The 117,146-nt window shown below is 38.6% G+C and overlaps 6 protein-coding genes and 2 long non-coding RNA genes across 11 annotated transcripts; 1 reads left to right on the top strand and 7 right to left on the bottom strand.

Annotated features, from left to right (window-relative positions):
• Window positions 1–221: 221 nt before the first annotated feature.
• Window positions 222–23,855, bottom strand: olig2 (oligodendrocyte lineage transcription factor 2). Its single transcript, XM_082176569.1, has 7 exons — window positions 23,219–23,855; window positions 22,571–22,849; window positions 18,781–18,861; window positions 8,245–8,582; window positions 6,457–7,232; window positions 2,327–2,541; window positions 222–1,848 (listed from the first exon to the last, which is right to left on the bottom strand). Exon 7 carries the CDS (start codon window positions 1,804–1,806, stop codon window positions 991–993), a length of 816 nt encoding a protein of 271 aa, XP_082032695.1. The 5' UTR covers window positions 1,807–1,848; window positions 2,327–2,541; window positions 6,457–7,232; window positions 8,245–8,582; window positions 18,781–18,861; window positions 22,571–22,849; window positions 23,219–23,855; the 3' UTR covers window positions 222–990.
• Window positions 23,856–24,042: 187 nt separating this feature from the next.
• On the bottom strand, window positions 24,043–29,653 carry gatd3 (glutamine amidotransferase class 1 domain containing 3). The gene is made up of 7 exons (XM_082176570.1): window positions 29,513–29,653; window positions 28,526–28,578; window positions 27,885–27,998; window positions 27,611–27,730; window positions 27,327–27,419; window positions 24,783–24,939; window positions 24,043–24,560 (listed from the first exon to the last, which is right to left on the bottom strand). The coding sequence occupies exons 1-7, from the start codon at window positions 29,633–29,635 to the stop codon at window positions 24,432–24,434; spliced, it is 789 nt and encodes a 262-aa protein (XP_082032696.1). The 5' UTR covers window positions 29,636–29,653; the 3' UTR covers window positions 24,043–24,431.
• A 259-nt stretch (window positions 29,654–29,912) lies between these two features.
• LOC309502681 (interferon-induced GTP-binding protein Mx) lies at window positions 29,913–36,848 on the bottom strand. Its single transcript, XM_082175148.1, has 11 exons — window positions 36,579–36,848; window positions 36,255–36,392; window positions 34,157–34,311; window positions 33,752–33,890; window positions 33,447–33,645; window positions 33,047–33,125; window positions 32,340–32,462; window positions 32,103–32,241; window positions 31,357–31,515; window positions 30,902–31,191; window positions 29,913–30,624 (listed from the first exon to the last, which is right to left on the bottom strand). Exons 1-11 carry the CDS (start codon window positions 36,790–36,792, stop codon window positions 30,391–30,393), a joined length of 1,869 nt encoding a protein of 622 aa, XP_082031274.1. The 5' UTR covers window positions 36,793–36,848; the 3' UTR covers window positions 29,913–30,390.
• Window positions 36,849–39,135: 2,287 nt separating this feature from the next.
• LOC309502788 (interferon-induced GTP-binding protein Mx-like) lies at window positions 39,136–64,499 on the bottom strand. Of its 4 annotated transcripts, none has more exons than XM_082175319.1 (12): window positions 64,351–64,499; window positions 60,441–60,666; window positions 59,299–59,436; window positions 58,991–59,145; window positions 49,588–49,726; window positions 49,285–49,483; window positions 46,772–46,850; window positions 46,503–46,625; window positions 46,081–46,228; window positions 40,953–41,111; window positions 40,481–40,764; window positions 39,136–40,123 (listed from the first exon to the last, which is right to left on the bottom strand). In XM_082175319.1, the coding sequence occupies exons 2-12, from the start codon at window positions 60,655–60,657 to the stop codon at window positions 39,890–39,892; spliced, it is 1,875 nt and encodes a 624-aa protein (XP_082031445.1). In that variant the 5' UTR covers window positions 60,658–60,666; window positions 64,351–64,499; the 3' UTR covers window positions 39,136–39,889. The 4 variants fall into 4 exon arrangements, with proteins under 4 accessions (XP_082031445.1, XP_082031444.1, XP_082031443.1 ...); XM_082175318.1 differs by having other exon boundaries at window positions 60,441–60,670; XM_082175317.1 differs by lacking the exon at window positions 64,351–64,499 and adding an exon at window positions 64,210–64,342 and having other exon boundaries at window positions 60,441–60,670.
• On the bottom strand, window positions 41,794–46,074 carry LOC309502790. Its single transcript, XR_014207404.1, has 2 exons — window positions 44,219–46,074; window positions 41,794–44,170 (listed from the first exon to the last, which is right to left on the bottom strand). It is a non-coding gene; the product is annotated as an uncharacterized lncRNA (long non-coding RNA).
• Window positions 64,500–73,829: 9,330 nt separating the features above from the next.
• hpxa (hemopexin a) lies at window positions 73,830–80,346 on the bottom strand. The gene is made up of 10 exons (XM_082176561.1): window positions 80,197–80,346; window positions 79,511–79,548; window positions 79,266–79,382; window positions 78,956–79,113; window positions 78,689–78,842; window positions 78,363–78,575; window positions 78,158–78,259; window positions 74,580–74,704; window positions 74,329–74,476; window positions 73,830–74,228 (listed from the first exon to the last, which is right to left on the bottom strand). The coding sequence occupies exons 1-10, from the start codon at window positions 80,256–80,258 to the stop codon at window positions 73,999–74,001; spliced, it is 1,347 nt and encodes a 448-aa protein (XP_082032687.1). The 5' UTR covers window positions 80,259–80,346; the 3' UTR covers window positions 73,830–73,998.
• On the bottom strand, window positions 74,711–76,964 carry LOC309503778. Its single transcript, XR_014207852.1, has 3 exons — window positions 76,171–76,964; window positions 75,574–75,693; window positions 74,711–75,114 (listed from the first exon to the last, which is right to left on the bottom strand). It is a non-coding gene; the product is annotated as an uncharacterized lncRNA (long non-coding RNA).
• Window positions 80,347–89,518: 9,172 nt separating the features above from the next.
• On the top strand, window positions 89,519–107,667 carry ankrd50l (ankyrin repeat domain 50-like). Its single transcript, XM_082176525.1, has 6 exons — window positions 89,519–89,906; window positions 93,281–93,558; window positions 94,710–95,426; window positions 100,927–101,174; window positions 102,756–106,373; window positions 106,624–107,667. The coding sequence occupies exons 3-5, from the start codon at window positions 94,957–94,959 to the stop codon at window positions 106,370–106,372; spliced, it is 4,335 nt and encodes a 1,444-aa protein (XP_082032651.1). The 5' UTR covers window positions 89,519–89,906; window positions 93,281–93,558; window positions 94,710–94,956; the 3' UTR covers window position 106,373; window positions 106,624–107,667.
• The last annotated feature ends 9,479 nt before the right edge of the window (window positions 107,668–117,146 follow it).

Below are 117,146 nucleotides of genomic sequence, written 5' to 3' on the forward strand. Positions count from 1 at the left end.
ATAGATAGATAGATAGATAGATAGATAGATAGATAGATAGATAGATAGATAGATAGATAGATAGATAGATAGATAGATAGATAGATAGATAGATAGATAGATAGATAGATAGGAGTTCATGTTTCCTTTCATTTTGAAAGAAGAATATATTTGAGCTTGCATGCTGAAAAAAATATTTGGGTTAATTGATCAAGCACAAACAAGTAAATAAATGCATCAATTTAAAACATTTATTTTACAGTTATGACAAACATTCACCGCACATTAATTTGAAAATACCATCAAAATAAGTAAATAAATATCATTTTGCACTTTATTATAAAAAATAAAAGTTGATAATTTTTCGCATCGGCAATGACGGGTAAGTTTGTGCAGAAAGAAGTAAATAAGGACAACAAAGATGGAAAGCCAAAAAACTAGAGAGAGAGAGAGAGAGAGAGAGAGAGAGAGAGAGAGAGAGAGAGAGAGAGAGAGGTGGATCTTTCATGTTACAGACAGCGCTTGGCAAATGCATTCTGACCCCGAATATAAACTAGGAAGGTAATATAAAATCTCTCAAACTGTACAAACGCTATCTACATATTTACACAGCATACAGTCCTATTATGTTTTTCCAAAACTTTCGTTTCGTCTAATAGTAATGGCCCATGAAACTATTTAGCCCTCTTTAGCTGAGGCATGAATTGGCCGGCTTTATTTTATTAACTCTATTTCACATTAAACTTGTTCTTTCGTATCTCAGGATTGAAGGCTAAACAGAGTAAGGTATACAATTTTTACAAAATTCATACACAGAAATGCACATGGATAACCCTAATATCTCTAAAGTGTTAGAAAACTCTATGTTAGTGGCTTTGATTCATTCTTCTTCGCTTCAGATCTTGTGCTTTCCAAATTGTTCAGTCATGATAAAAACGAGATAATACATTTTTGTATATATATAAAAGTCTATGGTTCGTTCTCAGAGTTCTGTTATCAAAGTTCAGTACTTTATTTTGAGTCACTGGTCAGTCGTGGCATGCTGACGGTGCTCATACCGGACACATGAGGCGGAGGCACCTGGCACATGCTACACGGACACGGGATCCCGGGACCCCAGTGCTGGAAACTAGCGCCGAGTGGCCCTGAGTTCGATGGTGCCTTGAGGAGTCCGTGATGCGGTCTGACGGCTGAGAGACCCGGGCCGGAGAGAGATGCGGCACTGGAAACTGCTGGTGGTAGCAGAGGATGATGTACCGGGTGAGCGGAATGCGAGACAGCAGCAGGGTGACCCGCTAACGGAGCGGCCGCGTGTGCAAGGGTGCCGCACCCGGACGGGTGGAAACCGGCGTGATGGGCCCCGCTCCCTCCACCGTAGATCTCGCTCACGAGCCGTTTCATCTCCTCCAGCGAGTTGCTCAGCATAAGGATGTAGTTGCGTGCGAGCAGCAAGGTGGCTATTTTGGAGAGCTTGCGCACGGATGGCCCGTGGGCGTAGGGCATGACCTCCCGGAGCCCGTCCATGGCGATATTGAGGTCGTGCATGCGCTTCCTCTCGCGGCTGTTGATCTTGAGGCGCATACTCTGCAGTTCGTTCTCGGATAGAAGTTTACGGTCCTTTTTGGAGAGCATCTTCAGAGCCATTGCGTCCTCATCGGCGCTGGAGCTGCCATGCAGATCTGCGCCTCTTAACTCCGGAGGAGAATCGCTCTGCGTGGAGGAGACGGCGCCGGAGAAACCCACGGACTTCTTGACTGCGGACAGGAAGAGATCATCGCCTTCAGGAGAAGAAGGTCTACTGGACACTCGGCTCGTGTCGGAGTCCATGATGTTCAGTGCGCTCGCAGCTTCTCACAGATGGCAATATTCCTTTAAAAGAAGGTAATGATTAAAAACAAATACGAAAATACATTTTTACAATGAAATAGCCTAAATGTAATTAGAAATTAAAAACTAAAAGTAAAATAAATAAATAAAAATATATAACATGGTTTAATTAAATGCAATACAGCAAATTAAGAGTAGCCTATGTTCTAGAAATTCATATAAACTCTCCAATTCCATAAGTTCCCTAAAGTAAAGCTGTTGAAGTTTGTTACACAGTTTGCGAGTTTAGTGGCGAAAAAGCAAACTAGGCCTATAAAAAGATAATTTTGAAAACAGTTAAAGATTATCTAATAGCTAAATCATATAATAGTAGCATGTACAAATTACTCAACTGAATAATTGGAAGGAGAACATCATTTAAATCATGCTAGGCATTTACTAATTGTAGGCTACATTGTTTTTAATACTTTTTAAAAAGTCACCAAATCATTGCATTTATTTTCTATATATTCAAACTTACCGGTAGCAGGTGCAAGCGCGTGTTGTGTATTGTTAGTGTGTTATTCCAGTTCACTCGTGCACTGTTTGTGTTTGGCACGCCCGAGAGTGACGAGGGGTATTTTATAGTAGGTCCCTCCTCCCCATCACCCGGGGACAAGTCACCGGGACAATGTCAACGCTTTTCCGACAGCCCGTCAAGAACCAATGAGCTCCAGTGGGTGGGAGTCCGAAAATCTGATGTCATTGCAAAAAAAAAAAAAAAAAAACCGAGGCTTCATTAACTGCATTAGACACACTTCGCATATGGTGCATCCTCACATTCACAGAACATCGTTGGGTTTAGATTACAGTGAGTCGGTTGAACAAACTGTGCAATCTGTACTGAAGCTATTGAGTTAGTTGAGTAAGTCAGGTGGTGCATGCGTCCACAAGTAGGCTAGCTGAAAAACTTCAGGGAACTTTGTTTGACAATTTTATACTGTGTTTAACTGTCCTAACTCTAAATGCACAGCACAATGTTGGGAAATTAAATGGCAATAAAAATAAATAAAATAAACTGCACTCAAGAAATTAATATTTTCACAAATTACACTATAATTAGACTATTTGTAATGAATTGGCATTTAAAATAATTATATATATAATAATATAATATATATAGCCTATTTAATAGTAAGGTATATGGTCAATTCTATAGGCTATAGCCTATGTGGTGTGAAGATGGATGCCGATGCAAGTTTTTCTTCGTGATCGTGTGTGTGTGTAGCCTATTTCCCGCAGCATTGAGCGCGGCAGTTGCAGACACTGTTTTGCGGTTTGAATGCGCTCATATTGTTTTAACCCGGTGACCCCATGCGGGCGCCTGACAGCTGACTGATTTCAGCCGTTAAACGCATTTAAAACGTTAGGAAACGAGGCGTGCAAAATGTTTTTAACGGTTATGATCTGAAACATTTCAATTAGGCCAATATGGACGAACAAAAGTTTTTGTTTGGGGTAGAAGAGAAGGACATAAACATGTAGCTGGCTACAGCTATAGTAGCCATAGCCTACTAATATTTATGAGAAATTTACGTTTCTCTTATAGCCTACTTTGGAAATTAATTGAACATTGAGCCTGCACAAACACACATATTTGGCGCTATGTGAAGATAGATAGATAGATAGATAGATAGATAGATAGATAGATAGATAGATCCTCAAAAGAGTCTGGAAATGTGTTTGTTCATATATCTGACTCCACAGGTGCAGATTTAACAGACGCATCAGTGAGTTTAGGAGAGACATCACCAGATCAAGGTCTTTAACATATTTTCACTGAAGCATCTATGAGCTGTTGTTGTTTGGTTGTTTTCCCCGTGCGGACAGTCCCGTCTGTCTGTTTGCTTGTTTACTCTCGTTAAATACGCTTATGCAAATGAGTTGGTTTAAACCGTCGGTGTCGGAGAGAAGTTGTAGTTCAGTTCCTTCATTATGAATTCCGGTAATCTCACTTGTTAAGTGTACCAAAATGGTAATATATGCCGCGACTGTCTGGATTAGAAACGGGGGGACAGAAAGAGCCCTATTGTCGAAGCTGCAGTTTATTCCTCGCGCATATAATTATCTGAAATGTCACCCGGGGAAGAATGCAATGCACACAAATTCACACACACCCACACACGACACACACTGACTGACAACTGTCTTGGGAGCAATTACAGAGAGAGAAAGACAGGGGTTGGTCTGCCCTCGATTCATCCCAACTTTGGTAACTGTAGTCCGCCGAGAATGTTGCCAATTAAGGCTAATTAAGAGCATCCATGACTGACGTCATTACCTCTTGATTTAGATTACATTGAGGCAATGAAAAAGATGTACTCCTTACAGACCTGCTTAAACAAGACTTAATGCATAAACACTGGCCACATTACAGAGTGATTACAAATAAGCAGCCAATGTGAAAGCCTAATGAGCAATGTTTTTAATTGTAAGTTTCTGTGGATGAGTTCATAATGCACATTGTCATTGTTGCACTTGTGATTATTTAATGTAATATGCATACAATTTACACTGATTCAAAGTGATGCTTTATTCAGTTTTGGCATGTCTTTTTGGTATTTATATTGCAAAACATTTCAATTAACCATTTTCCCGAGTTTCCAGACAGCATTTTACAGCTTATTCAAACTTCACAGTTCAGGTGCAGAGAATTAAATCAACTGAAATGATAGAAATACAGAACTGGCTACATTTTATGTCGTTCAGTCGTTTAATTAAAAGCTATTTGTTTAACACAACACCTTTCCTGCCTCAGAGAAAGAGGGAGAGAGAGAGAAACGTTAGATACGAGAGCTTTTGCCACCTCAGGGTGAATGAACGTTAGCCTGGCTGTTGAGTGTGGAGGGAGACTGAGTGCTAATTTCCGCCTGTTGGCAAATCCTCTTCTTTTCTCATTACCTTTATGAGATAATGATGTGTTTGCGTGTGCATTCCAATAATGAGGTGGGCAGAAGGTGTGTATATGTGTAAAAACTGTTAACCCCAAGAGCTACATTAGCCAGTGCTGTAACTGCAGTCATACTTAAGTTAATGAATCCAGCTGGAGTTCACTTTCAGCTTTTTTCTGCAAAACCCCAAACTCAACATAAGCACAGTAGTACTTTACTGTTATGTCACGGCACTTTTTACATCTTCAACATTTTCTGCTGTTCTGTTAAACAGAGGTTATTTTTAATCTTCTTTTTGATCCTGTGTCTGTTTGTTTTGCAAAATAAATGAAAATGGGGTCTAAAGTTTAAATCCACTTGTGAAAATGATTCTATTTTGCTTTTTTGTTTTTATGGATCCTTTTCACATTTCCGGGGTTCTCAGAAGTGGAAGTCGTCATAGTTGTGTAAACGTCTATAGCGGTGAATGGAAACTACAACATCTCAATTTGCTCCCAATAGCACAATAATAATTATAATAATAATTATATTTTACATGATTGTGTTTCTATGAGTTTTCAAAATAGAAAAAACAACAAGAAAAAAGACTGGTTAGGGGTGTAACGATACCCTCGTGTCACAATTCGACACATGTCGATACTGAACTCACTATATTATTGCGATACTCCAAGACATATGATAAAAGGTTCACAAAAAATGTACTGTTGATTAAAATGCTAAATTTGGTATTACATTGGGGGTGTAACTGACTTGGACTTGGTGCTGGTGACCCAATACACAGGACAATAGAGACACCAGAATAAAAATATTCATGATTCTGAAGCTGAAAATACAGAATTATTTTAGACAAATATGTTTGCACTCTGTCACTGACTAGATATATATAAAATAATGTAGTCCACTTTTTACTGGTAACACAAGACATTTGGCATTATCAGGACCCACAAATATTCCGCCGTAGCATTATTATACATTATATTCAACATTATATATAGTAGTTTAATGTAGTACTGACACTAAAACTCTGAAAACTTTTTATTTTGGATGAACTATCCACGATACATATTGTCACTATCCACGATACATATTGTTGCATTTTTGTATTGCAATATATTGTGATACAGTTTTACAGAAGAGTCAAATTTGCTGTCACTCTTTCTGCCGTTGTATTAGAAACATCCACACAGCGGTGTTACCTAGTTTTCTGAAATGTATTGCCAAGGTATAATACAAAGTATTGTGTTATAAATGTACATTAAATTTTTTTTTTATTTAAATATAAAAAATGTATAGAATTGCAATTATAAAATTATAAAAAATAATAAAAATCATTAAATTATGTTATTGAATAGCATTGAATTGAATTGAAAAACGAACACAAATTTCATAATTTAATAGTATTTTTGTCTTCCTTTTGCAGTCGAACTGCATGAACTCCACAACTTAAAGCTGGTCATGGTAAAGAAGTTCAAATGATCATGGTCACAGATTTGCATAATATTGATAGGTGAAATAGTGCTCAATATTAAATATTTTTTGCCATCATAACTTGCAGTTCAATTTAATTAACTTCTGCACCCTCATCCATCCTGATTCCTTCCCCTCATCATCCAACAGTTTCTTTTCTCACTAAACAGCATTATTTCTTCCACAATTATTCCAAACAGTTTTGATTCAGTGTAGCATTGCTTTAATATCAGAAGAAAACTTTCACTCTCACCCTCTACATCTCTCTTTCTCTCTCCGTCTGGGTGGCAGTTGGGCTTGTGTTGTGTTGAATGCCAATAGTGAAGAGCAGCATATGTGAGCTAGTCTTAATCCTGCTAATCTTCCCTCCAACTGAAAAAGAAAGAAAAAAGAAAACCTTTTCTCTCAAGTTTCTGAGCCCAAATGGCTTTCTAAAGAAAATCAAAACATGCATCTTCTTTCCTTTCTTTCTTCTCATCCAGACACCTCATATACATAGTGAATATAAGTGTTGATGGCATTTTTAACATATGGACATCACAAATTTCTGGCCACAACATCTCAATAAACAGATCCCCCCCACCTTTTCTTCTCCCTGCTTTTCTCCTCTATTACAGGAGTGTAAGTTGTTGGGGTCTACACAAGTCTTTTGTCCCTACAACAGCCATTAGTAGGTAATTAAGTCTTAACATAGCCTCTGCTCCCCTGGCTACTATTACACCCTGCTCAAATGGAACGGCTTACAAGCTCCTTTACACGGCTGGACAAATTGAATGGTGCTCATCAGGCTCTGCCTATTATTCCTGCCACCCCATCTGGCTGCCAGCGGATAAAGGGGGATTTGCAGGCGGTGGTGAGGGGCATGCAGGCCGCTGTGCTCAGGCTGAGAGCAGGAGAAAGACCAGGGGCTTCACTGGAGAAGAGCCCCCCCCCCTCCCTTTTTAAGGTGGCTGCTTCTTTTCAGGAAAAAGCTGTGGGATTTGCTGCAACCAAATGCTACAAATGTTACCACAACCTGCTCCCCTGATCCTGCAAGAGGGAAAGAAAAAAAGGAGGGGTGTGTTCTTGTGTGAAGCAGGGGGATGCTGAGATGGACCCTGAAAATGAGATGCTGTCAGTATGGATATTAATCAAGAAAAACATTTTTGTATCTTATGAAATCTGCACCTAAAGGAACACACCAAAAAATAAAATAAAAATGTTCCCCATCATTTACTCACTCTCATAACGAAAAATAAATACATAATTTAAAAAATTTTAATGTCCATAAAATTAAAATGGAAGTGGTCCAGTGTGTTTTGTGTGAAGAAAAACGGTCTAAACATTTTTCTAAATTTACTCTATTGTGCTTCACAGAAGAAAGTCATACAGTTTTGTTAAGACATGAAAGTGAGTGATGGCAAAAGTCAGTATTTCAAAGATTTAATTGCGCTTTTGGAGTTGTACAGTGCCAATGATACTGAAACCTTTTTCATTAAATAAAAATGTTTTGTGTGTAAAAATGCTAACAGCTTGTTAATTGGTTAACTGTTATAAATTACCTTACCATTTATCGGTTAAACATTGTAAATTCTTTAATATTACATGCACAAAATGTAAAATTTACGGTAAAAAAACGAACAGTAAAAGGACATTCCCAAAGTCCCTGCATGATGTGTGTTTTGCTTTATATTTTCTGTTATTTAGTTTATTGCATTATTTTAGTGCCATGTGTGTTACCCTGATGGTGTTTTGTCTTTTTGTCTAGAATCTCTGATTCAGCACGTGACTTTCTATTTCACCACCTGTATTATTATGATGGTTATCACGGTCATTTCTGGCAACAACAGCTAACGTTTTTTATTTAACAGGATATTTTTAGTGTAGCTACTCGCCTGAACTCAGTCAATCTTAGAAGTAACTAAGAGATAAAAATAGGAAGGGACCAAAAATACTGCATATGAAAAATTGAGACACAGAGCTCTCGCTCCCAAAAGTCATTTGAAAGAGAGCATTCCTGTACTATTGGTTCCTGGTCCTTCACTCAAACACATGCACTTACCCTCGTGATGTCTAACGAGGGGGCTGGCAGCTTTATTACGAGCATCCCCTCCCACAGGCAGGCTGAAGCAGTAACAGGTTGGGGTTTTGTTTTCAAAGGAGGAGAGTTGTTGTGGGGAGAGCTGCCCTCTGTGTCACCCTTCTGTTCCCCAAGTGCCTGTGCGCTGTTCTATTGTCTCTGCCCAGATTCTTTAGTAGGTATACATCTCTCCATCCCTCCTCTGCATCCCGAACTTTCACAGCAGCCAGGGGTCGAGATCATCTATGTCAGCCTTACACTGAATGTTCACCAAAAACCTGAGCATCTTCAAAGAATGGGTGGCACTTCCTGTGGATATTCTGCAGAAAGAAAGAAATAAAAATAAAAAATATAAAAAAATAAACGCTGCATGAAAATCTCCCTTACTTTTTAAAGACTTTATTAATATCTAAGACTTTTCCAGACCTGGAAATGACCTGATATTTAATATAAATTTGTTCCTGCAACAACACATTCATGGGTTCAGTTCCCAGGAAACACACCCGGAAAAAAATCTACCTAAAAAAAGGAGGTAACATCTATATTCAAGTCTAACAACATTTTACAGCACTGAATCAATATAAATGCCCTAACCAACCCTAACATAAAATATTTTAAATGAATAATATAGTTCAATCTTTTTAAGTGTTTTTCAAATGTTTTATTTTTTTATTGTTTATTTAAATTTGACATTTTCATGATTTAATTAACGCTTTTCAACTACTCACAAACCCTGCAGTTCCCTCACGAACCCTCAGGGGTAAGCAAACCCCTGTTTGGAAAACTTTTCAATACCCGTAGGTTATGCCAACAAAATTAAATGTATGGCTTAGATAAGGTAGAAATGGCTATGTACTGATAAAGTACATATGTTGAATGCACTGTGAAATTAAAATGAAGTAATAAAAACAAGATAAAATACATATAAAAATGGAATAGAATCTATTGGATTATGGAAAACTCACTCTAGTACACTCATTCGAATAGAATATTCTAAGAATAAACATTAAGTTCATAAACATCCCCAAATTCTGCTAAAACATAATTCTTTCCTGTATTTTGGCAGAGCTCAGTGATGATAATAGTGTTTTGATGTGTATGTGCGACTGTGTTTCGCTGCAGATACGAAGGAATGCCGTTAGGTTTTCTCACCCCTCTGGCAGCGTCGCTCATTCAATTCTTTTGCCATTACGTTGTCATCAAGCCATTTGGCTGCTCTGGCCTCATAAGTGCGGCAGAAGAAAAGAGCTAGTTGATTCAATTAAAGCCATACCAATTCAACTCCACTGAGAGCCAGCCAAGAAGGTTCTTTCAGAGAGAAAGGAGAGGGAGAAAGCGAGGAAGGTAGAGGAAAGCCTTTTATTCCCTCTTGTCTCAGATTTGAGTGCAGATATTTAATGTCGGCTAGGTAGTCTAAATGTGTCTTCCATTGTGCATTTAGTGTTATTTGCTAAAATGGTTTAGCAAATGCACACATGAAGCAGAAATCATGTTTATGCTTGTGGTCCTCATGGTCTGTCTGTGCATGTGTTTGTCGCAGGGGCCAGCAGTGGCCGTTTGTCACCGTGAATAGGCTCAGGGTGGTTCACATCATTGGGGCATTGAAGGTGTCTCCTCCCCTGTTGTAAAACAAGGGTGTGTGTCACACGGGGACATAGGAGGCATTGTGCTCGTCGCAGGGGCTACCGTACCACCCAGAGTGTTCTCTAAATCTAATCCCCCCTAACACCTCCCCACGACCCTGTCCGGCCCACGGCCACAACCCCGTCCTGACCACTACCCGCACAGGAGAGCGGGATTGACTGTGAAGGTATAAGTCAGGGATGGACATTGGGGCTCCGATGCGTACGTTTATAGAAAGAAAGAAAGCGTGAGATGAGATTGAGGCCTAGAAGAGGCGAGGGGGCGTGTCTGTGAGTTTCCCCTAACAAGATAGGTCAATGGGATGATTGATGGCTGCAGAAGTGGGAACAAAACAAGGGGAGGCGATAAAAATCAGAAAAGAGGGGAAAGAATGGAGAGGGAACGAGGGTCTTGTATCCGAGTTAGGGACGTCTGTGCGAGTGTGAGAGTGTGTGGGAATATTTACTGCCCTGCAGAAGTGGGCGGCTCTGAGTTGTTGCTAATTAGCGGGGAGGCATCTGAGCTCTGTGTACTGTGGGTGTATGGAAATGGCAAGTATGCAGGGGTAGAAGGAATACGACAGGATATTTGGGCGAAAGAATGGCTATGCTGACCACCTAAGATGACCCCCCCACACACTCGCATATACATACCTAAAGTTACACACCCCTCACTACTTTCCCCCGCCCTCTACAAATTGATGTAAATGAGCAGTGCTTTTAAAATAAAGGCAAATAATTTATGGGCAACTGTCAGTTTCCTGAGTCAGAAACACACACACACACACACACACACACACACACACACACACACACACACACACACACACACACACACACACACACACACACACACACACACACACACACACACACACACACACACACACACACACACACACACACACACACACACACACAGCAGGGCTCTTAAACTGAAGAGTTCAGGCTTGTGTTTTTAAGAGGGGTCTCTTGTCATCTGAAGTACTCTGAAGAGGATCTGCAAACTATCGCAAGCAGGGACACAGGCAAACAACACATTAGGACATACATTCATAGGTACAGTATGCCCAACACACAAGCTGTTCCTTATTTACTAGCTTTTACTACCTTATTTACTAGAAATTACTAGCTTTTGTTTCTTGGTGCAGTCAACTGGCAACAAAGTCTTTGACTTTCAGAGTCAGAACACTGAAAATCTGACAATTTTTGTCAAAATAAAGGCCTTCTCTTTTTTTGAGTAAAAAATAATTAATACAAATATATATATATATATATATATATATATATATATATATAAAGATGAATCATTATATATAATAATTAATACAAATATATTAATAATTAAGATGGACCAATCCCCTTAGAGTGATCTTACCTTTTTGCACTCCTAAATTTGAAGTTTCCATGTTTTGTTCTGATGTTCTGAACCTCCTACAAATTTTTTATTGCCCCTTTTTTCTTCCAATTTCCTTTAAAACAATGTTGTTTTTAATGTCATTTTGATCATGTTGGACATCAATAATCTCCCCCCAAAATTGTTTTTTTTTCATTTTGAAAATATCAAACAAAAATGACACCATTTCCTGGAACAGGAAAGCTGCTGGTCTTTCAAGGGAATGAGCCGTGTCCATAAGACACTTGATCCCAGGTTACTCTTAGAGGCATTGTGCCTGTAATTCAGTAAGTGTGCACTTAGTTACCTTGCATAAATATATCTGATATATATCATGACAAACTTTTTCATACCCTTTACACAAAGATAGATCTGACACATACCCTGGTACACCCAAAATGATACTACTCTCAGTGCTCTTTTGCAGCAACTTTTCCTTTATTCTCTTCTCTCACCAACCCATCTGCTCTTCTTGGCACATTCAATTACATTTCACCTTGAGAAAGAGAGTGAGAAAAGCATCAGGCTCTAGTGAATTGCAACAATTACGATAAACAAAACCACCCATTGCTAATGGCTGCACATTACTCCACTGCGGAGAATAACAGATACAAGGGATGTCTAATATTTATTCTAATAAACATATAATATTAATTATATTACACATACATGCCCAACGGATTTGGACCTGTTGCTCTAAACATGCAAACACACCACACAGTCTCTGAAGTGTCAACCTGTATGTGTATAGATACAAGGTCTAATTGGATTCCTACAGGGGAGTCAATTTTCTTCAAAAGGTGTTCAAGTCAACCCTTATCCAGCAAGTAAAGCACACAAACCCAAAAAATGCCTCTCGTTAGACTTCCCCACAACACACGCACACACACAAGGTCAGCACGCATAACAGTTTTCTACCATGTTTTGGATTGGGTTTCAGAGCCAACACCTCACACACTGTCATCAGCGAGTTAACACCCAACTCTCAGTGGTCACGCTTGCCAGGTTGAGTGTTTAACTGACAGGTGGGAATGAGGGAATTGTATATATGTGTGTGTGTGTGTGTGTGTGTGTTTAGCAAGCAATCTGTAATGAGGGGGCAGTGTGTGTTTAGGCCTGTAATGAGGTGTGAGAGAGAAGCGAAGACCTTAATAGGCAGCAATTACTGAGTGTGTTGTCATTGAGCGAGTCTATTTGTGTTTCGGTATATATATGTGTGTGTGTGTGTGTGTGTGTGTGTGTGTGTTTGCATGCCCATGTTGCAAAGGTTACTTTGACACCTACTCTCTAGCAATTCCAGCAGAGAACATTTGACTGACAGCATTTCAAAGACACAGATCCTATTTCAAAACGAACTGTTGCGTGGATGGTCGTGTGGGCATTAAAGAGTATATATAATATAATCCATTTTGTCTGTCTTTATGACTAATATATATATATATATATATATAATTACATTATATAAAAATACTATATTTGAAATATTATTATAATAAAATGATTTATATTTATATATATATATATATATATATATATATATATATATATATATATATATATATATATATATGATGTTGTACAATTTACACTTTGTCACAGTTGGTCATGCATGAGTAGGGCTTGTGATTATTGGGACACAGGTTCCAATCCAGCTTGCATCTTTTCCTGATCCCACTTCCTATCTCTTTCCCCACTTTAATGTCTGTCTTTTTAAAGACAAAAAGGCCACAAAAAAAACACAAAAAAAACCATGAAGTAAAGTTACACACTACGTCATCTCTCTCCGATGCTCTTTGACTTTTGGGTGACCTGGTGACGACCTCCCAGGGACACTCTGGTTTTGGGATAGTCCCCAGGCTGACCTCATCAATTAAGATGACGATGAGTTCAACAGCAGCAAGCCACCCCATCGCCATCTTTCTCCCACTCTTGCTCACCCTGTACATCCTTTGTCTCCATTAGTTTCCATCTCTCTGTGTGCATTCCTTCATTAGACACATCTCTCGTGATCTCTGTCCCTGTTGTCCCTTCTTTGACATTGTCTCACCCCTTCACCTCAGTTGAACTTCATTTGCCCTCCATTACAGTAGTTCCTCCGTTACATTCCTTCTGTAATTTTTTCAAAAACAAAATGATAACTATTTCTCTCCATGTCCGAGTGATTTGTGGAGGCACAGTCGGGTTCAAAAGTCTCTAATTGTCTCTAAAAAAAATCTAATTTTAACCAGGAGATAAACAAAATCAGGTAACAAAAAAAACAAAACCAAAAAGAAATATTATGACATAAAATTTGAAATATTTTTTCTAGGTCACTAATCAAATAAATACATTTCTGATCTGACTATGTAAACGTTTTGCAAAAGGTCATAATGTTCTTGTTTCCATTTAAGCACAAGATCCTCTTTGGATCATTCTCAAATCATGCAGGAGAACATGTTCATAATATTTTGAAATTACTTTCTTTAAGGCAAACTTTTCACTTAAAGTAACGAAACATAACGTGGAAAAAATAGAAGCATTTTCATAAGTGGACTTTGAACCTCTTTGCATTTGGGGGTGCTGGTATCCAATGAAACAGGGCCCGTCTAATTCAGAGACACAGTAAAGTAAGACATCTCAGCATGTTTGAGCATGTGTATGCAGGACACAGAGAAAAAGAAGAAAGAAAAGCGAGAGAAAGAGAACATTGCTCTGATCTCTGATGAATATGTAAATCCTGATAGCGGCTTGCTCTCCAGGGGACCCCCTTCACCCCTGCTTTCCCACCCCACACAAGAGACGAGGGACCAGGCCGCACTGAAGCTTAGCGGCCCGAGATCTTCACTCCCCGGATGATAATCCCACTGTCCAAAGGCACGGATAACGAGAAGAGGACCATAATCCTATTGTCCCTCTGTGTCACATATGTCGCTTAACACACTGTCTCTCCATCACAAGACTTCATCCAGAGCTGCAACAGATTGGTCCCCTCCAAAAAAGTGCTTGTTTTTCTTACTGTCCCTCCCTCTTCCTCTAAACATTTTTCACACGTAACCCGCACACACCAAGACCTTTCAGAAAAACCACACAACACGGCATCATCTTCACAAACTCCTCAGGCTGGGTTTGTATCAATATCGCATCTCCATATTGCTGTGTGGGTGGCATGCGGTGGGGTGTGTGTGAGAATATATGCATGTTTGTGTGTGTGTGGACGTCTCAAGTTAAGATGCACCCCTCGTCTCGCCCGCCTACCTCAGCCCTACGGCGCTTTGTGTCAGAGAGGACCTGTTGGTATCCGCCTTTGTCATTGAGTGTGTATGTCCATGGGCATATGGTTGATCCACCTCCAATAGGTTCATGTAGGCAGAAAACAGCCATTCATACGCCTATTCAGTCAAGCTGCTAGAGACACAGATTACTATGTCATAACACAGAGGGAGGGAGAGAGGGAGGGGTTTGGAGTGATAGCGAGAGAGAAGAGCGAGAGAAAGAGAGATTACTTCATAAACTTACTCTGATCTCTATGTGTGTGGCGCTGCTCTAGCGATTGAAAAGATAGAGCCATTGTCGTTCTTTCAGGCCTCGACTTCAAACACCTAAATTTGTTGCACCAACTACGCCGAACTTGAGAGATGCCGTGTTTGAATGCAAGTCTGGTTTTTTCTGTTGAATCAAACACCTTAAAGGGATAGTTCACCCAAAAATGAAAATTCTGTCATCATTTACTCACCCTCAAGTTGTTCCAAACATGTATGAATTTAATTGTTATGTAGAACATAAAAGAATGTTTGTAACCAAACAGTTGTGGGCACCATTGACTTACATACCGTAGTATGGAAAATAAATACAATGGAAGTCATTGGGGCCCATCAACAGTTTGGTTACTGACATTCTTCAAAATATCTTCCTTTGTGTTCAGCAGAAGAAATAAATTCATACAGGTTTGGAACAACTTGAGGGTGAGTAAATGACGACAGAATTTAACATTTTTGTGTGTACTATCCTTTTAAGGCCTGATGGATTTGCACAAAAGCGCTGAAGTGCCGCTAGTGAACGCCATTAGCATCTTGTTTAATATCTATATTCTAAACTCTCATATATCAGATTTGTTTTCCAAATTTGGGGAGCAAAGATGGCAAAGATGTGTGAGATTGAGATATCCAGTCATGAAACCTGGCATTATAATGCAGCCTTTGGAATATTTTTTGGAGTTTATCGAGTTCAAGAGTTTTGTTGTCGGAAACAGTAGGAAATATGTAGGATGACAGGTTCATTCTTGATTATTTCTTGGGGAAATCTTAAATGTACGGCTAATATTGAGTCAATATAATGAATTTTTAATAAAATGTTCCATTCATTGGTAACCCATGTAAACATTACCTGAGATATTGTATACATTCACTGCATCTAGATACGATTCTGACGATTAAGGAATTTTAGTCAAATAATTTTTGCTATTTTAGCAGTATAAAATCAAGTGGTTATGTCTAAATACATCTATACAAAAAACAATTGCTTACAATTAAAGTCCAAACTTGTTTGATCCCCAACATTCTTCAAAATATCTTCTTATACAAAAACCTATTGTAACTGTATGTAAACGTACTGACTTTGGTGGATTCTTGTGGTGCTATTGAAACATTTCTCTGCATCCTGATCAGCCTAACACAGCATCCCTGTGGAATCTGTATTACAACCATTGGCAGGCAGGGAAAGTTTTTCGGGAAACCTGTTTGAAAACAGGTTCCATTACTTTCGCATTTCAGTTTGCTGCTGTTAGAGGCACAGAAATCACACAGTGACAGAAAAGAATGTGACAAGAAAAGTTTCTGATTACTGCACAAATATCCTTCAAGTGTCCAGTTTTTCAAATTCAGTGTTTACGTAAAGTTCACTTTCCTGACCTCTGCACTGTCTACTTGTCTCACCGGCTTATTTGTCTCTCCCTCACAGCTCAGTACTGTCAGCGTTATTCTCTGCATGTCCATTCTCGATCACCTTTTCTGCCCTCCTAGGACAGAAAGCCTCTCCTTCTGACAGTAATGGCCATCACTGTCTCACTTCCTCTCATTCTGATGACCTCTCGTTCTCAGGCCCCAATCACTTGTTCGCCAACAGTGTCAACACTGTCATTAAAGGCACATTGTCCTTATTAATTAATGAGTGCTGTTGTTTTTTTCCCTCTCTCCCTCTCTACATACTTATTCGGATTAACATATTCATGAGTCGGCCAGCTTTGCAGCAGCTTGCTCGCGAATGGGGCGGCTCTGTTTAGCCCCTGTGTTTTTGTCTTTCTCCATACCTAACCTCGTTTGCTGGGCAGATCCCTGAACCATTAAAGCTCATGATCCCTTTATGCCAGTGAGACTCAGACAGGAGGGTCGGGTTATGAACCCAAACGCTGCTGTTTCACGCACCAGTAAACACACCCTGGATAATAAGGCTCAAATGCTAAGTGTTACAAACTGATTAAAATGTCTGTGTTACAACTTTATCTAGCCACAATAAACAATGCTCCTCCACGAGAAACTGCGGCAGCTTTTGATATTGTCCCAGAACTGCCCAAATGTTCCCAGCCCCGGTTATTTTGCAGGGTGATCACACGAAGAAATGTTTATTTGATTATCGTATGCAGGAACATAAAGCGTCATTAACAAGCAATCCCAGACTTTATTAAAAAGGAATGTTCAAAATGATTACTACAAATATGAACTAATTCTTCACTGCAAACTAAACCTAAAAATCCCTGATGCTTAATTTGCAGTTTAATCTTTGTATGCAAGGATACACAATATATCAGTGCCATATCAGTTATCAGTCAATATCAAAGTTTTTCAATTTATTTGTCAGTATTGGTTAAATGCTTATTTGCTCATTAAAAATCACATTTGTCATCATCTAATGTTCACTTAAAGTTAATCTTTAAAAACTCAAATCATTTTATAACAGTGTAAATTAAATCTCAAAATGAATATCCATTTTTCATACTGTACATTAGCTGTGATGCCTCATTCACTTTTAGCTTTTCAAATGTTAGATTTTTTTAGTGTTTTATTTTGAATGATCAGTAGTAAGACAAACAGGGCCATAGCTGGACCTTAAAAATGTGTTCCATTTGGAATTGTGGGGCCCCTTTTGCCCTTCTAGCGACGGCCCTGGAGACAAATTAGTATAGAACGTTGCTGAATCCCTAATTTGATTTATATACAACAGTCAATAATCTCAGACTAAAGTTTACAGTTGTAACATGATAAATAAATAAAGTTTTAGCAATTAACATGTACATTAATATTGCGGATACACAAGATATTAGTGACCACATCTGTCCACATCATCCAATAATGTCTTCTTTTGGTTATTTAGACAGATTTTGGGATAGGATAAGATCAGGGCTGATTTTATTTTATTTTTTCTTCCAATTCAAACATATTCTTCTGTTAAAAGTTTTTCTTTTTTAAACACTAAATAGTTTTTTTCTACTATACATTTAACAGTTTATTTTTCATTAAAGCTTTCATTTTAAATTAGCCATAATGTCAGAATGTATTAAATAAAAGTCAATTAAATAAATGAATAAAAATCTATGTCAGTGTATATACGTAGAAAACGTAACAAAAATTGAGAATGTAGTGAAAATATTGAAAAAAATGGGAAGGTTTGTGTGCAAGTGATTTCCATTTTTTTCCACTTCCTTTTAATTTCCTGAGGAGTGAAAGCAAGAACCCCTCTTATTAGCCATTATTGGTTGTGTCCACCACAAAGCCCTGCTAACTGCTAAACATTTACCTTACACACACACAGAGACACAGACTGAATCTGTCTCTCCCTTCAACTCACTGCCCCTGCTTACACATTCACTCACACGCACATACACACACACTAAAACGGTCTCTATCTCCAACTCTTCGCCACACACACACACTGACACACCAATTTGTAGCCTGCACAGTCACATTGTTTGTTGAGGCTTGCAGTGCAGGCCGCTTCGTTAGCTTGGCCTTTAACGAGCTGCTTAATTGAGCTGTCTAGCGGGCCACCTGTCGCCCTGCACCTCATTAGCATACTAATGCTCCTACATTGTGCTGCAGTGACAGCCAGAGAGAGAGAGAATTGAGGGATAAAGTGGCCGGAATGGAGACAGAGATGTTATGATTAACCAATTTTTTCCAATTACTAAAAAAGGATATATTTAGGTTTGTTAATCTGACAAAATTATGCATATTATCAAACTAGAATTAAAATCATAATGGCTTTCCTAGATACGATTGTATTATATTTACCTGTTCCATGTCTTGCAAAATATTACAATTTAAATGTAAAGAATGACAATGACATGACATTTCAAAGCCTGAAGGTGTTTAGAAGATTTAGAAGTTAGACGTACTGTTTGCAACCAAATGTGCTGTGTTGAGCAAATGATACGGCTTTTAAAAGCCAAAATTAATTTGATCACTGAGCTGGATGCAATTGGGCAATGCGAGTGCAATGATCGTGGAAAGGATTAATAGGCTTTTTCACCTTTGTACTGGCTGCACACAGTTGCTCAAGTGCCTGCTTTCATTCAATTCATGACATGCAGCTGCAGCACCAAAGATCTACCTGAGAGAGAGAGAGAGAGAGAGAGAGAGAGAGAGAGAGAGAGAGAGAGAGAGAGAGAGAGAGAGAGAGAGAGAGAGAGAGAGAGAGAGAGAGAGAGAGAGAGAGTGTTTTTGTCAATGGTTAAATGGCTTGACAGGTATTGTTGTGTGTGATTGGAGCATTCAGTACAGCCTTGGGCTAAATTTTCCTCTAAACACACTATAAACTGGAGAGGCCTTTAGACCTCACACAGGACATACATGGACATGTGATTCACACACTTGTTCTGCCAAACACAAACTAAACTTTTTAAGACAAGCTCCACACTTGCAGACACTTCTTAGCCCTGACCCTCGGAGGCCGAGTCCCCACCAGATGGAGAGCCGTCCACCTCAACCATTGATGACCATGAACTTTAACCTGGAACAGGCTGACCACTTGCACTGACCGTCTGACAGATACCCACACAAAATACACAATCGCACACAGTTCGTACTAATGTATATCCTGACTATTCCTCTGGCAAGAGGGAAAATTTCAGTGGTGAGGGTCTGCCAACGGTTCATTAGATAAAGGATTCTTGCTCCCACTTAACATCCCAGAGAGACACTTTAGAAAGGCAAGACAAACATGATGACACTTACCAAATCTGTTTGAAAGACCAAAAATACTTCCTGTTTGCAGAGGAAGCAAGTTAAAAAGCTAAAAGTCCAAAAGTATATTTGCATGTGAGCTTGTGTATTTGATGTGCACTAATGTGACAGCAGAAAGCTGGCACGGGGAAACCAGCTCACAAAAGATGAGAGGCACCACACTGGGCGACCTGCTCTGCTCTTTTTCAGTCCCAGAGAAAAGTGCAAGATACTTTACCTTACTGCGAGAGGACAGAGGCACAGATGCCTGATCATGTAAAATACCATTTCTTTAATAATAATAATAAAAAATAATAACAACAAATAATTTAGTAATAAAAGATATCTACTGTATATAATTTAAATATATCAAATTATAATTGATAATTAATTATAATTAATACTTTATTAAACTGTAGCCAAAGCCAAAAATAACTATTTATTTTGTGATTTTATAAAAATTATTTTAATTATTAAAATTGTAATTTTCTAATTCAGTTTTCATAATTTAAGTTAATAGGTTGTTTAGTGGACCTGTTAACTTTTTCTTTAAATCAGTTTTCAGTAACGATACTTTTGTCAAGATTCAAAATAAGTGTCAGCTGGTCACATTATTCATTGCTGAGCAAGACTGATCTTTAAAAATAATAATAATCGGCCTGGCCATTGTTAACCTTTTTATTATACATGCACACCATTGAGAAAGAGGGCAGAAAAAGGCAATGGCCATAGAAAAGAGGTAAGAAAAGAAATTGTAAGGTGTGTGGGGGACTGGGGGTGGGGTCTGAAAAGGTGGCTATGTAAATTTAGGGGGGACAAAGTCACATCCATGCCGCACGCGCATTCAGTTCTGCCAGTAAATACTGGGTCTGGACAAACCACCATATGCTAATCACCACAGCATTTTCACGTCAAAATCTGCATCCCTGTCCCTCTTACTCCCAAACTCATTCTTCCTACCCATTCTTTCCTCTCCCCCCCGTTAATTACCGTATGTCTTTCGCTTTGATAGAGAGTCTCTTGCACGAATTAGTACAATATTGCAGTCCCCTTTAAAGCCCAACCCCCCCAGGCTCCCCCTTCTTCCTCCCAGTCTTGCTGGATTGGGCAACCTTGTGCACGTATTGGTACCGGGTTTTTCAGTAGAACACTTGTCAGTGGCATGCATATGGAAATGTGAGTCTCCATTTTAGCTGCTAACTCCGCATCCCCTCTAAGGCCCCTTGCTGTGTGCCCCCCACTATCACAACTAGGGGATGCAGGGACCTCATGCTGGGGGCAACAAGGCGTTGTACTATTGAGGGATGGACAGGGGTCAGTGGAGGGGTACACTAACAGACAGGACACGCTTCTCTGGTCAAACACCAGCCCACCCCTATATTCTGAGCTGGAAAGGTTCGGCCTGATATTGACCAGCTGTCATATTTATAAAGCGGTTGTGGTTAATGTATGGAGTAGAATTGTGGGTTAATATCTGAAATAAGAACAATAATATGTATTACTTGAGAAAAGACATAAATATATATATATATATAATGATTTATCATTAAATGATCATTTTAATAATTATAATCCTTATATTTTTAATAACTCTTTCATGGATCAAACAATTATTTCAAACAAATGTGTTGTGTTGATCATGTTGTGATCTTTTATGCAAGTGCCATAAAACCAAACAATTATCCTCCTTGCATCTTAAAGTGAAAAAAACAACTTAAAAACAACTTTTAAATGGAGTAGGACAGGGGAATATGATGTCATGAGAAAAAAATCCCTTTCATTGTATGGACTAGTACGACCTCACTGTAGTAAAAAAGCCTCTCAAGGACATAAGCCAATCAGAATAAGAATAAAAGAGAACACAGAACCTAATCCGCAGCCCGCTATCAAACAGGCCTCTTCTGCACAAGTGTGAGCGGTTGAGAAATGCTCTCTCCAGGCGTACGTGTGTGAAAGCGAAAGGTGTTTGTGGGAGAAAGCGAAATGACAAGTGTGGGTGTGTGTGTTAAAGAGAGTGTGTGAGACTGGCAAGCTCTTGACCTGCGGCTGTATGCTGCTAATCCTCTGATCAGGATGCCAGGAGGACTGCGGGGCCTCAGGCCGGCCCCTGATAGACTGTCCCGCTCACAATAATACACAGACCTCAGCCCTTTTACATCCCACAGGCTGTCAGAACCGCTCACACGGTCCACACATTTGATCTCAATAGAGATGGAGCCCAAATAACTACAGAAGCAAAGTAACTTGTTTCTGTATTATTCCACATAACTGTGTAGTGCAAGTAGTGTGTTTACACTAAACAATGCAACTACGCATAGCATACTATGAGTACTCGGATGACGTCCAACTGAAATGCCCAAAAAATACAAAATATTCAAGTTGCAGACGTGACCACAACCCAAATTTTACAAATGTGAGCTGAATGCTTTAGATCACACCACATGTGATTTATGCTTAAATATTCAAACTAGTGTTAAAACAAACAGCAACACAAACACACGCATATGAAAAAATATCCCTCAACTAAAAATCAAGTAAATTAGTTCCATGTAGTACAAAAACATTATTTGAGATGATTACTACCCTACAGCTTAATAATGGCAGGAAAGGTAGAATTAGTTATGATTTAGGAAAAAAAATTGCAGAGAATAAAAGCAAGAAAAAGTAAAGGTAATGCTTTAGACCAGTGTGAACCCTCTAAAATTCAAGGTTGATCTGCTTGAATGCGGATACTGGCAAAAATTGGTAAAACTGGTTGTCCTTACTAAATAGCACAGCCATGAGTAACCTAAAAACCAACATGAAAAGCTAAAAACATGATCATTTATACACAGGTCAAGAAAATGTTTTAGCGAGTCAAGGCCATTTTTTGAGTCAAAATACGAAAAAGGTGTGCAACTAAAGCAAAAAACAAAAGTAATGTCTGCACACTGATATGACTGCTCCAGAAAAGTATTTCTTTCAACGTTTCGACCAATTTTTGACAGTCAGCATAAAGAAACCCGTCGTCCAAGAGTGTAGAGAAAGCAAGCGAGTGTGTGTTTCTGAGTAGAAGGGGGTGGGGGTGAGGATTCTCAGACTGCCAGGCAAATACTTACCATTTGTCTGTGTAAGAGCGTCTGCAGGCCCCCAAATCCCCACGTTTTGTACGAACAAATTGGCAGAACGCGGGGTCTTGTTTGCCCAGCCTCTTTGGGCGGCTGTGGGAAGTGGGTAGGGCTGATGAGAAGTGGGTGGGAGAAATCCCCATCAAAGAGTGCTGTGCCTGGGAACAGAAGAACTACATGCCCTGGTCTGAGAACTGGCCTCCATCAGAAAGAGTGAAGTCTAAAGTAACCAGTGGGGAGACTCATCTCCCTGACCTGAACCAAATACAACTGAAAAGAGCGAAAGCAATCAAGAATTTGACACTATCAGATCACACAACAGCAGTGGGAAAGAAAAGGATATTATGATTAAAACATTTCGATGAAAAAGTACATTATTAACGCATTAATTTAATGAAAAGTGACTGTGAAACCCTTTATAAATGTTACAAAAGATTTCTATTTCAGATAAATGCTGTTCTTTTGAATTTTCTATTCATCAAATAATCCTGAAAAAAAAAATAATAAAAAAAAAATATTAAGCAGCACAACGGTTTCCAACACAGATAATAAGATATGTTTCTAGAGTTCTAAATCAGTTAACAAATATAAGCAGTTATAATAGGATTGTGTTTGTGTTCACAGCCTTTAAACTCATACCTCAATAAGATGCGGGTGGGTGCTCAGGAAATGAGTGTGTGGACAGACCGCAGGTCTCTTTGAGGTGCGTGTAGCCTTGCGTGATGCCATACGATGATCAGTGCCTCTAGCTAGACGTGTGACTAATCCTGTTAGTCTAAACACACCCGTTTCCTTTTATCTCACTGTCTTTCTGCCTCTCTTCAGTTTCCAGGACACACTTCTCCCTTCACAACCTGATTTCCTAACCATAGACAATCACTTTAGAAATTAGCCATGAACATTTGAACATCTGTATGTCAGACGGAGCAAATGTATTAAATGTTATAATAGTATTCGGTTTCTTCTCTTTAGGATAGGAGAGAATGGGTTAAGCTATGACACTTTTTACATCAGACTCTAGGCAAAGAGAAATAAGATTTCTACAGATTAAATTACATTAAGCACAAAAAATATATATATAAAAAAATCACTGAACAAGAAATGTTCAAAAACATTAAAAAACCTTACCGATCCCAAACTTGTGAATGGAAATGTACATTCACATTCGAACTACAATTCTGCATCGTGTTTGTTAACTCAATTCAAATTCAGAATTGAGGTGTAATTTAAAAGGCATTCTCAACTTAATTCTGAATGGCACACAACACTGTCACACAGTTATAGGTGACTGTCAACTATTAAAGAAAATATTTTGAGTTTGAAATAACTTGATTTTCAGTTAGCACATTACTGCATTGCATTAAGTGCTGACTAAATGACTAGACAATGTCATTTTATATATTTTGTTAAAAAAAATTATTTACTTTATTTTCACACGGTGTCTAATATATTTAAAGAACACAGACATGTTACACTTTTATTGGTGCAATGTATTAAGTTGATACTCTGACATCTCTATTTCAGTTTTTTTTTTTAACTGATGAGCTTTCCTTTACATGGCAAGATACATTCAAAAGTTTTCAAAATTAAGAAATCATAGAGCTACATTTACTTCACATTTAATTTTTTCAAAAACAGAGAGTGCCCTCTGCTGGATATTCAACAAAATACCATTTAACACTGTTAGGCAGATACAAGTTTGATTAGTAATGTCTGTCAAGTCTTTCACAGTCTTGTTTTGCAAATCACAAAAATTACAGCAATAAATAGCCTACTCTTTTTCATTTATGCAGTCTGATACAGATCCTATATGAGTGATAATGACGAAGATACTGATATACTGGTTGAACTTTTACTTCCCGCTGAGCTTTAGGACGTCTCTCACCATAGCGCCAATCCCATCAAAAATCAAGTGCAACTTTGTTTCACACATGAATGCAGGTGTGGTCACCACCTTATTCTTCTGGTCCACATGAGCTTCGTAAGGATGGAAGGTTAAGGTTGAAATCATGACAATCATTTTTATCTCACAATTATGAATTGGTATGTAATGATAATCACTTTTTATCTTACAGTATGTCATAATTTTGACTTAATTTTGAAGAGAAGAGAAGAGAAGAGAAGAGAAGAGAAGAGAAGAGAAGAGAAGAGAAGAGAAGAGAAGAGAAGAGAGAGAGAAGAGAACTCTGTACAGGTAGGATATGGTGACTTCTTTAACAGTATGTTTGGCTCCCAGTGCAGTGATGGCTTGTGCAGTACCAGCATATGGCCACTTCCCACCTTCCTCCTCCTCATGACCCACCGTCACATCCACACCTGGAAGAACTCTCGCCGCCAGCACTGGAGATATACAGCACAACCTGGTGACCAGAAGACAAGGAGTCAGTACTTTATAAGAATTTTTAAAAAAGCATGCATATAAAGTCTGGTTTGACAAATATAATATTTTTATTTCAAAGCACATCATAACTTTTAGGCCCTGTCCCAAATGGAACCCTAAGATCTTGCAGTCTTCCTCCGAGTCCACACTTAACGCGATATAATAGCACTTGACTGTCAGGTATAAGTCTGCTGCGGAGCTTGGGTCAGTGCGGGCTTGGTAAAAGTGCGCAACGAGGGCGCATATCCGCTGCGAAGGGGCAGCTCGCAAGCACCCTTCTGAAACCTAAATTGAAAAATGGGACACCCTACAGACTTGAATAGACATGCTCGCAATGGCCACTGTAAGTCCACATAAATGTGCTATTTGGTTACCTATTAAGTTCCGTATCGATAAATAAGTTTTGCTACTGACCTATAAGGCCCTAAATGGTTCAGCTTCTGTGTATTTAACAGATCTTCTATCGCCCTACAATCCATCACGCTCTTTAAGGTCACAAAACTCTGGACTTTTGGTTGTACCTAGAATATCCATATCCAAGTCCACTAAAGGAAGGAGAGCGTTTTAACATTTGGCTCCTAAACTCTGGAATATCCTTCCTGATAATGTTTGGGGCTCAGACTCACTCTCCAAGTTTAAATCTAGATTAAAGAGACATCTTTTTAGCCAAGCATTCACATAATACATCTCATAACCATGTACACCAGTCATATCAGATCAAATGCAGATGATTACACTTAATGTAATGAACAGCAGCTACGCTAATTATTTTCTATTTGCTTCTGTTTTATCTCAGGATGCCCATCCTGAGGTAACTAGAGAGTACATCAGCTCCAGTTTGGATCCAGCCTCTTACGAAGACTTCAGATTCCCTAACATCTGTGAAGAGATGACGTCAACTCTTGGACTTCAGATGATGCAAGCTCTCAATCAACATGCACCAATGCTAAATTTCTATATATTGTAATCATTATGTTTACAACTTGTAATAATGACTTAAACTCATTGTTTCTGCCTTAAATGAATACATTGTTAGCTAACTGTGTGATTTGTACTCTGTATACTTGGACACAGTCATCTCTGATAACAGATCACACTAAATTGTATTGTAGACGCATGCATTTTTCTTTTCAGACTGCTTTGAAATGATATAATAATAATAATAATAATTCATTACATTTATATAGCGCTTTTCTCGGCACTCAAAGCGCTTTACATGGAAGGGGGGAATCTCCTCAACCACCACCAATGTGCAGCATCCACTTGGATGATGCGACGGCAGCCATATTGTGCCAGAACGCCCACCACACACCAGCTTACTGGTGGAGAGGAGACAGTGATGAAGCCAATCAGTATATGAGGATGATTAGGAGGCCATGATAGACAGAGGCCAAGGGGCAAATTTGGCCAGGATGCCGGGGTTACACCCCTACTCTTTCGAAAGACATCCTGGGATTTTTAATGACCACAGAGAGTCAGGACCTCGGTTTAACGTCTCATCCGAAGGACGGTGCTCTTTTGGCAGTATAGTGTCCCCATCACTACACTGTGGTGTTAGGACCCACACAGACCACAGGGTGAGCACCCCCTGCTGGCCTCACTGACACCTCTTCCAGCAGCAACCTGGTTTTCTCAGGAGGTCTCCCATCCAGGTACTAACCAGGCTCAGCCCTGCTTAGCTTCAGTGGGCAACCAGTCTTGGGCTACAGGGTGACATGGCTGCTGGCATGTGTTGTGAAAAGCGCTATACAAATAACTGACCTGAAATTTGTGACAGGGCCTTACTTATCATAGCACTTGAAGTTACTGACTTAAAATGCATTCATTATTTTGTTCAACTTTATTAACCTTGCCAGCCATTGTAATCTGGTTCTGTTTTTTTTTTTAACCTATAAGATTATAAATAAAAATTTAAATAGTGTTTAATTCAAAAAATTTTAGGCCTTTTTATTGTTCAGACCTCATACAGGAACATACATTTTATTTAAATAACTTTAAATGATTGCAACACCAACATTACAAGATATTTCCATAACAATAAATTTTTAACCCATAAAAGCACAGAAAGACCCCAAATCAGTGGACATTCCACCTTATTTTTAATGTAAGAGCGGACGCAGCCATTTTTAAGTTGGATGTTTCTGGCCTTTGCTGTCATCCGCTTCCAGTTTTGTTATGTTGTTATGCATTTTCGTAATTATAAACACACTGGTTTGTAGCGCAAATAGTTTTAGCGTTTACAGCACTTTGTTATTCTTGTAGTTATTTATCTATAGAGGCTAAAGAATCAGAAGTCTCACATTCATATTCTCTTACTTCTGCGTTGTAAAATAAGGTGAATATAGATAGTAATTTATAACGACTTACCCAATTGGCTTTCCTGCTTTATGGAAGTCCTTTAAAACCCGCTCCACTTCCTCATTCACTTTACAGTCCTTCCCATCAATAGCAAATGTTGACCTGATGATGGTAAAGATGCAGAAGACAATATACAGAGAGATGAGGACTACAACAGGAATGTCAGTGGAAAATTAAAAAATATCTAAAAGCAAACAATGTTTATCAAAAAGTTTTTAGCATTGGTTTTATCTTTGAAACTTTTTTTTTTTTAAAGGCAAGTCCAGTTTATCACATTTAGTCACAGCACTCACAGGTTTTTAGCTGCACCGAAACCACCAGGGAAGATGACCGCATCATGATTACTGGCACTCAGTTTTGCCAGGTCAGTGATGTTGCCCCTTGCGATACGCGCTGATTCTGATAAGACGTTCCTGTATAAAAAGAAAAGTTGAGCGAGTTAATAATATGTTAATAATTGAACTCCTACAGTAACAAAAACACAAAAGTGTACATATATGCTAAGGTACATAATGAATTGTTTTGACAGTGTAATCTTTACACAGAATTTCTGAGAGGACACTTCACCTTGACTCTGTCTCCACTGGCTGACCTTTGCCATGGTCTATCACATGCATCTGAGACACATCGGGAGCAAACATCTGAACCTCTGCACCTCCCCGACTTAGATGCACAAGGATTCTACATACACAAACATACAGCAAAAACAAGTATTCACGCAAAAGAAAAGAGTTCAAGCAATAGCTTGCATAAAACAAAATAGCATAAAGACACACATTTGGGTTACACAGAGAGAAAAAATCTGAAATTGGACATTAATTCTGACATATTTTACAGTAGTAGTGAACTCCTAAAGCAGGGGTGTCTAATCCTGTTCCTGGAGGGCCACTGTCCTGCAGAGTTAAGCTCCAACCCCAATTAAACACAACAGAACCAGCTAAATAAGGTCTTACTAGGCATATTAGAAACTTTCAGGCAGGGGTGTTGAGGTAAATTGGTGCTAAAATCTGCAGGACAGACAGTGGCCCTCCACGACCGAGTTTGGACACCCCTGTCCTAGGCCCTAAAGTCAAACTTGGCATGAAATCCATGCAACAAAGAGACCTTCTGTCCCTTATAGAAGTAGATTTTTGTGAATCCGCTGAGTAACTAAAGAAAGAAAAATAGTATAGAGACATGAAAATAAAAATAAATAGTAAGTTACTCACGCTGATGCCTCATGGATTTCAGTGCCATCATAAACACCACATCCAGACAACACCTAGTGAATAAAATATTAAAAGTTAGAACTCAGAACTCTTGTCGGCGTGTGTTTTGTGACGAGCAATAAGCAAAAACATATTAAAAGCCTTCCAGATTACTTAAAACCGATAGATCAATGTTCAACTGTCTTAAAGGGATATATAGTTCACCCAAAAAAATGTATTTTGTCATTACTTACCCTCATGTTGTTCCGCACCTGTATGGGGTTCTTTCTTCTGTTGAACACAAAAGAATATATTTTGAAGAATGTTGGTAACCAGACAGTTGACGGCACCCATTGACTTCCATAGTAGGAAAAAATACTATGGAAGTCAATGGGTGCTGTCAACTGTCTGGTTACCAACATTCTTAACAATATCTTCTTTTATGTTCAACAGAAGAAAGCAACTCATACAGGTTGGAACAACATGAGGGCAAGTAATGAAAAATGTTTTGGGTGAACTATCACTTTAATGATACTGGCGGCAGGCTGTACTCTCATGTCACCAGGGACTCAACTCGCTTTTCTCCTTTATCGATTAGTGAAGGTTAAACGAGAACTTCAGTATGAATAATACTGTAATATTGTTGCTGCGTTCATACTATCCGCTGCCCGTCGGGGTTTATTCTGAGATAATTACTCCCTGACAGTGACTATTTTCTCGTAACGTTACATTAGGTATTATAAAAGTGTCACTGATTTCTAATGTTGTATGCAAATGACCAAACTACACAGGGTGACATGAAGCGCCTCTACCAGAACTGAGAAAGAACTACTTTCAGAACACAGTAAAACCCCCACTGAAATGCAGATGTTCATGAAATCTATTAATTTCACACAATACAGCTCTAAAATGGGACACTAAAACGTGTAACGTTAGGTATTTTGACATCGAGCGCCAACAACAGTCACGTGCAACGCCAGTTTGGGTCTGCATAACTACGTTACTTACAACAGCGACTTTTGCGCTACTGCAATTTGAAGATGCATGAAACTGAGCAGCAGCCGCATATCTGAAGTGGGCAGAGCGGGACAGCGAGCGCAGAGCAAACATGGTGTGGCGCGAGGAGGACATGGAGGACCAATGGCTTCTTCGGCGTTACTGATGGATGGAAAATCCTAGAAACATATCGCCACCTACAGTTTACTGTGCCAACCCACAATCTAGGACTTAAAAATGTGCTGCATCAGAGTATTTAACAATAACATGACAACGTTATTATATAAATGAGCTTAACTTTATATGTAAAAATGATGAATATGTGTGTGTGTTTGTGTCTTAATTAGTTTAAAGACCGCCATAACAACCTTTCACCATTTTTTTTTATTTTAAAGTTATAAACTAAAGTGAATTCTTAGATACATGAAAAAATATTACAAATACAAAAGTGCAAGCTAAATCTTTTGCCAAGTGACAAGTTCTCTTTAAAGGTGTCCTTAATTTCCATTTATCAAAGAACAGCATCATAACATCTTGAGTAAATGTTTGAAGTTATTATTTCTAGATTTATGTGGTTCTTATTATTAACTTATTAATATTAAATTAGGGATCACTAAACGAACAATTAGGAAACTGGATTCACACATAACATAAAATAGAAAATATATTTCTTATATGTGTAAAGCAAACTGTGGGACAGTTTCCAAAACAAGACATGTCCCTAATGGAATTTTAGCAGGTAATTTCCACAAACACCATCTTAACTATTTGGTGGTAAACTGTACGTACATGTACAAAATAAACTCCAATGACACCCCATTGCAATTCTGAGCAAAACATCTGGGATTGGTGCAGCAAAAATATACTAATGAACAACAGACACTTAACAATTATACAGAATGCACAAACTTGGACAGGACTTTGCCTGCACTCTTGAGGCGCTCCAGTCGCTCTTTCAGTTCTTTCCTTTTACGTGCAACAGCGGAATCTTCTTGGATCAGCATTCCTGGATTGTTCCCTCCAATCATGGCAAGCATTGCATTCTGAAGCTTAGAGATGTACTGGTCCAGCATGTGATACTGGACTATCAGTGGAACTTGATTAGCCAGACGGTCAGAAGTAATCTACAAATAAATACAAAGTACATTCAAATACATTGTAAACCATAATAAGCTAAATTAATATTTATTTCAAGACTCTGCCAAGAATCTTTCTGCTATCCCAAGATGGAAGACAGAGACAACTACAAGAAAACTAACCATACGTTTTTGGAAAACAATCATTATTCTTGCAATTGCTAAGTGGCAATAGTGGCAAAAAGATTACGCACAGAGATTAAAGAAAAAAGACTCCTAAATCTTCAGGTATGTGAACAGATGCATAAATGTTTCAAATGATTACCGTAAAATAGGCAGTGAGATGTTGTGTCATCTCGCGTACATCTGCACTGATGACCTGCCTTTGCACAGGAACTGTTAGACTTTGTTTTACAGTGTCAAGCTGATTGCTGTACAGATGGTCTTGGGAGTAGACAATCCTCTCCATCTTAAATTGAGACTGTATTTTCTCCTCAGCTTTCTGAAACTGCTCATCGAGAAAATCTTCAATTGGATCTTTGGTGGCCCTTAATAGGTGAGAGAAGGCCTTGAAATGAGAGCTAACAAGGCGGTTCACACAGGAATGAACAATGTCTGTAATAAAGGACACAAGAAAACAAAACAGTCAATCAAAGGAGTTACAGTAAGACACAACATAGTATATTATATGCATACTTGATATCCGTCACCGATTTTATGCATTTGAATGTATTTTTTAGCATGCAACACTGCAAACCATCTTGAAATACTGCCATTCACCTTTGACATCTTTGAGCAGCTTTAAACCAGGTTCTTCCAGCTCCTCAATGTGTTTCTTGACAATGTTTTCGAAAGTTCTATAGTTCACAAATCCAGGAAGCTCCTTTCCTCTACGAGTCCTAACATACTCTTCTACCTCATCTCTGAGGGTTTCCTCCGCTAGAGAGAAAAGATGAAAGAAAATCATGAAGTACACACCCCTGCAGCACAAAGGGTTAAACTCAAACAGCATGTATATTGCATGCCCACAGAGATGTTTTGATGCTGCACAGAATTGGCTTAAATTAATTTATGAAGGAACTCGAGAAACAATCTCACAAGATTGATGGTTGATTGACATTAATTGTCGAGAGACAAGACACACTGATTGTCCTTGTACAGTGGCTTGGTAATGTAAAGACACAAGGAGCCTTAACTGGGTGAACTGCTTTCCTGTAATGAGATTATTGTAGAACAGAGTTCCATTCAAGAATCCAATCTTCCCTCTCATTTATGTCATGGTCAAATGTTTACTGATTTATTAAAAATTGAAATGTCCAGCACTAACCCATTATAAACTACCTGTAGTGTGCCAGATTTAAACTTTCTGTAAATTAAAGATATAAATAATACATTATTTTATCAGAGAAAGTGCAAAATAAAGAGAATAATATTAAAGCAATATAAACTGCACAAAGCAACATTACTGTCACTGATCATTTAAAATGTATGCTGCAATGTAAACAAAATATTATTTATAAACACACTCTTTATGGTTTTGTCATCCAGAACGCGTTTCCATCTTCCAAATTCCTTCCTGATTTTGGTGAAGACCCTCATGTCTGAACTTAGATCTTCTTCTGCCCTTTTTACTTCTTCAAGGGCATCACTGAACTGGCGAATTTTCTGCAGAGTGCAAATCTCATCAGGTTATGAGATTTAAAAAAGACCACATAAAAACATGTGGGGTGCAACATGTACAGTTATTCTGTTAAGATTTTTACCATAATCAGAAAATTGCTCCTCTCGTGTTCATCAGTTGGAACTCCGTCTCCCAGTGCTCTAAAATCCGCAGTCGTCTTCTCTAATTTCATCTCAAGTTGTTTCTGCAACTGTGGCAGCGTTTTCTAAAGGTAAAGAAATTACATGGAAATGGAGACATTAGAAAGCTAAAGGTAATCTAGAATTCTGTATCCTATTCTGATTTTAGTCTTCTATGCTTTAAGTCATTTACTCTTTTCTGTCAATGTCTCTGCTGTAACTCTTTGTTAGGGCTGAGTGATTAGTCAAATTTTAGTTTTGATTTATTAGCTAAATATTATACTGTTAGATAGACTTACATTTAAAACTTAAAGCATTATATTTGTCCTATTTGAATCTATTTTAATTGTATTAATGACTGTCTCATTGTCTTCAATAATTATTAGAGGACTTTTTTTTAACTTACATTAGTTTAGTATTAGTCTAGTATTAGTTTCCGCTTTGGTATCGAAATTGGTATAGAGAATTGTGACATTTCAGTGGGATTTAAACTTTTGATATCATAGCAACATAATTTCCTTGTAAAAAAAAAAAAAAGAGATTCACATAGGATTTTGGCCATATATAACCCTATCCTAACTATGATAAATAATCGTGATTTCAATATTGATAAAAATAATCGTGATTATGATTTTTGCCATAATCGAGTAGCCTTTCTCTGCATACGCACAGTAATGTGTTCAACCAATTCTTTTGTGAGTCTTTCTGCAAGAAGGGGTACTGTAGCTTTTCCTTCCTCAAGAAGAGACCTGAAGGGAAAGAATGATTTTAAAATAATGACAAGGAAGTTGAGGACTGCAGCATAACTACAGCATTTTGCATACGTTTTATGAGTGGGTTATGTGAAACATGTATAAATATATAAACAGTGTTGTTGTTGTTGTGAAACAACAGCAACAACACATACAGAAAAATATTACTAAAATATAACGTGAGATGAATATAATACATTATATATATTAGATTATATTTCACAAACATCTTGCCTGCACTGCATATAAATCACACCATTGTTTTTCTTCCACAGACATGAAATGGCTCATGCTTCAATTGTGAGAGAAAAGACTTGCCTGAAATGAGCATGTTCATCAAAAAAAAGTCTTTCTTTTTCCAGCGCTTTGACCAGATCAAGCTTCTCATTGATGTCTTGCTGGCCTCTGCACTTTACGATCATGTAGCCCTTCTTCAGTTGTATCACTTGATTATTGACTGTTCTGACCACCGTCTCCTCCATGCCTTTGTCCACTAAGTCCGGTTTAGTCAGAATACCTGCAGATATGAATATTTGTCTATACACTCTTATCAGTGTTTATTTTACAATCAAGAAAACAGGAACAATGTATTTACAATACTTATTCAGTGAAATGTTACGTACCCAGGGTCCTTTGTCCAGTTGGATCTACTTTGGATGCCATCTGCAGTGCCTCAGTGGTGGCGATGTCAATGTTTGCAGGCACCACAACCAAGCTGATGGTTTCTTGTCTTTTAATGAACTTTTCAATTACATCTTTTATCTGTTACAGAAAAACAACATTAGTAATTTTGAAGGGATAGACTTTATTCCTGAATTAAAAAAAATATATGTTTTTGGTTTGTATTTTGACACACGTTCATTATAAATGGCACAGTCCAACCTGTAATTTTATTTGAAATTCCTATAACCATAATAACCACCTGCTCCAGCATTTATGTTTAAATGTTTAAGAAATGGTGTGTAAAGGAGCTGTTATCCAAAATATTGGAATGCTGTAAACATTTCCATATACAAATAGTGTCTTACTTGTTTCTCAATGTCTTTTGGCTGGTTTCCAGTGGCAACTCTAGCAATGCCTGGCAGATCAATGAGAGTGAGATCAGGGACATCAATGGACTGGATCTCCAGAGTGATCATCTCATGACTGATCCCTTCTCCCTTTCCAGCCAATACTGTCTGAGCTATAAAACAATACCATATCACAAACATCCCACAGACGACAACACAATTAATTAACCCTTAATCACTGTTAAAAAAGGACAACACTTAAGGTGTTTGGGGTCATTTTGACCCCAAACTTTTAAAGAGCAATTGCATAAGGAAATATAATTTTTTATATGGAAAACTATATATCTTTTTTTTTATTTACTTCTAAACTATCCATTTATGCTGTGTTTTTGTGGAAATGTTGAAGTTTTTTACCTATTTACTGCACAAATACATAACTAGGCCATAAATTGGCTCATGAAAAATGATTTTTAAAAGAAAAAATCACTTAAATGATGATCATAATTAAATATAAATAGTTTCTGGACATTGCTCTATGTGTTAGGGATAGAACACTGCCATCTAAAGGTTAGTTGAAAAACTTTATTTCTTATAGGAAAGGAATTAAAGTGCAATGGCCAAAGATATCCCATAGAGGGCCATAGAGAATCATTCATTCAACAAGCTTGTTCCATGTTGCATATGTGACATGTGTGTGTTTGTGTGTGTTTGTGTGTGTGTGTGTATGAGATAGAAAGTTCGTTCCACTTTGGGTTTATGCTCTAGGACCAGACCTTGATTTAAATGTAATTTTTTTTTTGATTTATGCCAGTTTTGTTTATTTTATTTGCCAATTTCTAAAAAAATACTCTCTGTTGCAGTGACATATATGTGTGTGTTTGTGTGTGTTTGTGTGTGTGTGTGTATGAGATAGAAAGTTCGTTCCACTTTGGGTTTATGCTCTAGGACCAGACCTTGATTTAAATGTAAATTTTTTTAGATTTATGCCAGTTTTGTTTATTTTATTTGCCAATTTCTATAAAAATACTCTCTGTTGCAGTGACATACATGTGTGTGTTTGTGTGTGTTTGTGTGTGTGTGTGTATGAGATAGAAAGTTCGTTCCACTTTGGGTTTATGCTCTAGGACCAGACCTTGATTTAAATGTAAATTTTTTTTACATTTATGCCAGTTTTGTTTATTTTATTTGCCAATTTCTATAAAAATACTCTCTGTTGCAGTGACATACATGTGTGTGTTTGTGTGTGTTTGTGTGTGTGTGTGTGTATGAGATAGAAAGTTCGTTCCACTTTGGGTTTATGCTCTAGGACCAGACCTTGATTTAGATGTAATTTTTTTTAGATTTATGCCAGTTTTGTTTATTTTATTTGCCAATTTCTATAAAAATACTCTCTGTTGCAGTGACATACATGTGTGTGTTTGTGTGTGTTTGTGTGTGTTTGTGTGTGTGTGTGTATGAGATAGAAAGTTCGTTCCACTTTGGGTTTATGCTCTAGGACCAGACCTTGATTTAAATGTAATTTCTTTTAGATTTATGCCAGTTTTGTTTATTTTATTTGCCAATTTCTGTAAAAATGCTCTCTGTTGCAAACACATAACATTTGTGTGTTTGTTTATGTGTTTGTGTGTGTGTGTGTGTGTGTGTGTGTGTGTGTGTGTATGAGATAGAAAGTTCGCTCTACTTTTTATTTATGCTCTAGGACCAGACCTTGGTTTCTATGTAGAAATTTTCAGATTTATAATGGATTTACTTTTATTTTTTTGACAAATAAAATAAAAAAAAGTCATTTTTTTCATTTTCCCATTCATTTTCAATGTGGGGTCATTTTGACCCCAAACACCTTAAAAGGTAAAAATTTTTTTACACACCTTTAGAACAACCAAATCAAGCCCAGTTTTTTTGTGCATGTTTAGATAGATTATTTAGTAAAAGTTCCAGAGTTTCATGCCCCTGAGATGAAGTTAACACTTTTAAAAAATGAAGGAAAAATCCATTGGGGTCTGTGTGACCCCAAACACTGATTAAAGGTTAAACCATTTTAAAGACTCACAGGGAATTAAAGTTCTCAATAAACTGTATCTGCATACACTTAAATGTGTAGGCTAAGTATACAGACCATTTAAGACAGCATTCTCTATTTCAGCAGGGTCCTTCAGTTGCTTTATTTGATCCTTATATGACAGCAATCCATGCCAGTTGTTGTCCTTCGTAATTTTCTTCAGTTTCAGTACCAGAGGACAGCGTGTCACAATACCTGTGTTTTAAATACTAGATAGTCAGCTTCTTATTTGAATAGACTTCCTTACAATTGAAATGTTCTAATTACAAATAAGAGTAAAGTAATTCAAACACTTAAGTAATACAGTATAATACAGTAAATAAAAAAATAAATAAAAAAAAACGATAGATATAACGATAGATAGAATTGTGCTCATATTACCTGTTCCCCTAGGCAACGCCACTCCAGACAGGGCTTCCAACACAGAACTCTTTCCTGAGCTCTGGTCACCTATGACAGCAATAGCTGGCAGGTTCAGGTCCTTTTCAACACCTAATGACCTGAGAGAGTCCACTAGGTCAATGCATGGGCGGACCTTCTCTTCATAGTGCTGGCTAAGACCATTAATCTTATTTCCTCCCTTGCGTGAAGACATGTCTGCAAAGAGAAAAACAGACAGTAGTTCAGCCAGAGTTCTTATTATGTGGTCAACGTTTTATTCAAAAGTTGTTTATAGAGTAAATATGGATAAAGCACGTTGTTAGGGCGTCGTTGTTGTGCGAATAACTCCTATTTTAATTTTAATAACCTAGAGTCGAATGCAGTGTTGACACTATCAGTTTTAGAACTGTTTTCAAACACAATTCAACGTGAAAGTCTATAAAAAAATAAGCATTCAACTGTTTCCTTAAAACTTTCCATGACTTTATAGCGATCCATACCACTGAACAAAGAGAAAACAAAAACGGAGGTATACGCACTGGATTCATCAACTTAGTAAAAAAAAGTTTGAATATTTTACGTTTTTTTGTGTATTCAACAAAAAAACAACTCTTTGTCGAATGTCGAGGAAAAGTGTCTCCAATTTCGCTCGGAATGGAGTTTGTCTCATCAACAGGCGGGAAATGGGATGTTAAAAAACCCCGGGCTGGATCCCTATAGAACTCTTTTATATCTCTGTCGCTCCGGTCCACTTATTCACTGGTCCGGGCTGAATGTGTTCATGTGTATGTAAAGTGCATTATTTGAGCTGAACATTATCTACCTATATCCATTATATTATTCACACTGTACAGACTAGGCCTAGTCATTGACCGTAGTCAGGTTAGACGCCATATTGAATCTAAAGCGGATGAGAGGCTGCTTCATGTGACTCTGTGAGGAATAGACTGAAGAAGGTGATGATACACAGGACAACTTTTTGAGCAATGTTGCTGGGCAATCTAGCCGAGCGATTGTTGCTTTGGCACTTTCCCATTGAAAATGTGCAATACATTTCTAACTGGATCATTTAGATAGGTCGTGGGCCCTAGTGTCTCATCTGGTTGCCCATTGACGGCAACATTGCCTAGCAACATTGCTCAAAAAGTTGGCCTGTGTATCATCACCTTGAAATGCTGTGTTCGAAATCGCCCCCTAACCCACATTCACCATTCCCTACATTAGTGGATGAAATCGAGTGAGCGAATTCGGACACTGAGTGCGCAGGAAGGGCTACCGCTTGTGCATTTGTGCTTGCTGTTTAATAATAATCATTTGACTCTACCATGGAAACTAATAAACAATTAATTAAAAAGTAATTTACCTGTATGATGTTTCGCTGGACCAGCGCGGTTTGGAAAATGGATGGATGATTGAATCAGCTGCGTGCGCCATCTTCTGGCCGAAGCGAGAATTCACTGGTGGAAAAAAAATACGACCCACGAGCCGTCGCTCATTGACCGATCGTAGGCTTCTGGTAGGGATGTAGACTCGTATAGTCTCGTAGGCAGTGGTGGAGGAAGTACTGAATCTCAGTACTTAAGTAAAAGTACAAATAACCAGAGACATATTTACTTTAGAAAAAGTAGAAGTAGGCTACCACAATGAAAACCCTACTTAAGTAAAAAGTACCCGATTTTAAATGTACTTTAAGTATTAAAAGTAAAAGTAAAAGTACTTGCATAACAATTTATTCTCTTAATGTCTATATTCTAATAATTAGGGCTGTAACAATATGCAATATGAATCCGAAATCGCTACACTTAGATCTACGAACCTGTGTCGCGGTGTGAGACGGCAGAATCGCGACACACCCCTTTTTTGAAGTTAACATTATACAATATGTAGACCTACACCACAAATTATTTAATATTGGGCAATTCCATCGTTATAAACGGGACATTTGCAGTAAAAACTTGAAATATAAATTCTCAGAAAATGCATTTAATACATATTGAAAAATATCAGTATGCGTTTTATATTTAATGGGTAATAGCCTATAGGCTACACATGCGTTACGGGACACAAAAAATCTTTAACTTTTAGGTAGCAAAATATTGCCCTATGCTTTTCAGGCAGGGCTTTTCCTGTAATTATCATAGGACAAAATATAAAATAGGGCAACAAAAGTGTTTTTTCCCCCCTTCTATTTCTGCTTATTGGGGCAACATTAGGCACACCAACTATAGGTAGGCTATACTAGAGAGAAAAAAAAGTCCATGTAAACCATAAAATCATGTCAAATGTCAAAAATATATCTTTGCATCATTTCTATGTTGAAATGGAAAGATTATTAGACTGAGAAATGTTTATTTTATTTAGTTTATTATTAATATTTTAAGGAACCGTTCAAGACAGTAAAAAGAACATCCATTGTCCAAATGATTGTCCTCTTTTGGGTCATCATGGGGATGCTGGGACCTATTCCAGCGTTTTGGACCGGTGCTCTCAGATATAAATGTCTCACATGAAAACACACCACAATTATCAAAGGAAATTTCAATCTAAATTAAACAAATTTGATCTTTTCTGTAGGGACAGAGATGTCTTTAATTTCCAGTCATCATAGAACAGCATCATGAGTGCAGTAAATTATGACAAATTATTCACGTTATTAATAAACACAAATATTCATGTGAAAATTCTGATATTTTAATTAAAAATTACAAGGTCAAAAATTTGCAAAAAAAAAAAAAAAAAAAAATTCACAAACAGTATTAATCATTCAAAATAAGACCAGAAACATACAATAAGAAAAGTATTACGAAAATTCTTTCAATTAATTCATGCCAACTTTAAAATAAAGGAACAGTCAGGAAACGTTATAGGAACAAGTTTTCCACCAACATTTTAATTTGCATCTATCCATTTTCCAAATCACTTGTCCTAAGGCCGAAGGTAGGGAAACAGCAGATCAAGATGGCCAGTCCATTACAGACACAGAGCACACACACACACACACACACACACACACACACACACACACACACACACACACACACACACACACACACACACACACACACACACACACACACACACACACACACACACACACACACACACACACAATATACGGCAATAGGGCAATATACTGTTTCCATTTGGCCTGACCTGCATGGCTTTAGATTTTAGGGGAAACCAGAGCATCCGGAAAAAAAAAATGCACCAACACGGGGAGAATGTGCAAACTCCACACAGAAAAGCCTCCTGGTTCAGCCAGGATTTCAACCAAGAAGCTTTTAGCTGTGAGGTGACAGTGCTACCCATAATTATGTAGAATGCACAAACTTCGACAGGATTTTGCCTGCACTCTTGAGGCGCTCCAGTCGGTCTTTCAGATGTTTCCTTTTACGCGCAATAGCAGAATCTTCTTGGATCAGCATTCCTGGATTGTTCCGTCCAATTATGGCAAGCATTGCATTCTGAAGCTGAGAGATGTACTGGTCCAGAATGTGATACTGGACTATGAGTGGAACTTGATTGGCCAGACGTTCAGAAGTAATCTACAAATACAAACAAAGTTCAAATTAAAAGTAAACACAAAATATAACTAGCACAAATCAATATGTGTCACAAGACTTTGCCCTCTCATAATGCCATTGATTATGTAAAAGGTTTTTTCTGTTATTTTTTTCTTCTATCCCACGTTTAATGTACAGGATCAGTTAAATGTAAACAGTTCAAGCTGTGGTAGCTGTTTAGAAGGAAATTGACTAGTTTGTAGAGGAATGAGTGGTTGGAGTATTTAGAATTTAGAAACAATCGTTATATTTTGCAGTTTAGATGCCTTTTGTGGTACACAGACTACACACTTCACCCTTTTAAAGAACAAAGATTATTTACTTATTAGGTATACAAACCTTGAAATAGGAGCTGAGATGGTATCCCATCTCGCGTAAATCTGCACTGCGCAGCCAATAACTATTTATGGGTTTTTGTTTTACAATGCTTAGCTGGTCACTGTAGAGACTGTCTTGGCAGTAGACAATCTTCTCAATCTTAAATTGATAATGTATTTTCTCCACAGCTTTCTGAAACTGCTCATCGAAAAAATCTTCAATTGGATCTTTAGCAGCCCTCAACAGGTGAGAGAAGGCGTTGAAATGAGAGTTAACAATATGGTCCACACAGGAGTGAACAATGTCTGTAAATAAAAGAGATGAGAAAGCAGAGGAGTTTATCAGAGGTAAGATCATGTAGGCAAAATTGCCACTGATTTGATGAATTTGTATGATTCTCTCAATCTTTTTTGAAAGAACGTTGTTTCTACAGTAGTAACAAATCACATCAAATTTAGCACAGTAAACCATCAAACATTATGGTGCTACTTACCTGCGACATCTTTGAGCAGCTTTAAAGCAGGTTCCTCCAGCTCCTCAATGTGTTTCTTGACAATGTTCTCAAAAGTTCTGTAGTTCAAAAATCCAGGAAGCTCCTTTCCTCTGCAAGTCCTAATATACTCTTCTACCTCATCTCTGACGGTTTCCTCCACTAGAGAGAAAAGACAGAAAAATTAGTTTGGAATACAACCATTGGCGTTTTGAACTTGCAACTTACAACATTAGTTAAATCATGCTAGTATGCTTGCATAAGTAAGCAGTTACAACAAGCAGTACGTCAGTCATCAGCTATACATCTGTGTAAATACCTCACATAAAATCTCTTTATTATGATGATATTTTGCTCGGTTTCAAATATTTCAGTTTCCATTCCTGAATGTTTAAATCTCATATTTGGTACACTTTTCGGTAACAAAAATTTATTGGAATCCATCAGCATTAATGCCCCTTGATGATGCAGCTAGATAGGAATCAAACAGCTTACCTTCCTTGATCCCCATAGTTAAGCGGTTTACATATTTGTTAGGGGTGTGAATCGTCACTGATCTCACGATTCAATTCGATTACGAATATCATGTCAACGATTCGATACGATATCACGAAGTGTTGCATCCTCACTTTTCAATATTACTGCATATGCCTAAATTTTCGTCAATGCATACAAGCAGTCAATATGAACTCCCTTTTTATTTTATCTACTCTATCTACTTCTATTTTATATTATGCCCCGGTTTCACAAGATGTCCCCAGAATGTGTCTGTGAAATTTCAGCTCAAAATACCCCCCAGATAATTTATTATAGCTTGTCAAAATTGCCCCTTTTTGGGTGTGAGGTGTCACGTACGTGTGTGTACGTCTTTAAATGCAAATGAACTGCTGCTCCCCACCTGTAAGTTTGGCATCGGGCCCCCAAAAAAAAAATATTTGCCACTAGTTGGCGGGCCAGAACATAGTCAAAGTATAATTTAAAGAGTTAGTTCACCCAAAAATGAAAATTCTGTCAGTAATTACTCACCCTCATGTTGTTCCAACCCCGTAAGACTTTCGTTCATCTTTGGAACACAAATGAAGATATTTTTGATGAAATCTGAGTGCTGGATCACTCCTCCACAGGCTTATGGACACTATAACTTGCTGGCCAAGAAAATGTATTAAAGACATTGTTAAAATAGTCCAAGTGACTCCAGTGGCTCAATCTTAAGTTTATAAAGCGACGAGAATACTTTTTGTGCGCAAAAAGACTTTATTCCACTTTTCATTTCCTTCTCTCTGGGCCTCGAGTCTTTTCACGTAGTGTAATAGTGTAGCGCGTCTGTGTTGCACGTCACCACGTATCACACACATGACTAGCATCGCCCAATAGTGAGCCTACGTGGTGACGTGCAACACAGATGCGCTACGCTATTACACTACGTGAAAAGACTCGAGGCCCAGAGAGAAGGAAATGAAAAGTGGAATAAAGTCGTTATTTTTGTTTGTTTTTGCGCACAAAAAGTATTCTTGTCGCTTTATAAACTTAAGATTGAGCCACTGGAGTCACTTGGACTATATTAAAGGTATAGCGGAGGATGTTTTACTTCCTGGAGGGTAACCTATCCTATTGGTCCTCCTAATTGTCAATCATTCTGGTGAATCAATCAAACTTTTCAAAAAGTGGAGAGGGCGGGTCTTATCTAAAATTTGGAAAGATCCTCCGCTATACCTTTAACAATGTCTTTAATACATTTTCTTGGCCAGCAAGTTATAGTGTCCATAAGCCTGTGGAGGAGTGATCCAGCACTCAGATTTCATCAAAAATATCTTAATTTGTGTTCCGAAGATGAACGAAAGTCTTACGGGGTTGGAACAACATGAGGGTGAGTAATTACTGACAGAATTTTAATTTTTGGGTGAACTAACCCTTTAAGAAATTAATTGATGAACAGAATTATTCCTTGGCATCCTCACGTACTAAACTGAATTTTTTGAATTGCGTGCTGGAGGTACGCTATTATGTCATGTGCAGAGTGATGTTAACATTTAAGATAGCTGGTGAGAGAAAAATGGCACTATCAAATTTCGCAAAAACATTCTCGTACTTTTATTTTTAAGGCAAAATCACTAAAGACGAAGTGGTTGTGAGTAACTGTTGCTGTCATGAGTGACAGATCTATTTTAGAACCAGCCACTATCAAAATAATCTGGTTGCAGGCGTGGGCCAGATATTATTGCTGGTGGGTCAGTTTCTGCTTTACACGAGATTCGGATACTCCGGCAATAAAAAAACGTGAATTTTACTCATCCAATTTCTCAAACGTGTTAATTTTTTTGTGTGTGGTTCAAAAAAAACAACAAACATAATTAGCTACTTGGTATTTTTATGTTTATATGTTTACTTAAATGTTGTTAAGTGCTTTAACAAATTGCCTCATAATTTTTACAGATAAATTGCTTTAATACCAATTATCAGGGTGGCCTAGGACTTTAGTACAGTAGAATACTTCTTATAAGTAAGTAAGCTAAGTTCTTATACCTGTCCTGACCTGAGCACAACCTCTCATTCTAATCCTGAAAGTCTTAAATACTTATATTTAAAGTCTTAAATACCACATTTAAATACTTTAAGTCTTTAAATTCATTTAAATTGATAATATCACATGTGTACCTAATTACTGTTTGTCTGATGATTGCCCAATCTCTGAACAAAAAGGGTTCAATAAGCGCCACCTAGCTGTAAGTGTAAGCACAAAAAAAGCTCACGTTGTTTTCCAAAGACAGATATTGATTACAATGGTCTGTATCTTAAACCTGCATTGATTGCTTACCTCCACTGTAACTGATTTCCCACACAAATGTAAATGCTTTGATGTTAAAGCTAGAATGTCCACTAATGTGTTTATCAACAAAAAGGCATGAGTGGAGAAAAATAAGGCAATTTTATTTGTATCAAAATTTTCATAAAACTTCTATTTAAATATATTATTTCTATAGATTATACAAAAAAAGACAAAATAAATAGGCTGAATAAGCTGATCAATAGCATGTTAAATGGTGGTAGCCTATACGGTACACCCCCCTAAGCTCACAGAAATGGTTAGACCCAAGTCTTCAGCAGCCAATGACACTGACCCGTTCAAACTGATTTTTAACGTTTATTTCAAGCGTATTTTAGTGTGGATTTAATGTGTATTTCACGTCTTAAATATGCATTGAATATGCGTATTTAACGCGCTGATCTTTGATACAATCTGTATTGTGAAAAGCGCTATACAAATATACTTGATTTGTCACGTGCAAACAACACGTGTTTAAAGCGTATTTCACGCGTAAACAACGCGTTAAATACGCGTTGACATATTCAAATTCACGTGTTTTTGGCGCACATGGCTTTCCATATACACTGCTGCACATGACCCAGATCTCGTCCCATTTTCTCACAACTCTTTAAGTTCATTTAAGACTTTATTTAACTCATTTAAGACTGCTCTTATGAGGACACTCAACAAAACGGACATTTTGGTATAATTGTGTGTTATTACGCAGCGCGTTCACAGGCAGTCTCTTTTGTCTTTTAGCGCTTGAATGGTTTAAAAGCATTTGCATGAAGAAGAACGTGATTATATAATGTAACGCTAGCCAAAGGATGACAGAAAAAAATGGATGCTGGGTTAATTGCGTTAAATATTTTCAAGGCATTAAACTGAAAAACATTATTCGCATGCATTAACGTTGACAGCACGGACATAACCAAATGTTTGATGGAGTTTTTATACGGCACCCCTGCTCTCGCCTGTAACAAGTACGTCAATCATCATTAGAGTGCCACCTTCAGGCTGAATAACGCAAGGACATTACAATTCTGCTAAAAGTGTGTCTGATGTGTTCAGCGATTAGGATAGAAAGCTTACAAAATGTTTTTCATAAACTAGCGCTAAGACGCAGAATCTACCCTACCTACATTTACAGCACTAAAACATTACTTTTAAATTTACAACAAAATATCTGAGTAACTTTTTCAAATAAGTAACGCAAGTTACTTTTCCCATTTATTGACTGACACCTCTCCTGTTCCCATGTTGAGAGAAATCGGGAGTAAGTGCAGAGGCGTTGTTTCAGCACAGCTGAAAGGTTTCTTTGAGCAGTGCCCTCTACTGTGCTGGTGTGAATTTCATTCATTGCTTATTCATTTCAGTTTAGGTGTGAAAAGGCCTTTACATTTTCCAAAAATAGTACAAGTAAACCAAATCCAGGTTAGAAAGAATAATGTAACATTACTTTCCATAAAAAATAACGTCTCGGTTACATAACCCTCGTTCCATGAAGGAGGTAACGGACATCTGTCTCAACCAGTGCACCGTTTTCCAGCTGTGAGAACAGCCTTTTTTTTTTTTCTCAGACGTAAATCATGCAAACCATGAGAGAACTTGACCCTGCTGCAATGCCGTAACACCAATGAAGCGAAGAACTTCTTCCAGAAGAGCTGACTTGTTTGTAGAAACACACGCTTTCTAGAGAGCAGAAGACATGAACCACTCAGCTCTGAAGCGAAAAGCTAAAAATGCGATGCACCTGCTATTCATTATATACCCGCGTTGCGAGGCGGAGCAGCTGATGCAAACAACGCATACCAATGAGCATTGACTTGTTTAGTTACACTCAAAGTAGATTGGCCTCTCTAGCGAGAGTGGCGTCGAACGTGACCGACTGAAAGGGAACCAAGTGGTGCAATTAGTTACTTTTTAGGGAATAATGTAATATTGTAACACATTACTTTTAAAAGTGCAAAGGACAAGACTATTCAGAGTTGGGCAAAAATCGCTGAAATGTTGTTAGATAAGCATGCTTATTTTGACTTACCATTACATGTATTTCAATGTAATCAGTTCTCATAGCATCTGTTTGTATAGTTCATTGGAGTTTTGATTTATGTTAAAAAAAATCTGACAAAATAATCATAGAACAGGCTGAATTGCACAAAGCAACCATCAGTAATACAACTTCATCCCAGAAACAAAAGTTTGCATAAAAATGTCACTACTTGTGGTTGCATCCCACAAGAGAGCAGTCCATCACTGGATGCAGGATCATTTTAATCAGGGTAATGCTATAACGCTAATGCAACAATTCTATTATAAACTCACTCTTAATGGATTTGGCATTCAGGACGACTTTCCATTTTCCAAATTCCTCCCTGATTTTGGTGAAGACCCTAATGTCTGAGTCTGAGTTTTTTAGATCTTCTTCTGCCCTCTTTACTCCTTCAAGGGCATCATTGAACTGGCGAATTTTCTGAAGAGCACAAAAATAAAATAAAATGTTTAAAAATTAAATCCAAGTAAAAACATTGCTGGGGTGGAACATATACAATTAATACTTCCAGCTTAGGGTTAGGTAATTAACAATAATTTAGGACAAATATAATGAAACTTCATAGAAAACTCAGAAGTCTAGCTGGATGGTGCCGGTGAGTGTACATTAACGGGAAATAATAAAGTTGAGGACGTTCTGTGGCATTCACCACCAGATATGTCCAGTAGTGTTTTTTTTTTTTTTTTTTTTTTACCGTAATCAGAAAATTGCTCTTCTCGTGTTCATCAGTTGGAACTCCATCTCCCAGTGCTCTAAGATCCTCATTCGTCTTCTCTAATTTCCTCTCAAGTTGTTTCTGCAACTGTGGCAGCGTTTTCTAAAAGTGAAGAAATAAGATGGAAATGGAGACATTAGAATGCAAAAAAAATCTGACCCTATTCGGATTTTAATTTACTTCAATCTTTTGTTTCTTTAAGGCAAACTCTAATAAACTAGGTATGTCATGTAACTTTGCTTACGCACATAAATGTGTTCAACCAATTCTTTTGTAAGTCTTTCTGCAAGAAGGGGTACTGTAGCTTTTCCTTCCTCAAGAACAGACCTGAAGGGAAACAATCATTTCAATAGTAACAAAGAATTTGAAGACAACTGGAGAATTTTGCATAATTTATGTGTAAATATTGTAAATATTAACAAAAAAGGCCATTTTTAAAATGCCACACAAATGTCCCTGATACCTGACACACATTTCAGTGCAGTCTGTCAAGTGCCCTAAACACTGTAAACTGCAAAACAAAAGTCCAACTCTGAGGATGCACCTCAACAAGGGTGTTTCAGTGGGCCGGCCGTTCAGCACTCATGTGCTCATTGCACAGCGTCATATCGGCCAGGTTACTTCGGGAAAATCCCGCTGGTTCTTATGTAGATAGTGGTTAAACATGATATATAATTAATTTGGGTTATATCAAACGGGCAATCCTTGGTCTTATTAATCTATTACTTGTTCCAGAGCAAATCGATTTTGGTTAAGGGGAAAATTAAGTTTCATAGGTTATTTCATTTAAATCCTGTACTACAGTCCTGCTTGTACGTTTGAATTAATTGATTGCTTGTTTATTCCCTATTGTCTTTTATAATGGCTATTGTTGTTAATTTAAATACTGTTGTTCATTAAATAATATTTTATATAAGTATGCCGTATTTGGTATTGAGAAAGGATCCTGATATGGACTTGAGTGAAACTTAAATTATTACGCCTTTAGATGGTGGCAAAAACTGTCTGAGTGAGTCAGAACAAGGACGTTTTTCTCTTTCAAGCATATGTTTCGGTGTCTCACTATGGGATCCACCCCTTCCGCGTATTCCGGTGGTGGTAGTTATGTTTGAGGCCTATGATAAAAGTTTACCTCTTAGTAGCGTGTGTGTGTGTGTGTGCGCGTGTAGCATAGACAGCGCACATCAGAGAGTGCGCGTCAGAGAGAGCTTAAAGTGATATTGATGTTGGTCTCGGGTCAGGTTGGGTTCGGGCTGAAAAATTGCAGACGTTGTCGGGCTGGGGCCGGGTTAGGACCGGATTTTTTGGCCCGTGCAGGGCTCTAACGACCCGTGACCCGTGGTCTCTCCTGTTATGCAGAGATCTACTGTCATAGGCAGGGGGGGGGGGAGATCTTTCATCTTCAACCAGAACACTTGGCACTATGGGCCTGGCCAGTGAGTGGTTCAATTTGAATACAACCGGTTTGTCTGACAGCGTTATCAGAACCATACAGAATGCTAGAGCTTTGTCGACGAGGTCTCTTTATGAATGCAAATGGAGCGTGTTTGAGCGCTGGTGCACGGCTAAGCATGAGATTCCCTTTCAGTGTTCAGTGGCAGTAGTTCTATCATTTCTACAGGATTTGATAGACCAAGGGAAAGCGTTTTCAACCGTAAAAGTGCATGTATTTGGCTGCTATATCTACTTGTCACATAGGTTTTGAGCATCCTTTAATATGCAGGTTCATGAAGGGAATTGCCAATTTCAAAACCGCTTTCCCCTTCATGGGATTTAGAACTTGAACTTGATGCTCTCTCAATGTCCCCATTTGAGCCACTGGACAAGATTGATTTCAAAATATTGTCGCTTAAGACGGCGCTGTTAGCCTTGACCTCGGCGAAGCGCGTAAGTGAGATTCATGCACTTTCGGTGCATCCAGCATGTACACAGTTCTTGCCCGGGGATGCAGGGGTAGTTCTGAAGCCTAATCCTGCATTAATGCCCGAAAAATAGTTAATTATATCACTCCTTTTGAGCTAAGAGCTTTCTATCCACCACCTTTTGCTTCATCAGAACAGCAAAAGTTAAATGCGTTGTGCCCAGTGCGTGCTTTATGCATTTACACGGAAAGAACCAGAGGGTTCAGGGAGAGTGATAAGCTGTTCGTATCTTGGGTGAAACCACGTACGGGGAAGCCGATTACTAAGCAGCGTTTGTCGCACTGGATAGTGGAGGCAATTTTGTTGCCATTTTCCAGTAAGGGTCATGTGCCCCCAGCTGGTTTACGTGCACACTCAACAAGGGGAATGTCAACTTCGTGGGCTCTCTTTAAAGGAGTCACAATACGGATATTTGCAAAGCAGCGAGTTGGTCCTCGCTGCATACATTTGCAAGGTTTTATAAACTGGATGTTACAGCTCAAACTTTAGCACATGCAGTAATGAGCGTAGGAGTTTGAGTCATGACTCATGACTCGTCCAGCCCTGGAGGCGGTACTTGTGGTTGGCAGGAGACTTCGAGACAGGCTATCTGGCAATACGGGAGTTAGGATGTCCCATAGTGAGACACCGAAACGTATGCTTGAATGAGAATCCAAGGCGGAAGGAAGTATTTCTGCACAAAAGAGGGTTTTTAAAGACACTCCGTTGTTCACACAGCCATATCGCACTGCTACTCGTGTAATATTGCTCATATATCTCTCACAAACTTCTTGGCTTTATTTTTTTCACTCAACAGTTTTTCTTACATATATGGTTTGTGTTAGATATTCTTTTCTTGCCTGAAATGAGCATGTTCATAAAAAAAACGTCTTTCTTTTTCCAGCGCTTTGACCAGACCAAGCTTCTCATTGATGTCTTGCTGGCCTCGGCACTTTACGATCATGTAGCCCTTCTTCAGTGGTATCACTTGATTATTGACTGTTCTGACCACCGTCTCCTCCATGCCTTTGTCCACTAAGTCCGGTTTAGTCAGAATACCTGAAAATGCAAAGAGAAAGATTTTTATTATTTTTATTATTTCACAAAACAAGATAAACTATACAGACAATACTTCACATATTCAGTGAGTAGCTTATTTGTACCCAGGGTCCTTTGTCCGGTTGAATCTACTTTGGATGCCATCTGCAGTGCCTCAGTGGTGGCGATGTCAATGTTTGCAGGCACCACAACCAAGCTGATGGTTTCTTGTCTTTTAATGAACTTTTCAATTAGATCTTTTATCTGTTATAGAAAACCAAAATTAGGGAATGCAGTGCAGCAAGAATCAATGCATCTAGAATACATACTGTTATCTGATACTCAAGCTTTGACAGATTTTTTTTAAACTGAAGATTTGTTGACACTTATATGGTGTTTGGGGTCCGTTCAGACCCTTTTGATGTTTCATTGTTCCCTTCATCTCAGTGGTATGAGACTTTTTGACTAACCCCAAATCAAGAAAAGTTGGGACATTTTGAAAAATGCAATAAAATCAAGAATCTGTGATTTGTTCATTCCTGCAAGAGATAATTGTCAACAACTACAAAAAATCACATTCCTCAATGCAAGATTGCAAAGAATTTAGGTCTTTCACCATCTGCCATACATAATATTGATTCCAGACCATGCTATTAAAAAGTTATGGATTTCGTGTCAATAGACAAAACCATTTTTGTTTACCGCATTAACAAAATTTAGGCATGATGACAAAATGACTCTAAGGCTGTATCTCTGCAATGCTTTGGCATATTGACACCAAACTTTGACCACACCACATCAAATTGGACACAGCGCCACCTATTGGTCAAAAGTGATGAACCATTAAATCAAATTACTAGTGACTGTATATATCATTTTACAGCGATCTGAAAAAACCTGAAATCATTTAAAAATGTCTTTAATTTCTCGTTGTTGCAGTTGGTCTGATGCTCCCAGCCATGTTGGCATGTCTTATTGGATTATTTGCATTTGTCTCCGTATGGTAATTGCTGCTGTGCTTGCAGCTATATTTTACATATGTTTTTATATAATCTTATTCTAAAGTTAATTATTTTTTACATTTGGTTTATTGAAATAAATAGTCAATACAATCTGACTTCATTTTTTTGTGGAATTTTAGCTACTGTATATTTGTATAAAATTTATGTGGCATTATTACAAAAACAGACACTTCAAAACACCTTAAACCTCAACAACAAATTCTAAACTTTCACAAAAATATACATAAATTAAAGCTGCAAGCAGCGATGAAAGGGCCCTCACACCTGTGCCACCGCCACCTGGCGGCTTTAGGAAAACAGAGCACGGTGGGCAGTATGTAAATATAGGAGGACTATGTCAAGTCATTTGTATTTGTCACACTTCCTGCTACCAGCAGCTGGCGCTAATACTATAACTGAATATTTATAGTAGCCATGTCACCCTGTAGCCCAAGACCGGTTGCCCACTGAAGCTAAGCAGGGCTGAGCCTGGTTAGTACCTGGATGGGAGACCTCCTGAGAAAACCAGGTTGCTGCTGGAAGAGGTGTCAGTGAGGCCAGCAGGGGGTGCTCACCCTGTGGTCTGTGTGGGTCCTAACACCCCAGTATAGTGATGGGGACACTATACTGTCAAAGAGCACCGTCCTTCGGATGAGACGTAAAACCGAGGTCCTGACTCTCTTACCCCTTTTCCACCAAGGCAGAGCTGGTGCTGGTTCGGAGCCAGAGCCTAGTTTCAAATCGGTTCTTTGTTTTTCCACCGCCAAAGCACCAGCTCCGAACCAGAAAAACTGGTTCTTAAGTAGCACCAAATCATTGCAGGGTCTAGAACGGAGCCAAGAAAGAAACGCTTGCGTCAGAGGCTGGGGGCGGGGTTACCGTGGCCAACAAGACTGAAGAGAAACTTGTGACCGCCATTTTTAAATAGCAGCTCGATTATAATATCCGTCTATGTAAGTTACGGCGAGCTGCACGAACGCGTTGGATTCGCCGTGTTTGGATGCCGATTTATTTTCGCAAACCCATGAGCATCCATAGTAACGCAACGTCTATTATTGTTGATGCCTTGTTCGAGATGCATCGGAGCAGCGTGGACCGATCAGAGCTGCGGGAGTGTTTGGAGATCATACGACTCCTTGTGCTTTTTGATCGCTTTCGCAGTGCTTTGATTTCATGTGCTGATCGTTCTGCGAGAAGCCGATGCATCTCGAACAAGTCTGGTGTGTTTGTGTTTGGCGCTGCCGGACTAGCGTTGCTGGGCAACATGATACCAATGCAGTGACGTAATATATAGCGCTGTTGTGGCTCTCTGGCCGGTGGAAGCGCAAACCGGTTCTTAGTAAGCTCGTCAGTCGAACCAACTCCGAACTGGCAATAGCTCTAGCTCTGAACCAGCACCCGGTTCTTGTTGGTGGAAAAGGGGTATCTGTGGTCATTAAAAATCCCAGGATGTCTTTCGAAAGAGTAGGGGTGTAACCCCGGCATCCTGGCCAAATTTGCCCAGTGGCCTCTGTCCATCATGGCCTCCTAATCATCCTCATATACTGATTGGCTTCATCACTGTCTCCTCTCCACCAGTAAGCTGGTGTGTGGTGGGCATTCTGGCGCAATATGGCTGCCGTCGCATCATCCAAGTAGATGCTGCACATTGGTGGTGGTTGAGGAGATTCACCCCTTCTATGTAAAGCGCTTTGAGTGCCGAGAAAAGCGCTATATAAATGTAATGAATTATTATTATTATTATTATTGTCAAACAAACATGTGAAGTTTGGGGCAGATCAGACATCGTATGCCTGAGTTACCACAACTTCATCTTTCGTGGCGTTAATCGCATACATTAGCACTTAGCCAAGTGTTGCATGATTTAACATGTTTCCATCATGTTTGGTACTTCATGGCATATTTGAATATGTTTCTTGGAGTAAATTACAGTGTAAAGCATGTCACTTCCTGTTGCCAGGAGGTGGCGCTATTACTATAACTGAATATGGGCATGCAGATGTCTTCAGGGCAGGACTCTTATCAAACATGTCAAGTTTGAGGCAGATCGGACATCTGCCATATCGCAATTCTGACGCGTGTGCAAAGTTTCATGAGCTTTCGAGCATGTTTAGGCCCTCAAAAATGCGCTTTGGAGAAGAAGAATACTAGTAAACAGAGCAATTCCAGTAGGGTCCTCTCACCATCGGTGCTCGGGCCCTAAAAAGTTGTGATAGGAGCAGTTGGCCAAATCCAGAAAATGTAATGGATCTCTGTGGCCCTCTGCTGGCTATCTCTGTCAAAATACTTTTTTTCTAAAACTAACTCCTACAGGGTTTTTTTAACCAGCAGATGGCAGAATTCTGCCTCTAAGACCTAGATCAATATCCAGAAACTCATATTTAATTTAATTCATCATTAAAGTAATTTTTCCAGAAAAAAATATTTAATTTTAATTTGTAATATGCAAGGTAATAGTGTAGTACAGTAATTTTACACAAAATATGTTTAAAAAAAAAAAGTACCACATATCACCCAAAACACAGCATAAACCTATAGTTGAGAAATAAATAAAAACAATTATATATTATTTGTATGTATGTTTGTCATTGTATAAAAAAAAATATATATATATATAAATGAGGGTTGAATATAGTATAGTATACTAAAATAATGTATGAGGGTTAATTTATATGATAATTTGCTGCCACAGTTTATCTGTTTGTTCCTTTTAATATTCCCTGTAGTATTATTTGCTGTTCTCTTCATTTTATATGCGTATGTATATGTGTAGGTAAATGCATGTATGTGTGCACACACACTCACTCACTATGTATTTAATATGTGTGCTTGTATGTATATGTGCGTATGTGTGTGTATTTATGTATATACTGTATTTGTTCTTCCTTTTTGTGTTGTATCTTTACTGTTGCTCTAGGTCTTTTAATCAGAATTATATCAAATAAAAACTATGATCACAAATTTTTTTTAAATTGTCACACACATTCATTATAAATGGCACAGTCCAAATTGTACTATTATTTTAAATCCCTATTACTGTAACTTAACTTAGTTCTATTCCTATTATAATAACCTGCACCATGTTTCCTGTTTGTTAGCATATATTATGTACATAAGCATTTATATTTTTTCTGAGGAACCATATTTATAGTATGGTATATTTATCTGAGGAACTGTGTTTAAAGGAGCTGTTATCCAACATATTGGAATGCTGTAAACATTTCTAAACATTTCCATATACAAATAGTTAGGGGTGTGACGAGACGAGACACGACACTGGGTTCACAAGAACGAAACAAGACAAGATTTTTGCACAATTTTTCAGAAATCCTCAATGACAAAATTCATGACTGGAAAAATAATAATGAATAATGAAATTAGGGGTAGAGTTTGTTAGGGTATAATAATCTTCTTATGCATGTCATTTCAGGTCTACTTATGAGTATGAATTATCAAATGCATTGAAAGAAAACAATATACAAGCACTGTAAAAGGTTTTTACTGACTGTCCCCTCAGACCTTACTGTACATTTATGAGCTTTCAGAACTTCTGATTGAGGCTGTGTGTGACCTCCTAACTGAACTCCTTTCTACAAATTGAACAGAAATAAAAACAGTATTGTAGTTTTTGTGCTATCAAAAATACACAGAGGCAGGATTGCAGTGACAGAACAACAACAGTTGTGTTTTTTTCTTGAACTAACGCGTGAGAAAGACGCGCATTAACCCCAACCCCCAAACTCTCATGAACGCCTTCTTAAATGGGACATGTCCAATATGCATGCTTGTCGGTGATGTGTGAATTATGTCAGTAGATCAGTGATGTGTGAGCTTGTATCTGCCCCTACAGTATAAATAACAAAAATAAATAAGTTTTCTCTTAGTCTTATTAAGTGCAAACAATAAGTGCGAGTGCAACCATAATCAAAGTAGCCTACTGTAGCGTCTTTATCATTGTTGTGAAATTGCTGTTTTATTTTGCACTGGCAGTTATAGGGTTAATTAATGCGGAATGGAGGCTCCCTTGTCTGTTGTCCTTAAGACGTTACAGTACTCTCTCAATATTCGAAGTGCACTCGATGGCGATCGCGCGTACTCTGTGTAGGCCTATAAGGAGCGAGTGGCGGGCAACTTTCCCCCGAGAAACTTTGCGTTCCCACGCAAAACCTGTTTTGAGCTCGGACAGACACTTCCTGTTTAATGTCCCGCTGGCAGTGTTTCAGAGCTCCGTACGTTAATGGAGCGTTTCATAGTGTTTGAACTTGGACTCAAAAAGAAATGCGGTCAGTGCTTAAAGCAGGGCTATGCAGTTTCGGGAATTTCTTTGCTGTATTCTCGCTTTTTGCTCACAGGTTTCTCTATAGAGCTCCCCCTACAGCTTCGGAATAGATATTTGACAACACTGTCGAAAAACTCGTTGGCGACTCTCAGATACCAGAGGCTAGTAGATCAACGACATCAAAGCAGATGGGACATTCTTTAAAACATCTTCTTCATTCGGGTTCGAACAGCGTGAGGGAGCGCAATAATGACAGAATTTTAGCAGATTTTTTTGCCGTAAAGCAATTTGTTACATCGCGAGACCTGATATCACGCGATACCTCCTGGCGCTGAGGCCGGCGGCCCGCCGGCTCAAAGTTGCAAGGGTGGTTTTTCGGCTCACAGGCGCTTGGGGGGTGCGAGACGACCACCATTCAACCCGAAAAAAGTCATAGAACTATTCCAATGACTCCGAAGCTGTTCGGTTAAGGTAAAAAAAGTTACTTAGTTCACCTTTAACTCAAGGAGTTCAGTGAAGTTGGCAATTCATAGGCTATTCGAACTTCCCTATTCTTGAGCTAAACTTTGTTAAAACACAAACGACACCTATTTACAATCACAGTAACCTAGACAACGAGCTACAACCCAATTTCAGCCGAAATCAACCAGAAATCTATCCTGGACTGTAGTGTGTGGCTTCTATTGAAGTGTATGTTTTCAACGCTGTATTTTTCTCTCTCCATATATCAATTAGATCCATCCTTTTTGTGAAGTCAATTTGTTTTTTTGAATTTGGAGTTAGTTTTGGTGGGCACCTGTCTAATTGGTTAACCATAACCATATCACCACATCAGTTTCTTGGATGAAAATAACATCAGCATTGTAGTCCTTACAAAAAATAAAGATGGCTTTTCTTTTAACAATGTTTCATAGTCCTCAGGCATACCCCTACAATAGTGCTGCGTTCCAGTCCAAAATAGTCATGCCCTTCACTCGCTGACTTCCCTCCGTCTTGTTCACTCGGATGTACGTCATTGCTTACGTTGCACGAGTGCCCACTACTGGCGGAAACTGCAATGGGCTGAATTGAAACATCCTAAGCCCTTGATCACTTGGAATCAGCTGTGGTGTTGTTATTTATTTAGTTATTTATTTTTCCCTTTAAGAATTTGTTTAATGCAGCATCCAAATGTTTATAGGTGTGTTTGGGTTGTTTTAAATATATATATATATATTAGAATTAATATATCATAGAGTTGTTTGTTGTGGTGGTGATTAGATGAGATCTGTGGGGACGTCACAATCGTACTGCATTGTGGGACATATAGGTGCCTGAAGTGTAGGCCTACATATGAAGTAGACTTCCCTCGGTCAAAATCGAGGGAACGAGGGTCTGTCCATATAAACTTCCCTCGTCCACTTCACGAAGTGGAACGCACTTCAAAATGGCGGCAGGGATTCCCCCGAGGGGAAGTGCTTAGGGAAGTTCGCAAGTGTGTGTCTAAAAGTGGACTGGGACGCAGCCTAGGCCTTTATCTTATTTCCTAGTTTCGGAACGTTCGAAATCGCCAAGCAGTGTACTCGCACTTCCGGTGGTTACTTAGTTACAGATGAAAAGTAGGTCAGTAAACTTAAATAAAATTGCGATATAGACCAGTGTCTGTCAATATTAAACTGCATAAAGACTATTTAAATAGGAATCATGCATGTTCTGAGTGTCTCTGTGAATGAATGGCACAGACGTGCTGTTTCATTTACCACACACACACAGAGGCACGCATGACGCTCGCGATGTTTTCAGCATATATCAGGACATTAATGCACTTCATCAACACAGCCGCTCTGAGAGCCACTTCAGCAGCTTTTTAGCTTAATTTGAGAAAAACTATCATCATATTATAAAACACAGAGAGAGGTCTACGCGGAAACCCGTCAAAATAAAAGTTTGGTTTAACCTTTGAATAAAGTTTTGCTTAAATAATTACATTTTAAATAATTGGTTATAACAATTTTATTAAACCATTAAAATGGAAACAAGAAAAAGCCTATGAATGACTCAAAAAGAAATGCGGTCAGTGCTTAAAGCAGGGCTATGCAGTTTCGGGAATTTCTTTGCTGTATTCTCGCTTTTTGCTCACAGGTTTCTCTATAGAGCTCCCCCTACAGCTTCGGAATAGATATTTGACAACACTGTCGAAAAACTCGTTGGCGACTCTCAGATACCAGAGGCTAGTAGATCAACGACATCAAAGCAGATGGGACATTCTTTAAAACATCTTCTTCATTCGGGTTCGAACAGCGTGAGGGAGCGCAATAATGACAGAATTTTAGCAGATTTTTTTGCCGTAAAGCAATTTGTTACATCGCGAGACCTGATATCACGCGATACCTCCTGGCGCTGAGGCCGGCGGCCCGCCGGCTCAAAGTTGCAAGGGTGGTTTTTCGGCTCACAGGCGCTTGGGGGGTGCGAGACGACCACCATTCAACCCGAAAAAAGTCATAGAACTATTCCAATGACTCCGAAGCTGTTCGGTTAAGGTAAAAAAAGTTACTTAGTTCACCTTTAACTCAAGGAGTTCAGTGAAGTTGGCAATTCATAGGCTATTCGAACTTCCCTATTCTTGAGCTAAACTTTGTTAAAACACAAACGACACCTATTTACAATCACAGTAACCTAGACAACGAGCTACAACCCAATTTCAGCCGAAATCAACCAGAAATCTATCCTGGACTGTAGTGTGTGGCTTCTATTGAAGTGTATGTTTTCAACGCTGTATTTTTCTCTCTCCATATATCAATTAGATCCATCCTTTTTGTGAAGTCAATTTGTTTTTTTGAATTTGGAGTTAGTTTTGGTGGGCACCTGTCTAATTGGTTAACCATAACCATATCACCACATCAGTTTCTTGGATGAAAATAACATCAGCATTGTAGTCCTTACAAAAAATAAAGATGGCTTTTCTTTTAACAATGTTTCATAGTCCTCAGGCATACCCCTACAATAGTGCTGCGTTCCAGTCCAAAATAGTCATGCCCTTCACTCGCTGACTTCCCTCCGTCTTGTTCACTCGGATGTACGTCATTGCTTACGTTGCACGAGTGCCCACTACTGGCGGAAACTGCAATGGGCTGAATTGAAACATCCTAAGCCCTTGATCACTTGGAATCAGCTGTGGTGTTGTTATTTATTTAGTTATTTATTTTTCCCTTTAAGAATTTGTTTAATGCAGCATCCAAATGTTTATAGGTGTGTTTGGGTTGTTTTAAATATATATATATATATTAGAATTAATATATCATAGAGTTGTTTGTTGTGGTGGTGATTAGATGAGATCTGTGGGGACGTCACAATCGTACTGCATTGTGGGACATATAGGTGCCTGAAGTGTAGGCCTACATATGAAGTAGACTTCCCTCGGTCAAAATCGAGGGAACGAGGGTCTGTCCATATAAACTTCCCTCGTCCACTTCACGAAGTGGAACGCACTTCAAAATGGCGGCAGGGATTCCCCCGAGGGGAAGTGCTTAGGGAAGTTCGCAAGTGTGTGTCTAAAAGTGGACTGGGACGCAGCCTAGGCCTTTATCTTATTTCCTAGTTTCGGAACGTTCGAAATCGCCAAGCAGTGTACTCGCACTTCCGGTGGTTACTTAGTTACAGATGAAAAGTAGGTCAGTAAACTTAAATAAAATTGCGATATAGACCAGTGTCTGTCAATATTAAACTGCATAAAGACTATTTAAATAGGAATCATGCATGTTCTGAGTGTCTCTGTGAATGAATGGCACAGACGTGCTGTTTCATTTACCACACACACACAGAGGCACGCATGACGCTCGCGATGTTTTCAGCATATATCAGGACATTAATGCACTTCATCAACACAGCCGCTCTGAGAGCCACTTCAGCAGCTTTTTAGCTTAATTTGAGAAAAACTATCATCATATTATAAAACACAGAGAGAGGTCTACGCGGAAACCCGTCAAAATAAAAGTTTGGTTTAACCTTTGAATAAAGTTTTGCTTAAATAATTACATTTTAAATAATTGGTTATAACAATTTTATTAAACCATTAAAATGGAAACAAGAAAAAAAAAAGAAAAAAAAAAGAAACTTTTGGGAGATGCGAGAGCGAAGTAGTCCAGTGATAATTAACAGGCAGCCATGGTGAACGCAATAACCGCAGAACGCAGTACACTGCTTCAGCAATTTTTCACGGCTACTTCCGCCGTTCTATTGTGATGCGATAAAGGCCTATTAGTGTCTTACTTGTTTCTCGATGTCTTTTGGCTGGTTGCCAGTGGCAATTCTAGCAATACCTGGCAGATCAATGAGAGTGAGATCAGGGACATCACTGGACTGGATCTCCAGAGTGATCATCTCATGACTGATCCCTTCTCCCTCTCCAGCCAATACTGTCTGAGCTATAAAAAAAAAACATTAAAAATAAAAACAACCATGTCACAAACATCCCACAGATGACAAAACAGTTAATTCAACTATTCTAAAGGCTTACAGGGAATTAAAGTTCTCAATAAACTGTCTCTGTATACACTTAAATGTGTAAGTATACAAACCATTTAAGACGGCATTCTCTATTTCAGCTGGGTTCTTCAGTTGCTTTATTTGGCCATTATATGACAGCAATCCATGCCAGTTGTTGTCCTTTGTAATTCTCTTCAGTTTCAATACCAGAGGACAGCGTGTCACAATACCTGTGTTGAATATACTAGATGTTCAGCTTAAAGGTAGAGTAGGCAATTTCAGAGAGGCTAGCAAAAGCAAGCTAGCTTTGAAAGCATTAGATCCCACGCTCCCTTCAGAGTGCTCTCCAAAGCCACACCACCTCCAAAACACATGAACGTGTACAGCCAGAGTCTGCAAAGCTTCACGAGACGGCGTTAAACTACGTCATGTCTCAAAGCACATTACAATAACAATGAACATAAACAACTTACAGATCTCTTATTTGTACCACCTGACTGCTGCAGTTCATTTCGGTGTTGATAGTGTTGACATAGAATCGCATAAATCAGAGTCTAAGGATGTAAACAGCGAGTAGTACGTCACGTCATAATTACGGTTATAACATGGTGTGAACGCAGCATAAGCTTGTTGTTTTTGTTCAGGATGAAGTGTGAAAGGCGGCTGCTGTTTGTTTGTGGCGCTCTGTGACTGTCTGTCCACAACTCTGCCATACGGAACGCGCTGATGACGTGTGATGTCTGCACAAGCAGGGTGCGCGGAGGTATGGAAATGCAACGCTATCTAACGATCAACTCGTACGAGTGAGTAAAAGGTGGCCAATTCGTACGACCTCACTCGTATGATTTGTCTAAACACAGTGATGGATTGGTTTAGGGGCGTGGTCAGGGGTAGGTCATTCGTACGAATTCATACGAATTGGGCAACTCGTAAAATATGTACGATTAAGCAAAAATCTTACAAATTCGTGCGAGTGAGGTCCTATGAATTCGTACCAATTAGCCACCTCGTAAAATTCGTACAAATTGCCGTGAGATCGGGTTGGGAATTACATATGTTGACAGGCAGGTATGTACATTGTATATATGGGGGAACATTTAACATATAGGAAAAAGTGTTTATAAAAAAAATTGCCAGCCCTATACCTTTAACAAACACATTATTCAGACTAATAAATAAGGAAAGAGCAAACAGGTATTTCCAGTCTGTTGTGTAATGCATATTGTGCTATTACCTGTTCCCCTAGGTAGTGCCACTCCAGACAGGGCTTCCAACACAGAACTCTTTCCTGAGCTCTGGTCACCTATGACAGCAATAGCTGGCAGGTTCAGGTCCTCTTCAACACCTAATGACCTGAGAGAGTCCACTAGGTCAATGCATGGGCGGACCTTCTCTTCATAGTGCTGGCTCAGACTACTACTCTTTCCCTTTGAAGAACTGCTTGGAGACATGTCTGAACTCTGTCTGGAAAATATGACAAAAAGAAACAGTTCTCTGTAGATCAGTGATATTGACCAATTGTCAACCAATGATGACCTATCAATTTTAGAACTTTCAAGAAAGAAAGTTCAACAAAGTCAACAAAAATAAAGATAGGTTACAGCCTCATTAAAACTTGACCATCTTATTAAAACCATGATGACATTTAAATGTCTGTCTATAGAGAAGTTTAAAAAACAGGTTAATGCAAAGGATTCATCAGGATCTTCACTGAGTGAGAAATGTGCTGAGACGTAGATTGTGTTTTAAATGCCTTTGTATTTCGGTGTTATTAAAACGGCAGTGCCAGCAACAGAGGAAAACACCAAGGTAACAGTTCAGAGGGCTGTTCCATAAAACAAGTTTATAATATAAGCCAGGCTTATTTTAGTTAGTCAGACTTATTGTTGGTGGATTCTGTTTCATAAAGCAAACTTAAAATAGTTCAAACTCAGTTACTCTGGCAACTTATACTAACTAACCTGGTCCAGGGCAGGCTAACTGTCAGGCTAAGCCTGAGTTTTTACACCGTTCCTTTAAAGGTTGTATCAGTGATTTCAGCCCCCCCCCAAAAAATAATCTAATCTTTCCTAACGATCCACTAGTTGCCCACCCCATAAGCATGCCGTCAAAAAAACGCGTCTCTGTAGGCAGGCTCTGAGATCTGCACACAAAAACAATTGGTTTCACCAACCACTCAAAACCAAAACAAATAGTGTTCCAACCAATCACCGACAGGGGGTGGGTGTTGTGAGGTTTTGTGCTCGTGTACGGCTGCACGCGAAGTCGGAGCTGAAGAAGAAGCTGGCTCAAAACCTCACAACACCCTCCCCTTGTCGGTGATTGGTTGGAACACTATTTGTTTTGGTTTTGAGTGGTTGGTGAAACCAATTGTTTTTGTGTGCAGATCTCAGAGCCTACGCTGCCTACAGAGACGCGGTTTTTTGATGGCATGCTTATGGGGCGAGCAGCTAGCGGATCGTTAGGAAAGATTAGATGAATGTGATCTTTTTTGGGGGGCCTGAAATCACTGATACAACCTTTAACACTGACCGACAGGAACACAATGATATTACCACTGACTCTCTTGCATACCATTGTTTGACTTTATTAACCAATATCAGTCCAAAAATAAATATACAGTATACAGAAAATCAACTTAAGGCTACAATGATAAATTATACAGTATAGACCTACAAACGTGTTCAATTATTGTATATGAAATGTTTATGTTAACGTTGATATATACACAAAAAAAAAATGCTGGGTTGTTTCTGTAAACAAATTGTTGGGTTGATTGTGCTGGGTCAAAATGCTGGGTTGTTTGGGGTACTGTAAACACATTTTTGGGTTGCTCATGCTGGGTCAAATGAGTTTTAAGGGGGTTATTCACAAATAAACAGCTGGTTGGGTTATTTTGACCCAGCAACAGGTTTATTCTTTGCGGAACTTTCTGGATCTTCACTTCAGACTCGAGGAGCACGCAACACGGGAGCAGGCAGTGTTTTATGGTAAGTTAATATGAATGTTTACCTATATTTAAAAAAAAGTTGTGGTAACAGCAAGCTAGTTTCACAGTTCAACATACAGTCTTTGATATGGAAGGGTGAGGAGTAACGTATTTATTCTGTGAAACATTAAATAGCCAAAGCTAGCCGGTTAGATTTTTTTTACAAAATGCTGCATCGTTAAATCCATAATTGTAATTCAGCTAGGCCTATATCAGCAGCCTTTTTGAAATATGCAGTTTAAATTGTAAATTCATCACGTAATACGCTGATTTCAACAATGCCTTGGACTACCAACCTGAAGCTGCTGCCGCGATTTACACTATTGGATGTTAATATCCAATATAGGATATGTATATAGTTCATTCCTGCTTCTTTTTTTACTTTCTGAATTATATATATATATTAAAAAATATATTTACAAATGAATTTCACTGTATATAGTCTAAAGTATGAAAGAAATGTACAGTTTTAGAATAACTCATTTTATACACAACAATACGCCATCGCATTCACGACTCTCCTGTGATTAAAGGGTTAGTTCTTCGAGCCTCGAGTCTTTTCACGTAGTGTTTAAGCGTAGTGCGTCTGTGTTGCACGTCACCACGTATCACATACATGACCAGCGTCGCCCAATAGTAAGCCAACGTGGTGACGTGCAACACAGACGCGCTACGCTTAAACACTACGTGAAAAGACTCGAGGCCCAGAGAGAAGGAAATGAAAAGTGGAATAAAGCTGTTATTTTTGTTTGTTTTTGAGCACAAAAAGTATTCTCGTCGCTTTATAAACTTAAGATTGAGCCACTGGAGTCACTTGGACTATATTAACGATGTCTTTAAAGCTACACTGTGTGATATTTTCCCCCATCTAGCGGTGAAATTGTATATGACTACCCAGTGAATATTAGTTTCTGTTCCTTTCAATTTCGAGGGCGTTTTAACTCCTACGGTGGCCGTATTATTCCAAGATTAACATGGCTTCCAGTTCGACTTCGTCCAATTGCGCCTTTAAAACTATCACCAGTGAGCCGTCGCAGCACAGATTTATGTTACAAGGTAAACAATACTTTTTCACCATTGACGTGAGGAAAAGTAACGCAAGTTATACTAGAGGTCGTTCTGGCGTTATGCACAACCATGCTATGGTTAGACAAGCAACTATAAAACTTCGAATTTACACAAATAGGCTGGATTACCTGCCGAGAAGAAAGCAGGCAACTTCGGCGTCCGTTTTAATCCCCGAATCTGCCGGCAGTCGCGAGTAATCTCCCCCTCGCATTCGTCTCTGTGTCACTGAGTGTAAAGCGCGAAAGGCGAAGCTTGAATTTACAGGTATGTCCCTCTTTGGCTAATGTAGTTTCAAGATGGAGGGGCAACATGGCGACCGGCATTCGAACCCCTCACCCGTATGTACTTTCAATGGCAGATTATAAACTTACGAGAATACTTTATTACTTGAAAGAAGTAAATATACATTAATGAGCACATATATTTTTGAAAGAACTAAGTGTATTTTGCTAAGAATCAACTAAAAAAATTACACAGTGTAGCTTTAATACATTTTCTGGGCCAGCAAGTTATAGTGTCTTAGAAGCCTATGGAGCAGTGAGCCAGCTCTCAGATTTAATCAAAAATATCTTAATTTGTGTTCCGAAGATGAACGAAGGTCTTACGGGGTTGGCACAACATGAGGGTGAGTAATTACTGACAGAATTTTCATTTTTGGGTGAACTAACCCTTTAAAGGCGACACTTCCGGTTTTCTTCCCACCGGAGCATGAGCATGCTTTCGATTTCAAAATAACGGCTGCGTGAAATCAGCGTAATCGTATTCATTGTGGACGTTGTGTATTTAAAAGTGAGGAAAGCGTTTTGAATGAAATCCATAAGCGCAGTATGTTAGTCCCTCACGACATTACAATCAACCAATCAGATATTTGAAGGATAAGTTTACAGTTCATGTCAAGTTTGCTTACAACCAGAATAATCATTATTATTCAATTTAAAGGACTGACATAACGATTTGAGCGCAGAAAGTCGCTCCACTCCGTTCCAGAGTAACAAATTGAGTTTTTTTTCCTCTCTCCATTTTTAATGAAAGACTTAGGCTATAGAGAGAGAATAGAATAGAATATGAGATGGAAGCAGGTACTCACTCAGTTCTCCAACGGCGCCTCTGTGATGTGAGATGCGCTGACCGTGTTATATAAACGCTTAAAGTTTCACTTTCCTTTCATCTGAAACTGCACAATGTACCAGTAGCACCTCACTGCAGTACACGAGATCCAGGGGGCGGAGTTGGATCCAGATCTAAGGGGTGCAGATTGGTGGGTTTAGGGATCAGGGGGTGGAGATGGGTATGTTTAGGGGTGAGATTAGGGATCAGGGGGTGGAGATGGGTAGGTTTAGGTATATGTAAGGTGGGAGGAGTTGGATCTGGATCCAACTCCTCCCCCTGGATTTCGTGTTCTGCAGAGGGAATTCTGGTGAGCACAGTTTCAGTGGTATTTTGCTTTCATTTCATGGTTTCGTGGGGCTGCTTCTTCAGGTTTCTTCATGTCTAGGTTTCACATACTCACTTTGACTTTCAGTTTACTCGATCCTTAATAGTTATCATAGGCTATATGACACACAACACATTTTGAACAATTTGTTCTTGAACAAACCATAAATCCTTGTCAACGCAAAATGAATCGCAGCAACTTTCTAGAAATCAGTCTGCATTTAATGTAGTCCTATTGCAATGTAGGCCTAAGAGGCCTAATTTTTTATGGTCCTCCTTTGCACCTTTTACCATTAGACTGAAAAACAAAATACCAGTATTGTAGTTTTTTTTTAATTTAAGACAGCAAATAGAACAAAGAAAGTGTTGCGCCAGTATGTGGAGTATGACGTTGAGCGTTAACGCGCAGACCCGGGTGGAACATGCGCGTGGGCTACTTGTTGTTGTTGTATGACAGGCTTGACTAAACTAGTCTCTCGTGTCAGCGACTCATTGTACCTTATCTTCACACTGGCGTGGTGGCAGCGTTACCGTAGTCACTCCCCAAACAGTTAGGTGAGCTCATGTGAGATCAGCGGCCAGTTGCATAAACATAGCCATAAAGTTAAGACAGTGTCTTAAGTTCTAGTATGACCAACTAGCAGTTAGTCAGGGGCAGTCAGTCTTAGTTTTCAGTATCAAAGTAGGCTTATCTACGTTTTTATGTAACTGATTTAAAAAAGCTATGAACCGTCTTAAAGAAAATAAATTGATGTTGTAAGACTAGTCTTAGAGGTTTATGCAACCGGCCCCAGTTCACACTATTAGACAACGCTAAACGATCGAGCTGCATTGTGGATTATCTCCGCTGTTGAAATGCGAGACTTAACCCATGGTGAATACACACAGCACCGAAACAATGGTTCCTCACAAAAGATGAGACTGTGAATTCATTTGAGAACTGGCGTCAGACACATAGTTCGCTTCATTTCTAGTTGACGGTGCGCACTGGGAAAAGAAGACGAGGGATTCACCATTCAGAGGTTTTACCGATGATGACGCAGATGTTCCCTCGGTGCAACGACGCAAGCGCCAACAAAAGTTTAGCATGCTTGATCTTAAATGCTGGGGCAGATTGTAAACTACTGCCCAGTAATTATTTCCCGAAATACTACATGCTCTACATGCTCTACATGCATTGATCTCATATGGCAGACAATCAGACAGACTACATTATGGATTCCAGCCGAATGCTGCACATTTTATTGATTTTTCTGCTATTTAACTAGAGTCTAATGAAGGACCAGAGGATTTGTACCAGAGATGAATGGCTTTTGTTGAGGATAATCTACTATGCAGAGACTCTGGCATTACTCACGGAGGTGAACCCATTGCGGAGGATGAGGAGCTCTCCCCCACGATAGAAAACTTTGTTGTTCTCACTTGGCTTCGTCTTATACACAGCGACTTGCTGAAGCTTGTAAAGCAGAGGTATGGCACAGAGTTACGGTCACGCACTCTGGCGTCCATTAAATCAGAGATATCTCAACCCCTGTGCTCATTACTAGATGAGCTGCAGTCATCAGATGATGCAAGAGCTATGCGCTCGGCTGTGTCTAACCCCCCAAGAGAGAAGCTGGCTTGTGGCTTCACTGGGTGAACTCAGGAAATCCTGCCTGGCTCGCAGACCGGACAATCACTCTGACGGCAAGTCCGAGGATGAAAACGAGGACACGGCGTGCAACCTTAAGGCGGTACAGCGCGTTCATATCATGCAGTCACTATGCATCGAAGCCTTCCATGGCCACATCCCCATTAGGCTGTCCATTGGTGCAACAGGAAACATGATAAGGGTGGCGTGTGCCAGCAGACTGGGCCTTAAAGTCTCCAGTAGTATACGCAGTCAGCTCGTCAGGTAGACGGCTCCCCGCCATTGAAGGTGGTGGGAGAGACACGCACACATTTTCAGAGAGATGGGCACAAGCTCTTTTTTCGACGGACTTGTGGTAGAAAACCTGGATTCTGACATTCTCGTTGGCATCCCCTTTATGGAATGTAATGACATCTCCATCCGCCCTGCTCGACATCAGGTCTGTGTGGGGTCAGATATACGAGTATGGTGCCAGTCGGACGTACGACGACAGACATGCCATTCGGCGAGCTCACATACTTCGTGCCACCTCATCACATACTGTGTGGCCAGGGGAATTTGTCGAACTTGAGCTTCCAGCAGAACTAGCAAACATTAGCGACGAGCTTGCTGTCGAGCCGCATGAGGGCCGTGCGCTCTGGTTTGCTCCATCGTTGTTTGTAGGGGTATCCGGAAAAATCAGGATTACTCATTCTGAGTAACTTTGCCTGCAGGACCACTGCTGTCAATCGATTTGTTCGTTTAATATTGGAGATTATTTCAAAAACCTACTTTCGCGAACTACTCCTAGATTTTTGGCTCAACATCGATAAACCACTGTGGCATAATTCTCTGGACTCTTGGTCAATAATTATCAAAAAATGTTCATAGCTATAATAGGGTCATTTAGAAAACTTTACGTCATTAGGTGAGGACATTTGGCACATAATTCTAAAGAAGCATGCAAATAGGTGGGGCTATAACTGTTAAAAAGTTGTAAAAATGCTATATTAATTTCACACGAAAATGGCTGCTGAAAATGACACTTTTCCTGTCTGATTTACGTAGAACTTTAGGTGAGCACATGCGTTACATGATTCTAAAGAAGCGTGCAAAGTTTTACAGAAATCAGGCAAGAGCTATTGCACATTAAAAGGTAAAAAAAAAAAAAAACACTAGATTTCCATGATAAATGACCTGAAAGTGCATAAAGGGGTCTTTTTCCTCTCTGATGTGCGTGTTTACAGACTGGGTATATATATATATTTTTTTTTTATTAGGGGTTGAAGCATGTAGAGCTGAAACCCTTAATTGTTAGAATTTCCAAGGATCAGCATTTTTCCCTAAAATTGATTGGGCAGACCAAACCTTAAGTCATAGAGACTTGAAACTTTAAGGGATGGTAGTACCCACCCTGACTACAACGTCAGCAAGACTTGCCCCAATCAGCCTGATTGTGGCGCTACAGCAACCAAAAGTAACTCCTAAACTGGAGTTGGGCTCTGTCTTTGACTGTATGAAAAAGGATGAGGTGACTGGTGTGGTAGATTTTTCTTATTTCGCACCTGACCTAAGTCTACCTGGTCGTAATCGACATCCCCGAACGTCTTCAGTCGACGTTAGTTTGTCTGGGTCTCGTCTGCAATCGACGTCCTCGAACGTCTACAGTCGACATTAGTTTCTTATAATATTTATACTCTAGCGCGTCCAGGGGCGTTGCTAGACCCAGGGGCAGTATGTTTGATGAATACAGTATGTTTGATGAATGTTACAGTTATTGAACTGAACTGAATATTAACTGAATATTGACACTATTAGCTTGTTGGCCAAGCTGCTTCTCAGGTGATTTTTTTATTTGTTACTATAGAGACAGAGCGCAACGCGTCATAATCTGAAGACCACGTCCACCGGGGGGGAAAACAGTGCAACCGTCTCCATTGACTTTGCATTGCGAGAGGCTGCCTCCTTGTCATTTCATGCTTCTAACAAAAGACAGAATAATGCCTAAAAGCTGCTATGTGACAAGGTGTACAGCAAACAAGCTAAGAAACCCAGAAATAAGTTTTCATAAGCTGTCGACCCCAAAAAACGAGCGTTTGAGGACATAAAAGTGGATACAGGCTGGAACGAATGGGTAAATTGTGGGATCCTGACACTCAGTATGCACTAAAAATACACCACGTGTGCAGTAAGTTAAACATTTGGTCACTGGTGAGTCAAATATCCAAATGTCAGTTTTATATATTATATTTCTGTAAGATAAACTATCATGTGTTGTCGATTACGGTCTCCTCCAGTGGCGTACGTTAGTTCTCAGAGTAATGAGACACGTGACGCTCTGTCTCAACTGCCTGTATCCACTTTTATGTCCTAAAAAAAAACACTCGTTTTTTGGGGTCGAGAGCTAATAAAAACTTATTTCTGTTTTTTTTTAGCTTGTTTGCTGTACACCTTGTCACACAGCAGCTTTTAGGCATTTTTCTGTCTTTTGTTAGAAGCAAGAAATGACAAGGAGGCAGCCTCTCGCAATGCAAAGTCAATGGAGACGGTTTGATTGTTTTCCCCCCGGGTGTGGGCGTGGCCTAAATACGCTCTGTCTCTATTGTGAAGCTGCTGTGAAACAATACATTGTAGCTCATATATGTATATATACAGATCTACACACACACACACTCTGAATATGCAAAAATGGCAAGTCAGAAACTCAACTCTATTTCTAAAGCGCTGTGTGAGTGTGTGTGTGTGTATGTATGCATGTATGCATGTATGTGTAGTATGTACACATAAATATATAAAATAAATACATACATATACATTAGTCTCGCATTAGACTACTATGAATGGGAGAAACAAAGTTCTCTACATGCCACGCTCATTTACTGACGACCTACACCCAATGATCATGTGTGAAAACACTTATACAAATTGATCACATAGAAATCAACTCAGTTTTGAGAAAGAAAGAAATAATTGTTACCCCCCTTGAATTTCTGTTTATAGTGCAAATATAATATTATATATATATATATATATATATATATATATATATATTTATTTATTTATTTATTTATGTGTACATACTACACATACATGTATACATAGCCTACATACACACACACTCACACAGCGCTTTAGAAATAGAGTTGAGTTTCTGACTTGGCATTTTTGCATATTCAGTGTGTGTGTGTGTGTGTGTGTGTGTGTGTAGATCCGTATATACATATATGAGCTACAATGTATTGTTTCACAGCAGCTTCACAATAGTAACAAATTAAAAAAATCGCCTGAGAAGCAGCTTGGCCAACAAGCCAATAGTGTCAATATTCAGTTAATATTCAGTTCAGTTCAATAACTGTAACATTCATCAAACATACTGTATAATATATACAGTGTATTTGTGCACATACATGTACGTGTGACAAACTCCTATACACTCCACTGCACACTGAACAAGCAAAAGACACAAGGTAGTAGTGTTTTACATAATTCAAATTATGTGTGTAGTTTGGTGTGTATGTGGGCTTATCATTTTATGTTTGTGTGTAGTTACTACGCCAAAAAAAAATTTTTTGGGAAGAGTTAAAATAGTTTTGAATGTTGACAATACACATTAACATTTTGTAGTGTGGATCATTCATTGCAACATTTATCCTCATTCTCACGTTTAAGAATCTGTTATCTACTTGATAAATCATTTATGCTACTGCTGCCCACTAACATGCTTTTAAGCTATTGTTATCCAATTTTTTGGCCTTCAAACACCTTAAAATACACATATGTAGGTCAGAGAAATTAAAATTTTCACGGGGGAGCATGCCCCCCAACCCCCCTAAGTTACCCAACTACCCAGCCTGGTGTTTTTTAAACAAACGCCCCTGCCTGCAGCAATGTATAGCACAGAAAATAAACACATTGTTGTGTTCTGTACTACTGTCTTTGATTGTTTGTGATAACAATGAATCATTCTTTCGGATATGAAATTTATATTTAGTTGACGTAAGCCACGGCCTCCTTAGTTACTGTTGCTATCTCAGACAAAAAATGGAGGACCTGTGCCCCAGTAGAGTTTTATGTCTAGCAACGCCCCTGGGCACAAGGCAAGACAGTGTCACTCTTCACACAAAAGAAAGATGGGTTATCGTTGTTTGCTTAAGAAAATAGGCAATTTAGAAACCCAGTTGGCACTATTGAAAGGAAATAAAGAAGAAGCCATTTACACCATGTCAAACATATCAATGCCCCAGCAACACGACTGTAGCTCAGTCAAAAGCAAATGCTGATGCAAATTAAAATTAGTTTTATGATAGTAACACATTTTAGAAAAAAAGGTTTACTATCAAAAGGGGGGTTATTCTTTATGAAAAATGTTTTATTAGCATTGATATGTAGGCTAGTTGTAATTTATATAAAAGATTTAATGACATTAATTTTAACATTTATTTTTAAGACATTATGTTTGGTGTTCATTTGATTAAACCTGTGACTAATGTTTTGAATGTGAAAAGATTATTGTGGGGAAAAGGGGGGCAACCTCTTATTTTTGATTATTGTTTCAGATATAAGCTTCAAGATGTTTGTCTGAAATGTGTAACCTGGAGAAAGATGATCTGGTCGTTTGAAGGATGAGAAGGAAGTAGAGCCAGGGGATTTTCTCAAGAAAAAGAACAGAATACAGAGATTTCCAGACCTGCAAGATCCAGAACTCCAGGCCTAAAAGACCTAGAAACCCTGAGACCCACCATGGGATGGATGGATCTGGGTCCATATTCTTAAAGCTTCTAAGAATTCTCTCAGAAAGCTCCTAATTTACGTTAAAAACTTCTACGTACAGTATGAGTCTTAGCTTAAGAGCGATTCGGGACGGATTAGAGAGAAACTCTGAGCAAGGAAAAGACGACAACTTTCATCTTAGTGAGGAGGAGGGGCTGACTTCGTTGCTACGTGTGACACAGTCTTTTGAAGACTGTGATTGGTTGGTTGTCCAAGAAGGGAAAAAAAGATTGCTTTTAAGTAAGCCTTCACTTTGAAATTACAGGTGTCATTTTTCCTGTTTCACTGTACTCACACACGCATTCACACATTATATAGCCTAGTAAGCTATATATATATATATATATATATATATATATAGATAGATATAGATATAGATATATACTATTTAATGTGTGAATGCGTGTGTTCTTTATGCGTGTGTTCGGTCACAAACATGATCCCTGCACGATCTAATGTACTCACATGTCATGCATTGTGTGCAACACATTTCTTCTTCATCTTCAGAGGAAACGCCCACATTTCTAAGAATTTTCTTAGAATTTTGTCACTTGGAGCAACTCTTTACATTAAGATTTTTCATGAATATGGGCCCAGATGTTATTCCCCAACAGTTAACCAAATGTTCACTTAAGACATAACAGATAATGTTTGCATGAATACTCACCAAGACATATATTTTGAAATATATTGTAATTCTGTGTAGTAGGCCTATGTGTATATCCGGATCGTGCGCTGTCTTTGAGAAGCGTCTTTTGTTTACATCAGCATGAGTTTGAAAATCACATTTTATTGGTTCAGAATCATGCCATCGAGAATTTGCAATGAATATTCACAAAGTTGGAATACTGTGCTTTAAAATGATGAGGGGAAGCGGCGATGGACGACAAGCCAGCAGAGAAAAAAAATTTTTTTTCATGGACAAATGCACTCCTTTCAGAAAACGATAGAAAAAGATACTTTTAGATGTTTAATTGCTATACTTGGAGCATTGGGATCGCTAGACAAAGGCTTAATGAACTCATTTTTGTGAAAACCTCAAATTCCATCAAAACTGACATTTTTCACTTGTTTTGCCTGTAGCAGCTCATAATTAGCCTGTGCACATTCCGACTCATTTTGCCAGCACAGGTCACATATGGTAGAACTACTCATTCTGAGCAACTTTGCCTGTACTGCTGTCAATCGATTCGTTTGTTAAATATTGGAGATTTCAAAAACCTACTTTTGCGAACTAGTCCTAGATTTTTGGCTCAACATCGATAAACCATTGTGCCGCAGTGGTTTATCGATGTTGAGCCAAAAATCTAGGACTAGTTCGCGAAAGTAGTTCGCAAAACTCTCAGTCCAGATTATAAAAATAATTATTTTATATAATAATTATCAAAAAATGTTGATAGCTATTATAAAACTCAGAACTTCGCGTCATTAGTTGAGCACATTAGGCACGCAATTCTAAAGAAGCATGCAAACTTTTATGGAGATCGGGCCATAGGTGGGGCTTAGGGGCTATAACTGTTAAAAAAGTTGTAAAAATACTGTATTCATATGGAAAATCACACGAAAAGGCTGAAAATGGGCATTTCCTGTCTGATTTACGTAGAACTTCACGAAATTAGGTGAGCACATGCGTTACATGATTCTAAAGAAGCGTGCAAACTAGAGATCAGGCCAGACACATTAAAACACAGGTGTCAAACTCAGTTCCTGGAGGGCCACAGCCCTACAGAGTTTTGTTCCAACCCTGCTTCAACACACACACACACACACACACACACACACACACACACACACACACACACACACACACACACACACACCTGCAGTTTTCAAATAAGCCTGAAAGACTTGATTAGCTGATCAGGTGTGTTTAATTAGGGTTGAAGCTAAACTCTGCAGGGCTGTGGCCCTGTAGGAACTGAGTTTGACACCCCTGCATTAAAAGGTCAACAAAAAAAAAACATTATTTCCATGATAAATTACCTGAAAGTGCAGAAAGGGGGTATTTTTCCTCTCTGATGTGCGTGTTTATAGACTGGCTATATATTATGTAATCAGTAGTTCAAGCTGATATGAAGCACGTATCGCTGAAACCCTATTGTAACTGTTAGAATTTCCAAGGATCAGCATTTTTCCCTAAAAGTGATTGGGCAGACCAAACCATAAGTCATGGAGACTTGAAACTTTAAGGGATGGTAGTAGCCTAGCCACCCGTCTCGTCTCCAAGACTTGCCCCAATCTCCAGCATGGTGGTGCTACAGCGACCAAAAGTAACTCCTAAACTGGAGTTGCGCTCTGTCTGTGATTGTATGAAAAAGGATGTGGTGACTGGCCACTTGGTGGCGCTATAAAAAAAACAAAAAACATGAAAACAGTTATAGCTATGCAGTCCGATTGACTTGCAATGGGATGCAGTGTCTTTGTCCAAGACATTCGCATACCTCGAAAAGGCTTTAAAGGAACACGCCGACTTTTTGGGACTTTAGCTTATTCACCGCATCCCCCAGAGTTAGATATGTCCATACATACCCCTTTCAAAGGGTATTTATGGAATTATCTAACTCTGAGGGATACGGTGAATAAGCTAATGGCTGCTTGCAGCTATGTTTCTGTATTGAAGCTGTTTATGTGAAGTTAGGTCATTTAAGCAGTTTAGAAAGTATAGGCCTATATATAACAGTGTAATTCATGAACAAATCTAATAACTACATATATATGCAGTAATATATAGGATCACACTGAACAGACAAATATGAAAGATAAGATTATTTATTAACCACACAGTGCACAGATCAAGGAGAAATAATCAAGTCTTATTCTTCAATGGAGCTTCAAATAAAATAATACAGGCTCGGTGGTAATAGACACATGCATTAGCCAGCACACCGTACAATGGCAGTAAATGGCTCTGTACACCACTCTCTAGTGGTCACAGCCAAACAGCTCCTGAGACACCTTGTGCTGCTCAGGCATGATTTTGCTTTTCATCATAATCATGAGACTATCATATATGTAGTAATGGTTACCGATGACAACTGTAACACCCTTGGGGCCGCACATTGCAGCATCAATCCTTTTAAATTGTGTTATGCTTCCTTCCTTCACAGGCTTACGTGGGGTGACTTTCAAGTCAACATCATAGATTGTTTGACCTATAGTAGAAAAGACAGTGAGTTTTCTGTCACTATGACAAAAGCTTGTAGTAATTGAAAAGTTTGGAATGTGACAGAACAAGCATTCCAGTGATTATACCTTTGATGACATGAGCAATGTGTTTGTCTGCGCACACAAAGGCAGCATCTACAGGACCCTCAATTCCCAGCACCTCCTTCAGGGGTTTGGGGTAACCATCTAGGTGTGTGTGTGGCTCTCCAACTTTGTACACAAACACTTGTTTATCCTGTGCATGGAATATAATATATGAGAAGATATTTTCACAATAAATTAAAATACAGCTATAATAAAGCCTGGTAAAAAAAAAATTAACTGCTGCACAAAATAACCTTGATCATGTAGAGATGACCTTCATAAGAGAAGACTGCATCCACTTCACTGTGTAACTCTTTAAAAGCACTCTCAATTGTGTCTGAATGAAACTTATCACCAGTTATGCTGAGGAAGTGGTGCCCTAGGGAAGAGAAATGAAGATTATTAAGTTGGCTTGGAAAAGCCAACTTACTGATATTGTACTTAAACGTATTATTATTCGTATTCTTCTGAGCCAAATTTTAGACTGTATCTCCTCCTAGACCGTTAAAGCTACGACCACCAAACTCGGGTCAGACCTTCAGACTGTTCTGACTTAGTGTGCTATATCTTTTCAGACTGTTCTGACTTAGTGTGCTATATCTTTTCAGACTGATTTGAGTTTCAGTTTTCTTAAAAATGTATATTAAAAATCATAAAAATCCCATAGACTTTCATTGCAGACTGTTCAAATTGAGCCAAGACTAAACTAATTAAACTACTATTCTATGTACTAATAAACTTCTATCTATCTATCTATCTATCTATCTATCTATCTATCTATCTATCTATCTATCTATCGTGAAACTTTTTCTGTCTATCTATATCTATCTTCAAACTAATATCTATCTATCATCTTTTCTTTGTAACTTCTTTCTTTCTAACTAATCTTTCTTTCTTTCTAACTTTTATTTCTTTCTAACTAATATTTCATCTAACTAATCCATCTTTCTTTCATTCTAACTAATCTATCTTTCTATATAACTGATCAATCTTTATTTCTTTCTAACTAATCAATCATTCTTTCTTTTTAACTTATCTATCTTTCTTTCTAACTAATCTTTATTTATTTATTTTTAACTAATCTATCTTTCTTTCTAACTAATCTATCTTTCTTTCTTACTAATCATTCTTTATTTATTTATTTTTAACTAATCTATCTTTCTTTCTGACTAATCTAACTTTCTTTCTTTCTAACTAATCTATCTTTCTTTCTTTTTCACTAATCTATCTTTTTTCTTTCTTTTTAACTAATCTTTCTATCTATCTATCTATCTATCTAATCCTTCTTTCTAACTAATCTATCTTTCATTCTTACTAACTAATCTCTTTTTTCTTTTTCTTTCTAACTAATCTATCTTTCTTTCTAATCTATCTTTCTTTCTAACTAATCTTTCTTTCTAACTAATCATTCTTTCTTTCTTTCTATCTTTCTTTCTTTATTTCTATCTTTCTTTCTATCTTTCTTTCTTTCTTTCTTTCTTTCTTTCTTTCTTTCTTTCTTTCTTTTGAACTAATCTATCTTTCTGACTAATCTAACTTTCTTTCTTTCCAACTAATCTATCTTTCTTTCTTTTTCACTAATCTATCTTTTTTCTTTCTTTTTAACTAATCTTTCTTTCATTCTTTCTTTCTAACTAATCTATATTTCTTTCTAACTAATCTATCTATCTATCTATCTATCTATCTATCTATCTATCTATCTATCTATCTATCTATCTGTCTATCTAATCTTTCTTTCTAACTAATCTATCTATCTTTCTTTCATTCTTACTAACTAATCTCTTTTCTTTTTCTTTCTAACTAATCTATCTATCTTTCTTTCTAACTAATCTCTTTCTTTCTAACTAATCTTTCTTTCATTCTTTCTTTCTAACTAATCTATCTTTCTTTCTAACTAATCTTTCTTTCATTCTCTCTAACTAATCTTTCTTTCTTTCTAACTAATCTTTCTTTCTTTCTTTCTGACTAATCTTTTTTTCTTTCTTTCTAGCTAATCTTTCTTTCTAACCAATCTATCTTTCTTTCTTTCTTTCTTTCTTTCTTTCTTTCTTTCTTTCTAACTAATCCATCTTTCTTTCTTTCTTTCTTTCTAACTATTCTATCTTTCTTACTGTTCTTTCTTTTCTCCTAACATTTTCTTTCTTTTTTACTTTTACTTTTCTTTCTTTCTTTTTTCTTTTTCTTTCTTTATTTCTAACTAATCTTTCTTTATTTCTTTCTTTTTTCAAACTAATCTTTCTGTCTTTCTAATCTATCTTTCTTTCTAACTAATCCATATTTCTTTCTTTCATTCTCTCTAACTAATCTTTCATTCTCTCTAATCTTTCTTTCTTTCTAACTAATCTTTTTTTTCTTTCTTTCTAGCTAATCTTTCTGTCTAACTAATCTATCTTTCTTTCTGTCTAACTAATCTTTCATTCTCTCTAACTAATCTTTCTTTCTTTCTAACTAATCTTTCTTTCTTTCTGACTAATCTTTTTTTCTTTCTTTCTGACTAATCTTTCTTTCTTTCTTTCTTTCTAACTAATCCTTCTTTCTTTCTTTCTTTCTTTCTTTCTTTCTTTCTTTCTTTCTTTCTTTCTTTCTTTCTATTATCTTTCTTTCTAACTAATCTATCCATCCAACCATCCATGGTCATGTTAAAACATTGTAAACTAATCCATCTTTCTTTCTTTCTTTCTTTCTTTCTAACTATTCTATCTTTCTTACTGTTCTTTCTTTTCTCCTAACATTTTCTTTCTTTTTTACTTTTCTTTTTCTTTTTTCTTTTTCTTTCTTTTTTCTAACTAATCTTTCTTTCTTTCTTTCTTTTTTCAAACTGATCTTTCTGTCTAACTAATTCATCTTTCTTTCTTTCTAACTAATCCATCTTCCTTTCTAACTAATCCATCTTTCTTTCTTTCTAACTAATCCTTCTTTCTTTCTTTCTAACTAATCCTTCTTTCTTTCTTTCTTTCTTTCTTTCTTTCTTTCTATAATCTTTCTTTCTAACTAATCTTGATCTATCCATCCAACCATCCATGGTCATGTTAAAACATTGTAAATCATGCTAGCAATGTGGTAAACCATACTAGAAACATGGAAAATCATGGTAAACCATGCTAGAACAGTTTAAAACTTTTTAAAACTTTCTGGCTAGGCTTTTTCAAGCCAACTTAAAGTTTGTCTACGAACTTTACCATCTAGTTATTATTATTGTGTGGGTCTGTGAAATTGCATTTGTTAAAATCGTGGCTTGCAGTTGCATGTGTATATTGGTATACATTTTTAAGAAATAGCACAATAACAAGAGCGCTTTCGATGCCTTACTGATATTCGGATGGACTGTACAATTGGGATTTTGCAAGTGATTTTACTTGTATATATACATTTAATAAACAAAAGATTAATATTGTGTAACTTACATTTTAGACACATTATGGTCAGTTACATTGTCTGTTTTTGTTCTGCCTATATGAAAAAAGTCATTGGAAAAAATTATGCGAACAACGCGTATCCGAGCAACAATTCGCATTTTTCAAGGAATCAGTTGAATGAGTGATTCAAAGACTCACTCATAAAGGCTTCGATCCTGATAGGATTCAAATCTTGCCTCCCAATTCGAATCCTATCCACCCTAAATATTAGCCTGATTAGGTCTTGAATAGGCCTACTATTAATGGCAGATTATATGCCAAATGAGGTGCAGGCTTTGCATTTTTGAAGGAATCGTTTGAATGAATGATTCTCAACTAGTCACTTGCTGCCACCTACTGGTGTAATGATGTAACCTGAAAAAGAGTCACTAAAATTCCTTGTCCCTGTCTAGACAAAATAACAATAGGAAATTCACCTCTGAAAGCATATACACTGCCATCGTCGTCAGAAGTAATAGCATCCAAGCGCACACGGCTGCACTGTTCTCTCTCAATGTGGTCATCAGTGCTTTTTTCTCCTGAGGGAGATACCAATAGAGACACCCTATAAGACTCCAAGTTCTGCTTTTTTAATGCATGCTTTCTCAAGTCTTTTAACTTTTCCACACTTGTTACGCTTACCAAAATGTGAGCATTTCATGAAGTAATCACGGCTCTCCTTTGGATATTTGCCATGGACTTCTCCTGTAATGGGGTCAAACTTGGAGAACTGATGTCCATGGAAGCAGTAATAATGACCCATGTAACGGAAGGCTCCTGTGCAGTTGGGCATGCTCTTGAATTCCTTTTCATCAACCTTCTTCGTCTTCATATCGAAGTGGTAGATATCATCACCTTTGGTGGATTATGAAGGAATTTAAACCTACAAAATCTTCTCAACATACTTACTATCCTCACATGTTTTCCATTATAATTAATCAAAGAAATATAATACGATATTACAGTACCTCTGAAAAAGACTACGGTGTCATTAGTACATACTGGCTTGGGACACTCCACTGCAGCATCCAAGTGGTCAGGAATTCCAGGGAAAACTTCAGAGATGTCTTTGGGATAGCCCTTCTCTAGTTTGTGCTTGTAGTAGCTGAAGACCTTGTGGTCCTTCAATGGTGTTAAAGAAGATGTTATAGTTTACTTGTCTGGTGTTGATATATAAAGCAAACATCACAGTGGATTCGACAAATAAATTGCACTTCAGGTAATGTTAAAATTACCAGGAAGAAGAACTGGTGGTCATGGTGGTCTGGGCTGTCTTCAGAGTGCATGCGGAATGCAGCATCCACATGTCCCAGATGATGATAGTCATCCAGCTCAGGGAAGGTTTGATTAGACAGCTCAGCCTTGCCATGGAAACCCTTGAACAAGTGGTCACCTTTGGTCAAAAGTCAACGAGAAAGGTCAGTTAAAGGGCCACTCAATAAAAACATTTTTTTTAAAAGGATGCAATCCTACATTCACTCTAAATTCTAATTTATATTGTTTTGATTTCTCATTACTTTTTACCATATTATTTACATCTCTCACCTTTGAAGAAATAAGGAACTCCCTCCTCGTTCGCAGCGACTGCATCAAACTCCATTCCTGCACAGCGGTCAAGCTTAGCACCTTTGTGCAATTCATGCTTATGTCCTTCAGGTTTGTCTGAACCAAAAATGATTCATATCATGAAATATGTTGTCTTGATGAAATCAGAATGTGCTGATGTATCACTTTCATTTACTACCCACTTAAGGGAAAATTGTTTACATCTGGTTATTGAGAAGACCCACCTTTTTCACCTTTTTTTGCATGACCCTCCTGATGATGCCTGAACACACATAAACAAATACGTCTACGTTAAAATTAACTATTACAACACACTGTAACAGCGGGCCCTTTTCATTAACCCAAATTATGGAGCCCCTGCAAAATATCTCTAATGACAACAAAATGGTACAGTATATCTCTAAATCAGCTATTTGACCATTAGATTTATTTATAAAATTGTTTTTATAAATAATTTAATCAAAAAACAAACAAATCAAGCAATTAAGGCAATTGTCTGAGATTAAAAAAATGTTTTACTACGAAACTGTAAAACTACTGTACTAATCTACCTTATACAAAGTACTTGAAACTTGCCATTGTGCCATACTGCAAGAATAGTTGTCTCTTATGATAAATTGCTTGTTATGTTTCTCATTTATAAGTCACTTTTGATAAAAGCTTTTGCTAAATGAAGTGAATTCAAGAATTTATTGAGTTAGAGACCAAGCAATTTAAGTTGAAAAAATCTAAATGTTGGTGCACATAAAATCCCACTTCAATTTTTTTGCAAAAAAAAGAATAGTTATTTTTAATGCTAGGTTAAAGTAATAAACTTGTGATGTACAGCTAATCTGAACACATTATTCAGTATTTGACTAATTTTAACATTGTACGTACTGTGTTGACATGTGTCTGTGTGTATACTCACGAGGGAGCAGCCAGGCTCAGCGACAGAGCCAGGCACAGAGTAAGCGTTTGAACGAGCTTCATGATCAGCAGGGTCCTTTGGTGAGACAGAGCTCAGCTGGAAAAGGTAAAGCACAAACTGATGACCCCAATTTATACACTCCACCAGTGACTGCCTTGCAAGCACGCTGAAGACGACACGTACGCCCCCGTTTGCACAGAGCGTAGGAAGGGACATTCAGTAACTTACGTGCCCACACAAAACAACACGCATACGAATGCACGTTTGCACAATTCCCCTTACTCCCCCATTCACCAGCTGGTCAAGGTACATATGATTTTTTCAAGGAATTTCTGGTGGGGTATTGGGGGTGGTACGGGTAACATGAGTTGCACAATGCAAAGATCCATCCATCGTGAATTAGACTTGGCATGAATTAGTAAATAATTAGAGACCCCCTTTGCAGGTCAGCAGTCATTGGCATGATAGTTCATAGTACATGCTTTAGCATGCATCTTCAAACTTTCCTACTTAGGAATATAAGAGTAAACTGTACTTTATGTTGTATATAGTATTTGCATGCATTTTGTTTTCTGAAAGGTTGGTCACTTGGCCTTTTTTTGTTGTTGTTGTTATTTTAATTTGTTGGGACATTTCTTGTAAAATGTTTTAAATAATATAATATAAATATTCTTGTAGGAAAAAAATATATAAAATCAAGAATGATCAACCATCAAGTTAACACGTCACTAAGCAGTGCAAGTAGAAACTAGCATTGGCAAGCTTGCATATATTGTCTCCTGTAGTCGTAATACTGATTGAGATGTTTTAACCTGTAGAAAATGAATTCATGAAAAGATAATGAAAACAAGTTATTGAAATGCAATGTGTGCTCCAATGTATGTATGCTTTGTCACTATGTGCATGCACAGGGTCGAATTTTCTAGAAAACCAATGTGAACCGGGCCGTGTTACCTTTTTCCCGGTTAACCAGGCAAATAACATAGATAATCAATAAGAAGTGCTGACCTCTGCAGTTTAGTTTGATATGGTGATCATTAACAGAGAATTTTTTTGCGCTGTCGCATGTCATTGCGCAGTACTCATGGAAGCATAAAAGTGTTTTGCAGAATTCATAATGCAGAGACTGTGATAGATAGACTGACCTGATACATCACTATATTTTATAATATTTATTTGAGGGGTTTTCAAGCATTTTGAATGCCACCCAGACCCTCAAATATGCTGCTATTATTGTGAGGGACCCCTTTCTATAATATAAAGGCAGCTACACTGCTGAAAAACAAAATGGTGCTAAATAGCACTAAAAGTGGTTCATTGGCTTGTAATCATAGGGGAACCACTTTAAGTGCCATATAGCACCTACCTTTGTCAAATGGTGCTATGTAGAACCATAAGAGGTGCCATATAGCACCTTAACCACCCCAAAGAACCGCTAAAGAACCGCTGAAGAACCAAACTGGGCTTAACAGGTTCTTTAAATGGTAGTGGTGCTATATAGCACCTTAACCACCGCAAAGAACCCCTGAAGAACCGCTGAAGAACCATTTTTTTTTGTGGTATATAACTGGCTTACAGAGATTAGCATCAGCATCCAACCTTGCATGTCTCACTAGCCAAACAGACTAATTTCATGAAGGGAATTACAGGCAACACTGGTGTCTCATGGTTAAGGCCCACAGCCAAATCTAGAGATCTATGAACTCCTCTTCCCTGTCTCGCTGCCACTAGCCTAAAATACTTAATGCTTAAAAAGCAAATGTAGAATGTATATATATATACAGTATATATATATATATATAGCCTGTGAAAATAATCTAACCTTAATTGGATTAAAACAATTGAAAAGGTATGAATGTATAAATGTAACAATGAAATAAAAAAAATTCTCTAATACACATTGGCCTCTTTTTGCCAAGATAACAGCTCTGAGTCTTCTCCTATGCCTGTTGAGATTAGAGACTAGAATCTCTCCAGATCCTTTAAATTCCCAAGTTCATGTTGATACACTCTACTCTTTTTCAGTTAGAATTCAGATCACCGGACTGGGATGGCCATGGCAGAACCTTACTTTTGTGCTCAGTGACCCATTTTTTGTGTTGATTTTGATGTTTGTTTTGGATCATTGTCCTGATCCAGCAGTTTATTATTCGTACACATGCTGTACTTTTTTATCCCTGTGTGTACTAAACCCATCTTGTGGGTTTGCTGGCAAAAAAACAATTTTGTTGTTTTAGTTTAGTCTCGTTTGAAGGTCCAGTAGTGGGTTCCAGTTTTTGGATGAGGGCAGAGGATTTTTCTTGAAACCCTCCCAAATAACTTGTGGTGATGTAGGTGCCGGGTTTTTTTTTTTTTTTTTTTTTTTTTTTTTAGGATTTCTGACCCCAAGACTCAACTAATCTCTGCAATTCTCCATCTGTGATCCTTGGAGAGTCTTTGGCAACTCAAACTATCCTCCTTGCCATGCATTAAGACAATATAGACACACGTTCTCTTCCAGGCAGATTTGTAACACCTCCTGTTGATTGGAACTTCTTAATTATTGCCCTGATGGTGGAAATGGGAATTTTCAATGCTTTCTGACTGCCACTTTCTATTTTGTGATGCTCAACAATCTTTGCTACACGTCAGAACTATATTCTTTGGTTTTACATATGTGATGGATGATTAAAGGAATTTGGCCTTTGTGTTACCTGATTTATTATTTATACTCTTGTGAAACAGGAAGTCATGGCTGGATAATTTCATGTTACTAGTCACCCTGGTGTGCTAAAAATGATAAATATGAAAATATGAATATACTTGAATATATTTTATTCATAAGGAATTCTAAGGGTACCTAATAATTGTGGCCAACGTGTAGTACAGAAAAACATTAATTTCTTAATGTGATTTTCCCCCTACTTTAGTTTGACTTAACCTGTTAAGCTGCAACGCCACTTTTGAAAAATCCCCAGAAATGACATACCCAAACTGAAACAGATACAGTTCATGAACCCTTTGCACTAAAAGCACAAGTATGATCTCATTTGAAAGCTGACACCTGGTAGTTTATTGTAAATGTAGAATTAATTATTGTCATAATGAAAAAACATTTTTTAAATAGCTTCAAAGTTTTGTAAAGTTATTAGAAATTTGTTTTTATTAAACATATTCATGAAAATAAAATTGAAGTGGGCCCTGGAGCAATCTAGAAATGCACTGCAGCTAAAGCCATATGTGTGACCATGTTATATTTAAAATCTGAAAATGATAAGTCTAAAACTCTGTATTTAGTTAAATGTTTTTCAAGATCATGTCAAATTACTTTATTTTGGGCCTAGCTAGCATGTTAGCTTAGCACACCATCAATACACGACCATTTATGAGATTAAAACCATGTTTGTGCTACAAACGTACTTTATAACGCAAGTGGAGTGTTTTAAATAATCTTCTGTGATCTAATTTGGCTTCAGATAAAAAAAAAAATCAGACAGAAAATATATTTATAGAATTATGTACAATGATAAAGTCTATATCGATTAGCAATACATTATAAATATAATATATTATAAAAATACCTGGCATTGCTTGAAGAACACAGGCAAATCACATATCATTGCAATTATGTTTATTGTTTTCAAAACGTCTGTATCTGCATATTACAGCGATCTCTGTGTTAGCTTTGTGTGTAGCTGCTGCTATCAGTGACGTCCTTGAAGGTCACATGATTATGGCTCTTCTTCATGTTCCATATATGGAGTATTTTTGTGCATATAGCGCCCTCAGGCTATTGGTATGAATTGAAAACACAGCACATCTCAGTAAGAAGCGCTCATAATGATTACATCGACGCATTTGGGTATAAATTCAATAAATATTATTCCTGTCTATAGAAATATGATGTGAATCTATGAGAATATATCAATATTTCTCCAAGTCAGCACATTTTTGAGCTAAAAGTCCTGAGGAACGTTGTTTTGTATAGCACTGTCATGACAACAGCACGGAGTTTTTTTTTATGAATGGACCAGCTGACGGTCATAATTCATATTAAAGGGATCGATGCATTTTTTCATTTCATAACTCCTGACACAAATTAAGACATAACTGTCACTATAAGTTTCTCAGAATACAATAGTGGTCAAATACTGAAACTTGAGTCTTATATCTTTTTAATGATGTATAGTTTGTCAAAGTATAACATTTAATCTGATAGTAACTTTGAACTAAATAAATAAAAAAACGCTTCAGTGCGCCGACGCACTGGTGAGGGTTAACAGGTTAAATCATAGGCGTAATTTGCTGGTGGAACATGTCCCCACCACTTTTGCCATGGGTTGATATTGTCCACACCATTTTTGAAACATCTCTCGGCACGGATGTACCAATACAAATAAAACATAACAGAGCATTCTAGCGCTGAAATGTGTGTGTGTGTGTGTGTTTTTTTGTTTTGTTTTTAAATCAAGAGATCAAAGTGCTTGTTGCCGCTGCGATCAGTGGCGTGGATACAGTGTTCTCTTGTGGCTCGCGGCCTCGCGCACACGCCGCACTGTCTTCACTCGGACGCGTGCTTCAATCCGTTGCGGAGACTCTATTCGTTCCGGTGAAATCACAAAACAAAATGCACACAAACGTGTCCCTGCTTGATATACAATCACTGATAAACATAGGTCTAATCAGTTTTTTGTTAACTGTTTAACTGAAAAAAAACTATGCGAGTGCGGATTAGAACCCACAACCTCTGACACACTTGGCAAAAGGTGTGCCCCACAGTACTCTACTGCATATTAAGAGTCGGATCTATCTATTTCACGTGAAAAAATCTCGGCACTGACAACATATATTAGATCTCATTATACAACCAATTAAACCAAAATACTATTTAAATCGATTGCTGCACACCCCAAAAGGATAAACAATACAGATTTTTTTTCACAGCCTTCTTTGATCATATTTACCAAGGGCCATTATTTTTTACCACGACTGTATGTGTACCAACAAAACCACCTGACTTAACAGCATAGTTGACCTTATGCATTACTGTGACCTTGAACATGGCACGTAGCCTACATATTGCTATACGTGCTTCAAAAATGGTACGCGAAAAAGGATATTTCCCGACTAGAGAAATTAATTTAAATAGGCAATGGAATCAAATATAACATTTTTATTTATCTTACACAGAAATGTTATTTTAAGGATGATGATGTGATAAGCTAAAAGTTCTCTAGCAAGGGCCAGAATCAGTTTGTAAAGGATGGGACAAGTGTGTAATATTTATTTACATTTATTATGTTTTTACATTTATTATGTTTTTAAATGTTACCATTACACAATGCCTACACATAACTGCTATAACAATAGTGGTTAGCACTTCCGGTCAGTCATTATGCCGCATTACAAACATTAGGCTACACATATTTTTCTCACTCTCCCTATTGATAACATAGCATTAAAGCGCATTAAAGGTGCATTAAGCAACTTTTTCATGTTAAAAATACCCGTTTTCTAACCCATACATGCTTAAACAATTGCCTGATGGGCTGACTGAGCCCTTCTCTGATCACTGAGATTGTCTCTATAATCCTGTAAAGTAAAATAAATAAGAGGGATTCGGGCCGGAATTTTAGACTGGGCGTGACGTCATGCGCGTTCACGGCACGCTCACCTGGCTGTCTGGCAGGTTTGTGTATTCGCCGCCATTCTCCGTAGAAGATGGATTCTAAGAGACCGGCTTGTAGTTCATTTCAAACACCAACGCAAACTCCACGTAAGATAAAAAAAAAAAGAAAACTTTTGTCCGTGAGCGTGTACACTTCTGGCTGCAGTTTCGCTTGCCGCCAGAGGGGGCATAGTTCTGCAAAAACTCAGAGACTTGCGCAATGCACCTTTAAGCAGTTTTGAGAATCTTTTGGGTAGTTACCCACCAAAGAACCAATAACTTTTGTTAAAACAGTAAAAGTTGTGTCCAAGGAAACAATAGTCAAGTCAAGTCAAGTCAAGTTTATTTGTATAGCGCTTTTCACAATACAGATTGTATCAAAGCAGCTTCACAGTATTAAATTAAAATAATACAACAAAGTTTGTTTCAAGAGGAATTTGTTGATTGATAAAATTAAATTAAATATCCCCAAAATATCCCCATAGCAATGTTTCAACCAGCAAACGGCGAAGTGCTGTGAAAAACAATGGTTAAAAGACTGTTGCTTCCCCCTGCTGGACAAAGACAGGTTCAGCATCCTAACCAACTTTCTGCTTTGTCATGTCTTTTTCATTGCGCGCGCGCGCGCGCGCACACACACACACACACACACACACACACACACACACACACACACACACACACACACACACACACACACACACACACACACACACACACACACACACACATACATACATATATATATATATATATATATATATATATATATATATATATATATATATATAACAATGAATACATGGAAATGAATGCCCTCAAAAGAGGTAACATATGCAACACCCCCTGAAATATTGCTGTCAAGGCACTATTACATGTGCAAACAGTAAGAAAAGAAAATCTTATAGCTTGTTGCAAAGAATAAGTCAGTTTGCATCAAACATGAAAAGATCATATTTTCATCTTAACACATTTTGTGCAGTGTGAGATTCTCAATCCAGAAAGCAAAAGGCAAGTAATGTAAGTAAAGAGCATTATGCATAGCTAATGCCCACTGCAAGCAGTTAAGTAATATGCAGGGTCAAGGCAAACCAAAGTGGGGTTGTGAAAAGAAAAAAATTAGAGCAGAAATATTGGGACTAAAGGCATTATAGAGACATGCACGATTAAAATCAACCCAAATAATCACATTAGCATTGCACCTATAAGGACAAAATGAGATCCTTCAAATGACCTGCATCTACTGTGATAGCCTATAGTTGACATATTCAGAAAGTCAATTACAGGATTTAAACATGCAGCAGAATCATGTGTGTTCTGCAGTAGCTATATGTGAACAAAATGAAGCTATGGCATCATCCAGCAGCATACAACACAAACTAACACAAACACTGTGCCCCTAAATTTAAGATGTCAGGGCAAAAATGCCCGTTTTTAGTTAAGCAATTTTACTCGAGTGACGGGCATAATAACCTTTCACACAAGTGCTGTTATAGCATGAGTGCAAATGTAATATTGATTTTCATTAAATAAGAACTTAATATTGTGTTATTTTAGACACGATATTGTCTGTTTATGCTCAATTTTGCCAACGAATATTTGAAATGTTAATCCAGAGCAGACCTGTGCGTCTCCTCCGAGGCCCGAACAACACAGCGGTGTTTAGTTTCTAAATGAATCCGCGTTCTGTGCGAATCAATCGGGTGAACCAATGATTCAATGGCCCATTCACAGGCATTTACTTAATTCTTGAATGAATCAGCCATTTGAGTGAATCTAATGTATTAATCAATGACTCAATGACTTACTCATTTAGACATTTACCACCACCTACTGAAAGTTTATTTGTATAATTTCGTAAAAAAAAAAAAAAAAAATCGTATTTTGGGTAGGCTATAGTTTGCCCAAAAATGAAAATTCTGGTTGTTTGTATTTAGGCCTACTCACCCTCAGTTTCAAACCTGTATGACTTGCATGTTGGTAAGCAAGCTGTTTTAGTCTGTAAAAATATCTAAATAGGCTACCAATTCAGATGCAGCTTCGAAAAAAAGAAAAGAAAAAGAAAAAACCTTGGCTGTTGCCTAAAAGTTTGTCTAATAAATTAGATGTTGAATCAAATTAAAAAACTAAATCTTTCCAAAGCCACTTTTTGTCAAGTCTATTTGATACTTTTCTGATTTCACACAATAATGACTTTAAATGATCTTTTGGGGGTAATTTCTCAGCTGGATTTAATGTGTGATTAAATTGCGATTAATACGATTAATTAACCGGCACATCATGTTAGTTAGATTTATTTTTATTTTTTAATAACCACTTGACAGCCCTGTCTCAACATAACAACAAAAACCCTGTCAGTTAAATGATGTAACAATATCATCCCCTGCAGCCTTGTGCTTGGCTCAGCATTCAATCACAGCATCCAGAAACTGTTAATACACAATCTGATATCTGGCATGTCTGGACTTTGTCTGCTCAGTGTTTACATAGCCTTGTGTTACACAGAACAGTTACAGATTTGATCCTTTCTGAGCTGAACCATCTCTGCTCTGTTCTCTTAAGAAAATATATCTGTAGCTGTAATATTGAGCAGAGCTCCAAGCAACAAATGCAAATGCAAAGTTATAGGCTTGTGTGGGAGGGAAAATTGATTCATGTGAGAGGAATAAAAGCTGAATGCTTTACTCAGACCCAGATGCAATCATTTCAACATCTCAGATCAATTTCAATGTTTCTCTGTGTGTATAACCCCTTTACTCTTGTCAATTAATTAAAGTGGAATCTAATCTAGAAAATATACTAATTAATCAACGTGAAGGATCCTTATAATGTCTGAAAACTTTACATTTTTGACAGTCTGCCAACTGTGAAATGAACAAGGAAGAAATCTTTAAGCATTGGTGCAGGTGTGTTACTGTAGGCAGAAAGCTGGCTGTGAATTTACTCCAAGCATTATTCTCTGAATTCCTGGTCCTGCCTTGCAAATGCAAAAATCACACCAGAGGATTTCCAGGTCATCCCAGAAAAATGAAAAAAGGCTATTGTTGAATCTTGTTGAATCTTGAATATAAAGAATACTCTTGTGCCAGAAAGATACAAATAAAATAAAATAAAAAACCCTCTCAGCAGCTAGAAAGGCGAAACAAAAATTGTGTAGGCTATCAGGATAAAATAACCTAATATTTCAACAACATTTTGGTGAGCAATGACAAACATTTATGGGTTTTATTTCACCCCAAAATCTAAATAAAAATAGGAAAACAAAAAATGATGCCTATTGTGAGATTATTGGGATCTTTTTTGCATTATGATATTTTCATGGCACTTGATGTCTGAATCTACTGTGAAAGTGACGCACACACACACACACACACACACACACACACACACACACACACACACACACACACACACACACACACACACACACACACACACACACACACACACACACACACACACACACACACACACACACACACACACACACACATCTTATATGCATGTCTACATTTGTTTCCATTTGCTTATTTATATTAGGAATATTTCTTAAAGTTTTACCATTTTTAATTACAGCTGGATTAAACTGGCATCTCACACTACTTGACACACACGCCCCCTCGTGGACTACTATGTACGCGTCGGAATAAACCAATCAAGATGCATGAAAACTTGGAGCTCTAACAGACTTCCATGGTGGGTGCAGCGCGCGATGTGCTCTATTTTTTGCAGACACATTAAGTGATTTGCATTTGTGAAAACCTACAGGAATTATCGACGGACACGACGCACAATAACATCACGCTTCATGTAACCAAACATCTACATTACACACTGTACAAAAACCAACGCGTCGGAGAGCGCTGCGTGGATCTGTTGCAATGCTGAAATTGTACCGTTGTATCTTGAGGGATTCAGAGGCTTTGGGTTTGTGCTGTCCAAGTGTAGCGTGGTGAGCGTCAGGTGGGCGTCAGGATGATGAAGATGCGGCACCTGCAACCCGCCGAGTCTCCGGTTCCAGTCAATTAAACGGTTGGCGATTCAGAACGCTGGAAGCGTTGAGGCAAGGGTTCTACATCTTTTTTTATTTCGATCCACTGAGTTCTTATGTTGACTTCCTGGATAATTTATTTTACAGAACTTAGTTGGACATGGTGTAGCGTGTTAAATGGTAACTGAAAGGTGATAGTTTCAACTAGAGACCAACTGTGTTTATGATCAAGAATGAAGATTCAGAGGTTTTTTTTTAGATCCAGCCGGGCTGAACTTGACGCTTTGATAAAAGCTAGTAGCCTATATAATTATTTTACTGTAGCCTACAATGTGATGCAATTATAAATGTTATTCCCTGTGCTGGGTAGATTACTTACAATTTGTAGTCGTTTAGCTCAGTGGTTCTCAAACTTTTTACACCAAGTACCACGTACCTCAGAAAATATTTGGCTCTCCAAGTAGGCTACCACCATAATGACCAATATGAAAATACAGTAGCGTAGTAAGCCTCACTATTCAGCTACAGTTATGCACAGCTCAACAATGAGGCCGTTTTATTTCTAATAAGATTTTTTTTATTGTCAGCCACTTTAAACATTGTAAAAACACAGTTTTGAATATTAACACTGCACTGTGCTGCTTACATAAAGGTAAATAAAAAAACTTAAATAATGATTAAATTTAAATGTAGGCCTATTGCACCTAAAAGTGAAATAAAAACTGTAGCCTACTGTACTTAAATATTAAGTAAAAATAAGTAGGCCTACTCTACTTAATAAAAAGAATTAACACAGGCTGTGTATTCATGTTTAACCGTTTTACACGTATAGTAGGGCCTACATTTAAAATAGTCTGGCTGACCCCCGTGAGTTTTTCAAGGAGTTCAAGGTGACCCTTATTTAGAACTGATCACTTTATTGTTTCCATGGTGACGCGTCATTGCTTGTCATAATAGCGCTGAATGACTGATGATCTGCTTTTATTTCCTTTTTTATTCAAAATAATCTAATCTGACTACTTATAGATTACTTTTTGATTACTTTTGACCTACCTCGTTTATCACATTGATTTGAAAAGGATAAACGTGTACGGTGTACCCTATTATCGTGTACCAAAAATACAAAGAGAAAGAAAATGTATTCGCTTCTTTATCAGCAACGTGAAGTACATAGAATAATATTAATCACAGTGTTTCCCAGACTGGGGTTTGTGAAGGAACTGCAGGGGGTTCGTGAGTTTAATGAAAATCTTTCAGTGATAGGCTCATGACTAGTGGCTGGTCTGTGTGTGCAATTCCACAAACCTAAAAGACCTTCTGAATGTATATAGGCTTTTTTTTTAATTCTTTTTTTTATTATTATTAGAAAGGAAATTTAAATAGTAAAAAGGTAGTAAGGAGAATCAATCTATTATAAATCATTTACTGCCATTGTGAGAATAACATGTAATCATGTAATCAATAAAAAGGTAACTTTAGTCTTGTAACGAGTATTTTAGAAGTTAATATAATCTAATTACAAGTACTTAATTTTTTTTGGAATCTGCTAATGCCAAAGACTTGCAAGATGACCTGATGAAAGGGGGGGAAAACATTTCAATGCAGAGTATAAGAACAACACTAGACAAGCATGACCTTCATGTTGGGACATCTTGCCTAATGCCACTCTTGACCAAGAAGAACATAAAAGTGACTTGAATATGCTCGAATTCATTTGGATAGACCTGTGGAGTTTTGGAAGAATGTGATATGACCAAACTGGAACTTTTTGGACCCATGGATCAGCGGTATGTCTGGTGCAAAAAGGGCAAAGTTTATGAGCAGAAGAACACCATCTCCATGGTCAAACATGGAGGTGGTCTAGTCTTGTTATGGGGGTGCTTTGCTGTTGCAGGAAGTGGAAATCTTGAATGTATAAAGGACAATGAATTATTTGAAGTATATCAAGCTATTTTGGCAAAGATGGTGATAACTTTGGTGCAAAAACTGAAGCTTGGTGATTTCCTGCAGGACAGCCATCCCAAAGTATACATCCAAATATACTTAAGTTTGGTTCAGGGATCAGTCATAGAATGTTCTTGAGTGGCCTGTGCAGTCTTCAGATTGAAATCTCATTGAAAATATTTGGTGGAATTTGAATAAAGCTGTGGTAATGTGAAAACCAAAGATTATCAGTGATCTGGAAGCTTTTTCAAGCGAGTACTGTCTAGGCCAAGATTGCAGTAGAGATGGGACAGAAGCTTCTAAGCACTTACAGGCAGCGTTTATTGGAGGTTATAAAGAATAAAAGATTCTGCACAAAATTTGACTTTTGGGGGTTGAATAATTTTGTACATGAATGTTTAGAGCCAATTTTATTTTTTGATTTTTCATCAATTTTACGTTCTCAGAATCACTCAAATGCGTATTAATAAACTTTCTATAATAGTTTACTGATTGATTAGTGTACTTTTGTTCTTGGTAAAAGGCTTGGCACAACATGTCACTCACATGTGATCACAGCAATAGCAAACCACAACCATCCAATCAGTTCCCAATGGACCAAATCAAGTCCCGCACTACATTTTTTTCTTTTGCAAGAAGCCGTTTTACTCGGATGCACGTCACAATATGGAAGAAAGGACTATAGCAACTTCCATTTCATACCTACTTTAAATACTTTGTGTAAGGTGGTAAATTTGTGATGTGATCTATGAGTAAAATTTGTTTTGTGTGAAAATGACCCGTTAATTTGTCAACAGCAGTAAAATAAGTCTTATTTGGAAATTATGGAAGTAAACATATTTAGAAGCCTATAAAGCCAGCAGATAAATTCAGGACAAATAATATTTTTTTCATTTTTATTATTTTGACGCCTGCGTTACATGCACATGCTGACATAATTTTTTTTAACTAATATATTACTTGTTATTCATCTGACTCCTTTATCCAAAGTAACCCACAGTACAGTAATTACAGGGAGAGCCCCCCTGGAGCGGTCTTGGGTTGGGCGCTTCCCTCGAGGGCGCAATGGTTAGAGGATTCATGGATCATCTGTAACAATTTGATCCTGCGACCTCTGGGCAGACAGCCTGCATCTTTATCCACTCCACTTCCCTACCCCCACCACATGTTGTTGTTCAGTTAGTTGTTGATTTAGACATTGTGTAAAAAATACACTGTCAGCACTGTATTTGTTGTAATGAGGTTGCTGGCTGTTGAGGGAATGCACTTCTGTTTTGTTTTATGGATTCTAATAAATTGCAGACATGTGAGGTGTATTTAGGGCAACAATCTGGATCCTGTCCATGAGTTCTCACTCTCTTAAGAGAATGTGTATGGACAAAGGAAGAGAAACACAATATGACATCATGCATCTGTGTTTAAACTTTGACCCCAAACCCTAACTCCTCCCTTATTCTCTCTCTCTCTCTCTCTCTCTCTCTCTCTCTCTTTCTCTCTTGCAGTCAGCTATTTCACTTCATGCCCTGACATGTTGAGGAGCAAGAGGGGAGGAGATAAAGGACCAGAAAAACCGGTAAGCAGCTGGGAGCCGGTGAGAATATGCGAAAGGAGGAGCAGATTTCAGTCTGGCCAGCAGAACCATAAGACCTGCGAGGAGGAAGATAGGAGCAACAGAAAGACGTGAAGAGAGGGAATATATTTGAGACAGAATATATTTGAGACGAGTGAAGACTGCCATGGAGAAAACAAAAAGGAAAAACATGACCAGTGTTTATGAAAGGTGAGATTTTTTGTTGTTTCTCTTTCACTCTCTGTCTTTCATTCTATCTTTAATTTTATTTCTTTATTGCTTAGGACAATTTAAGTTGAGGGTTGAGTCAGCAGCTTAACTTGCTTGAATATCCAAGCTCTCACTTTCATGGGAGTTTGTCAGATACGTTCAAACCCTCTTTCTATTTCTGTTTCTCTCTCAACCTTTCCTTCTCACATGTCATGGGCGAGTTAAATGCCAAGCTTTCATTTAAAGGTGAAGGGTGTAATTTCTGTGCCGCTAGCATCACCAAACGGAATTGCAAAAATAATGACTGTTTTCAATCAGTAAAAGGATTAATGTTTTTTGAGCATAATAGTTAAAACAGCACCACCTGAATTAAATAAATAAAAGGTTTATTGAGCTGTTTGCACACTGTCATATACAATAAAAGATCCTGCACAACAACAGGAAATAAAAAATGAACACAAAAAACCTGCCTACCTGATGGACTTACACTCAGGAGTAGAGCGGACTAACACTGCAACGGTCACAGTATGACGTCACACTCATACAGTGTGAGCAGCTGGGAGCCGGGGATACAGTGTACGAGTGTGTATGTTTTAAAAAACATAATTCAACATATAAACAACACTTTTTACTAGCCCACTTAAAGTGTTTATTATAAATTCTGAAAAACAGCTGCAGCTCCCCCAGCAACCCTACTTCCCACGCCCCTGTCAGAATTGCATGGGATTTACATTACAGTATGCCAGAAGTCATTCATAAAGCGACCCAATCAAAAATGAATTTCCCTGAAAAGTTTAAACACTGTGGTATTATGAAAACATTCACAGCAACATTGGCTCAACAACCATTAGTTGGGAATGGCACAGTCTGTTTATATGACCAATGGAACAATTAGACAATTTATGTTTAAGTCATTATTAAGAATTGTTTTTTTTTATTGTTTTTTTTTATATAATTTTAAAATACTTTCCTTTGTAAATGTTTAATTTTTTTCTATATGTTTTTATATGCCGACTTGTTTACACTTACATAAAAAATATTATTATTATTATGACTTGTTTCTGCATATTAATTTGGGTAAGGAGAAAGTATTTAAACATTGACAGAATTACACCCTTCTCCTCCAGCTTTATGTTTGTTTTGTCTTACAGGGCTTCCGAGTAGCAGCATGACTTGGACCTACGGGATTGCAAAATACAAACACACCTGCAGCCAACAGTTATCTGAGGACACTCTCTCTGACTCTCCAATCCGGAAACCTTTCAATTTGCATATAGCCCAACGCAACCCTCTGCTCTTTCTGTGTTAACTCTAGTGCAAACATTGAAGGTTTGAAGAGATTCTAAGAGCACCTGCTTTGCTTGTTCTGTAAGGGACTATGGAAGAAGGTACATCCTCATGGTCCGTCCCTGTTTATCTCCAGAGGGCCAGATGAGGAGCATGTTACCCAGCTTGTTACGGGGCCGGCGGTTCTACTGCCGTGAATGGGCTCTCGAGAAGCTACAAAGATGGCTGGAGGCGCGAGATGCCGCCAAGGCTGTGGAGGGAGCGATCCATGTCTCTCCAGGGGTCCTAGTGACTGGGGGCCCGGGCACGGGTAAGACAGCCCTCTGCACAGAGCTGGTTTGGCCCCAGTCGGAAGCAAGCAGGGCGGCAGGGTTTGCATCACGGTGTTTGGCCTGGCACTATTGCCAGCGAGAGGATGCGAGCAGTATTGAAGTGTGGAGATTTGTACTGGGGCTGGTTGAACAGCTGAAGGAAAGTCCTCTACTGGGACCAAACTATATGAAAGTGATTAGCAGTGCTGCTATTGCCGCTGTCCTGGACCCCCTCCACTGCCAAAGAGCACCTGATGACACTTTTAAAAGGTTGGTGTAGTAGATCTATCACAATTTATACATTGCAATGTCACAATATTATAAGTTGATTGCAAGTTTTTTTTTAAAGCTTGTTTCTTCTGAACTGTATTGTATGAAATTGTATGAATGAACACATAAATTATTTAAATAATTACAGAAATTGTTAGAAGAACCTTAATTATTAATGCAGTATCATGAGAAAAAGAATCACAATTTATATCGGTATGTCATGATGTATATAAAACAGTGACAATTGTTCTTCTTGATTCACAGTAACTTACATTTCTTCTTGAAAATCATGTTTTTATATAATGTACAAAATGATACAATTTCAATATGGATTTTTATATCTTAAACATTCACTATTTCAGCAGTTCTAATAATCACTTTGTCTTTACTCAGAATTTCTAAAATTTTTCTGTTGCTTTTGCTCTGCAACAAATCACTCCCTGTTCAAGAACTCTTTGAACTCATTTCTTTCTGCCTTTAGTTCTCCAAGCATTTCATGTTTGCTCTCCAAGCATTACTTCTGTGAGAAATCCCAGATGTTTCACAGCTAGGCCTTTGGTGTACCTTACACACTCCCTCTGTATTTCACATTGTTTGTGCAAGGAAAGTGACGCTTCAGTGGGGCCTTTGCTAGACCAGAAACAACAAAATATCTAAGTCATTTAGAGTGTCAGGCTTAGAACATTTTGTGTTTCAACAATGAGTTACAAGGTAAAAAAAAAAATCAATTAAACCTTAAATTCAAGATGTTTTAAAAAGTAAATTGTCATTACAGAAGTCACTTGTTTTGAATGTAATCCGCACCACTTAATCTTTAAAAAAAAATTATAAATGTTTTTTAATTCGTGTATTTCTGTACAATCCTAATCAGTTATGCTTAGATAATGTAAATGCCTCAAACTTTGTTCTGTTATTGAGTAAAGGTCCTAAACTGTTGAAGCACAACCCAACTGACATGTACATGCACATTACCCCTATTGTGCTTTGCATGTAAACCGTTTTGGAGCCATGCTGAGGGCTTATTCAGTGTTTATATGTCTTGTGCATATGACATTTGGGGGGGGGGGGAGGAAAGAAAAAAAACCTGACAATTTCAAAATCATGCAAACACATTTTTCTTATATTTTCTGGTTATTTATAATAAGCTGATGTTTTTTTTTTGTGTGTGTGTGTTTGTTATGAATATAAATGCACTCAGTGCATGGCATCTTGCTTGAACAAGGTTTCTTTTATTGTTTCCTACCAAACCCTCCCACCCCCTGTATTCTCCTCCTCCAATCGTATTTTTCGTCTGGTGCCCCTCAGAAAGACTCTGTCAAAGGCAGGAAAGGGGGCTATTGTTCTGCTTTTCTGCCACATATATTTATTTATTTATTCCTCTCATCGCAATAATGATGCCTATTCACAGTTATCACAATAGCCCAGCGTTCAGTGCAGATGGATGACGCTATTTACAACCTTCTGGGGAAAAATAGGGGTAAAGAGGATCGTGCCACTAGTTTCTGGAGTTGGTGAGGTCGCCATGCTGACAGCTTTCTCTATTCTCTCTCTTTTTTTTTTTGCTTTTCAGTGTTTGCTCTTACACTAGTTCTTTCAGCTTTCCCTCACAGATCTGACGTACAGGCCCACATTTCGCATTTGCCTTACACATGCTGACAAACTGCTGTGATGTTTTTCGCTGGTCCTGGCAAGAGATTGTAAGAAGAGTTAATTTAGAGGTGAAATCCAAGTGTCAGTCCCTGCTGTATTCAACATGCTCTCTGATGTACATAAGCTATCCTTAACACTGTCTTCAGAGTGGAGATCACTTGTTGTCTTATAAATAATGTTTATTTGATCTGGACATGAACTTTTGTCATAAGGAAATAATTTTGTCTTTTGTCAGTTTGAAGCTCTACATAGAGATATAGTTGTATTAAACAGAACATTTATTTTTAAGAGTATTGTATTGAAAAGTAGATCGCTAAATGTTTTGTGTAGCGAAATGGAATTTTGCTTATAGCCAACACATTCTCAGTTTCATTGTAACTCCTGTAATCTTCTGGCCTGACCATGACCACAACCTTTCTATTTTATCCTCTACTGAAGTAAAAAACAAAACAAAAAAAAAGGTGTCAAATAACTGTTCTTTTGAGCTTGATCTCTTAACCCTTCTCTGTTTGACAACTTTAACTAGCATGATCATTTTCGGGGTCAAGACAAACCCATAGCTTGTCTTTGTGGACATGAGTCAGGAAGTACATTTATTAGGTTGCTCAGCTCAAGCTGTGATATGTGAGCATGTTAAAAGGGCATTAGCTCAACAAATTATGTGAGCACACGTGTTGGAGATAAGGAACCGATAAACACAGCGTGCTTGTGATTTATACATTTTATGGCGGGAGTAAGAGAGAGGAACTTCAATACTGATCCGTTTAACCATAATAGACAGAATGAGGTGTGTTGTTTAAAACGCTTTGCTATTACAGAAAGCGAGTGTGGATCTTCATTATTATCAAAACATGAGCTATGATAATTCTATAGAGAACGCAATGCTTCCAGTTTGGGATGTTTTTTTTTCCAATTCATTTTCTCAATCGCAATTTAAAAAACAAACAAAGAAAGACTTCCATGGGCCAAGAGTAAAAAAAAGAGTCCATGGGCCAAGCAGTTAAGAAAGAAAGAAAAAAAAAAAGGAAAAAAAAAATAATATATATATATATATATATATATATACAGCGGGGGAAATAAGTATTAATTGAACACGTCATCATTTTTCTCAGTAAATATATTTCCAAAGGTGCTATTGACATGACATTTTCACCAGATGTTGGTAACAACCCAAGTAAGCCATACATACAAAGAAACAAACAAAAATAAGTTCAGATTCAGAAATTAAGTTGTGTAATAATGTGAAATGACACAGGGAAAAAGTATTGAACACATGAAGAAAGGGAGGTGCAAAAAGGCATGGAAAGCCAAGACAACTGCTGAAAACTTACAGTAATTAAAAAGCAATCCAGCCCCCTGTCAGTGGAAATTAATAACAGCTGGTTCAGTCCCAAATGATGGCCTACAAAAAGGTCTCATTGCCAAGGTGTCACACAAGACACATCTCATGATGGGTAAAAGCAAAGAGCTGTCTCAAGACCTTCGCAACCTAATTGTTGCAAAACATAATGATGGCATTGGTTATAGGCGCCATTCTAAGCTTCTGAATGGTCCAGTGCGCACTTTTGGGGCCATAATACGGAAGTGGAAAGACAATAATTTCATAATAAATTTGCCTCGACCAGTGCTCCTCGCAAGATTTCTGATAGAGGAGTGAAAAGAATAATCAGAAGAGTTGTCCAAGAGCCAAGGATCACTTGCGGAGAGCTTCAAAAAGACCTGCAGATAGTAGGTACTGTTGTCTCAAAGAAAACAGTAAGTAATGCACTCCACCGCCATGGCCTGTATGCACGCTCACCACGCAAGACTCCATTACTGAAAAAAAAAGCATGTTGAAGCTCATTTAAAGTTTGCTGCACAACATTTGGAAAAGCCAGTGAAATACTGGGAGAATATAGTGTGGTCACATGAGAGCAAAATTTAACTGTTTGGATGACATAATACACACCATATTTGGAGGAGAAATGGCAGTGCACATTACCCTAAAAACACCATACAACTTGGTGTTGGCTCTTGGACAACTCTTCTGATAATCCTTTTCACTCCTCTATCAGAAATCTTGCGAGGAGCACTGGTCGAGGCAAATTTATGGTGAAATTATTGTCTTTCCACTTCCGTATTATGGCCCCAAAAGTGCGCACTGGACCATTCAGAAGCTTAGAATGGCGCCTATAACCAATGTCATCATTATGTTTTGCAACAATTAGGTTGCGAAGGTCTTGAGACAGCTCTTTGCTTTTACCCATCATGAGATGTGTCTTGTGTGACACCTTGGCAATGAGACCTTTTTGTAGGCCATCATTTGGGACTGAACCAGCTGTTATTAATTTCCACTGACAGGGGGCTGGATTGCTTTTTAATTACTGTAAGTTTTCAGCAGTTGTCTTGGCTTTCCATGCCTTTTTGCGCCTCTCTTTCTTCATGTGTTCAATACTTTTTCCCTGTGTCATTTCACATTATTACACAACTTAATTTCTGAACTTATTTTTGTTTGTTTTTTTGTATGTATGGCTTACTTGGGTTGTTACCAACATCTGGTGAAAATGTCATGTCAATAGCACCTTTGGAAATATATTTACTGAGAAAAATGATGACGTGTTCAATACTTATTTCCCCCGCTGTATATATATATATATATATATATATATACACATATACACACACACACACACACACACACACACACACACACACACACACACACACACACACACACACACACACACACACACACACACACACACACACACACACACACACACCGCTCATTGGAAAATATTGAGATTTATTTACAGTATACACGCATAGTCTAAATGTGTAGGTAGTACAAATTGATTAAGTCATTTGCAGTGCTTCAGTTGTAGATGGTTGCTCCTGAGCTCTTTGCCACAATTTACTAAATTTACACAAACATAATCCTCTGCTCATGCCACTGATTTAGGTATCAGGATGCTTTAGGTTGTATGATGAGGACGCTCAAACTGTGTTTTGGGAAATCAACCTATGGTTTGTAGTGGTCTCTGCTTATTAGGCTGGGATAGATGAAAGTATTATATTACATTTAAGTGTTTGATTAACAGGGCAATCATATAGTGAGTGAAGTGGGTCAGTAATAAGAGTAAGACAGATAGGTAATTATGAGTCTGATAAAGCAGCACATTCACACTGTCTATTGGTATGCCCTGGAAGCAACAGGAAATCACTGAGCTTCCATAACACTGAGTCACGATGCCTCTGCAACCACACCTTAAGTCAGAAGAAGTGGCCAAAAAGAAAGAAAGGCTGAGGAATAAGAAAGCTTTAAAAAAAACATCCAAAGAACTCCCAGCATTTTAAAGGATGTTGTTAGGTTTGTTTGTTTTTTCAAAATAAATTTGTCACATGATTCCATTCTATACAAAACAATGCCACATTTCTGAACTCTTGTTTTGATGTCAGATAAGCTCTGTTTTAGTTCTGAATTGACTTTCATTCATATGTGATGACATCTCTTTCCTATTTCCAGTTCTTAAAATGATTTTTTTTTTTTCATTTGCTCACTGTTGTTTAAAGAAATATACATATCCTTGCTTCTCCTTCCTCCATTCTTCTGTTTCTTCTTCCAAACTATTTTTGCCCTATTCCTGGGCACATTTTTTATTAAATCAAGACTTTATATCAGTGTCTTGCAGGTAAGGTTGATTCAGTTTAAAAAAAGTAATATGTCTGTGTGGTTTAAGATGGTTTGATACTAGCAGTGGTCACTTGCTATCAGTGTTCTAGCTGAATACAATCAATTGTGCAATCATACTGGGTTATGCCTTTACTTTTGTATAATATATTTTAAACTCCTCCTTTGGTTTTTCTTTAGGGCAGTATTAGAGCCTCTCATGTCCTTGACACCACCAGCTCACAGTGTGTTTATTGTGGTGGATTCGCTGGACTCAGGGTGTTGTGGAGGTAATGGAATTGGAGAACGGTCAATAGCAGGATCTGCGGCCACTCAGAGTTCCTCTATTGCAGAGCTCCTGCTCAGATACATACAGCTCCTGCCTCCCTGGATCTTGCTGGTCTGCTCTGCACGCCGACAGAACAAATCCATATGCAAGATGTTCTCAGGTACACACTTGGATGATTCATAAACCACTTCATGAGCACTGAAATGTGAAATGATAAGCTTTACTGCTTTCTGTTGTGAATTGTTCATCTGTCTTTAGAAACATTTTTAGCAACAAATGAATAATGTTCTCCACACTTGTATGACCACCCAAACATTCAGTATTGCCAAACATACAGCTTATGACTGTTTGTTCTTATATCAGTATATTATTGCCGGGTCTTATGAGATGAGGGTAGCTCTTTGTGGATGACATCTGAAGTATAGCATTAAGAGACTACAATCTTTTGTACAGTAGTTGTGTGCATAGTTCAGCCTTTATAAACAAATTTGAATGCAAGGTTCTGAACCTAGGCTTGAAAAGCCTCTAGGGCCATCATGTTTTACCTCTGCCCACGAGATGAAAATACTGGAAAGAAACTACTGTTGTTGGTCTACACAATTTGCTAAAAAACAGATTACAATTATTCTGACAAATGCTGCAATTGTAGTTATGATAAACATCTCATACTGCTGCTGCTTAGATACCAAGAATAAAAGACTTTGGCTCCGCTGCCAATAGTAAGAAATACTCTTTAAGGGTGTTCACACCTGTGTTCTCTTTAAAATAACTTTAAAATCTTTTTATGTGCTCCTGTGATGTTGGTAAATTGTATTGTAACTTAGAGCAGCAAAAAAATGTAATACACAAATGTAAAAAATATGGTGAAACTACACTATTCATAGTTTTCACATGATGTCACACCCTTGTAGGATTAATAATAATGATAATTCGTTATATTTATATAGTGCTTTTCTGGGTACTCAAATCGCTTTACATGGAAGGGGGGGGGAATCTCCTCAACCACCAATGTGCAGCTAGATTGCCCATCTGGAGGGCAAAACAAGGCTTTCCTCCTTTGTCCGCTAGTCAGTTTTACCAGGTTTGTACTAAGTACTAATGTAGTAAGACAGTGTTTTAAAAAAAGACCCAATAATACGGTGTACACCTTATTGATGATGCAAAGCTATGTACAGGCAAGGAGATGAATCCAGAATAAAAACGCATTGTGTGGTTTCTCGTTAAGCAGTTTTCCATAGAAGATACATGCTCGCCTGTATATAGTATGCATCATCAATAAGTTGTATACTAAATTTGATCTTTAAAAATCGTTCTCCCACGTTAAGCGTTTTAGAATGTCCTGCTGTTTTTAGTAATTCAAATTCTGGAACAGATGCTGTATATGGATCACATTCACAAGTGTCCAAAACTTGCATTTTGTTCACTTATTTTTGTTTTTCTTTTGAGATGGAAAATGGACAGGCCTGTAATGTTTTGCCCTCCAGGTCTCCACGCCATTCACGTGACTGAAAACTATGAATAATGAGACTAACATGCAGTTGTGATTGTATAGATGACAAACAGAACATGCTGCTGACTATATATTTAATGAAATCACATATTTTTGTTGCACAAGACAATTTAAATTTTGAAGCCCTAAAAAAACTCATCATGATGCTTTATTCATTGTTGTATCTTATTTTGTCTCTGATTTTGCTGTGTACACTGCTCTGATTTTATCTCTTGCTTTTCTACCCTGCAGGTTTTAGGAGGTTGTGTCTGGATGACTTAAGAAAGCCTGCGACTGTACGAGATGTACAGCAATATATCCTGCGGAGGCTTGACCAGGACGGGGCTTTGAGAAGACAACTTACACCAGATACGGCTGAAATGCTTAATCTTTTGCACATCAAAAGTGGTGGATGTTTCTTGTTTCTTGAACGAGTACTAGATGGTGTTGCACATGGTCTAGTAGGACTTAGAGAAATTCGGGACATTCCTGGCACACTAAATGGCCTTTACCTATGGCTCTGTCAGCGACTCTTTCCTAGAAGTCTGTTTGTCCATATTAGGCCTTTGCTAAATATCCTTTTGGCATCCCCACAACCACTAACAGCTGATCAGCTCTACACTATTGCTAGAAGCCGTGACTCCTACCTTGGGATTGGAGACTTCCAAGCACAGATGGGTACTCTGGCATCTCTGTTTGTAGATGGCCCTGAGGGCAGTAAACTCCTCTTTCACAGCAGCTTTGCAGAATGGTTAACTGATGTCAAATACTGCACACAGAAGTTTTTGTGTTGTGTGAAGGATGGTCAACTTTCTCTGGCCATGTCCCTCTCTTTTCGAGCCAGTAGTTTGGGTACAGAGGAGACTTGCCAGCTGGCCCACCACCTCCTCAGCAGCGGAGTCCATCAAGGGGAACCATCCCTCTTGGCCCTGTGGTTGCTATGGACTGGAGTTCCATCTCTTAATAGTGCCAGAAAAGACTGTTCTTCTAATGTGCTATCACCTCCTCATACACCTGTATTAGTTCAGCAAGATGTACTTCAGCTCTTAATGAAAAGTGGAATTTACCCTGCAAGCTGTTCCCCTGACAATAGCTCCAGTGTGGGGGTTCACTGTGTTGGGGGAGGAGGCAGGATAGTTCGACGAGCATTACAGAGGGAAGACTCTGTGAGAGCTCTTCTTGACAGTGGCATCAGTGTGAACCGTACAGACCCATCAGATGGACGGACTTTACTAGCATCTGCAGCCCATGCTGGACTTGTAGATGTAGCTGTATTGCTGTTATGCCGTGGAGCAGACCCTTCAGTGAATGACAACCAGGGGCAGACTGCACTGACACTAGCTGCCAGACAAGGCCATGCTGGTGTACTACAGGTGTTGCTAGAGTGGGTGCAGGAGCAAGGGAGCAAGAGTCCTGCAGCACAGGCCCTGCTGGAGCATGTTGACAGTGAGGGATGGACTGCTCTTCGTTCTGCTGCATGGGGTGGCCACAAAGAAGCTGTGCGTCTACTTCTGGAAGCTGGGGCAGAGATTGATGGGTGCGATTCAGATGGCCGGACAGCCTTACGAGCAGCAGCATGGGGTGGACATGAGGAAATTCTGTTGACCCTCCTTAAACATGGTGCTGAAGTAGACCGTTCAGATCGTGAGGGACGTACTCCACTAATAGCTGCAACCTACATGGGTCACAAAGAGGCAGTGGAAATACTTTTGGATGCTGGGGCTGATTTGAATCTTGCAGATGGGGATGGACGTACTGCTCTCTCTGTTGCTGCATTGTGTGTGCCGTCAGCAGCTGGAGGACGAGGGCATGGAGAGGTTGTAAATCTTCTTTTGGAGCGAGGTGCTGATCCAGAACATAAGGATAGAGATGGAATGACCCCTTTACTACTAGCCTCTTACGAAGGGCACGAGGAAGTGGTTGAACTCCTCCTGGAAGCTGGAGCTGATGTAGATGAAAGTTCTGGAGCTCATCCCTCTGCTGTCACTCCTCTTCTTGCCGCTGCAGCTATGGGACATGCTGGCACAGTTAATCGTATGCTGTTTTGGGGGGCAGCAGTGGATGGCATCGATGGAGAAGGCCGCACCGCTCTCTGCTTGGCTGCGGCAAAGGGTAGTGTTGAAGTTGTAAGAGCACTGCTGGACAGGGGTTTGGATGAGAATCACAAAGATGATCTGGGCTGGACTCCACTGCATGCTGCAGCTTGTGAAGGTCACAAAAGTGTGTGTGCAATATTGACAGAGCGAGGTAGCATGGCACGTGTGGGTGAGCTTGATGTGGAGGGTCGGAGCCCTCTAATTCTTGCAGCACAAGAAGGGCACTGCAGTACAGTCAGGCTGCTTCTAGACCGAAAATCACCCATTGATCATCGTGCATATGATGGACACTCTGCACTCAGTGCGGCTGCTCTGCAGGGACATCGGGAGGTTGTGGAGTTATTGATGCGTAGAGGGGCTGACACTGATGTCCGTGATGCTGAAGGAAGACCTCTTCTTTATTTGCTGGTCCTGGAGGGCTGTTTAGACATGGCCACCCTACTCATAGAAAAAGGTGGTGTCCCTCTGGAGTCAAAAGATGCAGAAGGGCGAACTGCACTCCACGTAGCAGCTTGGCGAGGAGACCTGGAAGGTATTGAACTGTTGCTGAAATATGGAGCTGACCCAAATGCAAGAGATCTTGATGGTCGGCCTCCTTTGCACTCTGTGGCATGGAGAGGTCATGCAGCTGCTGGCAGGCTGCTCCTTAGGGCTAAAGGTCTCAATGTAGACCTGGCTTGCAAACAGCAGGGTGCCACAGCGCTTAGCATTGCTGCTCAGGAGGGGCATGCTGAAATTGTGGCCATGCTTTTAGAAAAAGGTGCAGAACCAGACAATGTGGATCGTTATGGTCGCAGCCCAGTAAAGGTAGCAGGAAAACAAGGTCATTTCATGATTGTGCGACTTCTGGAAAACTATGGTGCAAAGTCCTTTTCAGGTCTCATACCATTTTCACCCAGTGGTGCTTCCAACACCTCTTACCTTTCAGCCCTAGTCAAGGCCCGTGCGTCTCTTAGTTCAGGAGAGGTGGGTGTTGAAGGAGTTACAGCCACATCTTCTCCATCCTCGACCTCAGTTTCTGCCTCCTGTTCCCCAGCTTCGACTGCAGAGCGTTTCCACTCCATACCTGCCTCACAGACTTCCTCCTCCACCTGCCACTCCCATGCCACAGTACAGACCGTGCCTGCTGACAGCCTAAATTTCATCCAGCAGATACAACAACATTCACTTTCTCGTTCCCGCAGTCGGCCATCCACCTTGCCTCTTCCTGGCTCCAATCCTGCCAGTCTTCAGGGCAGAGCATCTAGGCATAATCAAAAGGCTGTACCCAAGATCAGTCCCACACATGAACAGTGCACCTTCACTGAACTTCCTGACTCAGAAAACCCCTTAAAAGGGCTTGGATCAATGGGGGATGGTAACTACCTCTTAAAACCTAAAACTCCTTACATCATAGAGGATGTGATTGAAAAGAGCCACAAACAAGCTGGAGGAGTTGATCTAAAGTGGAACTCTGTTATGGCTTCCTTAGGGGTGATGCCAAACCAAGAGGGCCCAATTAGACAGACAAAAATTAGGGAAAGCCCCCCTTTGGGGTATCCACCTTTTCTCATCCAATCCCATGGACAAAAAAATGACTGGGGAGGAATGCAAAAGACATCCATGTCTCCAATCATTGACCTTTCAGCTATTTCCCCACATAGTGCCTTACCTAATGAGTCTGTGTTTAACATGACAACTACTGACCCCCAGCTGAATCTCAAACAGGCAATTAAGCTGCAGTTTGAAGGGCCGACCAGTGCAGCACTTTACAAGCGGGAAACTCCGCTCTGAGGTGAGGCATTGAGTTTCACACATACAAGAACAATACATTTGTCTTGTAATTTGTCAGTTATCTAATAAATGTGAAATTTATTAATTGATTAAAATTGTATAATTGTATGTAGTATGTCCAAAATATGCGTTTTATCAGGCAGTTTTCAGATATGCCAGATTGAAGTAAACCACACTGTACTTTGAGCTGCAGTATTTATGATTGTAACTTGGAATGTCTGGAATTCTAATGACAACTTTGTCTGTTGTAGGCAAACCTGGGCATTTATGATTTCAAGGAGGTGAGGGTTGTGTGGGTAATCACTGCACTGTGTGGGAGATGTTAAGAGTAAAGGAGGATGGCAGATGAGTGTGTTATAACACACTGACCTCCACCTCTCTTTAACCAATTGACCCCAAGGCACAAAGAAGAGGGAACGGCCTAGAGGAACCTGAGTTCAAAGGCTCAAGCTGTGTACATTCCAGAGCTTTTCCTCCTTATGCCGTCACAATGGAGAGCAGCTGGCAATCTCTCATACTCTGTCACACAATTACAGGAAAATATATTTACATTCAGAGGGACACTTATGGATATTTCCTCTGCTGGTGTTGTACATTTACAAAAGTTGATATATGTACCCCAGGGATTTTTGAGCACATTATAACTCGGCATGAATGACAACCTTTCATAGACCGAACAGCTGTTCACTCTTTTTTCTTCATACACACACTCATTGTGCTAAGAAGTGCCACCTTTATTTTATTTTGTTCAAAAGAATGTGGTCAAAACTGGAAGGTATCTACAATTAAAATATTAAATGTCTGTGATTTTCAGTACATTGCTCTGGTTTACACCCAGGCTTGGACTTGCTAAAAAAGGGCTTTTCAAAGCGCCACTGTCAATTAGTGGCTTTATATGCAAGACCAAGTCATTAGCAATGTTTCTGTCCTTTAAAGGTGTTTCAGGACATAGATGTGTCACTACTTATTTATATTGAGTTTTTAATTTTCACGTACCATCTACCTATCAGCAAGGCAAATTAACATTTTAAAGCTTCATTCCAATTGAATTATATAGAGAGATGGGAAAAAGAAAGTGAGAAGTTATTCTAAAAGCAGACAGAGGTAGTTAGGGAAGGATATATAAGTGATCTCAAATACATGAGGATGACTAGATTTAAATGGAAGGTCATAAAAACCTTATAGGTGTGACAGGAAGAGAAAGTGATGTGAATTTAACACACTGCCATAGGTAATTTATAGTGTTTTGTATGTTAAAATTTATTGAGATGCACTAATTAAAACAATGTATATGATTTTGTGTCTTTGTGCAAATTTGTATGGAGAAGAAACAAGCAAACCTGTCACCCCTTTGGTTTGCATGTGTAACCCCTACTCGCCTCACTCTGAGCAGGACTCGAATTGGCATCTCCGGCATGGGAGGCGATTACCATTTTTGCATTATCATGATTTCATTGGTTATATTACAAAATCAGCGAAATCATAAGAGCTTCATAGTATAGTTCACCTCAAAATATCATTAATTCACCCTCATGTCTTTGGAAAGCAGTATGGTTTTCTTTCTTACATGGAACAGAAATATTTAGACAGAGTTTGTTTTTTTGTATTGCTCTGTAGTGTACAGAAATGTAAATACAAGAATGAATGAATGAGCTTTGAAAATTGTGGAAGGAAAGTTTTTTAGTTTATACATTTTTAACAGAAGCATGTGGACAAGGACATGGACATTCATGATTAACAGAAAAAAAGATTTCAGATGTTTTCTGTCCTATTGAGTTGGTGTGTAGCCTATATTTCCCCTATGGTTTAAATGTGAAAATGTCACACATTCTTCAGTGAGCTTTTCCTTATTTGTACATCCTCAGTAATGGTTAACTCTTGTTTCGTCTCTCTCCCTCTGTCTCTCTCTCTCACACACACACACACACACACACACACACACACACACACACACACACACAGACACGTCTCTCCCTGTGAGGGGTATTTTTTATTGCCTCTCTAAAGTTTACTTGCTACTTCCATAAACCCCCTCAAAGCAAACAACTGTGGCTATGTGCAACAAGCAGAATTCTGCTACTCTTTTGACAATTTGCCTGTTGTTCATACAGCCACAAATATGGACACTGCTTACACTGTAATGTACACACAATAGCCACAGGATTCAGCAAAAACTGTTACACACAAACATTGCAATGAAAGGTTTATTGTTATTATTATTATTATATGACCAAAGGTAAATTTCATTAAGACATGCGCAACACAAAACACTGTGACAAACTCTTCCTCTCAAGTTTGTCAACTAGAGAAAAGCTCCATATTAATAATTATCCATAAGCACATTATTATAGGTTGCATGAGGATCTCAAATATGCAGCTGCATACTGAGACTTGTGGTAAAACTGTTACTGTTACAACAAGCTAAGACTCATAAACGCTGCAATATCAAAAGGTTCACTATGCCATTATTATCCATTTAAAATTCTCTTTGAAACATTTTAATTTCTCAGACTACTGAGACATTTTAAAGCATGTCATTTCCATTTTAAAAGTTAGTCATCTGTATTCTTTCTTTTTTTTATTCCAAGACATAACTAGTCTTTACCCGGCTGATGTGGTTTGGGGTTGCTAGACAAACTGCAAACTCAGGCATTCCTCTATAATGAAGGACAACTCGCACCCAGTTCTTTTATAGGTGGGATTTTTTTTTTTTTTTTTTGTAGACACTGCAGGATACATTTTTATTTGAGACGTTTTAAGGGCCATCTCATTCCTTTCTAAATAACATTCTTAGATGCTTTATTCATTGCAACCATTATATGGGATCTCTCAGACAAGATGGCGGTGTAAAACATTTTACAGTAATTATTAATAAAGCACACTATAATATCTTTATTAAATTTATTACAAATCTTAAAATAAATAATAATAAAATAAACAATGGAAAATTTACAATTAAAATATTTATTGTTAAAAAATATGTAATTTCCCACAACAATTCTAGAATGGAGCAAGTGGAACAGGTTCTACTTTCTGGGAAGTTCATCTACCCATGTTTTCTCACAAGTTCACATCCTACACTAATAAAAAATAAACAGATTATCTGCAATGAAAGTGTGTCTTAAACCACTGTTAAAGGTCATTCATTGCACATTAGGGGAAAAGGGATGTGTGGACTTGTGATGAGAACCTTAGTTAAATTAATTCCGGATTCAGTCGCACACAAAGTTAAAGACGAGGTTCCGCTTCCTGACAAGGAGACACCACATCCTCTTAGAGCATAAACAAGGGAGAGGAAAACATTTCTATTGAATAGCAAGCCATTTTTAGTGCACAGGAAGGATATCACAAAGCATTAAACTTTTATTTAAAAAAAATGTGATTAGAGTATAGCCATCCTGGTCTTTGTGAACAAGCCAAAAGAATACGTTTAGCCTAGATTCAAACTGTAAAGATATGGCAGACTGGGTGTGTTTGTTAGTCAACATGCCCTGTTGAGCTTAGAGAGGCTTTCATTAATACAGCAAGTCATTATAGAACTGTCATGTTGTCATTATAGAACTGTCATGTTGCCATATGACTTCAGTAGATTTGGAAAATAGCACAGAGGTCATATGGGGAGGGGGGATAAAAATTAAAACATTCCAGTGGTGCTGGTTCACTTTTTAAGATTTCATGCAGTCTTACCAAAAATATTTCACATTCACCAGTTCAATTCCTGTTGCTATTCCAGGTGTAAGCAGATTAATGATGAACAGAAATGCTCAAACAGAAAAGCTTTTTTAATGATATATTTTAAAAACAGTAAAAGACATTAACACATATGTAAATATATATGTTAGAAAGCACAAAATGTATACATTTGAACAGGGGCCTTGTTCATTATATGCATTTGCGTTATGAATGGTTTAATTTACTTTAAGCCGTTTTAGTTTTAATTCCATTCTTCATTCATGAAAGATCCTTTCCAAAGCATTACAAAATGCATTAACATGTGCATGTATCATTACTGCCTCCTGCTGGTAAGGTTCTTCGGTTTCAATAGCATAGTATTGTCAAAAAGTAATGTATTGTGAAAGAAATTACAATCTATAAGCAATAGAAGCAACCAGGGATTCAAAACTAATGTCAAGACACACTCTATGTAAATCTACACTGCAACATGCCAAGGTCAGTCAACTATCTGAGTTTTCCATCAAAAACAAAAGTAAATAAAATGTCACACAAAAGTCTCACACACCACCTTCACCCCTACAAAATATACCACAAAATATTACTCTGGTCAAAAACTGGTCACATGTGAGTATGGATACTGAATTATCAAATGGGTCATGCTGCACAGTGTGTGGTTATGTAGATATGAGGGATTTCCAAAAAAAAAAATTAATAAACATCTAAGTAAATATAGTATTCATCTCTACTCTTATTGCTTATTGTAGGTTGTCAAGCCCTGCTATATACCATGCAGTATGATACTGCACTAGCAGCAAATAGTAAATTAAATATATGTTGCCAAATATTCATCTCATACAGTGACATCTTTCTTTTGAATCTTGAGTTTTGTGGTAACTTCATTTGTACTGATACATTTTAATGCAGTGGTGCATGCTATCTGACACAACAAGGAGATCATGTGGTAAAAGTGCCAGTCCACGAGGGCTGCTCAGTCCATCAGACACAATCACTCGTCCTGCCCCTTCAGAGGGATAAAGAAGCACTCTATGTTTTTCTCCCCAGTCTGCCACCAACACAGCCCCATCCTTATCAATGCAGAGGCCCCAGGGACAGGAGAGTACAGGCCCTAAACTGGAACACACACCCAGGATTCGTAGGGTGTCCCATCCTGGTCCTAATATCTTCACACAGGGATCCTGCCCCGTTTCACTGCCTCGCTCAGACACTGCGACCAGACCAGAGTGCAGGCATGCTGCAACCAGATATGGCCTGTGGAAACCGGTCACCACAGTGCGTTCCAATCTGGAACCAGTTTTAGGTTCAAGTTTCAGTGCAGTAAGAGTACCCTTTCGTATATCTGCAACTAGGAATTCATCTCTTTGGGTGACTGTCACTCCCCTCGGAGCTTCCAACTCATCTCGAGGCACTCCTGCAATGTAGGGTCCTCCTCCAAATGTTTGGAGGAGACGCCCATGCCGACTAAGGATCAGGAGAGCCCTCTCAGCTGCACAGCTCAGAGCAATCAGACCCTTGGCATTAACGGCTACATCAAAGTAATTACGGCAGCGTCGTGAGGAGCCTCCTAAGTCGTTACTTGGAGAAATCACTTGTTGTAGGACATTGCCATGGGCATCAGTTACCTGGACACGAGCATTCCCACAATCCACAAGGAACAGTTGACCTTGCGGTGTTGCGTGGACACCACTGGGTAGCGTGAGATCAGCACGTCCTGAGCCTTGTTTACCAAACTGCCGGACAAGGCGCACCTCCTCTGGTGCCAATGATTCCTCATCCTCCTCTAACACTAGGAGGGCTGGCTCACTCCTCTCTCCCCGCATTCTGTTCTCATTTAGAGAATTCTGCCGTCCTGCTGTAAGGTGGTTCAGTCTTTTCTGAGATGAGTTATCGATAACAGACATAGAAAGCGAACGAGGCACTCTGCTGGAGCAAGTAGCATGTGGTTGGGTGCTCTTTTGAGAGAAGTTACCATGACTGGGACAGGATTTAGTCCGTGACACCTCGCTTTGTTTTTGGAAGGTGGAACTTGAGGACATTTGTCTCTTGGAAACAGACCATATGCTTGATTGCGGTGTTCTGGTTTCACTGAGGGGTCTGTTACAGTAGGAAAGGTCAGCAGCTGATCTGGAGAGGCGAGCAGTAGGACGCAGGGAGTTGGAGAAATCCCTGGGGGAGCTGACAATGAAAGTGTACCCAGAATCTACACTGTCTGCAGGGGATGGTGCACGGTTTTGTGGGTGGTCATCTGAGGATGCACTTAATTGGGAGCAAGACCTGCCATGAAAGAAGTGGTTGTTGCTGCCTTGACTGGAGATAATCTCTCTGGGGCTTTGTGGTGATGAGTGTGTGCCATACCTTGATGTTTCTCTTGAATATCCGGTCCTTCTGGCATGATTTTTATGGTCAAACTGATTCAAGAACCAGCCACCTTGTTCTTGGTGACCTTGCTCTGGAGATGGAGAGAGTTCTTTTTGCCTTTTTGCTCTCTGTGAAGCAAACTGTGTGATTGGTTCATTTTGTATACAAGCAAAATCATCACCCTCTAACTCACCATGACTAAGGGATGGTACAGCCAAGAAGAGCTCATCTCCTTTGCATTCAGATGTAGGCGATTCACACTCATCCTCCTGTGATGAATCACGTTCACATGGGACTTGTTTAGGGGACCAGTGACGCATTTGTGGGGACTGGCGCTTTACCTCTTCTCCTGATTCATCATCACTTCGAGCTGACAAACGGAGCTTGCGGACAACCCTTAAGTTGCCACTAGTTGATGAGTGCCTTTGATTAAGCCCAGGAGATAGGATTTGGTTCTGCCCAGGAATTGTTCCATCAGGCGTACTCTGGCCTTCTCCACTGAAATGAGCCCCACTGCGTATTTCAGTGGCATGGAGGGAACACATTTGCCCCAGCTGCCCACAGCCTCCTACAGGAATATGAACATTGTGATCTTGCACATTGATATCACCAAAGGTTACAGCGTTTGGTTGGGCACTTGGTTTAAAAGATACACGTTTGAGTGTAAGTGAGACTTCCCAAGGCTGGACCAGTTCTGTAACGCCCTTAAGAAGCTGGTCCCGCTTCTGATCCCCCTCTCGATTTTTACTACCATCACCACCACAACTTTTCCTTATTAGCTCTCGAAGTTTAATGACTTTATATAATCGCTGGTCTACTAATCTTTGTCCAACCCTTATGGCTGCTCCATTCTCCCTCTGCACCTGTTCCAGTGTGCGCTGTAGATCCCTGTGATCCTGTTCTACCCTTTCCAGTAGACGGTGCTCCTCCCTTTGTGCTCCAAGCAGTGCACGCTCCACACCTCGAACTACTGTCTGCGCTTCAGTCACTTGTTGCTCCCGCAGACGCCTGAGGTCTGTTTCACATCTTGCCAAATCACATAGGGCCTGGGTAGCCCAACATGGTAAGGAAAACGAAGATCCTACAGGAGTAGGCTTTGAGTCCTCATGACCTTCTATGTCTGACTGTGCTGATGGGCTTAGAGGGGGCTGTGGAGATGTACTACGGGAAGTCTTGTTGCTCACTGGAGAGCCAGCAGACATCTTTGCAAAGAATTTGTAGAGGCTATTTGCAGAGGCTTGTATCAAGGCCTATTTTGGACCTGTTAAGAAAGGTACAGAAAAAGAGGGGTTAATATTGAGGCCATTAGAAAAATTAGCTTCATTGCACTAAATTGTATTTAATATTAAGGTATTTATCATTAAAAAAAAAATATTATCATGGTAATCACATAATTTTTGAACAATTGTCTTTGTCTAATAACTTAATATAACATTCAAGCACAAAACAAACTGAGGTTATGGAATTCATCAAATGATTCTCTCTCAGGTGAAATATTTAATCTTAATTATTTGGATATTAATTTGATTAATTTTACTGTCAAACAGGTTTCACACCAACAATCACATTTTACACTCAAATTAGCAGATCATTCTAAAACTCTTAAGGGGAAAAAGTGGGGTGAAATCCAGATTGGGACACAAAATTGAAATTTCATGAAGCATGTCTCGTAATATTTTAGTCTCAGAGTGAAAATTAAAATGCAGTGAATGACCTACCTATGTGATCAAAATAAATAAATTATTTCATTATAATGTAGGGGGGAAAAGACATAGTTGCTCAGCTGCAACCTATGGCAACCACAGTCATGACAACAACAGGCATAAAAACAAAGATTACAGTAAAAATAAAAAATAAATACATCAATTAAAGAATATGGATGTAATGTAATATATAGTTAAATGCATCAATTAGTGCAGGAAAGATTGTGCTGAAATACTTTTAAGTAAGAGTAAAACAAGTTCACTGTGATACAACTAGGGACTTTAAGCAACAGCTGCTGATGGAACGGCAATGGCGACCAAAAGTAAACTGTTAACTGTCTTAGCCAAAGAATGCAAAAATCACTAAGCAACAATAAAAAGGACGGCATAATGACCATTTAATCATTTAACAAAATACGTAAAAAAAAAAGCAAGAAAAATGGTTGCTTTTGGCATTAAATATTCTAATTGGATGATCATCTAGATTGTTCACAGGTGTTTCTTGTTAGTCAATAGTCTTGATGTATAAATAGACCTCATGTTTCCATAACTGCCGTCTCTCATGTAACCAAGTCAAATTCACGTTTTTTGTCCGTGTCCAAATCACGTTTTTTTGTCGTGTCGTGTCGTGTCGTGTCGTGTCGTGTTGTGTCGGTGTCCGTGTCAGATTCACGTTTCTTGTTGTGTCGTGTCCGTGACGGTGCTGGTGCCCGTGCCGGTGCCCATGCCGGTGTGTCCGTGTTGGCGTGTCCGTGTCAGTGTCCGTGTCCATGCCGGTGCCAGTGTCCTTGTCCGTGCCAGTGTCCGTGCCGGTGTCCGTGTCAAATTCACGTTTTTTTGTTGTTTCGTGCCGGTGTCCGTGTCTGTGTCAAATTCACGTTTTTTGATGTGTCATGTCCGTGTTGGTGTGTCTGTAACGGTGCTGGTGCCAGTGCCGGTTCCGGTGTCCGTGTCCTTGTTGGTGTGTTGGTGTCTATGTCCGTGTCGGTGCTGGTCATAAACAGTATATAAACTGGACACAGCGACCCCATAGGTTTCAACGGAGAAAAGTGAAGCAAATTAGAAGCTCTCACTTCCTGATGGCTGAGCGTACTGCGCAGACTCAAACTGAGCTTGACAACGTAGATGTGACGTGAGCAACCCATCTGTCTTCTAGTAGCTGTGCCAAGAGAAATCTGAATCATTCCCTTCCGAAACTTGCAGAGACGGAGAGTGTGAGTAGGAGGTGTCCATGAGCTAGGAGCAGGAGCAACTTTTGTTAAGTATTCTGATTAATTATTTTGTCATTTTGCCTCCACGTCCCCCCGATTGCCTGCGAGCTTCTCCTCCTGTCCATACAGTAATCTCTCTACTGTGCGACAGAGAGTCGCGTGGTTATGACGCAATCATTAGCCTATTTTTACAAAAACGGCTTCTAAGTTAACGTAACGGCCATAACGTAAGATACAAGGTAATGGAGCCTTTTATACATTGTCGTGTTTCTTTAGAAATAAATAATGGACAAATGGAGTCTTAAACGCCTCAGATGTAAAGTTATTCGCTGTCAAAGTGACGCCAAAATGAATGGGAGTCAATGGAATGCTAACAGCAGGTGGGGGTCTGCTAATCAATGGTGGCGCCTGGGGAAGCTTCAAATTTTTACGAAACATTGTCCCCCTGGTGCTGGTGCCAGCGGCGTTGTTTCAGTTCTGTGTCGGTGTGTCCGTGCGGCACATTCACGTTACATTCAATTAAATACAGATACAAAAAAAAGCCACATAACTATAAAATATAACATTTACTTATCTAATCTGTCACGTATTAACGACAATGGCAAATCAGCTGTTCTCCCGTAGTAGACGGTTGCTGTAGTGTAGAACGTCACGAAGTTGCTTTTAAAGTCACGCATGCACAACAGAATGCCGTTGCCGTTCCATCTGCAGCTGTTGCTTAAAGTCCCTATTCTCTCAATTATTGCAATGTTATTGCAATTAATCTTATGATCGACGTTGCTATTACATCAAAATATCTTATAGTTCTGGATTATATCCTGAGAACATTAAAAAAATTAACAAGCTAAACAAAAAAGCAAACAAACAAAATGCAGAAATAGGAGAAATATAGAAATATATATATTTTTTAAGTTTTCATCTCAACCGTTTTTAATGTTATATATCTAAGACGTTTCTTGGAGACAAAAACACAACACTCAGCCCATTGTTTCAGGCTCTTGTACTGACTAAAAGTAAAAAGCTTACTCTGGGAATTTGATATGGTTTGCTGTCTTGAGGAACAGTTGCTGAACACATTTGAGAGGGCAAATAGTGAAACAAGACCAGAGAACAAAGGATGCACATTTTGTTTGTCTTCTCTGACTGTCTTTATATAATCGATGGAACAGCTATATATGGAACATTTAGTTGATTATGCAACTGATTATTTCTTTGCCGTTTATTATTATTATTATTTCTATTACTTTGCCTATTTAAGAGATGCAAAGAAAATATTTATTTCCCACTGGCTGTACTGATGAGCATGTGATAAAAACAACTTTGACCTTGACTGACAGATGGAAAGCTGAGAAACTCTGACAGAACTGAGGAACTGAGGGAACCAATGATTGGCAAGAGAGACTACTGGAAAACACATGGCAGAAAAGTGAAAGACAGACAAATGCAAGCAAAGGCGAGGGAGAGACAGATAGAAGAAAGAGAGTCCGAATATTTCTAGCACTGAGGAGATCATTAGCATTTCAAATTCAGGGAGGCAGACAGTTGAACGAAAGAGGACAGCTTATATGTGGGAGGCAAAAGACAGACTAAAACGGGGGAAAAAAAACTGAGAAGTGCACTTGCTCTCCATTGTTCACTTGTATTCTCACTCTGCAGTCTTCTTTTTCGGCACTTCAGGCCCCTTCAAGCCCAGTGTGACATCAGGCACAACGCTCTAATACTTAATTCATGATGAGGTATGAAGCAGTCGAGTCCAAAGTGTGCATGTGTAGTGGGAGGAAGAGATATTGAAAGTAAAGAAAATTAGGT

Source organism: Leuciscus leuciscus, assembly GCF_965113295.1.
Source record: "Leuciscus leuciscus genome assembly, chromosome: 7".
NCBI classification, from domain to species: Eukaryota; Metazoa; Chordata; class Actinopteri; order Cypriniformes; family Leuciscidae; genus Leuciscus; species Leuciscus leuciscus.

Bases quoted from the DNA above. Each gene is read 5' to 3' on its own strand.
- olig2 (XM_082176569.1), bottom strand. From the start codon at position 1,806: ATGGACTCCGACACGAGCCGAGTGTCCAGTAGACCTTCTTCTCCTGAA.
- gatd3 (XM_082176570.1), bottom strand. From the start codon at position 29,635: ATGTCCTCCTCGCGCCACACCATGTTTGCTCTGCGCTCGCTGTCCCGC. The intron at 27,999-28,525 runs GTGAGTAACTTA...TTGTGTATGTAG, and splicing joins GAAATCCATGAGGCATCAGC to AATCCTTGTGCATCTAAGTC. The intron at 27,731-27,884 runs GTGAAGTGTCCT...CTTTTTATACAG, and splicing joins CCAGTGGAGACAGAGTCAAG to GAACGTCTTATCAGAATCAG.
- LOC309502681 (XM_082175148.1), bottom strand. From the start codon at position 36,792: ATGTCTTCACGCAAGGGAGGAAATAAGATTAATGGTCTTAGCCAGCAC. The intron at 33,126-33,446 runs GCAAGTCTTTTC...CTTTCCCTTCAG, and splicing joins GATGAACATGCTCATTTCAG to GTCTCTTCTTGAGGAAGGAA. The intron at 32,242-32,339 runs GTAAAAATCTTA...TGCACTCTGCAG, and splicing joins GGAGCAATTTTCTGATTATG to AAAATTCGCCAGTTCAGTGA.
- LOC309502788 (XM_082175317.1), bottom strand. From the start codon at position 64,283: ATGGAGAGAGGAAAAAAAACTCAATTTGTTACTCTGGAACGGAGTGGA. The intron at 60,671-64,209 runs GTCAGTCCTTTA...CATATTTTCCAG, and splicing joins TTCTGCGCTCAAATCGTTAT to ACAGAGTTCAGACATGTCTC. The intron at 46,229-46,502 runs GTAAAAAAAAAA...TGTGCTCTTCAG, and splicing joins AGAGCAATTTTCTGATTACG to AAAATTCGCCAGTTCAATGA.
- hpxa (XM_082176561.1), bottom strand. From the start codon at position 80,258: ATGAAGCTCGTTCAAACGCTTACTCTGTGCCTGGCTCTGTCGCTGAGC. The intron at 79,383-79,510 runs GTGGGTCTTCTC...TTTTTGGTTCAG, and splicing joins TGCAAAAAAAGGTGAAAAAG to ACAAACCTGAAGGACATAAG. The intron at 78,843-78,955 runs GTAATTTTAACA...ACACCATTGAAG, and splicing joins ACCACCAGTTCTTCTTCCTG to GACCACAAGGTCTTCAGCTA.
- ankrd50l (XM_082176525.1), top strand. From the start codon at position 94,957: ATGGTCCGTCCCTGTTTATCTCCAGAGGGCCAGATGAGGAGCATGTTA. The intron at 95,427-100,926 runs GTTGGTGTAGTA...GTTTTTCTTTAG, and splicing joins CCTGATGACACTTTTAAAAG to GGCAGTATTAGAGCCTCTCA. The intron at 101,175-102,755 runs GTACACACTTGG...TCTACCCTGCAG, and splicing joins CATATGCAAGATGTTCTCAG to GTTTTAGGAGGTTGTGTCTG.